At 39.0% G+C, this 106,706-nt stretch overlaps 1 protein-coding gene, 1 long non-coding RNA gene and 1 other non-coding gene across 3 annotated transcripts; 2 read left to right on the top strand and 1 right to left on the bottom strand.

Moving 5' to 3' along the window:
- Positions 1-21,540: 21,540 nt before the first annotated feature.
- On the top strand, positions 21,541-22,613 carry LOC131758538 (uncharacterized). The gene is made up of 3 exons (XR_009336209.2): positions 21,541-21,936; positions 22,187-22,229; positions 22,462-22,613. It is a non-coding gene; the product is annotated as an uncharacterized lncRNA (long non-coding RNA).
- Positions 21,987-22,117, top strand: LOC131759032 (small nucleolar RNA SNORA24). The gene has a single exon (XR_009336366.1). It is a non-coding gene; the product is annotated as a small nucleolar RNA SNORA24 (small nucleolar RNA).
- Positions 22,614-24,116: 1,503 nt separating the features above from the next.
- On the bottom strand, positions 24,117-95,773 carry PRSS12 (serine protease 12). The gene is made up of 13 exons (XM_059066745.2): positions 95,192-95,773; positions 81,475-81,613; positions 78,030-78,208; positions 73,912-74,062; positions 64,043-64,221; positions 61,972-62,113; positions 58,518-58,714; positions 54,138-54,279; positions 43,779-43,984; positions 39,987-40,065; positions 39,143-39,265; positions 27,423-27,703; positions 24,117-25,197 (listed from the first exon to the last, which is right to left on the bottom strand). Exons 1-13 carry the CDS (start codon positions 95,679-95,681, stop codon positions 24,890-24,892), a joined length of 2,616 nt encoding a protein of 871 aa, XP_058922728.1. The 5' UTR covers positions 95,682-95,773; the 3' UTR covers positions 24,117-24,889.
- Positions 95,774-106,706: the final 10,933 nt, after the last annotated feature.

The raw sequence follows: 106,706 nt of genomic DNA on the forward strand, positions 1-106,706 counted from the left end.
ACAAAGAAAAATACTAAAAGAAGGAAGGGAAAAGCAACAAATAACATACAAGGGAATCCCCATAAGGTTAACATCTGATCTTTCAGCAGAAACTCTGCAAGCCAGAAGGGAGTGGCAGGACATATTTAAAGTGATGAAAGGGAAAAACCTACGACCAAGATTACTTTACCCAGCAAGGATCTCATTCAGATTCGATGGAGAAATTAAAACCTTTACAGACAAGCAAAAGCTAAGAGAATCCAGCACTACCAAACCAGCTTTACAACAAATGCTAAAGGAACTTCTCTAGGCAGGAAACACAACAGAAGGAAAAGCCCTATAAAACCAGACCCAAAACAATTAAGAAAATGGTAATAGGCACATACATATCGATAATTACCTTAAATGTAAATGGATTCAGTGCTCCAACCAAAAGACACAGACTGGCTGAATGGATACAAAAACAAGACCCCTATATATGCTGTCTACCAAAGACCCACTTCAGACCTAGGGACACATAGAGACTGAAAGTGAGGGGATGGAAAAAGATATTCCATGCAAATGGAAATCAAAAGAAAGCTGAAGTAGCAATTCTCATTATCAGACAAAATAGACTTTAAAATAAAGATAATTACAAGAAACAAAGAGGACACTACATAATGATTAAGGGATCAATGCAGAAGAAGATATAACAATTGTAAATATTTATGCACCCAATATAGGAGCACCTCACTACATAAGGCAAATACTAACAGCCATAAAAGGGGAAATAGACAGTAACACAATAATAGGGGGACTTTGACACCCCACTTTCCCCAATGGACAGATCATCCAAAATGAAAATAAATAAGGAAACACAAGTCTTAAATGACACATTAGACAAGATGGACTTACTTGATATTTATAGGACATTCCATCCAAAACCAACAGAATACACTTTCTTCTCAAGTGCTCATGGAACATTCTCTAGGGTACATCATATCTTGGGTCACAGATCAAGCCTCAGTAAATTAAAGAAAATTGAAATCATATCAAGTATCTTTTCCAACCACAGCGCTATGAGACTAGATATCAATTACAGGGAAAAAAACTGTAAAAAATACAAACACATAGAAGCTAAACAATACACTACTAAATTACCAACAGATCACTGGAGAAATCAAAGAGGAAATGAAAAAATACCTAGAAACAAATGACAATGAAAACACAATGAACCAAAACCTATAGGATACAGCAAAAGCAGTTCTAACAGGGAACTTTATAGCAATACAATCCTACCTCAAGAAACAAGGAAAGGGCTTCCCTGGTGGCGTGGTGGTTGGGAATCTGTCTGCCGGGGCAGGGGACACGGGTTTGAGCCCTGGTCCGGGAGGATCCCACATGCCGCGGAGCAGCTGGGCCTGTGAGCCGCAGCTACTGAGCCTGTGCTCTGGAGCCCACAAGCCACAACTACTGAACCCGTGCACCACAGCTACTGAGCCTGAGCTCTAGAGCCTGTGAGCCACAACTACTGAGCCCACGTGTCACAACAACTGAAGCGTGCACGCCAAGAGCCTGTGCTCCGCAGCAAGAGAGGCCCATGCACTGCAACGAGGAGTGGCCCCTGCTCGCCGCAGCTGGAGAGGGTCAGCGTGCAGCAACAAAGACCCAAAACAGCCAACAATAAATAAATAAATTTATTTAAAAAGAAAAAAAAGAGACAAGGAAAATCTCAAATCAACAACCTAACCTTACACCTAAAGCATTAGAGAAAGAAGCACAAAAAAAATGCCCAAAGGTAGCAGAAGGAAAGAAATCATAAAGATCAGATCAGAAATAAATGAAAAGAAGTGAAGGAAATAATAGCAAAGATCAATAAAACTAAAAGCTGGTTCTTTGAGAAGATAAACAAAATTGATAAACCATTAGTCAGATTCATCAAGAAAAAAAAGGGAGAAGACTCAAATCAACAGAATTAGAAATGTAAAAGAAGTAAAAACTGACACTGCAGAAATACAAAAGATCATGTGAGATTACTACAAGAAACTATATACCAATAAAATGGACAACCTGAAAGAAATGGACAAATTCTCAGAAGAGCACAATCTTCCAAGAGTGAACCAGGAAGAAATAGAAAATATGAACAGACCAATCACATGCACTAAAATTGAAGCTGTGATTACAAATCTTCCAACAAACAAAAGCCCAGGACCGGATGGTTTCACAGGTGAATTCTATCAAACATTTAGAGAAGAGCTATCAAACACTTAGAGAAGAGCTATCAAACACTTAGAGAAGAGCTAACACCTATTCTTCTCAAACTCTTCCAAAATATAGCAGAAGAGGAACACTCACAAACTCATTCTACGAGGCCACCATCACCCTGATACCAAAACCAGACAAAGATGTCACAATAAGGAAAACTAGAGGCCAACACATGCAAAAATCCTCAACAAAATACTAGCAAACAGAATCCAACAGCACATTAAAAGGATCATACACCATGATCAAGTGGGGTTTATCCCAGGAATGCAAGGATTCTTCAATGCATGCAAATCAATCAATGTGATATACCATATTAACAAACTGAAGGATAAAAACCATATGATCATCTCAATAGATGCAGAAAAAACTTTCAACAAAATTCAACACCCATTTATGATAAAAACTCTCCAGAAAGTGGGCATAGAGGGAACCTACCTCAACATAATAAAGGCCATATATGAGAAACCCACAGGCAACATCATTCTCAATGGTGAAAAACTGAAACCATTTCCTCTAAATCAGGAACAAGACAAGGTTGCCCACTCTCACCACTATTATTCTACACAGTTTTGGAAGTTTTAGCCACAGCAATCAGAGAAGAAAAAGAAATAAAACGAATCCAAATTGGAAAAGAAGAAGTAAAACTGTCACTGTTTGCAGATGACATGATACTACACATAGAGAATCCTAAAGATGCTACCAGAAAACTACTATAGCTAATCAATGAATTGGTAAAGTAGCAGGATACAAAATTAATGCACAGAAACCTCTTGCATTCCTATACACTAACGATGAAAAATCTGAAAGATGAATTAAGGAAACACTTCCATTTACCACTTCAACAAAAAGAATAAAATATCTAGGAATAAACCTACCTAAGGAGACAAAAGACCTGTATGCAAAAAACTGTAACACACTGATGAAAGAAACTAAAGATGATACAAACAGATGGAAAGATACACCGTGTTCTTGGATTGGAAGTATCGACATTGTGAAAATGACTATACTACCCAAAGAAATCTACAGATTCAATGCAATCCCTATCAAACTACCAATGGCATTTTTCACAGAATTGGAACAAAAAATTTTACAATTTGTATGGGAACATAAAAGACCCCAAATAGCCAAAGCAATCTTGAGACAGAAAAACAGAGCTGGAGGAATCAGGCTCCCTGGCTTCAGACTATACTACAAATCTACAGTAATCAAGACAGTATGGTACTGGCACAAAAACAGAAATACAGATCAATGAAACAGAATAGAAATCCCAGAGGTAAACCCACGCACCTATGGTCACCTTCTTTAGACAATGGAGGCAAGAATATACAGTGGAGAAAAGACAGCCTCTTCAATAAGTGGTGCTGGGAAAATGGGATAGCTATATGTAAAAGACTGAAATTAGAACACTCACTAACACCATACACAAAAATAAGCTCAAAATGGATTAAAGACCTAAATGTAAGGCCAGACACTATCAAACTCTTAGAGAAAAACATAGGCCGAACACTTTATGACATAAATCACATTAAGATCCTTTTTGACCCACCTCCTCTAGAAATGGAAATAAAAACAAAAATAAACAAATGGGACCTAATGAAACTTAAAAGTTTTTGCACAGCAAAGGAAACCATAAACAACATAAAAAGACAACCCTCAGAATGGGAGAAAATATTTGCAAGCAAAGCAACTGACAAAGGCTTAATCTCCAAAATATATAAGCAGCTCATGCAGCTCAATATCAAAAAACCAACAACCCAATCCCAAAATGGGTGGAAGACCTAAATAGACATTTCTCCAAAGAAGATATACAGATTGCCTACAAACACATGAAAGGATGCTCAACATCACAAATCATTAAAGAAATGCAAATCGAAACCACTATGAGGTATCACCTCACACGGGTCAGAATGGCCATCATCCAAAAATGTACAAACAACAAATGCTGGAGAGGGTGTGGAGAAAAGGGAGCCCTCTTGCACTGTTGGTGGGAATGTAACAGCCACTATGGAAAACAATATGGAGGTTCCTTAAAAAATTAAAAATAGAACTACCATATGAATTGATACCACCACTATGGAGAACAGTATGGAGGTTCCTTAAAAAACTAAAAATAGAACTACCATACGACCCAGAAATCCCACTACTGGGCATATACCTTGAGAAAACCACAATTCAAAAAGAGTCATGTACCACAATGTTCACTACAGCTCTATTTACAATAGCCAGGACTTGGAAGCAACCTAAGTGTCCTTCAACAGATGAATGGATAAAGAAGATGTGGCACATATATACAATGGAATATTATTTAGTCATAAAAAGAAACGAAATTGAGTTATTTGTAGTGAGGTAGATGGACCTAGAGTCTGTCATACAGAGTGAAGTCAGAAAGAGAAAAACAAATACCGTATGCTAACACATATATATGAAATCTAAAGAAAAAAAAAAAGGTCATGAAGAACCTAGGGGCAAGACGGGAATAAAGACACAGACCTACAAGAGAATGGACTAGAGGACAAAGGTAGGGGGAAGGGTAAGCTGGGACGAAGTGAGAGAGTGGCATGGACATATATACACTACCAAATGTAACAGAGATAGCTAGAGGGAAGCTGCCACATAGCACAGGGAGATTAGCTCAGTACTTTGTGTCCACCTAGAGGGGTGGGATAGGGAGGGTGAGAGGGAGGGAGACTTAAAAGGGAAGAGATATGGGGATATATGTATATGCATAGCTGATTCACTTTTTTATAAAGCAGAAACTAACACACCATTGTAAAGCAATTATACTCCAATAAAGATCTTAAAAAATATTTTAAAAAAAGAAAGAACTACCGTATGACCCAGCAATCCCACTATTAGGCATATACCCTGAGAAAACCATAATTCAAAAAGAGTCATGTACCAAAATGTTTATTGCAGCTCTATTTATGATAGCCAGGACATGGAAGCAACCTAAATGTCCATCAACAGATGAATGGATAAAGAAGATGTGGCACATATATACAATGGAATATTACTCAGCCATAAAAAGAAATGAAACTGAGTTATTTGTAATGAGGTGGATAGACCTGGAGTCTGTCATACATAGTGAAGTAAGTCAGAAGGAGAAAAACAAATACCGTATGCTAACACATATATATGGAATCTAAGAAAAAAAAATGTCATGAAGAGACTAGGGGTAGGACGGGAATAAAACAGACCTACTAGAGCATGGACTTGAGGATATGGGGAGGGGGAAGGGTAAGCTGTGACGATGTGAGAGAGTGGCATGGACATATATACACTACCAAATGTAAATTAGATAGCTAGCGGGAAGCTGCCGCATAGCACAGGGAGTTCACCTCTGTGCTTTGTGACCACCTAGAGGGGTGGGATAGGGAGGGTGGGAGGGAGGGTGATGCAAGAGGGAAGAGATATGGGAACATATGTATATGTATAACTGATTCACTTTGTTGTAAAGGAGAAACTAACACACTATTGTAAAACAGTTATACTCAAATAAAGATGTTAAAAAAAAAAAAAACCCAATGGCACATCATGAGGAATTAATAATCATTTTACACATGGCAAGTAGCTTAATCTTAAATGTTTGTTTTATAATATTAATTTTATAAAAGGCCTAAAGAAATGGACATTTTTACAGTGATCCTCTGCAAGGAAAAGAGAGACGGGATAAAAGTGTAACTTTTGAAACACTTTTAATCCTACAGATTACGTTTCTCTAAATTTTGTCAAGTTTTGGCTTAAATAAGTATGGGAAACGTCAACCCAAATGTATATCACTTTAGAATTTGATAAGTGATTAAAACTAACAATTAAGATTAAAAAAAAAAAAAAAGAGTCATATACCACCATGTTCATTGCAGCTCTATTTACAATAGCCAGGACATGGAGCAACTTAGGTTTCCATCAACAGATGAGTGCATAAAGAAGATGTGGTACATATACACAATGGAATATTACTCAGCCATAAAAAGAAACAAAATTGAGTTATTTGTAAGTGAGGTGGATGGATCTAGAGTCTGTCATACAGAGTGAAGTAAGTCAGAAAGAGAAAAACAAATACCATACACTAATACATATATATGGAATCTAAAAAAAAATGTTTCTAATGAACCTAGGGGCAGGACGGAAATAAAGACACAGACGTAGAGAATGGACTTGAGGACACGGGGAGGGGGAAGGGTAAGCTGGGACGAAGTAAGAGAGTGTCATTGACATTTATACACTACCAAATGTAAAATAGATACTAGTGGGAAGCAGCTGCATAGCACAGGGAGATCAGGTCGGTGCTTTGTGACCACCTAGAGGGGTGGGATAGGGAGGGTGGGAGGGAGACGCAAGAGGGAGGGTATATGGGGATATATGTATATGTATAGCTGATTCACTTTGTTATACAGCAGAAACTAACACACGATTGTAAAGCAAATATACTCCAATAAAGATGTTAAAAAAAAAAAAAAAAGAGCTGTGGGTAGGCATGATGATTTACTAGGCATGAGTCTGCAGACAGAGCACATCTGCAAATTTTCATCCTCCCACAAAATCTGTTCCATCCTATGGTGGACACACCCTAAGAGGTATGCCCTTGTATATTGCCTTGAGTGTGGGCTGAACCTGTAGATATGTTTGGATATTTGTTCTCTTGATTAGCACACCCCACATTCAATCTGTCAAGAATCCCATTGGCTCTATCTTCAATTTTATCTAAAACCAACCACTTCTCGCCAATTCCGTGGCTGCCACCCTGCTCTGAGATAGCATCATCTTTATCTGCCATATCTTCCCTGCTCCCCCCCCATCCTCTATAATCTGCTGTCAGCTCAACACCCAAAATAACGTTTTTACACATTAAGTCAGCGCACTGTTCTGTTAAAAGTCCCGCAGTAGCTCTCCTTTTCAGTCAGAGTTCGCAGTCCTATGTGACCTGATGTTCATTGCCTTTGAGACCTCAGTTCCCCTGTCCCCCAATGCGACAGCTGCACTGACTTCCTTGCTATCTTAGAGCCTCTGTGCTAATGTTCCCTCAGATGTCCACATGGCTGACTCCTGCAATTTATCTGGGTCCCTGCTCAAATATCATCTTTTTTAAAAAGTTAACACCAACAACCTTACAGAAAGTTCACCTCTCCCAGCCCTCCTGATTCCCATCACCCTGATCTAATTTTTGCTTTGCCATAGTACCTATTATCTTAAAACTAACTATATAATTTACTGATTTTACTGCATCTGTTGTCTTCTGCTACTCAAATAAGCTTCATGAAGCCAAGTGTATTTGTTTTCTTTCATCAATGTATCCCCACATTTACGTGTCTAATACCTGACACACAATAGGTGCTCAATAAATACTTGTTGAATTAATTAATTATTAGGAATAAATAACTGGGGAAGAAAAAAAGGCAAAGGATGATAGTTTTAACATGGCATATTTTCTTACATTTAAGTGTTAGAAAAAAGTATAAGTTTTTACAAATCAATAAATTTGATAGGGACTTCCCTGGTGGTGCAGTAGTTAAGTCTCCGTGCTCTCAATGCAAGGGGCCTGGGTTCAATCCCTGGTCAAGGAACTAGATCCCATATGCATGCTGCAACTAAGAGTTCGCATGCCACAACTAAGGAGCCCGCCTGCCACAACTAAGACCAAGTGCAACCAAATAAATAAATAATGAAAATATTTTAAAATAAATAAATAAATTTGATAAACAAAGATATATATTTCCCCCATCATGCAAAGACTTACAATGCTATGTCTCTCTTCTAAATAACAAGAAACAAGTTCAGACTTTAAATAATAATGAATTCCTAATAAAGAACTAAAATTAGCAAAATAAATTTTAAATGTCAGACCAAAAAAACCTCTAGCCTTTAAGTAGTGCTTTTTATTTACCAGACTATTCATATAAATTACCCGAACAACAATACTAATCTTCTAGCTTCCTTTACAGATGAAGAAATGGGTATGTAAAGTTCAGATAACTTTCCCAAAGTCACACAAGAAGCAAAGTCAAAAATGTTGAGATTTGAACCCAGATTTAAATTTACGTTATACCTAACATCATTCTTCATTCTTTACAACACACGCCAGTTAAGAATGGGGACCTGAGCCAGATTCCACTCAAATCCCAGAGCTAACCTTAGGTTAATCATATTATTTCTCTGTGCCTCAATTTATTCATCTGTTAAATGGAGATAATAGTACATTCTCATATAATTGTTGAGACAAAGAAATGACTTAATGAACACATATATACTCAACAAACATTAGCTGTTACCATTATTATTATAATTACCTCAAGGAGGTAATAATAACAAATAATTGTTCTTTTCAGAACCCCTTTAGTGTCTGTTCATTTTATATTTCCTTCCTTACACCTTCTCAGTCATTACTGTTCGGTGCCCTAAAGAACGATGAGTATTCCAAAATTCTTATTGCTTTTATCAAATGTACTGAATTCAAGGGATTTCTTTCAGGACTCTTCTGATTTCTAAGACATAATACCCATTTGTATAAATTATCATACAAGTAAAAAGGGTTTTATATTAAAGAAATACAAAAGTCATTTCTCTGGTTCTAATTCTACTTGATTTTCTATAAATTTACTTGGATAGAATTATTAAATAACTACTAAAACATCTTATATAGTAAATTGGAGTATTCCCACATGCCATCTGAAGTCTCTTCTTTTTGTGTTTAAAGAAAAAAGAGGGTTAAGATTTTTCTAGATTCAGCTCAAACTAAAATTTTTCAGGGAGCATTCATTGTATGAGTCCCGTCAGTTCTTTGAGGATCAAACAGAAATTAATCAATATAGTCCTTACAGTCTCATGAAGAATGTGGACCTCTAATACTGAGAATTAAGACAGTGAAGATCTATTTCAATTATAAACATTGACTAATAGGGATCAGTTCCAAAGTTTGTCATAAAATGTTCTCTGTAAAATGATTTCCATTATAACATTTGAAATGTATTGCCACAGAAGGGAAAGAAAAACCCTCAATTTAAAACTTTTGGCAAAGACAGAGGTAAAATATGTCCCCAATCAAAAAACATTTTTGCTTTAAATATACTAACTGGCAACTTATTTTTCCTTTCGATGATTGCGTATAATTTTCCACAAATTTTTTTTTTCACCTTTACCATCCAAGTTCCCTCATTCAACAAACATTCACATTCATGGACCAAGTACTGCTATAGGTAAGATGAATACGGTTACATCCTTACCCTCTGGTAGACTGGGCAAAAATATTTCTCTTCTCCAACAGAATCACTGTCTACTTCGATACACTCCAAATTAAAAATGTATCAACTTAAATACTTCAGACGGTAGGAAATGAATCAAATCCCTACTTGATTAATTTAGTATTTTAAAAACCTATACATCAAATTTGCATATGAAAAGGTGTGTGGTATTTCAATTATATTCTTATGCATCTGGGGAAAGTTGTTCCTTTTCAGAATATGAAGTTTTCAATATTCAGTATAGATATTTATTATATAAATCCAGATCCAGAGGGTAGGTTGGTAGAGCCATTATATATTCTGACTTTTTCATGTTATTAGTCACACATTCATTTATACACTCACGTACAATAATAAATGAATGTATTTCATTTTAAACCTAGGGTTTCAAATTCTTTTCCCATCTAGGTTACTAAAGAATATTGAGTAGCGTTCCCAATGCTATACAGTGGGTCCTTGTTGGTTATCTATTTTAAATATAGTAGCGTGTATATGTCAATAGATGTATATATATGTATAACTGAATCACTTTGCTGTACACCTGAAAATTACACAACATTGTAAATCAACTATACTCCAATATAAAATAAATAAAAATTCTGAAATGTAAAATAAAATCTAGGGTTAAACACAGGCTTAAATAATAGGGTAATGGCGCCACCTCGTGGACTCATAAAAATTGGATGCTTGTCACTTTCATTACATTAAGTTTTGCATACACATAAGCTTATCTTTTCAGTAATACAGGTATTAATAATATTTAATGCACTAGAGTAAATGTCTGACATCATGGAACATCTATAAAGTATATTATGGGGGAAATAAAGAAAAACAAGTAAAGAGAATTTTAGCAAGTGATCATTTTCAGCTTATGTTAATATGTCCAGTATAAAAGCATTAGATAGTTTACAAATATTAGTTTATAAATACTATAAAACGGTAATAAGATCTTTCATTTTAATGTACTATATTTCTATATTATATATTAAATAATCTCTTGCATAAAGGCATGCAAGCCAAAAAAAATTTTTTTAAGGCCTTATTAGAAAACAGATTAAACCAAAGACCAAGGATCGCAAGTCATCTGAGAAGGGAAAAAAGAAAGTCAAGTTTTGAGATGTTAAATACTTAGTGAAACATGAATGCAACATCTCACCAACAAGCACATTTCTACAACAAAGGCAAGCAATCACTCTTGAGGTAATGGAGGCCGATTTAAGAGCACTGAACACCTGGCGACTCCAGTTTGTCATGCTAAACCATAGAAGTTTCAGCAGTTGGTTGCTAAATCTCCCAATGTGTGTTATAGACATTTCATGAAGTCATTTACTATAGTACCCCGGCTCCAAAATTTGACTCACCGTCACCTCAAAGCTCATTAGTCCTACTTACATTTTCAGTATCCCTCACTCTGCTCATGTGCTATCATCCCTCTTCATCTAGTTTAAATTCCATGTCAAATCAACATAATCTCTCCCGTCCATATGTTCCCTCTCCCTTTTGTCACTTTGTTTACTTTCTTGGCAAACCCCAACCTTAGTTATTTCCAACTCTCTGTCAGCTTTACACCTACACCTATGCAGCTGATCTTGGTGTGGAGAAAATATACAATCGTGACTTTTTTTAAATTTAAATCAATTTAAATTCATTACAAGAACTGAAGTGGACCCCTAAAGCAGCCCGGGAATCCTACTACATTTCTTAGCCTATTCGCACTCTCTCCTAATTATATCTCCTCCTCGCTCTTCAAATACCCCACACTCCCTCCCTCATCCTCACTCTCAGTTGATGACTTTACTTTCTATTACTCTGAAAAATGGGAACAAATTAATAGAAGAGACTATTCAGAAGTTCACACCAGCAGATCATTCACTTACCAGTATCTGTACCCTGCTACTCCTGCTTCAGTGGATGAAAAAGTGCTTGAACTACCATTTAGACTAACTCCTACTGTGTGCACAAGATCCCACCTCATCAACCAATAAATTTTCTAACTCTCTCCTGTATAATCAATGTTTCATTTCTACTGGATATTTCCCATCAATACAAAAACACTTCACATTCTCCCATGCTTAAAAAATAACCCACCCTTGAAAAGTCCTCAGATGAGTCATCCAAATCCATTGTCACCAACTCTGCTCCTTCCACTCTCTCCGAAACTATTCTTTTTTAAAAATTCATTTTATTGAAGTACAGTTGATTTACAATGCTGTGTTAGTTTCCGGTACACAGCAAAGTGGTCAGTTACATTTTTTTTTTCTTTTTCACATTCTTTTCCATTCTGGTTTATCACAGCGTATTGAAGATAGCTCCCTGTGCTCTACAGTAGGACCCTGTTGTTTATCCATCCTATTTATAATAGTTTGCAGTTTGCATCTTCTAATCCAATTCCCAATCCATCCCTCCACTGTGAGTCTGTTTCTGTCTGAAATTATTCTTAACAAGGTCCCAAATGACCTCCACACAGCAAATCCAAGTCATTTCTCAACTCCCATCTTACTTGCACCATGAACAGTTGATCATTCTCTCTTATTTGAAAAGCTTTCTTCTTGTCTTTCAGGATACCACACTTCTCGTTACTTCACTTCGCAGTTCCCTTGGCTGGTTCCCGGTAATTTTCCTGTGCACCTGCCCAAGGGCTCAGTCTTTGATCCTATTTTCTATCTATACTTTGTCCCTTGGTGTTAGCATCCAATCTCATGGCTTTAAGCACCACCATGACAGCTCCCGTATTTGTTTCTCCAGCCCAGACCTTTCCCCAGAACATACGCATATAGTGAATTCCCCACTCAACAATTCTACTTGGAAGTCTAAAAGGCGTCTCAAACTTAACACATACAAAACTATCTTCCTGAGTACTCCTTAGTCATCTCCATCTCAGCAAATAATCAAAAAAGCTTGAAGCCATTTTTCTCATACCGCTTTTCCCTTTCTCTTATATCCTATATCCAATCTGGCCTCCAATACTATCAGTTCTACTGTAAAAATCTGTTCAGAGTTGAATCATTTATTTACTCCACTGGTACCACTAAGCCAACACTGTTCTCTCACTGTATTATTGCACTAGCTTAACTGGTTTACCTGCTCCAACTCTATTCCCCACCACCGTTCTCTCTTCTCAGTAGAGCTTCGAGAAAGAACATGTAAGTCCAAAGTCATATCACGTCATTCCTCTACTCAACTCTCCAGCGGTTACCGAGGTTCCTCAAACAAACAAAATAAAACCTAAAAACCATACGATGACTTATAAGGTCCTAAGTAGTCTATTACCTTTCTAACTTCACTTCCTATTTGCTTACCCCACTCCAGCCAAACTGGTCTCATTTCTGTTCCTCGACTACGTCAAGTATGTGAGTTATTGATTGCTGAATAACAAATTATCCCAAAATTTACTGACTTAAAACAACCTTATTCTCACACACTTTCTGTAGGTCAGGAATCCAGGTGTAGCTTAGCTGGATTCTCTGCTTCAGCGTCTCTGACAGACTGCAATCAACAGCTGGGGCTGTAATCATCTCAAGGCTCGGCTTGTTAAAGACTCACTTCCAGGCTCACTTACCTGGCTGTTGACAGGATTCAGTGGCCTATTGGTCTGATAGCCCCAGTTCCTTAATGGACGTCGGCCAGAGGCCACTCTCTGTTCTTTACCACACAGGCCTCTCCAGCATAGGCGCTTGCTTCATCAAAGCAAGCAATCCAAAAAGGCAAGAGGAAGAATGGGAGCAAGACACAGCTCAGAGTCTTTAATAACCTAACCCCGGAAGTGACACTCCAGGGAAGGGGACTGCATAACGGAGGGAGTGACATGAGGTGGGGATCATTACGAGCCTTGTAAAATGCTGTCTACCACACACGTTTGGTGCTACTCAGGAAGCACTGGTTGCATAGAACATTCCTCCACGTGTCAGCATGTTTCTCTCCCTCACCTTCAAGTCTTTGACCTAATGTCACCTTCTCAGTGATATCTTTTTAAAATTACAATTCCTACCCCCCAAACACTCCTCATCCCCTTCTTCATTTTTCTCCACACCACTCACTGACTTTAACGTACCATATAACTTATTTATTGTGGTTGATTTCTATTTTGTCAACTTAGCTAAGCTAGTACTGCATTTCCACTTCCTTCCCTGAAGAGTTCCAAGATAGCATGGACCACAGAGACATTTTGCCTGAGATCTGGTAGGTGGAAGTGAAGCAGGAGTCCTATACTTTTACATGAGGGAGGCCAGGGCAGGGCACGAGGCAATGTTGTAGATTGTGCACGTTGACACCTCTTCTGCCAACACATCCTGTAGGTGTTGGGTAGCAGTCAGGTCCAAACCTTCAACGCCTGTCAGATCTTCTCTTCCAATTTCAGCAACTCTTGAGTCTGTGACAAAGGACGAGCTCCTGCTTCAGGTCACCTCCCTCATCAAAGTTGAACCCTGGGAACCAGGGAGAAATCAGTGCAGATTCCAATCCATTCTCACGGGTTCCGGTTCATCCTTGCCAGTTTCCCCTGCTTCCTCTACTTGACAATTGTGATTTGACCTTCTGCTACTAGTTCTGCTCCTCTGATAGAACTCTAATATTCATTTATGTGTGTTTTCTGCCATTAAAACATAAGCTCTGTGAGTAAAAAATATTGTGTTTTGTTTACTGCTCTTGCCCCAGCACCTAGAACAGGGCCTGGTACATAGTACAACTTTTTAAAACATAAGGCACTAAGAATAAATATTAAGGGTGGCAAGAAAAGGAAAAGACTAACAGATGTTCTAGAAGAAATGTTCCTGTAAAAATTTAAAACTGGAATGTGTCCTAATGGATGGATAGGAAGGAAATACAGTCTACACAATGAAATAGCATGAAAAAAATCGAGATGAGCATATGCTAAGTGGAACATACACTGTATGTTGTCCAGAGATTAGGAATTTGACCTGGGGAAGCCACTATCATTTCTGTAGCAAGTGACTAACCTGGAGAAGACGCTATTTCAGGAAATTTGTCTTCCAGGAATATACTCAGTTGATTGGAAAGGGAGAATCAGAAAAGTAGGGATACAAATCACACATGTTGTCTTAGATTACTAGTATGACAATAGAGAAAAGGAAAAGGTAAATACAAAAATAATTGTTAAAAGGTTATAACATGGCAACTGTAGAAATCATTAGTGCTATTTATTCATTTCTGATTCTCCTCCTAAACACATAATAGAGTTCCATTTCCCCACCTTTTTGAAGTTATGCATGGCCATGAAACTTGCTTTAGTCCTAGAAATATGAAGCAACATGCCAAGTGCCACTTCAAAATGGAAGACTTTAATAACAAGTGTGATTCTCTATCTTCCCTTCTGCCTTCACGTTGCCTAGAAATATTACAAATGGTGAAGGTTTCATTAGTCTGAGTCTCTAAATGGCCAAGAGCATTATAAGAAACAAACCTTTGTGGTTTTAAGCCACAAAGACTTTGGATTGTTTGTAACTGCAACACAACCTCACCCATTCTGATTGTGGCAGTTTTAACTGGTGTCAACAAATATTTACATTCCCCTCTTTAAGAGATGGAGCTTAATTTCCCTCCCTTTTTGTGTGAGCCGAAGTTAATAACTCATTTCTAACAAGTGATGGCATGTAACTTCTCAGACTAGGTCTGAGAAAAACATTAGGACTGTCTCTGGGATCACTCACTTTGGGGAAAATCAAACTGCCGTAACTTGAGGACACTCGAGCAGACCTATGGAGATCCACATGCTGAGGAGTTGAGGCCTCCTGCCAACTATTAGCATTAGCTTGCCAAGCTCAGGAGTGAGCCACCTTGGAAGAGGATCCTACAGCCCCAGGCAACATCCTGAATGCAACCTCAAGAGATACACTAAGACAGCTTAGCTGCTCTTGGATTCCTGATCTTCAGAAATTGTACAAGATGATAAATGCTTACTGTCTTAATCCACCATGCTTTAGGCTAATTTGATACACAACAATAGATAACAGATACATTGAATGATATAGAAACACACTAAAAATTGAACATTGAGGATAGAATGAAATCAAAGATAGCTCCTAGGCTTTGAGCTTTGAAAAATTTGGAAAAATTGTGATATCACTGACGGTAAGTTACTCAATTTCATTGTATTTTTGAGGCAAGGGCCATGTCTGCTCAACAAACATTTGCTGGAGTCTTGTAAATGTTTAACAACTGAAAAAAGTGTTCAGAACTGAAAAAAAATATTCCACTACAGATAGGGGAGAACTCTCATCTCCTCTTGTCTAGATACTATACTTCTATTACAATTTTGCTCCCAGTAGTACCACATTGCTAGTACACACCAACTGCAAGTTTAAGTTCCTAAAGTATTGAGATGAAAGTAAGCCCACAGGCAATTTCCTGACTATATTTCCTCCCACTTATCTCAAGAGTCATGAGAGATGTGCAGTTATGCTACTTTTGTTTCCCTGATGATTACTATAGTTTCTACACTAAAACCCTAAAAGGAAAAAAGGAGAAATAGTATAGTTGAAGAATGAGTATTCTATAATGAATGGTTTCCATTCATGTATCAAATGCAGAATTGAAATATTTTCTAGCCATCGTTTTATCAGTCTAACAGCTTCACCTCACAGTCTACCTTTAAAATCCTTAAACTAACCTTTATTTACAATCAATTTTTAATCCTTCTATCTATTACCACATTATCTCTCCTGAGAACTCACTCTAAGCCTCAAAGATTTGGCTTGAACAGTGGCTAAATCCATTAGGTATGATCTCAGAATCCCCCCAAATTTAGAAATATTGCCATCTTAGCCAAGAATTTCACACTAACAGTAGACAAAAACCATCAATAAAGCACCACTTGTTAAAATGAAAACAGACTACAAATATGACTTTTATTAAGCTTTATTTTAAAATAGTTTCAGATTCACAAAAAAGTTGCAAAAATGGTACACAGGGAGTTCCCAGACACCTGTCATCCAACTTCCCCTATTGTTAACATTTTATAATACCGTGTACATCTGTCACAAAAAAGAAACCAACAATGGCACATTACTATTAACTAAATTCCACACTTTATTTAAATTTCACCAGTTTTCCATTAATGTCCTTTTTCTGCTTGAGGATCCCAGCCAGGATACAACATTACATTTAGTCATATGTCTCGTCTCCTCTGGAGTGACAGTTTCACAAACTTTGTTTTTCATGATCACAACAGTTTGAATGCAGTTTAGGGAATTAGTAGAACGTCCACCAATTTGATTTTGTCTGATGTTTTTCTCCTGAGTAGACTGGGGTTAGAGCTTTGCATAAGAATAACACAGAAGGAGGTGAAGTGTTCTTCTCATCACATCTTATCAGGGTACACTCTATCAATATGACTTACCACTGATGTTGATATTGATTACCTGGCTTAGGTAGTATTTGCTAGATTTCTCTACTGTAAAGTTATGCTTTCCCCCTCTTGCCTTATCCTACCCTTTGAAAGCAAGTCACTAAGCACAGCCCATACTCAAGATGATGCTGGGGTAGGAAAGGGGGATTAAACTTATCTCCTGGAGAGAAGTGACTTTTTAAAATAAAAATTTACTCAATTCCTGAAATACATACCCTCAAAGCATTTGCTAATGCAATTTAGTGCCCATTTAATGTGAATCACTCTGCTAGGCACTTCAAATAATGGTTAGAAACAGACCTGCATCATGAGGAGTTTATAATATAGTGAAGAAAATATACCACAAGAAAAATGCTAGTTAAGTACTATAATGCTAGTTAAGTCACAAAAAGGGAAAAATCAAATTCAGTTGGAATTATGAAAAGTTTCATAGAAGAAGAGATACTTAAGCAAGGTATTTAAAGCTGAGTATAATTTTGACAGATGGAAATTCAACAACAATTTATGATTTTTAAAATCTCAAAAATGTGGGTATAGAGGGAATGTACCTCAATATACTAAAAACCATATATATCAATCCCATACCTAATATACAGTGCAAAGGTAAAAACTTTTCATCTAATATCAGGAACAAGACAAGGATGCCCACTCTCACCACTTTTGTTCCACATAGTATTTGAAGTCCTAGTCAGAGCAATTAGGCAAGAAAAAGAAATAAAAGGTATCCAAATTGGAGAGAAGTAAAATTGTCACTATTTTAGATGACATGATTTAATATATAGAAAACCCAAAGATTCCTCCAAAAAAACTGTTAGAACTAATAAATGAATTCAGTAAAGTTGCAGAATACAAAATCAACATACAAAAATCTGTTACATTTCTATACGTTAATAACAAACTATTGGGAAAAAAATTAAGAAAACAATCCCATTTACAATTGCATCAAAAAGAATAAAATACCTAGGAATAAATTCAACAAGGAGGAGAAAGACCTGTACACTGAAAACTATAAGACACTGATAAAAGAAACTGAAGACACAAACAAATGGAAAGATTATCCATGCTCATGGATTGGAAGAATATTGTTATAATATCCATACTATGCAAAGCAATCTATAGATTCAATGCAATCCTTACCAAAATTCCAATGGCACTTTTCATAGAAATAGAACAACAAACCTAAAATTTGTATGAAATCACAAAAGACCCCAAATAGCCAGAGCAATCTTGAGAAAGATGAACAAATCTGAAGGCATCATGATCCCTGATTTCAAACTATACTACAAAGCTCTAGTGATCAAAACAGCATGGTGATGGCACAGAGACACATAGATCAATAGAACAGAATAGAGATCCCAGAAATAAACCCACACATATATATAATGAGTTAATTTATAATGAGTTAATTTATGACATAGGAGCCAAGAATATACAATAGGAAAAGGACAGTCTCTTCAATAAATGGTGGGAAAACTAGAAAACCACATGCAAAAGATTAAAAATAGGCCACTATCTTACACCATACACAAAAATGAATTCACAATGGATTAAAGACTTGAATGTAAGACCTGAAAACATAAAACTCCTAGGAGAAAACATAGGTGCTAAGCTCCTTGACATCAGTCTTGGTGATGATTTTTTTTTTTTCAGTGCCATACAGCATGTGGGAACTTAGTTCCCTGACCAGGGGTTGAACACATTCCACTGCATTGGAAGCACATAGTTTTAACCACTAGACCACCAAGGAAGTCCCTTGGAGATGATTTTTTTAACCTGACCACAAAAGTACAGGCAACAAAAGCAAAAATAAACAAGTGGGGCTACAACAAACTAACAAGTTTTGGCACAGCAAAGGAAACCATCAACAAAATGAAAAGGCAGCCTACTGAATGGGAGAAAATATTTGCAAATCATATATCCTGCAAAGGAGCTAATATCCAAAATATATAAAAACTCATACAACTCAATAGCAAAAACAAACCATCCAATTTTTTAAAAATGGGCAGAAGATCTAAATAGACATTTTTCCAAAGACATACAAACAGCCAAGAGGCACTTGAAAGGATGCTCAATGTCACTAATCAACAGGAAATGTACATCAAAAATATGAGATATCACCTCACACACATTAGTATGGCTATTATCAAAAAGACAAGGAATAACAAGTGTTGGTAAGAATGTGGAGAAAAGGGAACCCTCATGCACTGTTGGTGGGAATGTAAATGGTGTGCAGCCACTATGGAGAACAGTATGAGGATTCTTCAAAAAAATTAAAAGTAGAACTAGAGGGTGATCCAACAATTCCACTCCGTGGTATTTACTCAAAGAAAACAAAACACTAATTCAAGAAGATATATGCACCCCCATGTTCACTGCAGGGTTATTTTTAACAGCCAAGATATGGAAACAACCTAAGTGTCCACTGATGGATGAATGAAAAAAGAAGATGTGGTACACACACACACACACACACACACACACAAAGGGACACTATTAAGCCATAAAAAAAGAATGAAATCTTGCCATTTGTGACAACATGGATGGATCTTGAGGGTATTATGCTAAATGCAATACATTGGACAGAGAAAGACAAACACTGTATGATCTCACTTATATGTGGAATCAAAAAAACAACCACCACCACCCATAGACTCATAATATAAACTGCCAGTTATAAAATAAGTAACTCCTGGAGATGTATGAGGATGGAGGTTAACTAGACTTACTGTGGTGATCATTTGACAATACATACAAATATCAGATCATTATGTTGTACACCTGAAACTAATCTAACATTATGTCAACTACAGGAAGAAAAAAAGAAAATAGATCGGAAATAGATGGAAAGACATTCAAGATGGAGAAAAGAGCATAAACAAAATATGAGGGTTCTCTCTCTCTCTCCCTCTTTCTCTCATTCATCCAGTGCTTTAGCACTTTAACCCAACACAAACATTCATTTTAAGATCTTCACTAAGTCTTACTAGGTTAGCATAAGTGAATGGTGTTAGGGGCTATATTGTCCTAACCCCCCAGTACCTCAGAATATGACGATATTTGGAGATAAGGTCTTTAAAAAAATAATTAAGGTTAAAAGAGGTCATTAGGACAGGCCCTAATCCAATATGACCGGTGTCCTTATAAGAAGATATTAAGTTATAGATAGGCAGAGAGAGAAGAGGATGTGAAGAAACAGGCCCATCTACAGGTCAAGAAGAGGTCTCTGAAGAAACACACCTGTGGACACCTTGATCTCAGACTTCTAGTCTCCAAAATTACGAGAAAACAAATTACTGTTGTTTAAGACATCCTGTCTGTGGTATTTTGCTAGACCAGCCCTAGCAAAACAACACATGCTCAGTTAGAGATTCTAAATCAAATCTAATTTGGCAAAATTCCCCACTGTGATTTGTTATTTAAACCGTATTATTGTGTAGTTCTTTCCATTCACTAGTATCATGAAGAGAGTAAAGGTGAAGAAAGGAAAAAGTGAGCCTTAAAAACAACTTTAGTTCTTTCACATTTTATGCCCTATAAACTTGTCCATTCCACCCCTAACCATAACAGAAATTCTTGTCCTAAATTCCTGCCCCTCGAAAAGTATGTAGTGATTTCATGAAGCTTCACAGATCTCTCTTGTAGCACTTTATTCACCAGATCGCTTGATAACATTATACCTGACAGCAACTGCTGCAACATAGTGCCCCAAATGGTCCACTACTCAGTAAAAGCTTCACCTCGATCCACCTTTTTGTCTCATACCGGAGGAAAATTTAAAGGGAAAATAGAAAATAAATTTAAATGGCATTTAACAAGCACATATCTAGGGCTCCAAGTATTCCTAAACGTCTGTAATTCCCCTTTTCAAGAAACAGACCTACCATATTTTTAGCTGCACCCCCAAAGAAACGTATAGCAGGGAAGTTAAGACCCAGGTGTCCACTTGCAAGAGACAACAGAAGCTCTGGAGCGGCTAGATTGTGGACCACAAACCAAGGTCCGAAGGCAACACGGGAAACGTTCACACACGCATGTGAAAAGGTCTCCCGCACGCTCGTCCGGTCTAATACCCTTTCCTTTTCCTAATCTTGTGTTTACAAAATCCTTTGGCAAGGCCTTCAGTAGAGTGCAAATACTCCTAAGAGATTAGACTCCCCCAAAACAAAACAAAAACTGATTGCAGACCACTGACACCTGCGCTTCAGGAACCGCAATGTCGGCGGAACACGGGAAGACACGGAGTTTTTTAGCAGAGACAAAAAAAAAAAAAAAAAAAAAAATCAGCTAGTTCCATGAAAATCAACCAACCAAAAGGTTAAGAAGCAGAGAACTATCGAACCTGGTGCTTTGGTAACAAGGGTGACTTCTAAAGTAACTCTCCTAACAAAACAGCTCTTCTGCCTTCTTCACTCAGCGAACGCGCGAGTCCGACAAGATTTCCTGATTTCGCGAGAACTTTTGGCAGCTCTGAATGCGCACGCGTCGGAATCGGAGGCCACGTGAGCAGTCCAGCTGTAGCTGGGGGCCGAGGCGGGGTGGAGAAGCTGAGGAAGGGGAGGGCCATCAGGAAGATGGTGGCCAACGGATGGGGTGGAACCTCAGCGGAGGTGGGGGGGGCGGGGCGGAGGGAGAAAGCGCGTAGGCCCCGCCCCTCGCGGCGCTTCCCCGGAATAGCGTCACCAGCTCTATAAGAGAGCGTGTGGCGAAGAATTCGGCCTTTCACATCCGGGAAGCGTAGAGTTTAGGTGGAGGTACGGCGCTGTGTTTCGTGCGCTAAAATACTTGAGACAGAACTTTGGGCCAAGTTTAAAATGCAGGAGATGCAACGGTATTGTAAGAGTAGATCGACGTCAGCTTGGAAAACCTCTAGGTTCAAACGCCTGAGTGGATTTAAATGTTCATTGATTCGCGGGGCAGCCACGTTCAGCCGGGGTCGCTGAGTCGGAAAACTAGCGCCCGTGGGCCGTGGGCCTTCCGGCAAAGGGTAAATGCAGCTGACCCCGGTTAAGGTTATTAGTTCCGCTGTTGGTGTCATGTGGCCATCTTGAATCTACTCCGCCACTATTAAATAGTAACACCGCATCCGGATAACCCGCCAGTTTGATCCAGGAGGTGAGTAGTATCTGTAGTTGTCCTTGCTGGTCTTTTCTGGGATTATGAATTTCCATGTATCTTTGGGACCTGTCAGCTGTGGCAGTCTCCCTTCCTAGCCATGGAAGAGCATATTCTTGTTTATTGGCAAAGCTGTCACCATTTAATTGGTATCAGATTCTGACTTGCACAAGTAACATTCTTCACTTTAAAAATCTGGAGGGTATTGGGTTTTGGGGCAGACATCTAACTACTGTTCATATGTTTTTAGGAAGCTGAGCTCATTGTTCCAATGGATGATGGAAAACAACAAGGTACGTTCCTGTTTTATATATATATATATATATATATATATTTGTTTCTGAATCTGAAACCCTTAGTGCTAAGGATTTGGAAGGCCAAAATTGGCATATTTTGCTGGCATTTTGTAATTTAAAAGTAAATAGCCAACTGAATAGAAAGTAACTGAACTAGCTGCTAAGACTCAGCACCATGAGGTAAGTACACAAATTAGAGTTTTATAAAGCTGGTTTTCTTCTCTTGCAGAAGTCAAGAAATCCAAAGCGATATGGGTGAAGTCTTACTTAGCATCCTGAAGTACACTGCCAAATGTGATTTTAAATCTCAAGTATGGTATTTAAATGGAGAATAAATAAGTGCTTCCTTGCTATATCAATAAAATGCTTGACTTGTACAGATGTCAGTGTTCCCTGACTGAATGACTAATAAGTGCAAAGGTAACTATAAGTAGTGAACAGGCTACCTCCTGTTCCACTGTTGGGAGCTCGAGTGGAAGTAACATGAATTAGTATTGTTGTGTAAGGTATTATTTGGGGATTATACATAAAAAACCAGTTTACCCCTGAGGAAGAGACCAGGGTCATTTAATACCACACAGATTAAGGAAACTGCATGGTGAAAAGCTATGCACTTTACACAGATGTGCACTGAACACTTGCATCTTTAAAACTCACACTTAACATTTAACAAGAAAAAAAATTAAGCTATAATAAATGCATATCTTATGAACCAAGCATTCTAACTCAAGGTTGAGCAAACTGCAGGCCATCTGTTAACTATCTGTTAAGTTTGCCAGCCTCTGGTCTAGTTAAAAGGCCGATATAAATGTTTGCATCAGCACTGTAGTTCCATTACAAGGATGGCCCAAGAGAAACTCAGGAAGATAAATTTTCTCACCTGCATTGCAGGTTTTTCCCAAGCCCTTGTGCATGTGTGCACCGTCTATAGCTCTGTCATCTCTAGATGTACATGCAAAGTTTTTTCCTTTATCAAAGTCATGAGTGTTAGAAAACGTTTTAATGCTATTCTACTTGAACTGCATTGCACTTCTGCAAAGTAGTAAACTATAAAGCACTTTCAGGTTAGCACCAGTTTTTTTACATAGCTCAGAATTTACAAAAGGGATGCAATATGATACAGAAGGGAAAGGGATGGGGGTGAAGTCCCTCCATGGTGAGTTAGCCATTTAAGAGGATTACTTAAGCATTCTAAATCCTATAGTTTGCACTCACTGCCTCACCTTATTTTACCACCTGGGATTTTGGGAAGGACTCATGATAGCAGTCATGTCACCCCTGATAAAGATTACTCAAGTATCCTGAGGGCTTAGCTTTTATATTTGGGCAAAGATTTTGTGCTGCTACCAAGAATGCCCTGTAGGATACATAGTAAGCAGCTATCCGTTACTCCTTTGGGAAACAGCCAGAGGGAAAACTTACCTTTAGACTGGAGAAGCATGGGTTAGAGGGATGGAAGGAGATGCTCTTGTCTGCATTGGGACTCTTCCAGTTCTGGAGTTTGGATTCAAAACCTTTCAACAGCTGTCTCATCTTGGCCTCTGCCTGTTAACCCATTTGAAAACTAGAAATATTATAAAATCTTACCTTTTATAAATTGTCAATGAGGTGCATAGCCACCTAGTACATAAGTGGTATATGGATTAAACATAACAGTTATTTTAGACTTTCCCATACTATAGACAGGGAAAGCATTTTTAATCGTCTATTTTTATTAGATGGGACTATCAGGATACTCTGCAGGTTTAAGTTAGTTACCCGAAGGTTGCAGTAGGTGGCACTCTTAAATCATGGTCTGGAAAACAGCATGATGCTAAGGAAAAAACTTTTTTTTTACCAAGCTGTAAACTTGAAGTGATTAAAAGTAATCAAGCAGATTGAATTAGGTTGTGCATTGAACAGTTTGAAGGCATTCTTTATTATGTTATCAGGAATGCTAATTTGTGCTAACAACATACAAGGTAGCTAGAATGTTTTTCTCTTTAGTTGCCATAGTGCTTGGTACAAAGGCTTCATTCAGGAATGTACTGTGACAATGATATTCTTTTCCAGTCTGTTTATAATAGAATTCCTTTATCTTTTTGGCCTTCAGTTTTCTCATGAAAGGCCAGAAAGATGTGGTCTGATTTTTTTTTTTTTTTTTTAATCAGCCTAAGGAAAAAAATCTGAGCTTAAAGAATTACATGAACAGAAAACAATGCCACTCTTATTTTGGGTATAGTAAAGAGTATTTTTTTTATGTCAAATGTAGGCTCTTTATATGAATATGTACCATTGATTCAGTTATAAAGGAGTTCTCAATCCAAATTAATGTAAAAACAGCCTGACTGCACAATCAATATACAATAATCTCTGGAGAATGCTGAGAAATAGGCAGAGACAAGACTCAGGAGAATAATGAATTTAGTGTCCATTAAACTAATTTGGGTAGGCAACAATGCTAAATACGGATAATCGTTACTACACTGAGGTATCTGTAACCAGAATGTTCACATCACAAATTCTCAAGCAGCAAAGGGGGGTACACAGTTCTTATCACAACACAACACAAATATGGATCTCTGCTCCCATTAGCTGGCATCTCTGGCTAAATGCTAATGTTGGAAATTTTCCAACAGATTCTTTAAATATTATTTTCTTGAGGCTGCCATGAAGGATTACAGTTTGGTGACACTTTTTATCCAAGGTACAAAGGCTGAGACTTTGGTATAAACACCAGGGGAATCCTTGACCCCACAGCCATATCCCCAGGAAGTCACCCCGTATACAACCCAGCTCTCTCCTGGCCGTTCACACATGAGTGGTCCTCCGCTGTCTCCCTGGCAGCTGTCCACACGTTTGTGTTCATGGAGGTTTCCAGCACAGAGCATCCTTCCTGTAAATCGACCTTTGTAACGGTCTTCACAAAACCTCTTGGGAAGTAAGGGGATGGCTGCTTGTTGTAGAGTTCTTGAGTAGGCTCGTCCTATGCAGGCCAAATAATTGAATTAGATTCCAGGTAAAGAACGTAGTGAAGAGCTACATTGAACATTTAATGAACATTTAATAACCTTATTAAAATAAAAAGCCCTATTGTAGCATTAGTGTAGTTTAAGTGAGTGATACCTATAAATGGTATTTTTTTAATTGTTTGTACTTAACCATACTCTAACCCTTCACTATTCTGTTTTCTCAGTACTGCATTTTTTGAAGAATACTTTAGTAACGCTTACAGACTTGCCCAGTAGAAAAAGGTAACCTACAGAACACATTTGTGCAGGCTTTAGAATTTGAATTCTGGGGCTTCCCTGGTGGCGCAGTGGTTGAGAATCCGCCTGCCGATGCAGGAGACACGGGTTCGTGCCCTGGTCCGGGAAGATCCCACATGCCGCGGAGCGGCTCGGCCCGTGAGCCATGGCCGCTGAGCCTGCGCGTCCGCAGCCTGTGCTCCGCAATGGGAGAGGCCACAACAGTGAGAGGCCCGCATAGCACAAAAAAAAAAAAAAAAAAGAATTTGAATTCTGTATATTAGAACACTGAGGGTGCATTCATGCTGGTTCTGTATTAGCAAATCCACTGCTCTAGGACTCCTCTACTTAACTTCACTGACTTGAGGATTAATTATAAATAATTCTATATAAGCACATAAGGTGGCAATTACTATCCTCAAGAGAAACATGGTATTTCATAAAGATAATTCCAAAACAACATTCTTACATAGAAACAGGCTGAAGTTTAACCACTTGTTAACGTATTCTATTTCCTAGTAAGCCACTCATTCTGTTTAGTGGCTAAAATGTATAATTGATAGGTTCTCCATGATAGCCTTTTCTTGGATCTAAACTCCACATTATTCTCCAATCCAATTTACTCAACTGGAGTGATTCATCCATAATAAAACATTCTGTAAAATTTACTTTCTTTGTCATCTCTATTCAGATGTAGTGTCTAAAGGGAGGTGATTGATTCACTTTCCTGATGAAGTAATAATTTCAACAGCTATACTCCAGCCTTCAGTTTGCCCCACAGATCAGCATAGCGTCGTGCGAAGGCATTTACTCTGACCTGATTCTATTATATCATCCAGGAAATGTTTCCACTTTTTAAGGTTTATTTCAGGATTGGTCTCAGAGCTTTTTCAGTATTGTATATCTGCTACAGATGTTCTACATTTTGCTGCTATGAAATAATGTTACGTTTAAAGCCCAGATTTAATGTAGCATGGGATAAAATGAAAACAAATACTTATATTTACTAAATATAAGCTTATTGAAATTATCACCTGTAGAAATACTTATTTGATGTTCTTTTCAGCGTTAATTACTTTTCTTTTTTTTTTTTTTTTTTGCGGTACGTGGGCCTCTCACTGTTGTGCCCTCTCCCGTTGCGGAGCACAGGCTCCGGACGCGCAGGCTCAGCGGCCACGGCTCACGGGCCCAGCCGCTCCGCGGCATGTGGGATCCTCCCGGACCGGGGCACGAACCCGTGTCCCCTGCATCGGGAGGTGGACTCTCAACCACTGCGCCACCAGGGACGCGCTAGTGTTAATTACTTTTAATGGAGAGCAGTCAACCCAATCATCGTTCTCCTTACTCAGTAGTCATTTGTGAGTCGAGCCACCTAATCCAGGTGAGACCTAGATGTTTCGAAGACCATCCTGAGCAAGCACTAGCTGATGTTAACTCTAGCAAGACCATACAGGAAGCTGTTTGCCTGAGAAGAGCACAAGCTGAACACTATGCTGCTTGGGGACGGGGAGGTGGGAAGAACGAGAAAGGGGGTTGTGGGAGGAGAAACCCAAGCGAGCTGGATCCTTCCACTTGAACCTCAGTAGCTCTGATTTTTGTCTGTTCTTCATTTAGGAATTCTGCGTAAGATTCACTTTGATAAAGGGCTCCGTTACAAAGAAACCATCAAACGCCAAAGCCCTTTGCTGGGGTAGCTACAGCAAAGTCATCAGGAAAACTTTTTAAAATAGAGACAGCTAGGCCCAAGTCCTGAGTAGGGTCTAAGTTCTAATGGGAACCACAGTACCCTCAGGGTATGAATCCAGATTACATGCATGCATCTCCCACTTGGCAGCATTTCCAAACAACTAAGCCTGAACTCACCCTTTAAGATTTTGCTACCCACTGTGCACCCAGATGTATGGATAATCCCAGACACAAGCAGGTGCCCAGATTTTAATTGTCTCTCTGGGTTATTTGTTACCTGTGTCTCCCCATCCTGTTATGTAACAATTGGAGGCTGTTTTCTGTGGCCTCTCTCTCCGGAGTGGCAAACAGGCTGGCAAAACGTGGCTGCTGAGTCTGGCACATTGTTCTTCTGGTCCTTGTAATCTGACCAGGGCGATGTCGTAGTCACTGCTGTCTGGTCGATACTCCCGGTGAATCACAATCCGCTGGACTCCAATTTCTTCCTCAAACTCCTCCGGCACCAGAGTATGATAATCCCCAACCCGAACAGCATAGTTCCTAGTGCTGTTACCGTACCTGGGAGGCAGAGGGAGCTAATGGGAGGCTTGTTTCAAATGTTGTAAACTGGTAACTGTCAGCCAGGTAGGTTAATAGAGACGCTTGTAAGCCTTTCTTCCAAATCATTAATCCCTTTTATAAGTTTAACCTTTCTTTCCTTTTCTCTGATCCCACCGCTCTCGGTCTCACACGCTAAACCCACTGTCACCACTTTTTTTCTTCATTCATTTCACTACTCAACCCAGGTTACCATCTAACTCTGTTTTCTGAGAAGGAGCAAATGTGGAAAGTAAGGGAATTGTGTCATTTCCCCACCATGAAAATGGACCAAAACAGGAACAAATAGTATAGGGCAAAATTACCATCCTGTGTTTGCTGTCGTCATTTTCTATCATTTCCAAGATTGTTAGTTCATCATGAAATTCCATGACGGCAGAAACTATGTCTGATCTAACTGTGTATCCCCCAAAGCACTTAGCACAATCCACTTTACTCCCCTTTTCTGTGAACTGAATGCAAACCAAAACTACCTTCAGGGCAACATAACATTCACTATATGCTCTCACCTCTTAAATCTTTGTTCAGACATCACCTCAGTAAGACCTTCCTTGACATCTAAAATTGCAACCCCCTTGTTTGTGCTCCCATCCCCGAGCTCTCCCAATATCCCTAATCTGCTTTACTTTTCCTTTTTTATTAAACACTACTTTCTAACAAATTATCTGATTTACTGTTTATTGTGTTTATTGTTCTCTGTCTCCCCCCACCTTGAACAAAATGTACTCAAGGGCAGGGATCTTTGTGTTCACTGGTGAATCACACTTCGAGAATAGTGATGCCAATTAAGTAGGAATGCAGCATATGTTTGTTGATTTAGTGAATGAATGAATTTATTTTTAATGAATGTTGTCTTTTTTCCATAGGAACTATTCAATTAAACTAGAAATACAATATTTACTTGATTGACAGTTCGCAGCCTGTTTTTCGGCCAACATACCTTGATTCTGATACATCTACCTAAAGCAGTTTCTCAACCTCAGCACTACTGACATTTGGGACCCGATTATCATTTGTTGTAAGGGGCTGTGCTGTGCATTGTAGGATGTTGAGAAGCATCCCTGGCCTCTCTTCACTAGATGCCAGTAGCATGCACACTCGCATACGCACACCCCAGTTTGACAACCAAAAATGTCTCCAGACATTTCCATATATTCCCTAGGGTGCAAATTGTACCCATTGGAGAACCACCGACCTAAAATACATCATCCAACCCACTTCCTGATCACTTCCTCTTTCTCACTGAAGAGTATAGCACCTTGCTCGCTTCCCCTCTATAGCTACTTAAAACATTCTCAGTGACTTAATTCCCAACACCTTTCCCTTTTAGTTCCCTAACCTCCTCACCTGCAGAGTGTTTTCTCTACTTGATCTCAGCCCCCCACCTACAGCTCATACTCACCAAATATTACACATTTTTGAAGTCTTGATTTCAAGCATCTCATCTTGACAGTTTTACAGCTCTACTCATACTTAAGTACCTCCTATCTTTACAGTTTTACAGCTCTTCACCCCCACTGGACTTCAATCCGTCGGCCCCACTAGTCTTTTCATGCCATTCTCACTCTGCTTAAGACTTCTTACAAGGCTTGGATGCCATCATCACTCTTTTGCAATAACTCTCAATCCTTCTCTCCCTGATCTGCCAAAACTCCAACTCTGGTTTCATCAACTCACCACCTACTTTCCACTAGCATCTGTTCAAAGGGAAAAACAAACATTTAACAGCTCTCACCTTAATTTTTTTTTAAATCAAAACTTCAATATCTTCCACTAGAAACGGGGCCTGTACTTGAATGTGAATTTAGAGAAGTGGTATTCAAAAACTGGAAGTTTCTAGTGACTGCCTATTTGAAATAACCTTTCATTTATTCCTATAAAATTTCTGGAAGTTATAAGTTGCTCAAAGATTCTTATAGCCCTAAGTAGGGCTCTGACAACATTGCAATATATAAAGTGATTTTCTTAACTGTGTCAGCTCAGAAAACTGAACAGTGCAACAAAGATGATTGAGCTTATGCAGCCTCCTACTAGTGATTTATGAAACTAATAATTTCCTGTGGTTCCTTCAAATTCTCCATTTTCAACCTTCAATTATCACATATCTTTAAAGTTCAGAAGGCTTTTCATATATTGTACCTAGAGACTATCTTCTTACAGGTTCCACTTCAAACTTAAAGTTTAGGATTATTTCATATCCTGAAACTCTAAAAAGTAATAGTCATGAAGAATAACCAGATATTTAAATAACTCTCACCTCTACTTTCTGTGTATTGAGACTAATGTATTATAAAAATTCAATATGATTCATTAATATATTCAGGTTTTAAAGCAAAATCCCAAGTGATTTATGTTTCTAACAAGAATAACTGTCAGTGCATCCTTGAAAGTGCTGCTGAAATGTTTCATATATCTTTGGAATGGAATTTAAGAAATTATCTCAAGCTTCACTGTCCAGTACAGTAGCCACATGTGACTAATGAAGCACTTGAAATGCAGTTGGTCCAAAATGAGATGTGCTAAAAGTACAAAAATATGCACAAGATTTCAAATATTTACTATGAAAAAAGAATATAAAATATATTGTTTCTCTAGATAAGACTATCAAATATCTCAATTTTATATCCTATTTTGCAATGATATTTTGGATATACTGAGTTAAATGAAATATATAATTATATATATATATCAACATATCATTATATAACCAATATATGGGTGAAGTTAATTTCACCCATTTGGTTTTTTAATCTTTTAATGTGTCTACTAGAAAATTTAAACTTATATACATGTTTGTATTTGTGGCTCACGTTATATTTCTAGTAGATAGCACTGGTTTAGAGAAATACTATGGCATAAAGTAGGCATCCTATTTTTTAATTTTTCTTGAATGCAGTTTCTTGTGTGGCTTATAACTTTTAAGCTCGAGTTATGAGACATTCCCTTCATATGTCAACTTTTAATATTTAAGATAATTACATTACTGTTCAACCAAAGAAAAAAAGTTTTATTGCAACAATCTTTTCCATTCTTTGAAAAAGAGCTGTGACACTTAGCTAAAATAATCCTTGCATCTAAACTGGCTATATAAATATATCCTACATTATCTAAAAGTTGAGTCTTCAGCCAGTGAACAAAGAAACAGGACATTACTACAGCAAGGAAATTTATTGTTCAAATATCCCAGTTTTAAAGTCTTGGGAAATCTTGCCTTAATGCGTCACTTCATGCCTGGATTACTACAGCTGTCTGCTAAATGGCCTTGCTGCTTCAAGTTTCAACTTTTTCAAGCCATCCTTCACATGGCAGCCAGAGCCATGTTTCTATCTAATACTATAACTACTCTTCTGGATACCCTTCCAGATAGATACCCTTCACTGTTTACATAGTAAAGTTCAAATTCCTTAAATGATATACAAACCCATCCAAGAATGGCCCTTGTCCACCTCTCTGATACCACCCTCGTCCTCGTGTCTGTGTCCCTATTATTCTGGCCGCTTGAAGAGGTATCTGACAAACCTGTCTTTATTCAGACTATTTGCAATCTCATTCCCTCCACCCCTTATCCTAATATGCCAAAAACTGATTTTTATCTTTCAAGTCTCAACATCTAGGAAGCTCTTCCTGCCCTCCCCGAAAGCTAGCCAATCCTTCTTTTGAACACTCCCAATAGCACTGTCAGAGCATTTATAACAGCTTCTACAACTTGTTAAGATGTCAGGTCTCCCCAGTTAAAGCCTCCTTAAGTGTAAAGACCGTGTCATGCTCACTTTTGTATCCTCAGCACCAAGCAAAGTGGTTTGCACAGAGAAAGCTCTTAATAAATATATGTTAAATGACTTCTTTTGGAAGACACGTTCTGTTCACATACATACACTCTGATCCCGAACTTACTGAAATGAGACCTCTCACCAATTCCTATGTTATAACAACACCATCACAAAAGTTACTTTTTAAAAAAAGTCTCCACAAAGATCTAATAATGTTCTCATTAATACTGGCTGTTCATCAGAATCACCTGTACCACTTTTAAGACTACAAATGTCCAGGCCACACAAACTCCGAGAACATTAAATTAATAGGGCTGATGTAGGACCATGGGTGATCCAAATTCACAGTCAGGCTGGAGAACCACCGAACCAAAGACTTAAAGGCACGGGCAAAACGCCCGCCTCTTCATGCCTGGAATTTCACTGGGTGAAGTGAGCATACTAAGAGGTGACTAACAGATTGCCGTAACACAAACACGTACGCGTTCCATACTTATACTGTGTTCTCAGATCAGGTAGATTTCAGCGGGTATTTTTTAGTGTACTCCCAAATTAATATGCTCACCAAGCAGGAGTTGATATTAACCTGAGAATAAAAATTAAATATTTTTACCTGACAAGAAGGAAAAATGCATCATTCTTGTTAAAATGAAGTTCCTTATTAGAATCTACACTTTTAAAGTCGTCCTGATTTAAGAAATGGACCAGCTAAATCCAAGCAGTGATTCCCACACTCCTTTCACTCCAGTTATTCTTAGAATAGATTTATGCTTGGAATTTGAAGAGCATCTGACACAAGACTGGATTAGTTTTCTAACCAAATATTTGTCTTCCAGTGTCACCTGTCCTAGTGAGTGCGATTATATACTTCAGGGATAACACTTGGGCTGAGATTACCAGTATGATTTTGCACTTTGAAATCATTGTCGATGGCTCTAGGCTTCTCAAAAATGTATCAAGGAATTCTTTTTCAATGCATTTTAAGGTCTTTCTAGCTGAGCTTTTGTTATTTTGAAACACTTTATTCAAAAATGCTTCTAAAACAAACATTTCCGGTTTTGGCTGACAAGCCATTCAGTTGTTTGCTTTGCTGAAATGCTTTCAACTCCCCCTCAAATAAAAATTGGATGAAATTCCTGGACAAGTTTGAGCAAGAGAAGGTATGAGACAGGGCACTTAGTAAAATCCACTATTCCAATTTCTCTGAGATTCTGGAATTAAAATAAACTACAATTAAAAATTTCTAGAATTAGAAGAGTTAATTCAGAAGTACCGCACGCATTTTGTTCTTAAAAAGAAGTCCCATTACTCTGTGGCTCATCTTTCTAATTATAATGTCTAATAATTTAGATATTTCTGATTTTCAGAGCAGCAATCTCTGACAATTTCCAGCTTCTTTGGTGATTCTAGGCAAAAAAGTCAAATAGATAAAATCAGGTAAAGCTATATTCTTGATCCAATCAAATTTGCAGAAGAATTACAGAAATGAAAGAATCATTGTTTTGGGTACATTCTTTCCTCCAAAGTGGTGTTTGTTATCAGAACAAACAATTAAAAGAAATTAGTTTAACATTCAGGATTTTTTCTCTCAATTATATTGCCATACCACCATAGAGAGAGGGTCATTTTACAGTACTTGTAGTAATGGTTTAAAGTAGAAAATAGTGGGAGTTCACTGGCAGTCCAGTAGTTAGGACTCCATGCTTCCACTGTAGGGGTCGGGGGTTCGATCCCTGATCGGGGAACTAAGATCCTGCAAGCCACATAGTGTGGCAAAAAAAAAAAAAAAAAAAAAAAAGTAGAAAATAGCAAAAGCAAGCAATTTATATTGTGTAAAATTCATAGGGCAACTGCAGAAAAACTTAATTTATCCAAGTTTCTGCTTCAAACTGCCACCGGGATACTGCATTCCAAGGTCTGTATTAACACTAGGAAAAATGTGGAAAATGGGATAGAGGCCTTTAAATGGTGATTCACCAACTACCTCAGTTACCCTTGTTAACGTTGGCATAAAAGAATGTTTTGGACACCACAATACGTGAAAGCTATGAATGTAGAGCTGGATTATTAGAGCTCTGCCAGACTTCCAGTAAGGTACCCTCATCATACAGAGACAACTCTATAGGAAATGAGTGTAACAGGACGGTGGATGTGAGTAACTGTGTTCTGATCTCATCATCCCCAGGCAATCATTCCTATATTATTCTGATATAAGGATTACATAAAAGAGTGACTACTCTGGAGGCAAAACAAATAAACATAAAAAACTGTCATCCCTTGGGCTTCCCTGGTGGTGCAGTGGTTGCGAGTCCACCTGCCGATGCAGGGGACACGGGTTCGTGCCCCGGTCCGGGAGGATCCCACATGCCGCGGTGGGCTGGGCCCGTGAGCCATGGCCACTGAGCCTGCGCGTCCTGAGCCTGTGCTCCACAACGGGAGAGGCCACAACAGTGAGAGGCCCGCGTAACGCAAAAAAAAAAAAAAAAAAAAAAAAAAAAAAAAAAAATACTGTCATCCCATAGCAAGTAACACAGATGGTGATAGCAATCTATGCCTATTGTTCAGAATGGCTGTTCAAGAGCACTGGCCTACATCATCGCTGCAAGAATTAGACACCAAAGGAGGCCCCATGAACAAGAAACTATTTTACATATTGAAGTCCAGTAGTTAAAGCAGCAGAGATACAAACAGTAAGGAAACAGGGGTGAGAGATAATTTCAAAATATGAAATCTAGGTCCTCTACCAGTGGGTCTTAAGTTAGACTCCCAAGAAATCTAAAAGAAAGGTAACCTCTCAGAACCTGACCCCATTGCTTCTGTACTACAGTGTCTACAATTCCAGATGAAAACTATTTTTTGCAAACTTCAGAGTTTCTGATGATTAAAGGAGGGTTGTTTTAATCAAAGTCCCTGAACCCAGAAGACAAAATTTGGAGTTTGTTCTAATCACTGGTAACTGTCCTTATGGCTGTCAATAAACTTACTGTAATAAAGATGTGAGTTGTAACCTCCTTGGGCACTTCAGAACAAGTCTATGAAATCCGGTAAAGGTTACAAACCAAGTCAGATGAATTTGTAACACCTTTGCAAAACAATTTTCTCCCTACTCACATTAAAAGAGTCTTGCGGTCTATCCAAAGCACATCAAAAAGTTGCATATCATGATCTGCTCCTCTGGTTTTTAATCAGCTGTCTTTTATACTGCACAGATAATGGGAAGAAACTCAGAATGAAGCATGGAAGGAGTTATCTGTTGATCTAGGTTTAGAATACCACCATCCTGTAAAGAGTGCAACATCCTTAAATATACCCACCACCTGGCAACCGAGCCCCCACTTTCATCCTGCATCCATCATTTAGGAGGGTCTAGTATGTGCCAAGTAATACACGAGACACTTGGTTTATAAACACAAATGAGACCATTACTGACTTGAAGCAATAATCTAGAAGGAGCAGGTCAAGGGAGGAATAATGACATGTAAACAAACAAACCCAAACATGTACCTAAAAAAAAAAAAAAGACCTTTGAGGGAACTCAAAAGTCAGATCAAAGTTTTCAACCTCAAGTGGAATTTTTGGGCAATTTCCCGACTTTAATACTTCAAGCCTTGAACCTCTAAGTCTATAACTTTTAGCAGAGAAAGATTTACTTGAAAGAGAAGGAGTCTTGAACAAGAGGAGAAAAATCTAAACTGAACCTACTGAATTATTTTGCTTAAATTCTAAGCGCAAGACGGGCTTCTCCAGTTTCTCTGCAGTTTCCTACCTCGTTTTTCTCCACTAGTCAGTGGGATAAAATAATCCTGAATTCTCTACTTTTGCTCATAATAATGTTTGATTCCTTTTTGTGAACCCCAACATAATAATAGCCAACATTCTTTTTGAATTTTACAGTTTATAGAATACTTTCACATACTTTGCAGATCATTTGTTCCTCACTGTAGGACGTTATTGCCTTCATTTTACAGATGAGAAAATTGAGGCTCCCAGAGGTTAAAATAATCTCCACAAAGTGAAACAATTAACAGTTGGAGGAGCTGGAACTGTAACCTTGGTCTTGATGGCCAGATCCAAGTCGCTGGTTACACAGTGCCAAGTTCTACTGATTTCTATCAGGGTCTCTACCTTCTCTCCCTCCTTTTCTTTTCTACCTTCTATCTTTATTACAATAGCCTTACAACCAGTCTCCCTCCAGTTCCTACCACAGTGGGTTTAATCACTTGATAACAAGGACTAATTTGAGTCACTCCAGAAAAAGGCACAGAAGCATGTATGCAAATAGTTCTCATATAATTTGAAGCTTGTTCATAAGACCCCTAGATTAATTACTTTGCTTCCCCCACCCCCAGATCTATCCCATACATCTCCTAAGACTCCTCTTTGATCATATTTCAAGGCTCAAAAACCTTTAGTGGTTTCCCACTGCCTAGTGAATGAAACAGATTCAGCACCCTGGCATTCCAGACCTTTCCTGCTTCTTTTTTTTTTTTTTTTTTTGATAACGCGGGCCTCTCACTGCTGCGGCCTCTCCCGTTGCAGAGCACAGGCTGCAGACGCGCAGGCTCAGCGGCCATGGCTCACGGGCCCAGCCGCTCCGCGGCATGTGGCATCTTCCAGGACCGGGGCGCAAACCCGTGTCCCCTGCATCGGCAGGCGGACTCGCAACCACTGCACCACCAGGGAAGCCCTCTCTCTGTTTGATAGCGACAGTGCTTTTGCCCCTTACAACAGCTTGAGCACAGGACAGAAGAGCAAGCATCTTGTGTTGGCGCTGTTCTGTCAGGGCTGCCCAAGGCTGATTAACTTTGTGGGCAACCACATGGCATCACTGACTCTATTAAGGTTGCAGGATGCTAAACCCATAAGGTCTTTTTCACGTGTGCTGCATTCAAGCCAGGTTTCCTGAACTCAAGACAGAATTTTACTTCCTCTTTATTCCACATTACTTTTTATTAGAATCAGCCTACCAATATTCTGTGCCACCATGGATCCAATCATCTAACGTATTACGTGTCCCTCCCAATCTCCTGGCATCAAAAATATGATTAATTTATCATCAGTGTCCTGTTTCAGTTTAGTGATTAATATGTTGAATAGGGCAAGGATAAGTATCCTGTTAACTCCATTATATTCTTCCTCATCATCATTCTTCAAAAGTCCAGACCACATTCTATTCTCTCCAGGAGCAAGAGGGTCTCAACCTTTAATGTTCATGAGAATCATCAAAGATGCTTGATAAAAATGTAAACTCCCGGGTCTTAGCTCCAAAGATTCAGTAGATCTGGGGTAGGGGCCCAGAAATCTGGATTTTTAATAAGCTGAATGTATTGGGTTGGCCAAAAGGTTCATTCGGGGTTTCTGAGAACATCTGAGAGAAAAAACCGAACGAACTTTTTGGCCAACCCAATACCTACTATTGTGGTGAAAATCCACACTTTAAAAATGGTGCTCTAAACTTTTTTTGATCCCATGTCTCCCTCCTCTGGGTTCCTATAGCTGCATTAAAAACTCATGGTACCAAGGGTCCTATCCGTCTTATTCTCCAAGATATTTCTAGCACATGGCACATTCCTGGGAACATTACAGCCTCAATAACTTTTTGTTAAGCTAATAAATGAATCTTTATTGTCTGTGCCATTCATGTAACACAGGACTATATATTAAACCCACTGGTATATAGGTGAACTCTCAAACTCAATTATTACCGCAGAAATGACAAAGGCTATGTAAAATACAGATTTGTGTCTTCTGCAGCACCTTGAACATGGAACATGACTCCATAATTATCAAAATAGATAAGAGGAAGTGAATAGAGATTCTAGAAACAAAGATACATGGGAACTTGGCAAACAACACAGTTGACATAAATCAGCTGGTAAAGAATGGAATGTTTAGTTTTTAAAAGTACTGGGAAAACTATCCATAAAGAAAAATATAAAATTAGGTCCCTTCCTTTATACCGTATACCATACACACACACAAAAAAAAAAAAAAAAAAAAACCTGCAGATTAAAAATCTAAATAGGAAAAGCAAAATTGTAAATTTTTTTTTGTAAAAAACTATCTTCATATGGGGCTAAAGAAGAATTTTTAAAATAAGATATACAAAGCTTTTATAAGACTTTAAAAATTGACACATTTAAATATATTAAAATTAAAACATCTTCATAAGAAAAAGACCTTAAACTAGTGAAAGGACATGCCCCAGGTTGAGAAAAGTTATTTGTAACACATAATAACAAAGATTCTGTACAAAGAATATATCCCCAAAAAATGTTTAAATCAATTACAAAAGACAATCGAATAGAAAAATAAGCAAAGAATGTGAACAAATATTTCATGAAAGAGGAAGACACTAATCAGGAAAATAGAATTAAAAAGAAATCCAAAAACTCTAAGACTGGCAAAAATTGAAAATGTTGATGGCATCAAGTTGGGGTAGGGATGTGAGGAAACAGGAACTTACACATTGCTCTGATATAAACTGATACAGTTACTTTAGAACATAAGTTGGTAGTGTCTTGTAAAATTGAATGGCACCCATATTCCAGGAGCCAGCACAATGCTCCCACATGTCTGTACCAATGAGACACATAATGGATATCTACTGCAACATTGTTTTTTAATAATGAAAGAATGGAAACCACCTAACCTTCCACCAGTAGGAGAATAAGTAAACTGAGGTTGGTTTCATCTTACAATAGGAGTTAACACTCATATGGCAGTTAAAATCTACATGGATGGATGGTAAATACACAATGAGGCCATATATTTTCACATATGAAAAAATACAAAACAAATTTTTGGTTGTAACAATTTTTCAACACTATGGTACATGTTTTACTTAAAAATTTTATGAGTATTTTTAAGTACACAGAATAGTGAAACCCCTTGTACTCATCACCTTGATTCAATAACTATCAATATTTGCTAAGCAATGGTATATATTTTTAAATACTAAAATTCATGCTGAGGAAATGGCCATTAGCCAGGGCCCGCAAAAGAGCACAGGACAAGAAGAAAGGACCACTGGGTTCTGGTACAGGTGCTGTCACCATAAGCAGTGTGACTCTGGCACACTGACTCTCTCTGCATGGCTTCCCCTCTGAACTGGGACAGCTTCAGATTGGGCTGATATAACTCCTGGGACAAACGGAAATAATCAGGATGCAACTTGACAGGTACAAATAGAGAAATCTAAAAGACACAGAACACCAGGAAGACCCAAAGTTTCTAAAATTCAAATCAAAACACTAAACCTGGACTCCCTATTCCTCACCATTCATAATCAAATAATCTGAGGTCTCTTCTAGCGATATGGGGATATGATTTCATCCTCAGATATGTTCCTGGGGGAAGCACTAACACAGCTGCCTCCCCTTCAAAAACCGATCTTGTCTTCTCCTTAACTCTAGAGTTTGCTTTAACACCAGGTAGCAAGTAGCTTCCAAAGAGCTCTGTTTGCTCCTGATGTTACCCCCTCACTTCCACAGTGCCGCTGGTAGAGACAAGGAAGGCCTGTAGCCTGGCTCTGACACCCCAAGTTTCTAGCACGCTGTAGAGCAGGAAGGGGTGGGAAGAACTGGCAAATAAGAGCCGAACCGAGTTGTTTGGAGAGGTGGACACATACCTCTTGAAGCAGTGCGCAGCTGTAAGGACCCAGCAGCTACTCAGGAGCGTGGCCCCGCAAAGGAGTCTCCCATCCCCATGGGATGACTTGAGCCGGAGGGACACTTGCCAAGGCCAACCACCCCTAGGAAGAAAGTAAACCACTCATCAATATCCATACAAGGTGAAAAGCAAGGACAGTCATCCAGCAAAACAAGGACTTAGAAGGCTTGCAGGTGGGAGGAAAGAAGTAAAGAGGGGACTCTAGGATGTAGACTCCCTTCCTACTTTGAGAATGAATATTCCTACAACTTTGAGCAGACCACCCTGAAGACTTGCCTATAGCATGTGTACGCATCCCACCAAATTCTGACGTTCTTGGAGACAATCTGTGTCTTCTTTATATTTCATGATTTGAAGCTTATTTTCTCCCTCACCTAAGCAGCCTGAGGAAGTTGTTTTTTTGTTTTGGCTTGTGGGATCTTAGTTCCCTGACCAGGGATTGAACCCAGGCCACGGCAGAAAAAGCGCCGAGTCCTAACCACTGGACCGCCAGGGAATTGCCCGGAAGAAGTATTTAATAAGCAAAGCACTGGTTTTCCACTAGTAAATTCAACAAATAAAAAAATTATATTAAAATGAGTCAAGTCCAAAACAAATATATTCTAAATTAAACGAATTTGTAGTTAGACATTTTCTTCAGATTTCCTGTTAAATTAGTTTGTTTCTGCCACATAAGTTTTCAGCAACCCATCTATCTCATAAATCAGGGGATAGTGATTTGAAGAACATGGTCTATATAAAGTAAATATAAGTCAAAGGACAGTGAAATTATCAGTGTAATCTGTATTTGAAGAACCTTTTACCTTAAAGAATTTTGCCCACCAATGATCCGCTTCTGCCGACGGTGCAGTAATCTCAAACCACAAACAGATAAGAGAGACTCTGAAGCAGAAAGAGGTTTTTAGTTAAACTATCATATTGCTGATAGTGGGGTAAAAGACACAAGTGACACATTCCCCTGATGCTTCTTCCTCTTTTTTTTTTTTTTTTTTTTTTTGCGGTACATGGGCCTCTCACGGTTGTGGCCTCTCCCGTTGCGGAGCACAGGCTCCGGACGCGCAAGTTCAGCGGCCATGGCTCACGGGCCCAGCCGCTCCGCGGCACGTGGGATCTTCCCGGACCGGGGCACAAACCCGTGTCCCCTGCATCGGCAGGCGGACTCTCAACCACTGCGCCACCAGGGAAGCCCTTCCTCTATTTTAAAGTGCTTTTTCTCTTCAAATTATAGACTATTTTTCTTATAATAAAAATTAAACTTTTTTGAAAATTTATTTTATTTATATATATTATTTATTTTTGGCTGCATTGGGTCTTCATTGCTGCACATGGGCTTTCTGTAGTTGCGGCGAGCAAGGGCTATCATTGCAGTGTGCAGGCTTCTCATTGCGCTGGCTTCTCTTGCTGTGGAGCATGGGCTCTAGGCACGTGGGCTTCAGTAGTTGTGGCTCATGGGCTCAGTAGTTGTGGCACATGGGCTTAGTTGCTCCTCAGCATGTGGGATCTTCCCGGACCAGGGATCGAACCTGTGTCCCCTGCATTGGCAGGCAGATTCTTAACCACTGTGCCACCAGGGAAGTCCTATCTTATAATAAAAATTAAAAGTTGTTTTCTCATTTAACCAAGGCAGCAATAATTCACAAGTAGACAAGGAACTTTATGAGGTTTCCTACAATCAGCTCTGAAGAGGTTTCACAGGCTGCTGAATGATTTGGGCCTGCCAAGTACATCATCCTTGTGGTACCCACATCTCCTTCTCTGCTGATTATAGAGATTGTTCGGGAGTTCAGAAATATTAAACAAGAGAACTACAAAAGGCAACAATGCTCTGAATTATTTGATTTTCACAGAAAACACTTCCAAGCCACATATACAAATGTGACTCATAGGAGCAAAGCACATTCCCAGGATGAAATTCGGACATAAATTTACATTTACTCATATAGCATGTTAATATATGGAAAGGATTTACTAAGCCAATTTAAGTGGTAAATTGTATTTAAGGATATATATAGTCAAACTTCTCAAGATAACAGATTTCTGTCAAGAGCATTAAAAAAGAAGAGTTAAACCAAAAATATATGAAAAGGTGGTGTATAAAAGAAGAGTAAATAAACTATGACTAGCTTTAAAAATAATTTTAGAAAGTAGGAGAATCTATATGGGGATACGCTGTTTCTTTGGTTAAGGACACGTGTATAAAGTATAGATATATACTGTTTTTCTATCTGTGTAAGAGGAGAAGAGTAGGAATTGTGCCAAGACCATGAAAGTCTAGTCACTGATGTTCTCCCATAATAACCAGGTAGAAGGGAGCCCAATATGGAATCAGCACTAGTTATTTCTTCATGGAGAGAGAGGTTCAACAATGTGTACCAAGATCATTAATTTGTCAAAGGATCTCAGAGACATGCTGTCAAACCTTAATCCACATCTCTTAGGATATGAGTCCTCTACATGACACTGCAAATTATAAGATACAAGAAAAACAGAAGTTTCCAGTAATGTTCCAAGTCAGGTCAATGTATATAATGCCATGACAAGGAATGATGTAATACTAAGCAAGCAAAACTGGAAGTTTACATCATTCTGGAGTAAAGAACCAGGTTGCAAGAAAGTAAAATCTATTTAAAGCCATAAAACCCACTATTATAAAAAAATTATAAAGTAAAATGAAATTCATTTTTTAAAGGATCCCATCAGATGACCAATAACCAATGGCTTGGGTTTGAATCACCTTATAGAAGTTATTAGATCTTGAACCTACACACAAAGTCAACAGGTTAATAATAAACCAAATTCAGTAATCCAGCTGGTCTAAGATGAAATTTTTTTTATTTCAGATATGGTAGCATTAAGACCATGGAAATGTATCAAAATAAGCAGTGCTACACCTTTGGAAGGCATTAAAACAAATGTATTAAAAATGAAGAAATAAATATGGTTTTTCATATTTTAAAATAGGTTTACATAGAAATATGGTAGAATATTTTACAATTCTTGAATTTTTATGCTTTTCTGCTACTTAAGAAATTTTCCATAATCCAAAGAATTAATTATGTTCACTTTGTAACTGTAGTTTAAATTATTGGAGGGAATTTAATACATTAAATTATAGTCAATACTTAGGAAAAATTGGCTTACCAAATCATATTTATTTCATGTAATATATATGTGTGTATATATATATAATATATATATAAAACAAAGCACAAAGCGTTATAAATATTCTTCTCCACACTCAAAAGACCCTCAGATAGTGAAGAATCATATTAACAACATCCAAGTTATTTATTGCATTGTTTTTAATGGTTATTAAAAGATGTTAGAAAAAGAGAATGCTCAGATATAGATACACTTGCTTTTAAGAAAATCTTAAGTATCAAAACCGTGTATTCTTAATCCACATAAATAAATGACGGTTCTTTTCATAAAACATAACCATAGTTTTCTCCAAAAGAGCTAGTTTTCCCCCTTATTCATTTAAAGCTGTATTTGTTTCAAAAATTAAACTCAGAGCTTTTAAGAACTCTTCTATTTATATATGTATGACACATCCATTACTGTATTATACTAGAAGATTACTTCTTATTTTCCTTACATTTTTATTTAAATTTTATTTATTTATTTATTTGGTTGCACCAGGTCTTAGCTGCGGCAGGCAGTCTCCTTAGTTGCAGCTCACGGGCTCCCTAATTGCAGCAGGCAGTCTCCTCAGCTGCAGCTTGCGGGCTCCATAGTTGTGGCATGCGAACTCTTAGTTGCAGCATGCATGTGGGATCTACTTCACTGACCAGGGATCGAACCCGGGCCCCCCACATTGGGAGCGCAGAGTCCCATCCACAGCGCCACCAGAGAAGTCCCCCCTTACATTTTTAAATTTCAGAGAGTAGAACGTACAAAAGATAATTTTATTTTTGCAATTAATTTAAAAAATTATCCCTTCTGTTTAAGATATTAATAAGAGTGGAAGAAGTGCCCTTCTCTGATTCATCTTTAAATTTTCATTTCTTCTTTTTATGAAGCAAATGTAAATTCTGAATCTTCAAGAATACCAGCAAGTTTGATAGTTTTATTACACCCAGAGAAGGAATGGTTAGAAATGGCTAAGAATGTCAAAAGGGGACAATCTCAGAGATTACAAAATTCTGTAAATCCACTCCTGCCCCTGAACCCTGCTCTCCCTTGTGAGTCCCACCCCGTAAAGTTTGTCAAGAACCACTGCCTCGGGCTTCCCTGGTGGCGCAGTGGTTGAGAGTCCGCCTGCCAATGCAGGGGACATGGGTTCGAGCCCCGGTCCGGGAAGATCCCACGTGCCGCAGAGCGGCTGGGCCCGTGAGCCATGGCCGCTGAGCCTGCGCGTCCAGAGCCTGAGCTCCGCAACCGGAGAGGCCACAGCAGTGAGAGGCCCGTGTACCACAAAAAAAAAAAAAAAAAAAAAAAAAAAAAAAAAAACCACTGCCTCTAAATACTATCAGAAGGAACAAGGGATTGAGTATATTCTCATGGAGGGGAGTTTCATTATCAAAGTACTGCTTAGAATAATGAAGTGTGGCTTTGTATTCTTTGACTTGTATAGGCCCCAGAAGGTGACTTACCTTTATTACTGTTACCTGATGCTTTCTTGCCAGAATAATCACAAATAACTCCTGCATCTTCACTGTGGCGGCAGTTGTGTCTTCCGATATCTTGTTTGATACAGTCAGCCAGGGACCTCTCATTTCCTGTGCACTTCACATTATCCACGTGGATGGGTCCTTTTCCTTCCCCAAAATAAGCCATGGTTCTTGCTCTGGCAGGACCCCTGGAAACAGAGCATTCTTGAGGATGTGGAGAATCAGTCAAACGTACAATTGAATAAATCACAACATATACCCTCATTCAATTATAGTTCTTAACTCATACATTAAAACACTTATTTCATGACTTTGTCAAAAAAAAAAAAAAGCTTGAGAGGTAATAACTATACATTCTTTGTTTTCATATCTCAGAACTTCTTGATTACATCTTAGCTCCTACTAAGAAAGTCACATTTAATGGCATGTCAAAACTTTATGGTAATCTTAAACTCTAGTTTAATCAGGAAAAAAAAAATCACCTCAAAATTTTCTACTCCCTTCCAGAGCATAATACTCTCTTAAAATTGGTATAGTAAGACTTCCCTGGTGGCGCAGTGCTTAAGAATCCGCCTGTCAATGCAGGGGACACGGGTTTGAGCCCTGGTCTGGGAAGATCCCACATGCCGCAGGGCAACTAAGCCTGTGCGCCACAATTACTGAGCCTGTGCTCTAGAGTCTGCAAGCCACAACTCCTGAGCCTGTGTGCCACAACTACTGAAGCCTGCGCACCTACAGCCTGTGCTCCACAACAAGAGAAGCCACCTCAATGAGAAGCCCATGCACTGAAACAAAGAGTAGCCCCCACTCACCGCAACTAGAGAAAGCCCACAAGCAGCAATGAAGACCCAACACAGCCAAAAATAAATAAAAATTAATAAAAAAGAAATTGGTACAGTATTTCCAAGAAAATTATGAAAATTAAATAATTACCTAGGAAGCTAAGAATTTTTAAAGCCTACTTTAGAAGTACAAAAGCACAATTTTTAACTGAGAAAGAGAACACCAGGAATCATGAATAGAAGGCAGACTTATTTTGGTATATCACTTTTCTTTGGTTTCTGTTTTTTTAAATAATATATTACTTCTTTTTAAATATCCAGATACAAAATCTTTTTTAGTGAAATGTTTCAAACAAATGCCATATTCAAAACTCAGTTCCTACTAAATTAGTGACATAAGAACGGAAAAGTTTTAAAGTTTGATTTATAGGAAAATTATCCTTATAACCTCAAGTTAGGGAAAGACTAATTAAACAAGACACAGATGTATACCTTAAATTAAACGATAGATAAATTCAACAAAAATTAAGAATGCCACTTTACTAAAAACCACCCACAGGAAAGTGAAAAGATAAGTTTTAAAGTTGACGAATATATTTGCAATATGTATATATATATATATATATATATGTTGGTGGATGCATTTTCTGATAGAGGGACATAGCATACAATATACAAATAACTCAAATTTCATTTATAGAATAAAAAACCAACAACCCAATAGAAAAACAGGCAAAAGACAGGTTTTAAATCAAAAGAAACTGTCATATTAAAAATGACAATTTGGGGCTTCCCTGGTGGCGCAGTGGTTGAGAGTCCGCCTGCCGATGCAGGGGACACGGATTCGTGCCCCGGTCCGGGAGGATCCCACATGCCGCGGAGCGGATGGTCCCGTGAGCCATGGTCGCTGAGCCTGCGTGTCCGGAGCCTGTGCTCCGCAACATGAGAGGCCACAACAGTGAGAGGCCCGCGTACCGCAAAAAAAAAAAAAGACAATTTGGACCAGATTTCTAACATTAAAATATTCTACTTAGTTAAGATAAGGTTATTATACTTTCCTTATAGTTATGCAAGGAACTCAGGCAAAGTAGTTTACTGATATGAATTATCTGAGGAATTTGCCTGAATAATCCTCTTTCAGCAATGAGACCTGGCCTCACATGCTTGTAGTTGACAGTACACTCATTTCAAAAATATACCCCGTCATTTCTTCTGTATTGGTAACTGCTACTCTGACATAAATTGCAAATAAAAATAAGATTTAACCCATTAGAAATGCTTACAGTCATGGAAGATCAAACAGGTAACTCTATACTCTTTTTTGAATCTGAATCGACATTTCTTCAAAGAAGATATACTCATGTCCAACAAGCACATGAAAAGATGCTCAGCATCACTGATTATCAGGGAAATGCAAATCAAAACCACAGTGAGACACCACTCACGCCTACTAGGATGGCCATTGTCAAAGAGATGGGCACTAAAGAGTGTTGGTGAAAAAAATTAAAAGTTACTCTTTTTTAACATACAAAACTTTTAATAGTTGTATAAGTAATAAATGCTCATTGTATCAAGTTTGCAAAATAAAAGTATAAAAAATCCCAACAACACACTGCTAGCATTTGGTACACATTTATGGGGAAAATATTGCATACTAACTACAATTTTTAATGGTTAAAAAAATTCATTGTACAGATTAGTGGATCTCAAACTAAGTGGGTGAGTCTTACGCAGGTGGTTCTGCATCAAACTTTAGTGTAGAAAAAAACAATTTATTTCCCTATTGTTGCACATTTATTTTAAGAATTTTAGATTTTTTTTATAATTATATACATCCTTATACATAAATCTTTGTGGGCAGCTTAGATTTCTTCCCTGAAGTGAAATTTTTATTCAACAGGTATAAACATTTTTTAAGATTCTGGATATATGTTGCTGAATACAGAACAAACCTTTGGAAAGCAAGTTATGCATTTAAAATATGTATAATTAAAATGTAACCATTTAAAGAAAAGTTATTTTTCTGTTTTACTTTGTATATCACAGTTCTGATGTGTCTGGAATTTATTTCTGTTTAGTATTAGTAAGGGATCTAGTTTTAGTTCTGTCGCTAAAGTAACTGTCCCAATAACTCTTCCTGCTGATTTAAAGGACTTTTTTATTTACTTATTTATCATGCTTTTAAGTACACAAGCCATTTCTTGGTCTTTCAATAGTTCAATAATTGGCTACACATTAGAATTACCTTTGGGTGCTTTTAAAATATAGCACCACCTGAACCCCACCTGATGTCAGTTAAAGTAGTTAAAGTCAGTTAAAGACATCAAGCAAAATGGGAGTGGGGTGAGGCAGGGGTAATATTTTAAGTCCCAAAGTGATTTCAATGCACAACCAAGGCTGTTAACCACTGCCGTAGTTGGTATCACGGACCTCTTTGCCTGTTCCTGTGCCAATATCCCATGGATTTGATTTCAGATAAATTTGGAAGTCCCCCTCCTCAACCAACACATACACCAAGAAAAACAAAAGATTTTTATGAGGATAGCATTTAATATATAGATTAATTTCTATTTTGTCTTCCCATTCAGGGTTGTAGAGTATCACTTATGAAGTCTTCTAGCTTTTGTAAAGGTTTAGTTTGTTTTCACACATACCTCAATTCTTGTGAAGTTTATTCCTTGACTTTTTTTTAAGTTTTGTACTTTCTATAAATGAGATTTTTAAAAATTTTCAATCTAGCATATAGGAACACTATTGCTTTTTAAAAAATATTTATACTTCATACTGTTACATTAACAAACACTAGTTCTAGTGTCTTTCCAGTTGATTCTCTTGGGTTTTACAGGTGGACATCATATTATTCATATAACAATTCTGACTTTTTTTTCAATACCAATACCTCAATTCTTAATGGTTAGTGGAAACTCCAGACAATATTGAGTCATTGCAGAAATAGCAGGCACTCTTATTTGTTCCTATTTCATGCTTGTTTGTGATATAAAGTTAAGGTAGTTTTATTTTATCCTCAGCTTCCTAAGAGATATGAGGAAGGAGTGTTGATTTTTATCATGTAACTTCTCAACATTATTAAGATGAGCATATTTGTTTTCACTTATAGATAACAAACTAAAATACACTGATTGAATGCCTCAGTTGAACCACTCTCATATTCTTACAATAGACTCTCCTTGTGGGATATTGTTCTTTTAATACACTGCCGAATTAAATTTGCTAATGTTTTGTTTAGAATATTTAGTGTAGATTCATGAGTTTTCTTTTGTGTATGTGTACTTATCTTGTCTAGTCTTGAAATCAAGTTCTATTAGCCTCATAAAACAAATGGAAAGATTTTCATCTTTTTTTTTTTTTTTTGCTCTATAATAATTCATATAACTCAGGAGTCTTCTGTGTCTTAAAGATCGGTCAAAACTCTTGGTCAAAAAGTTAGTCACTTCTTCTGTCATCATTAATTTATTTGGGTTTTCTAGATGCTCAACATCACTAATTATTAGAGAAATACAAATCAAAACTACAATGAGGTATCACCTCACACCAGTCAGAATGGCCATCATTGAAAAGTCTACAAATAACAAATGCTGGAGAGGGTGTGGAGAAAAGGGAACCTTCCTACACTGTTGGTGGGAATGTAAGTTGGTACAGCCGTTATGGAAAACAATATGGAAGTTCCTCAGAAAACTAAAAATAGAATTACCATATGATCCAGAAATCCCACTCCTGGGCATATACCCAGACAAAATTATAATTCAGAGAGATACATGCACCCCTATGTTCATAGCAGCACTGTTCGCAATAGCCAAAACATGGAAACAACCTAAATGTCCATCAACAGATGAACATATAAAGAAGATATACATATATACAGTGGAATACTACTCAGCCATAAAAAGAATGAACTAATGCCATTTGCAGCAACATGGATGCAACTAGAGGTTATCATACTAAGTGAAGTAAGTCAGAAAGAGAAAGACAAATATATCACTTCTATGTGGAATCTAAAACATGGCACAGGGCTTCCCTGGTGGCGCAGTGGTTGAGAATCCGCCTGCCGATGCAGGGGACACGGGTTCGTGCCCCGGTCCGGGAAGATCCCACATGCCGCAGAGCGGCTGGGCCCATGAGCCATGGCCGCTGAGCCTGCGCGTCCGGAGCCTGCGCTCCGCAATGGGAGAGGCCACAACAGTGAGAGGCCCACGTACCACAAAAATAAATAAATAAATAAATAAATAAAATAAAATATGGCACAAATGAACCTATCTACAAAACAGAAACATACTCACAGGCAAAGAGAACAGACTTGTGGTTCCCAAGGTGGGGGGGGGGGACTCAGAGTTTAGGCTTAGCATATGTAAGCTATTATATATATGATGGATAAACAACAAGGTCCGACTGTATAGCACAGGGAACTATATACAGTCTCCTGGGAAAAACCATAATGGAAAAGAATATAAAAGAAAAGAATGTCTCTATGTGTATCACTGAGTCACTGCACAGCGTGATTTACACAACGTTGTAAATCAGCTACACTTCAATTTTTTTAAAAATGTGGGCTTTCTATCTTTTGTATCAATTTTGATAATTATATTTTTGTTGAAAATGTACAGTTTCCTAGATAATTGTTCATTTCATCTAGATTTCCAAATTCATTAGCTAAAAGTAGTTCACAGTATTCTACAATTTTTAACCCTCTGTGTATCTGTGCTTATATTCCTTTTCTTTTCTCTAATGTTTACTTGTATTCTCTCCTTTTTCTTAATCAGAATTGTCAGGAATTATTTTATTAATCTTTTTAAAAAATGGAAATAATTGCTGATATGTGCATGTGTAATGTAGAGCAACTTAAAATTCAAATAGGTATAATTTGAAGAAAATTAAAAACTAATAGCATCCTGAAACTAATATACCAGATGATTCCCATCAGTTTTGGGTATAAGGTTGTGCAGAGGTAGAAGGTAAATAACAGTATGCTAAATCTCTTGATGTTTTTCAGGAAGGGGAAATTACAAATAATTTTTGAAATTGGTAAGAAAATATGCCAGTATGTTTGCTAAAAATTTTTTCAAATTTCTAGTAAAACAACAAGAATGCTGAAATTCCAGACAACTAGAGAAAGGAAAGAAAGAAGATTGGATTGCTTGCAAATCAAAAAACCGAAGATTACACAAAGAACAGACAATAAAGCATGATAAATAGCATAAAAGTAGATGACAGGTGGAAGTAAACATGTAGAAAATAAAATTAGACTCATTAAATAAAACAAAAGGATGATTCCTTAGCAATTTACCAATCAATGCACAAACTAAAGAGAATGCACCATTTTATATATATCAACAAGTAGAATTAGAGAACATTTTAACTAATGAAAGTACATAATTAAAGACCTTTTCAATGATATAGTGAAATCTAATAAATTTTTCTTTGACTTTTTAAGAAATAATTAAGGATTGTGTCACCTATAGAGACTTCTCACTTCTCATCAAAATCCACCTGTATTCTCTCCTAAAACTGGTCTTGCTAAAGTCAAGGTCAACTTCTCTTTCAAAATTTCCCTTTTCCCACTGCGCAAAACAAAGGCATATCTTTCACTCATCCAAAATCCAATCACAGTGCATTGCTCCAAGATTTAAAAGACTCTAAAGTGGCCAAAAGAACAATTCAAAATAAATTTTATCCAAGGACCAAAAACCCAACCCATCAGTCTAGGAAATGGAAGCTTTGGTCAACTTTTCTTTCCTATGTTTAATACTTATTTATCAAATTTTTGTTGTTGTTGTTTTTAATTAGTTGTGTACTAGAAATCATAAAATCCTGAGAGGAACTTGTTAGAAGAATTTAATTTCTCTCTTTCTCGCTTTCTCCATGTGTGTACACACACTCACATACACACACACACATTTTTAAAAACATAGGACATGAGGATTCTGGGGGAAAAGAAAATGTAAACCACAATTTCAAGGAGAAAAAGGAACTATGTAAAATTTGTGAAGGTCAAAAAAGAGCTTGCTCATGTATTTTTTAAATGAATGATAGAGTATCAAAGCACTATATTTATATTTTATTGGATATAATTAAGAGTGAAGTAACTATTTTTAAATGTCATATACAAATATGCCAGAAATTAAATCCTTTGCAGCTATTTAAATGTAAAATAAAAATTAGATATACTTAACTTTAGGTCTCTACTAAGACAATAGGGGTATATTATTTTTAAAATTCTTTTAAGGGATACTACTCTAATAAATACACAGTTCAAAAACAATGTCATATTGAAATACATGCTAATGGATTCACACAAAGTTCAAATAGAATGGAATTTCCATCATGGCTATTTAGTCTTTCTTAATGAGGCTAACTGATAGCAACACATTCTCCTTCAACCCTCTAAAAACAATGTGCTCATATGCTAGACTTTGTCAGACATTATGTAATACATTATTAAAGAGTGCCTTTCGGGCTTCCCTGGTGGCTCAGTGGTTGGAAGTCCGCCTGCCAATGCAGGGGACACGGGTTCGTGCCCCGGTCTGGGAAGATCCCACATGCCGCGGAGCGGCTGGGCCCGTGAGCCATGGCTGCTGAGCCTACGCGTCCGGAGCCTGTGCCTCGCAAAGGAAGAGGCCACAATAGTGAGAGGCCCGAGTACCGCAAAAGCTTTTGCCTTTTACTTTCTGTTCACTCTAAGCATATCTATATTAGTTACCATTCATGTTCCTGGTTTTTATTACTTCATTTCTGTTTCTCCCATTATGAAAAAGCTTTCTAATGCTATTTTGATTCTCAGTGTTTCCAAGGACTAATCCTCAAGTGTGATATAGCTGGCTGGGGGACAGTTCTCTGGAATTCTTATTAATACAACTCAAGCCTTTTGACAGTTTCAAAGTTTTCTGGATGGATTTCTACAAATAAATTGCTTTATTAAAGACTTTTATTAATTTGAAGTAACATGGGGACAAAGAAACCCTGTTCTAATCACATACCTATTTACAATTATATATATGTTCTTATATGAAATTTCATCTCCCCTTGGTGGAAAATTATAAAAACGTTCAAGTATATTTAGATTGATCAAATATCAAAATGATTTTCTTTTAAATACTATTTGATGGCAAATTGTAGCTTGTGCACTAGAAGTCTATCCAATTTGTCATAGTTACATTAAATTACTGAATTATGTGTTAAGAGGCTTTATTTTAAAAACAATTATGAAGTATGATCTTCCTTTAATGCTTTTCTTGATAATTGTTACAGAAATAGTATTGAAAATTGCTACAAACTTTGTTTCCTTAATCTAGATTGTTCTTACCTAAATTCACCATTTGAGTTGAATGTAAAATGGACTAAATGATAAGTAAAAAGCAATGAAAAATTTAGAAAGAAATCAAAGTGAAAACGCATTGATGAATATTCTTTCAAAATTTTTTCTCCTTAAACATGACTTAGACACACAATTCAAGGATCAAATTTGACCTTTTCTTTCATATTTTCCTTCATATTTCCAAAGGTAACACTAGGTTTCTTGGATCACCTCTACCAAAAAAATAAAAGTAAGCCAAAAAACCAGTCGCAAGCAGTATATACTTTTTTTTTTTTTTGGTGGTACGAGGGCCTCTCACTGTTGTGCCCTCTCCCGTTGCGGAGCACAGGCTCCGGACGCGCAGGCTCAGCGGCCATGGCTCACGGGCCCAGCCGCTCCGCGGCATGTGGGATCTTCTCGGACCGGGGCACGAACCCGTGTCCCCTGCATCGGCAGGCGGACTCTCAACCACTGCGCCACCAGGGAAGCCCAAGCAGTATATACTTTAATGGCTGATTTTAGGTAAGGAAATTCACTGGGCATGTAATGTAAGAACAATAATGTGTATATGTATGCGTGTGTGTGTGTGTGTGTGTGTGTGTGTGTATATATATATATATATATACATTTTTTGTTTAATGGAGAACAAAATGTTAGAAATGTAGGGAGCAAAGGAAACTTAAATTGTTGACTGAATTCATCTAGGCATCTAATGTAGATGCTTCCTCCCTTCCTCTACTACCCCATATTTTGAAAGCTGAAAATATGTCACATACCACCAATTTTGAATACTGAAAAAATCTATATTACAAATAATGGACCCACTGACCATAGGACAACTGGAATTGCAACTAGGTCCAAAACTGAACCGTAAATTGAAGTAGTATCTGAGTAACCAAAAACAAACTCTGACTTAAAACTTTAGGGGAAAAAAAAAAAAAAAAAAAACATTTGAACTTTTATCAAAATAGAAATAATTTTAAAAATAAAAATGTATTCTGCATAGGAATAACCAGTTAAATTTATCAAGATTTAAGATACACATAGATGTGTAATTAAGGATATATTTTAACACCCAAACCACTATTAGTAATCCAATATAAGCTAGGCAAATTATCTATATTAGCTTAAATTTCATGACCCTCTAAACTGTAATATGTTCCATATATTTGCAACTCCAAAATCAATCAGCCCTTTCACAGTTATTTGCAGACCTGTGTAAAGTCTCAAAAAATTTGAGTCGCGCTTCCCTGGTGGCGCAGTGGTTGAGAGTCCGCCTGCTAATGCAGGGGACACGGGTTCCTGCCCCGGTCCAGGAAGATCCCACATGCCGTGGAGCACCTGGCTCCGTGAGCCATGGCCGCTGAGCCTGCGCGTCCGGAGCCTGTGCTCCGCAACAGTGAGAGGCCGGCGTACCACAAAAAAAAAAAAAAAAAAAAATTTGAGTCGTCCAGCTGAGGTCTCACAAGGAGATAAACTGCCTTTCTAGTTCAGCTCTCAAACTGGAAATAAGTGTCCTTTCTCACCTCATTTGGTGCCACATTTTTCGTGCTATAACTCATGCCTGAATGAAGCCCATTAAACACACTTATTTTCTCTGTAAGGCACATCGCAGCATTCTTTCATTCAAGAATGTTAGACAGCACTTCAGCAAAATTCTTGGGGACCATTTTAAACAGGGAAATCATCAACAAAAAGGTACAGAAATGGAAAAAAAAAAAAGCACTAGGAGACTGCAAAAAGGGCAATTGTTTGCAAGCACGAGAGCTTGAAACAAGAAGGCAAAACATGGCTTAGTTCAACCTCAGCTCTAGAAGCAATGGCTCAGTATTTTCTAACTCGATGTTCACAGTGACTTTACAGAATGTAACTACTGCAAATTACAAGAACCAACTGTAATTTCAGTAACAGTAGAATCCCTTATAAGGCTACTGTGTTACGACATAAATCACAGAGAAAAGGTTAACACCTTTGGCTGACAGAAGCAGTAGAATGAATAGTCAAGAGTTATTAGACTATTTGTTACTAGATAAAAGCTACATTCCTTAAGTAACATAATGTACATTTCTTGTGAGAAAATAGAAAAATTTAAAGAAACTCTACTTCGTATTTCTTTATAATTCTGAATCAAATAAGCATGCTGCCAGTATTTTCAATTGAATCATAGAAGTCAATTTTAGGCAAGAGCAAGGATAAAAAAATCAGAAATTTTCATCAGATGAACATCCCAAATAGTTAGGTTTTCCTTACTTGTAGCCAAGCTGTCGACAGATCACAGTTGCATCCTTATCAGTCCACCCATCATCACAAATTGTTCCCCACTGGCCATTGATAAAAACCTCCACTCGTCCTTCTTTCTTATTTTCTCCATCCATCAGTCTGATTGGAAAACCTAAGTAATGATTCAAAAGTATTAGAAAAGCCAAAACAAGCAAACTGATACTAAATCATGAGAGACTTTATAAAGTACTATTTGTTTGTAAAAGGAGCTAAAAATCAGCTGGACAATGAGAGAGAGAGAGAGGAGAGAGGAGAGATACCAATTTTTTTTAAAAAACTGTGTCTACTTTTGCAATATTTTCTGTAGCCTTGAAGTCAGAGTGCTGATCCTGCTTAACTCTGTATTCCCAGCACTTGGAGCAGTGCCTGGCATTACAGTGTATAGAGTACACGTAATAGCTGTTTCTTGAATAAATGAATATATATCACTGTAAAATCATGGGTTATTTTATTACCACTAACTTCTAGTTAGTAAAAGACATTAACTTGAGAGTTGTTTTTGTTCTACATCTACTCACTTATCCATGAGCACAATCTAGAAATTTATACTCCAAAGCTAGGATTTTTAGGAAGGATTTTTAGATATACCCTTGCATGCATGAGTAACTTGAATGATGGAAGAGGAAAAAAAAAAAAAAGGCAAGCACAAGGACAATTTCTCTCTCAGCCCTCCTATTTACTATGGATTCCAAAGGAAGGGCTTAAATCATAAAAATTATTAAGATGTAAAAGTTGAGAAACTGACCTCTAGCCAATTGGGATTTATCCAAATTATGCAAATAAAGTGGTTTATAGAGTCTTTCACACATCTCTATCAACACCACTAAATATGGTTTTGTTTAATCAAAAGCCCTCACTATGGCTTGCGTACTTCCAGGGGGTGAATTGTGAAGTCATTAGAGGGGGCTCTAATCCAATTTGTGCACAGAGATATACAGAAGGAAGACAGAGTGAAGAGACAGGAGAAAATGGCCAACTGTAAGCCAAGGAGAGAGGTCTCGAACAGATCTTTCCCTCTCGGCCCTCAGAAGGAACCAACCTCTGTGGACAGCCTCAGTTTTGGACTTGTAGATTCCAGAAGTGTGAGACAATAAATATCTGTTGTTTAAGCCACCCGGTATGTGATACTTGATTACACTAATATACATACTTTAGATTACCTAGTTACTAGAAGTGTCTCCAGCTTCGGGGCCCCTAAGATCGACTGATAAGGATTTAGGGAATACCATCAAACACAGTGAAATTAGCAGAACCAAGGAGGTGAGGTAAGCAGCTAATGAACAGAGTATCATTCTATATGTGTTTAAACCAACATATGTAATCACGAGACAACATTTCTTAACTGAAGGAAAATACTGTTGGCAAGATGGTACACATCCTACTTTGATTCCTCTGATTCTTCTTTGTTGCCCCCAGAGTTGCTGGCTCTCTAATTTCTGTCCCTGATCATACTTCGTGGAACAGGCATCACAGTAGAATCAACATAGCAAAGTCAAAATCAACAAATGTTTGTGGAGTGCCTACTCTATGCACTGCTTACATTAGCTGAAAATCTTTGTGTTTTAGGTGTGTCACAAAACACATTTGAAACTTAACATTTCTTATTATTGTATCTGAAATTTGGGGATTCTCTGCAAGAGGAGCAAGGCAAAAAATGATCCTCAATGAAAAAATTTAAACAGAAGAAATTCTTAAACTTTTACATTTTTTAGATCTTTGGTGCAAAATTAAGAAATCATATGTACATGGAATTAGACCCCCACATTCCACCCTAGTTGTTTTATGGGCAGCTTTTCACATACTATAAAAATAAAAATGATAAAGTGTTTTTAAAGCCTAAGTTGCATACTTTGTAAAAATAATAATACAGGATTCTGAACCTAATTTTAGCCATCCATTTTTTAAAATCATTGGACTTTCAATGCCTGAAGGGAAACTGAATGACAGAAGCCATTCTATCAATAACACCCTACCGCTTAAGTTCTATTTGTTATGGCAATAATAATATACATGTTTTATTTCTAAAATCTTAAATAAATATAAAATGCTTGGGAAAACTAAACAGTCCTGTGGGTATACAGCATCTTTAATTATATACCTCAACTCTGACTACAGTAGAGTTTTCTTTATTTCAGTTTTCCTGTAACACTGATTTAATACATTATCTTAAGAAAATAATATTTTTCCTAGAAAAAAAGATAAAATCTAGCATAAATGTAAATTAAAAGTCAAACTTTATTTGAGTTAGAGACACTCTCACTGTGAAAGAAATCTCTGCTAAGATTTAATACTCTAAACTTTAGAATTAAAGCAGTATTAAAATGAGAAATCTACATATTGACCATCCCACAAATTTCCCCCAATTCACACAGGCATTAACTGCATTCTTACTAAAATTACTTTTACTGACCTAGAATATTGCTTTTGAGCATTCCATCTACCACACACCCAAAATTAGAAAGTGTCTATTGAACTACCACTAATTTTGAGAAAAGTTTCATTCACATTTAAAGTTAAGGTCCACAAGTTACCCTTCAAATAGTTGAAAACTGTAATAGTCTAACAGCTCTTATCACAGTGCCAAGGAAGTAAAAGATCTCACTTGTTTTTAAAATGCTGTTGTTTATACCACTATTCCATGATCTCCTTCTCTTTTCGTTATGCAGTCCTTTTTGATAAGTGGGAAAGTAATGATCTCTTTGGATGAATAAATGGTAATCTGATTTTATTCCAAAAGGATAATTTGGCTCAGATATAATATCCTTTGGACAAATGAATGGTTAAGAGACATATTACCAAAATTAGGACCAAAGAATTCATAATAATGATCCCATATTTTATTAATAATTATCACCCTCGGCTTTTTAAATTTTTAAAAAATATATCTATAATCCTAGAAAATTAAAAGATTTTTAGGGGAACTGAAAGGATTAGATGTCCTAACTGTATGTGTATATTTAACCACACAGGTCTTCAGAGAACTCAGATTATAGTATTTTGTATTTCTAATATTTTATCACCTGGAACACTGATGGAATGTGCCTGAACATATCACTCCATGATCCAAATACCCGCTATCTGGGGCTAAGAGGATCCAGTTCTAGCAAATAGGCTCTATCTCCCCCCAACCACATGCAATCATTCATCACATAATCCTGGGAGGATCATAAATCCTTTATAAGAAGAAAGGAGCAATGGAAGAGAACAAAAAGAAACAAAATTGAAAATATGACCCATAAGGGATGGGGTAAAAGGCTATATTTCTACCTGGTATAATGCTAGATTAGTGCAGTGAGTCACTATGATCTCACAGGATAGAGTACAATGAGGAATCAGCCACGTACTTTGACAAACTTAAGTATACAAAACAGTTAATACTGTGGGATTCAACACGTTCCATTATTTTATAATGTGAAGATTCCAGCTTCACAGTCTCAAAACAGGAGGATACAAAAAGGGCTGATTCAAGCCTGAGTGAAACTTAAGAATCACCTGTGGTTATTTTAACATCTATGCACCAAAAACTACATGTATAGATACAAATAGAGCTATGGTAGAGTCCTGGCATGACTTTTGAATATGTTCCTCTATATTTTTCATTCATATTTATTCTGCCCTCCTTGTTGGATGTTAAGTCTGTCAAGGATATATAGTTATTTGCTCTCTGCTCACAAAAGGACCTTCATCTACAAATATTTAAGACTGTTAGATGAGCTAGGTACCTTTTATCCAACAGTGTAAGTCTGAAGAAATTTGGAACTAGGCAGTAATAAAGGACACTAATGGATTTTTAGTAACAGGGTATCTTAGAAAGATAGGTGGGCTATTTACTCCAATAAATCCACCTAGGAGCCCAGTGAGAAACTTGAAAGATCTAGGTTAGGACAGAGCAAAGGCTGGTTGGTAACCAATGATTGACAAGGCCTCAGGCCTAAAGAAGAAATGAATCACAGAGGGTGGGAAAGAGAGCTATTGTTTTGTTCTGATTTATTCTTAATCCTTTCTCAAATAGTTCATTAGAATTCAAGGTAAATGAGAAGCAGAAGAGGTGAGTAATCAGTTGCATGATGGACATTGTGGCTCCTTTAATCCATCTTTCAGATACATGAGAAATTTAGGCTTACAGTAAAGAAAAATTAGGAGTAGGAATTTATAACATTGGCCGAAAGACTCAAAAGACTATTTTGCTCTGAATGCAAATTACCAAAAATTAGAGCATTTGGGGAAACAGACAAAAAAAAAAAAAAAAAAAAAAGCCAAAGATGAGAAATGCTTCACATTCCAGCCCAGTGGATAGAGGTGCAGGGGCTACTGAAATATGGATACTCAAGAGCTGTGGCAGGACCTCACCTAGAGACAGTCTGTGTCCATCCCTGCCAGGGTAGCAGGAGATAGCAACATCTTCCCGATGGCTGCAGTCATGCCTTCCCCAGGGTCTCCGAGAACACTGAAGGAAACTGGTTTCCTTTCCTGAGCAGTTGACGTCATCCAACCATATGGACCCTGTGCTTTCTTCAAAGTGGTTTGCAGAGGCTTGTTTGCCATATCTGTGGCAATAAAATAAACACTGTGCATAGAACTTTTGTCTCTTGTTTCAAGGAACCACAAAACATAAAACAAACAACCTAATTAAGCAGCATGACTTCAGAGGGTAAGCATTTGTTCTCTCTCCTATCTTGAGAACTCAGTTCTCAGAGCAGTGTTCCGCTCCATCACATATTTTGATCATCTTAACAATGTTGGTTAACTAATCCACTAGTTAACCAACAATGTTTGGTTAACTAGTGGATAATTCATCCTTTTCTCCCAACCATTCTTGTGTTTTGTCTATAACTTAACCCACCAACCACAGAGAATGAAGACAAAGAGAAACCTCAAATTCCTGACCATGGAAATAACACAGTGGACCAGAAAGTACGAACGTGTGTCTTATATCAGCCTCTGAACAGCCGTCAAAGCTCATTTGATTTCATTAGCTTCTCTAGGCCTCTTTGGTATCCTCTCTTCCAGAATAAAAAGTGTGTTATTAGTTCAGTGATTTCTCAAGCACCATTTCCAAAGCATGATGAAACTTGGATTTCAGCCCATCAAAATCAGATTAATGACAATGTTCTTAGCTTTTCATAAGCTTACATAAATCTGATTTTTAAGATTTTTATAAATTATATTTGTGCTTCAATTGACTTTATTTGTAACACTGCACTACAAAAAATCCTAAATTAATAGAAATAGGAAAGATCTGCAAAATTAGAAATTGGTAACTAAGTCAGTCTCTACCTTCATTCATCCTCCCCTCAATTTTGTTTTCTTTTGTTCTGTAGAATACAAACAAACCTCCAGAAATTCCTGGGCTAAAAGATATTTGAAGTGTCTTTCAGTTCTCAGTATATATAATTAAACTCTTATTCATAAATTTTATGTCAGTCACTTCCATCACTGAATGTTTTTATTATTTCTGTACTAAGAATATGAAGAGATCTTTCTGTTTGAAAGATGAATTTTCCTAATTGCTTCCCCATGAATTTTCCTAATTGTTTTACCATGCACTTATTTATTAAATTTATTTAACAAGATAAACATTTCAATAAATTAAAACAATGCAACTTTGAATGAGTCATTCTAAGACTTCTATTGTGCTGGCTAATCAAGTCTTAGATAGAAAAGTAATTATCCCAAATCCCCTATTGCTATCACTTTCAACTTATACCATGTTTCCACAAAATGCATCAATCTGATTACCATCTGTCCATATCAACTATATAACAGACAGCAGGAGGTCATTTTACTTTAGGATTTCATTTGTATGAAGAAACCCAGAGTTCACCCTCTTTCTCATTCCAAAAGAGTATTCTCTTTCAGAAACTCCTCCATAAACTAAAATGTAAATGTAGCACATGCCTATTCTACCTTCTAACACAGTCATTTAGAACTTTTAACAAATATTGAGAACATTTTTAAAACCATTAAGTTCTGATACTCTGTATATGCAAGAAAAACTGAATGTATTTGTGAAACAAAATAAATAAAATATGGAAAAAAATCAGTCACTCAGTTGTTTTAATTAATAAGGAAAAATGAAAATACTAAATAATAGTATTTTTGAATCTTTCTAAGTTTGTGAAAACAGGATACAGTTCTCAGACTAACAGATTTACTCAGATGAAATGATATTTTTAAGTAATTCTTATTAATTAAACAAGAATATTTATTTCACTGGCATGTCATACCCCTTGACCTGACAATTATATAATAATAACTGCACTGCCCATGAAAATTCAAAATATTAGTCAATAACATGTATCTATATCTTCATGATGTCATTATTTATATCAGGAAAAATTAAACTAATCTAAATATTAAGTAAATTATAGTATGAACATTCAATAGTTATTATGTTATTAAAATTATGACTGTGTAATAATATAAAAGTAAAAAACATGAATAGAAAAATTACATATCTACTACTAGAGCTGTTATAAAGTTATACACAGAAGTTATAATAATGATGGTGTAAGAATGGAAAAATTAGGGTTTTTTGGGTTTTTTTTTAAGGGGTAGGTTTTTATTTTCTTTATTTTCCAAACTTTCTCTAAAATTTTATATTACTTTTACAAACTTATAAATATATATTTAAACATGGTCATACCTAGCTTGAATGAAAGCATATTTTTAAGGTTTAATAAATATTTGCAATTAGCTCTATCTCAAGCTGAAATGAAATAATTTTGCTCATTTTTTCAAGCATGAGACGATTACTTCAAGCGTGACATAGAAATATGGAAAACAAGAAAGAATGGGCATTCATGGATTTCATTCAGGCATTTCAAAGGCATCATTTGCAGTTACTTCAACCCAGTTAAGTCTTTACTCTGGAATGCATTATGTGTGTGACATGAAATATATCGCCCAAAGCGTGATGCTCAGTTTTTAAGAGAGTGAGGTCAAGGGTGAGTTCTAAAGGTCATCTCATGACAAGAAAGCTGTTTTTCTCAAATAAAAGTGATAATTAGCATCACATTCGGAGAAAGGAAATAATGTAATACCAAAGCATTTGACACTGGACTTCTCTGCAATTTTAGATACAGTGACGTCAGTACTAACAACATCCAATAGTAGTGAAGCATCAGAATAAAACTGAGCATTCAAAGCATACAGTCTTACTTGAACAGACACAATGAGACCTAAAAGTCATCCATGGCTCCATTATTCAAGAAGAGGGGGGGGACTTCCCTGGTGGCGCAGTGGTTAAGAATCCACCTGCCAGTGCAGTGGACACGGGTTTAAGTCCTGGTCCGGGAAGATCCCACATGCCGTGGAGCAACTAAGCCCGCGAGCCACAACTGCTGAGCCCGCGTGCCATAACTACTGAAGCCCACGCGCCTAGAGCCTGTGCCCTGCAACAAGAGAAGCCACAGCAGTGAGAAGCCCACACCCCGCAACAAAGAGTAGCCCCCGCTCGCTGCAACTAGAGAAAAGCCCACACTCAGCAATGAAGACCCAATGCAGCCAAATAAATAAATAAATTTATAAAAAAAAGAAGAGGGGTGGTGGCAGGAAAGGTAAATGAGATAAACAGCAAGATATATTTATTCATCATCAAAGAAAATGTTATTGGGTTTTTTGTTGTTGAATTTCCATATAGAGAAGGTAGATAAGGTAGGTAGGAAGGTAGGTAGAATAGATAGGTAGATAATGATTGTGAACATATATTTTTAGTATTATAGAAATTACAAGTAAGGATTACAAAATGAGACTCTTAAAAATATAACTTGGCATTTAGCTGCCTCCTGTCAATGGATCTTACTTAAATCCCAGCTGTCGGCAAACCACATATGTATTCAGCTCAGTCCAGCCGTCATCACAGACAGTGCCCCACTGTCCCCTGTAATACACCTCCAGGCGACCCTCGTGGTTACCTTTACCACCTGCAAGTCTGATGACCCCATCTGTGACAAGAAGGAGACATAGAGACTAATCAAGTAATTATCAAAAAAGGTAGAACAACATTTCAATTACACGAGAAATATCACCCTACTCAGATCTCTCTCTAGGCCTTTCGTTAAACTTCCAGTAGAACTGTGCTCAATGACCTGAGGTCACTGGATTGTTTCTGGAGTAAAAGTCATAACACATATCTGTCCTAACAAAATGTTCTTTCCTTTTTATTTGTACTCCTATTTCTAAGTAGAAAAACATATTCTGATATAACTCCAAAGTAGTTATTTAGATTTATCCAGAGTAAATAATATTGGGGAAATTTCCTATGGCTTCAGTCTCCTTAAGTATGAGCAGTATTAGTCATTTAAATTTAAAAAATTAAAAAAAATAGTAACTCGGAAATAGTTCAAAAATTTAACTTTGAATGAAAAAATATTGCAATATGGAGACAGAAAAAGCTATTCTGGTTAAAGAGTGACCTATCATGTCAAGGCATTTATTATTCCTTAGGCATTCATAAGTTACAAAACTGGGGTTCATGTTTTCCCTTTGTTCTTTTATCAGTAATACAAATCTGAATTTGAATCTTGTGAATTCAATGAATAATTAATTCTCACAGAATTCCATAAAAAGCTTCTAAGCAGATACACAAAACAATAAATTTATTCCCCAAAAAAGTATATTAAAAAGCTATTTCCATCCAAAATAATCCAAACACCCCCCTCCACCAAATGAAACATAAATAATCTTGGGTAAAAGTCATACTTCTCATGACTTTCTGGGATCTTTTAAAGTAAATGAAGGCCTCCTAGCAACAGAATCACTTACAAATGTAAAACTTCACCATTTGCAAAGCACTGTTACACCTATACCTCATTTGACCATCTCAGAAACATTATAAGACTATCCTCATTTGAAAGAGGAAAAAATGGAGGGTCAAGAGAATGAAGCGCTCTGGCTTACAATCTGGTGTAAATGTTATATTTCTATTGTATATAAACGTGTTATTCTAATAAAAACAACAGTGTGTATAGAACTATGTAAATAAAAAAGTAGAACTTCAGCATTTCACAGTCCCTAAGAAGTGTTTCATTTTATTTTTTTAAAGAAAGATTTGGGCTTCCCTGGTGGCGCAGTGGTTGCGAGTGTGCCTGCTGATGCAGGGGACACGGGTTTGTGCCCCGGTCCGGGAAGATCCCACGTGCCGCGGAGCGGCTGGGCCCGTGAGCCATGGCTGCTGAGCCTGCGCGTCCGGAGCCTGTGCTCCGCAACGGGAGAGACCACATCAGTGAGAGGCCCGCTTACCGAAAAAAAAAAAAAAAAAGAAAAAAAAAGAAAGATTAAAGCCCCCAGTTGTTTTCTTCAAGCTCTTTTGACTATAGAAACAACAGATTTGTGATGACCCAACTTCTCTTGCCTCTCCATTTCCCTCTTCTTCCCCCCAAATATATAAGTACATACACATAACACTCATTTGCACTCAGAAATGTCCTTCTTGCAACACAAGACATATCTTGACAAGCATGCTGTGATTTGGAATAGTCTGAAAATTGAGCACAGCAAAGGTAACTTGGTTCTTTTTTTTTTTTTTTTTTTTTTGTATGAATGGACTAAATATAGAATTATAATACCTAACACACGAAATTTATCATTGCACATTGATTTTGACTCTTGGGTACTATATATTGCAACAAGATCATATCTTCTGACCTAGCTTTATAGGACTATATAGCTTGCAACTGAAAAATTCAGAAATATCTATGAATAAGGAGATAGCATTTTAATATATCAATTGTATTACTTTTTTTAAAGTTTTATTTGGGGGCTTTATTTGTAAGCTCATTTAGTAATATCAGCTAAATTGAGGAGAAGGGAAGGTAAGCCCAAATGGTGCTGGGGGCAAGAGTTGGTTAAGATTAATGGGGTGAAGCTCTTACCTGTTAGAGGGGTACAGGACACTCCAGCGTCTTCCTTATGGCCACAATTATGCTCTCCCCAGGAACTCCTTGGACACTGCTCAATAGAAAGCTCATTCCCAGTGCAGTGTACTTCATCCAACATTACTGGGCCAGATCCTTCCCCAAAATATGCCTGATTCCATGCTTTGGCAATGCCGCTGAACAAACATAAGAACATAAGTCAGACCAAAGGTTGGTCTGACTTTTTTCTTTTGCCCCTGGCAAAGGTAAAATTATGATTAATTCATAATTTCCCTTAACAATTCACTCCATAGGTCACACATGACTTGCTCTATTTCTTTTTTGTTTGCTTGTTTGTTGATCTTTATATTCTCACCTATCACAAATCTTTCCAAGACTGCTAGTTATTCTCCAATACTTACTCCCATTTTCTTCATTAGTAATGGAACATCAGAATTTTAGGAGGACAATGGCTATCCAGAATAAAGACCACATTTCCCACCCTCCCTTCCTTACAGTGAAGTTTCTTTGTTTGTTTGTTTTAAAATATGCATAACATAAAATTTTACCACTTTAACCATTTTTAAGTGTACAATTCAGTGGCACTAAGTACATTCACCTTGTTGTGCAACTATCACTAGCACATCCATCTCCAGAACTTTTTAATCATCCCAAATTGAAGCTCTGTACTCATTTTATTTTATTTTATTTATTTTATTTTTTTTGGTGGTACGTGGGCCTCTCACTGCCGTGGCCTCTCCTGTCGAGGAGCACAGGCTCCGGACACGCAGGCTCAGCGGCCATGGCTCACGGGCCCAGCCGCTCCGCGGCACGTGGGATCCTCCCGGACCGGGGCACGAACCCGTGTCCCCTGCATCGTCAGGCGGACCCTCAACCACTGCGCCACCAGGGAAGCTCTGTACTCATTTTATATGACTAAGTTTTGACCAATAACATTTAGGTAAAAGCGTCATGTATCACTTCCAGGAAGTATCCTTGTCCCACTTCCTCCTTCCTGCTGACAGTTAGGCAGAGGTGATGGCTGGAGCTTGAGAAGCTATCTTGGTCCATAAGGTGCGACACTAAGAATGAAAGAACTGCAAGCAAGAAAGAGCCTGGGGCCCTGATGATTGTGGAACCACCATATCAGCCTCGAGCTATCTCTGGTCTCTTGAGAGAGAAGTAAACTCTTGTCTTGTTTAAGCCACTGTTATCTTCATTTCTCTGTTACTCATGGCCAAATATCTCTTCACTCAAATTTATTTGACTAAATTTACTTCTCCCACAATTCAACGTGACACCATCTTCTAGAACCCCAGATTTAAATGAAGAAGATCACGATTGCCTGTCAAAATGGTTAATGACTTCAGAAATTGCATCTTCGCCCCTTTTAGCCTTTTAATTTTTAGACTAGAGCATTTATACTTGCAGTTTGTTTTTCAATGATTCTGCAACTATTGCCCATTATTTAAGTTGCCCTTTTCTTATAACATTATAACTATCTTAAGAATTCACAACCAAAACAAGAATATAATTTGTATATATATAATTCAAATTTTACTGTCCAGAAATAAGGTTTTATTGGAACAAAGGCACACTGATTCCCAAATTATTGTCTGTGGCTGCTTTTGCACTACACAAAAGCTCAGTTGAGTAGTTGAAAAGTCTAAAATACTCACTATCTGGCCCTTTACAGAAAAAGTTTGTTGACCCTTGCTCTAGAGGAAAGAGATTAATGAAAGCAAATATGGAAACTGATTTAGAAAACACTGAAAGTTGGAGAACAGAGGATGAGGAGACAGGGTGACTAATGCAGGTCATGGGGAAGCCAGATAGGAAAGCTTTGGAGAAAGGCAGATTAACAGCCTCCTTGGATCTTTGCCCCGGGATAAATGCTAGGAGAGAAAAAGATCTGTTAAAGAAAATTTCAGTGGGTATAATTCACTGAGCCAAGATTAGGTGCTATAAGAAAACCAGGGACCAATGTGAGAGAATATAAAATTTGATCCCAAACTCATAACAGAAACAAAAAATAAACTCCAGATGGTTTAAAGACCTAAAAGGGAGGGGAGGGGAGGGGAGGGGAGGGGAGGAAGATGGCTAAGAAGTTAATATAGGGCTTCCCTGGTGGCGCAGTGGTTGAGAGTCTGCCTGCCGATGCAAGGGACAAGGGTTCGTGCCCCGGTCAGGGAGGGAGGATCCCACATGCCGCGGAGCAGCTGGGCCCGTAAGCCATGGCCGCTGAGCCTGCGCGTCCGGAGCCTGTGCTCCGCAATGGGAGGGGCCACAACAATGAGAGTCCCGTGTAACGCAAAAAAAAAAAAAAAAAAAGAAAAAAGTTGGGCTTCCCTGGTGGCGCAGTGGTTGAGAGTCCGCCTGCCAATGCAGGGGACGCGGGTTCGTGCCCAGGTCCGGGAAGATCCCACATGCCGTGGAGCGGCTGGGCCCGTGAGCCATGGCCGCTGAGCCTGCGCGTCCGGAGCCTGCGCTCTGCAACGGGAGAGGCCACAGCAGTGAGAGGCCCGCGTACCACAAAAAAAAAAAAAAGTTAATATAATGAAATAATAAGAACATAGTTCTTATAACCTTGGTAATAAGAGAATTTCCTGAGCAAGATTAAAAAAAAAGAAGTCAGAAAGAAGTCAGAAAACAAACACTAAAAAAGTTAAATTTAATCATATATAAATTTGAACTACTGTATAGCAAAATACACCATAATCAGTCAAAAGGCAAACAACCTGGAGGATATATTTGTAAAATGTAACCACAATCAAAGAAAAAAAAACCACTCCTATAAATAAATAATAACTTATTATTATCATAAAAGACAAAATGACCAACATAAAAAAAAACAGGGCAAAGGAGAGGAACAGGCTATTTACAGAAGAAGAAATACCCATGGCCACTGACCATATGGTAAGATGCTCAACCTTACAATGGTCAAATTAAAACTGTAAGAATGCATTCTTACATATCCTTAATATCATTTTCATTAAATATTTAGGCTAAAAGTTTACAAACTAAAGCCTTTTTATTCCCACGAAAAAAATAACAAACCAAGCCTAAAATATTCGTTAGTTGGGAGTGACTTGAGATGGGCTGGACAGAGTAACTGAAATATATTGTATTTCAAATATGTTAAAGATTATGTGACAGAGGTCCTAGGAAAGAACAAAAGGCCTGATTAACTGCCTCTGAACTGTGTCCCTTCCTTTAAGGGAGGACACAGGATGGGAGAGCAGAAGCCCCAAACAGTGACTCTGGGGAAAGTCATCTATGTTATAATGCAGTCTTTTTTTAAAAATATTTGCCTGCATTGGGTCTTCCTTGCTGCACGTGGGCTTTTCTCTAGTTGCAGCGAGCGCGGGGTGGGGGGCTACTCCGTTAGGGTGCGCAGGCTTCTTATTGTGGTGGCTTCTCTTGTTGCGGAGCATGGGCTCTAGGCGTGCAGGCTTCAATAGGTGCGGCACACGGGCTCCGTAGTTCTGGCTTGTGGGCTCTAGAGTGCAGGCTCAGTAGTTGTGGCGCACGGGCTTAGTTGCTCCGCGGCATGTGGGATCTTCCCGGACCAGGGCTCGAACCTGTGTCCCCTGCATTGGCAGGAGGATTCTTAACCACTGTGCCACCAGGGAAGTCCTATAATGCAGTCTTAAAACGCCATTTGGGTGTTTTATTTTCTTCCTTATATATTTCCATGTTTTCCATTGTTTACAAACATTCTTTTAATGATCACAAAAATGTTTAATTAAAATAAACTAATCAGAAAACTAATATAATAAATTCAAGAACCAAAAAGAAACTAACTAGGAAACTATGATGTAAAACAAAGTAGGTTTCCTAGCTAAGTTTTGAGTCTATTAAAATTAAGATTATAATGTTTATAAATACACACATTCCTTCAACCAGTCACTAGTATTTCCTGGTGCCCTGGACTGTGCTGGCTCTCAGGGGAATACCAAAGAAATCCATGTCTCTGCCCTTCAAGAGACTGTAACACTAGGGAAAGCAACATAAAACTCATGGGTTGTTAAAGGCAAATAAATGCTATGTGAACTCGACAAAGCTGTGTGTTGTCTGTCCTTCCTTTATGGAAATTATGTCCACACCAGCCCTGGCAGTTCATTTGTAGTAATAGTCCCAGTGTCACCTACTCTCTTACCCTCTGACCACAGAATAAATTTGTGGGGTTCTCTGATATAATACACTGATTTATTAGGGTATTTTCTGTAAAGCTGTTTGACCTACATAGCAGCAATCCCCAATAAACACTGAATTGATTCTATGTCTGATCTTTACCCAAAACATTCCTAAACCTGCTTAGCTAATCTGACTGTATTCATATAAAGTTTGTTTGTTTCCCATAGGAAAAAAAAAAGCAAATAAATAGTACCATCTGACTAACTCAATCCCCGGGCTTAGCTACTACTTTGAATAGACACAGAATAGAGTCAGGCAATTCTATCATGCAAGATAGTTACTTGTTAGGTTATCAAAGATTGGTCCTTTGACTGCAAATATCAGTTTGCAGCACTTGTAACATATGGATGATAAAAGCTCTTTTTTTTTTTTTTTTTTTTGCGGTACGCGGGCCTCTCACTGCTGTGGCCTCTCCCGTTGCGGAGCGCAGAGCGCAGGCTCCGGACGCACAGGCTCAGCGGCCATGGCTCACGGGCCCAGCAGCTCCGCTGCACGTGGGATCTTCCCAGACCGGGGCACGAACCCGCGTCCCCTGCATCGGCAGGCGGACTCTCAACCACTGCGCCACCAGGGAAGCCCAAAAGTTCATTTTTAATGAACAATAGCCTATATTTCTCCCTGGAAAACAACCCCCTCCATCTTCAATTATGATATTTGAAGTACACTGAATGATCACTGCATGCCAGACACTGGTCTCACACCTTTATATGTATTAACTCTTTTAACCTTCCCTACAACCCCATGATGTTATTATCCCTAATTTACAGATGAGGAAACTGAGGTCCAGAAGTTAATAATTAGCCCAGCATTACACCATCATGAGATGGTAAGGCTTGTCTGGCTATAGAGCAGACCCTGAAACACTTGGCTTTCTTGCAGTCTCCTGGGGCATTTTCAGTGAAGGTGTCTATGGCATTGCAAATACAGTCTCTAAAACATGTTCATCATTGTTTCTTCCTACAATTAACTTTTCTCTCTTGACGTATCTATTTCTTTCAGCCCTATATTCATATTTATTCTTATTAACACCTATTTTGCAAACAGTGTAACATGAAAGAAAAAAAAATCCTACACTGGAAGCCATAAATCTCAAGATTCTGGCCCTCACTCACAGTATGATTTAGGGGCTTTGAGTAATCTCAGAGGGCCTAACTTTCTTATCTGTTATATAAGGCCTCTTTCCTGCTCAATAATTCTACATACCATTAATGTTTATAAAGTATTTTAGAAATTAATAAACAGTAAAATAAGAGAACAAAGAAACATTTTTAATTGTACCAGAAGAATTTTTATTCTGACCACTCAGTAGTATGGTTCTATATGATAATTTGATAGCAAAAAAAAACCTAAGAAGAAAAAATGTTCAAAAATTTTAAGTTCTTATGTAAATTATGGCATATCCACACATAAAATATGATGTCACAGTTCTACACTACGCTTTTAAGAGCTCTAAAAGATATAGGAAGTGCTTAATGTTAAGTGCACAAAAGGAACTCCAATTAAAATGTCTCTACCTGAAACTTCACTGTGTACATATGCATTCTCAAGTTCAATTTTCTAACATAGGGCTGCCTCCTTTCCTGCTCCTCATCTTTCTCTGAGTTCTAGGCTAATTAAATTTAAGTATCTTAAGTACAGTAATTCCTTTTGTGTTTCAGGAAGCTTGCCAGCTACCAAAATCTACAGACACCATTAAAAGACACAGGTCAACAAAGAAGGTCAACAAAGACAGCATCTCACAAAGAAATTGTAACTAGCACTCCAGAAAGGCATGGTGTAGTTTCCCTTTGGGAATTCGACAAGGCAAGTATGACTGAGATGAAATTTGCTTAAGAACAAATCATAAATTGAGATAAGCTATGATTATGCTGTCAGCTATCAACCTTGTAACATTAAAAATTATTTCATCTGAAAGTACTGTGCCTTTAAGTGAGCAAAACAAATTCTAGTGGAAGAGCAGCTGCAGAATATTGCTTTGTTGCAAGCTTATGAGCGAAGTATAAAATCAAGGGAAAGAAAAGCAAATGAACAATGTCAGCTCAGAGCCTAGAGTACTTACAATAATAAGAAATCTCCACCAAGCTGGATTGTTGATGATTACATAGGCTTGTGGAGGACCTTTGCTGCCTTGAATATTTGAAGATATTTTTCCTTTTAATCACTTTTCTGAACACAGATCTTCTCATACAAAAGATAGCAGTGAGCCAATACTTGAGAAAGATGTAAACACTTTACTCAACCCACGCATGTGTTCAACATTAATATAGGCTTCCTTGTGATTCTATCTCTATATTCTTTCCATGTAGTAGACTACTGTTTGCAACATGGTCTTTGTTTAACAACAGTTTATATGAGCGAAAAAAGAAAATTTGTCTCTCAAGAAAGAACTCTAGGGCTTCCCTGGTGGCGCAGTGGCTGAGAATCCGCCTGACGATGCAGGGGACATGGGTTCGTGCCCCGGTCCGGGAAGATCCCACATGCCGCAGAGCAGCTGGGCCCGTGAGCCATGGCCGCTGAGCCTGCGCGTCCGGAGCCTGTGCTCCGCAACGGGAGAGGCCACAACAGTGAGAGGCCCACGTACCGCAAAAAAAAAGAACTCTACATTAAAACATGAATTTTTAGAATAACTCTAAATGTAACTAAAATTTAGTGTCATTTAAACTTTCTACACATTTTTCTAAGCAACAAAAGCTTGCCTTTTCCCACAGAAATATATAAATAATAATAAATGCCTTATACCTTAAATTTAGAGTAATCTATACTGCAACTTGTAATGTTAAATATGCTATTACTATACCCTTAAAATTCTTGTATTTTTGGCAAAGACATTGATTCCTTAGTAACTAACATGAAAATCAATTAGCATACCACTGATACCATAATTGGTAATACAGTAAATATACCCACATATACCCACATTAGAGTCTTTTAAAAATATGAAATTCATAGATACAGCTAACTAAATAGAAGTTCCAGATAGAGGAATGGTGTTTGATGATCTACCAAATGTCCAGCTTACTTTGAAATGTTTAATAACATTTTTCTTTGAATGTTTAATAACATCTTTCAGCTATAACAGTCCCCAATCATAGTCAATGTATACTGTATACCTACTATGTGTGCTAACTGCTTCATAACCACTAAACTCTCTACATCAGGAAATGTGTTATAGATGAGGAAACTGCAGCTAAGAGGTATTCTACAATTTTTCTTATCTCCAGAAATACAACTCAAATTCAGGTCATTCTGAGTACAGGGCACATGCTCATAATCTTATGCTATGCTGACTCTGACACCATCTAAAATTTTGAGAAAAATTGGTCTTGAAATTGATACCCATTCAGAAAGTTTTGAAAATCTAATCTCAAAATTTAATGATTAATAACAGTTTTTCTCAAAAAGAGCTAGTTGGCCCTATTCCTGACCCATCCAAAGAAAATGATCATACCAGTCAGATCATACACCACCAGTAATTAGAAGCCCTATGGACACAAGACTTTGCATGCTTATTCCTTTCCCATGCATAAACTGTGAAAGAGCATTTAGGTTGCAGAATCAATTACAGGGGGAAAATGTAACCTACAGTGAAGGATTAGGCTGATGCCACCTTAATTCAGTGCTTAACCTTATCCTTATCAGTGGGGAAAACCAGAGCTGTTCTGTGACTCCTGATGAGGTTCAATATGAGAACATATCACCTGTGATGGTTTCTAGCCAAAATACTTGATTGATTTGATCTAATCAAGCTGTTGGACCTAGCCTCCCATTTCAGGAGTTACAAGAACCAGAGGAGTAGGCTAAATGATAGCAGGAGGAAGAAACGAGACAAATCCAGAAGGTAGGATAGTCTCCAAGACAACTGGCTTGGTTTTTGGTCTCTTCAACAAGGCAGTGTCATGAAAAACAAGAGGCTGTTCTATGGCGAGCTGCGTCCGACCAGCAGAATAACAGTCGCCACACGCTAGATTCTTCTCGTATCACACTTTATTGGAGTACAGCTTGGTTATAGAAAGATGGAAGGAAGACGCCGCAGCCTTAACGGCAGCTGCCTATATAAGATTCGGGGTACCGTGCAAGTCTCTGACTGGTTCATATCGAAGGCATAGCCACACGTCGCCTTCGGACTGGTTACTGCTCCAAAACCTTGTTAGCATATTTCAACGCATGCGCACTGGCTACAGGATGGATGACTCAGCTTTTTCTATCCTGCTTTGCGGCAACGCTTTGCCGCGCCCCACACTGTTCTAGATTAAAAGAGATTTCAGGGACATAACATTCAGATGCACTGCAAGGTCCTGGACTAAATTCTGCTGTGGACAAACCATCTGACAAGGACCTGGTGGGAACAACTATGGGAATTTGAGTACGACAGGGTATTAGACAATTTAAGAATGATTACCATTTACATTAGTTGTGATAATGATAATTTGGCTATGTAGGACAATGTTCTTATTTTTAAGAGATGCATACTGAAGTATTTAGAGGTAAAATGTTGAAACGTCCTCATTTTGCTTTAAAATACTTCACTATTAACATACAGTTTTGAAAAATAGGGGGGTCAGCTGCAAAAACAATTGCAAAAAAATTACTGTAGATGGTTCAAGGTACAAAATTCATGCTCTAGTGTCAAAGATTATGCTTTTTTTTTTTTTTGCGGTATGCGGGCCTCTCACTGTTGTGGCCTCTCCCGTTGCGGAGCACAGGCTCCGGACGCACAGGCTCAGCGGCCATGGCTCACGGGCTTAGTTGCTCCGCGGCATGTGGGATCTTCCCGGACCAGGGCACGAACCCGTGTCTCCTGCATCGGCAGGCGGATTCTCAACCACTGCGCCACCAGGGAAGCCCAAAGATTATGCTTAAATGGACAAAATGATACATGGACAGAGAAGCTTTAGAAGCCTCCACATCCACCCACCCCTACCTGCCACGACATGTTAAATAATTTTTTTTTCTAATTTAAAGTAAAATATCAACTTTCAAACGATTCCCTAATATAATTTTAGAGAAACTTTTAGGCTTGCTATATCAATGTTCAAAATCACTGAAGACAGGGGTTAGAGGATCCAAAATTGTAACATACTATTCCGAAATAATCACAACTAAAGCAACATTTAATGTTGGTTTTCATATTGCTGTTTTTATCGCACGTGCTTCATTGCCATAACCTGCATAGGAGTTATTTCCTTTGTACATTAATAAACATCCTTTGTTCTAAGCACATACCTCACAAATAAGGAGGCAAAGGTCAAAAGTTTAGACAGTATCTGGGGGAAAGGAATTGAACTTCAGTTAAAGCCTAACAACTAGTTTCATCATATGACTCTGGTAAGTCGCTGCAGCTGACAGTGCTAGTCATCACCTGGGAGTAATGTAAAGGCTCCTGATGAAAAGTGGTAAAAGCCTTAGATTCTTAGGGATATCAAATCAGCTGAATTCAGATACACATAGGTTAGACCTAAGAGTACGTAACCGTTCTCTTCAGGGAGCCTACAGCCTAATACAAAGATCAAGAGGTGGCTTTTTCCATTTGTTCCAAGAAATCTGCAATTTAAACACCCCTATCTTTGGGTATGGAAATAATACACTCAAAAATTCAAGCAATTAAAACATAAAAATAAATAAATAAAATTTTTAAAAATAAAGTAAAAAAAAAATGCAAGCAAAAGAAAACAAGAACAAGAGAGACCAACCTCAGGCCCAGCTGCCTGCAGACCACTTCTGCATCTGCATTGTCCCACTGGTGGTCACAGACAGTCCCCCACCGACCCGCATGGTAGAGCTCCACTCGGCCCTCACGCGCACTGCTCCCCCCAGCAAGGCGTAGGACGGGGAACGCAGGGCCTGCACAACGTGAAATTCACAACAAAGTAAACCTACGGATTCACACTGGGCGAGAAGATCAGGTATAGTTTATTTCTTTGCCATTCTCGATAATTAACTTATATTTATTAAGTGATATGGGCATACCCAGGCATGTCTAATATATTTCATGGTGCTCTCTACCAATTAAAATACTCCGACTTGAATTACGCTCATACAAATCGGTCTCAAGAGGAAATAGTCTAAATTCACTTTCCCCCGAGGACCTCAGAAACCAGAAAAGACACACTCAAAATTGCAGTTATTGGAAACCCATCTGATTTTTACTGGGTTGCTGCCACCGTGGTGGTGGTGGCATTGGTTTTTTATCTACAGTAACTTGAGCATTACCAATATGTAATTATTAAGAATGGCACTTATGTCTATAAGATACTTGTTTTCAGCACAGAAAGATTTTTACATTGACGTAGAAATCAAGACAAAGTTAACATCCAACACATTATAACAAGTTGGTGGACATCACAACCGGCACCTTCAAAAAACAATATTGAAAATTCATTTGGGTATGAATTAGTTCATACTCTGTGAAGAACCACCAGAGGGTTCCCACTGCAAATTCCGTATTGTAGTCTACAGTGCCCTTATCTAGCTTCGTCAGTTTCTGAATTTCTCTCTCCCTCTTTTTTTTAAAAAAATATTTATTTATTTATTTGGCTGCACCAGGTCTCTGTTGTGGCATGCGGGATCTTTTAGTTGTGACGTACGGGATCTAGTTCCCTGACTAGGGATCGAACCTGGGGCCCCTGCATTGGGAGCACCGAGCCTTAACCACTGGACCACCAGAGAAGTCCCTGAATTTCTCCCTCTTTATCCTGGTCTAGAATTGAGGACACAGGGAATGCCCTTCCCTTTTGCCCGTGTACCTCAGATACCCAGCTATACTGAGGCGTGTAATAAATATTTGTTGACTGAGTGGATTGGCAAGTGATAACTAAAAGCCTAGAAAGCATGTCCCAAACAAGGAAAAATAGGGGCTTCCCTGGTGGCACAGTGGTTGAGAGCCCGCCTGCCGATGCAGGGGATATGAGTTCATGCCCCGGTCCGGGAGGATCCCACATGCCGCGGAGCGGCTGGGCCCGTGAGCCATGGCCGCTGAGCCTGCGCGTCCGGAGCCTGTGCTCAGCAACGGGAGAGGCCACAGCAGTTAGAGGTCCGTGTACCCCCAAAAAACAAAAACAAACCAAACAAGGAAAAATAATTAGCAATATCTGTCCATTCAATTCAGTTTATTAAACAGGTATTAGGCAGAAAGATACTGCACAGACACTACCCTCAAGAAGTATACTGCCTCGGGACACGGACAACAAGAGTACAGACGAGACAGCATCGAGAAGACCCTGCAGGGATTCAGGTGCAAGGGCTGCTTGCTCACCAGTGGGGGTAATTAGAGAATCTCTTCTGAAGAAGTTGGTAGCTGAAGAGGGCCAAGATGATGCATGGAATTTCAGAAGTCAGACACGGGTGAAGTGCAGTTCAGGCAAAACGAACAGTATGAACAAAAACATAGAAGCACAAAGCTGTATGTATTGGGGAAACAGTATGGCAGTCTAATTTTTCTGAAATAGAGGATGTGAGATGGTAAAAGATTCAGAACAGGCTGGGTCCCTATTAGGAAATTTAGTTGCATCTTTTGCGAAATGCTCACCATTTATCCACATGAAATATGCTCCTAATTCTTCCACAGTGTTCGTGGGGTCAATAAATGGTATTTGGACATTCATATTTATATTCAAATATCACACTCGAGGAGGAATTTAGAATAGTGAACATTTGCGTCTACTCATATACTAATACTTGTAATATAGTTTTCTTACATAAGTCAACTAGCACTTGTAATTTGTAAAAGGATAAAAGACAGGTTTAATAAATATAACTGGTCTCAATGTTGTATACTGGCTTCTTATAATGACTGATCACTGAATTATGCTAATAAACTTAAATTTGCATGTTATTATGTTTATTTTTCCTCTAAGAAGCTTGGAAAATATAGAAAAAGTGATGGAAAAAATGCATAAATTTCTTAAATTATTATATTCTCCTCTACCTCCCCTACCCCCATCTCCATGGTAAGCTTGGAGAAAACAGAAAAACAAAATTTTTTAAGAGAAAATTTAAAATCACCTACAATCTAGAAACATTATCGTATATTACCTTACATTTTTTTAAGGTCGTGTTTTACTTTAAAACATATAGTTTTCCACTGGTTGTATAAGTAATTGTGAAAATATAGAGAAGCTCAAAGACAAAATTTAGTCAACATCTCACATCCTCCCAACAAATACACACACACACACAAAGCATTTGAAAAAGATTTCAGTGAAGTAATTGACTCATATTTAACTTATGGATAAATAAAACTCCCAGACGTTTCATTTAGATTGCTATATCCTATGTCCAGTACTCACACACGATCTTCTATTTTGTAAGCGTTGGAAAAGTACTAGATGCCAAGACGCCAAATGTAAATTCCAAACTAAAAGAATGTATTAAAAATCTACCGCTATGCCTTAAGATGGACTCCATGTTTGCTGAGCTATTTGCTTTCACATTCTCATTTAATTTACCGTAAATCTTCTTTTTCACTCTCACTTCTAATTTACCTCAACCTTCTATGTTTTATATATGCTTACAACAGACCTTAAATTTATCTTTGCAACCAGGGAATAAGCAAGTGGACAGATCACAGAGTAGAACTAGGGTTTTTTTAAAGTAGATAGAGATCCTGGAAAAAAAAGATTGTTTTCAAGATTTTACTTACTTCACTACTTGAAAAATGTTAAACATATTTTATCAATTGGGTTGAACATAGAATGCAAGCAATATCTACAAAACACAGTGCACAATTTAACACAGTTTAGCCCAATTCACAGCATCCCTGATGTAGCAATGTGTAAACACATATTTGCCCAAAGTAGCATTACCCAAAGGTGGAGAGGCAAAGGAAGAAAAGGAAAAACTTACAAGACAACAAGATGTAACATGCAAAAAAAAAAAAAACATGTAACATGCACCTTGCCTACCCACAAAAGGATTGTAGCTCTCCCAGCACACACCTGTACCATATCCTGTACCACTGCCACTGGTTCTTCCAGACAATTCACAGGAATGACCCTTAATTGGGTCTCTGTATGTTTTGCAGTGGAAACTTTTCAATTCCTCCCCTGATACTTGCACTCAAACAGAAACCACTGCCCTGCGCTGGCTGCTGGCATTCTAAGACCTGGGACATCTGGTCAGGCTGCTGTCTCCAAGGAAAATGCAAAAGGGGTACTGTGACAGTGTGGTAGCCTCAGGTTGTGGTCACACATTTAAACAACCATGGACCCCAGAAAACCCGTCCGCCATTGTGAAAGGCAGCTATCCCCTCCTGTGCTTCCTTTCTCATGAACATACGCATACTAGTATACTGGAACCATACTCTAATCACCTCATGCCTAGTATACGGTGCTTAGAAGGAGCCCTTATCCAAGGAAGCAATTTGTTTTATGAAATGTGCCATCTACAGCTCAAAAGAGAACACTGGTACCGTGATTCTATTCCATTCTATAAAGTGAGAATATTTTGTTGTAGTTGCTGTGTTTTATATTTGGTTTCAAGATGATTTTTAACTTGATTCCATCACAATTTTCCATTACTAAAATAAGTGTTTTCATATACAGTATATAATATTTCTATAAGCAAATTAGATAAAACAGAAAATACGTAAAAAGTGAGGTCAAATAGAAATCCAACTGTTAGATGAAATCCTATTGAAGACAATCTAATTAGACTGGAGATAGACTATGATTCACACTTAGGTCTGTATTTAAACTCTTTTAGGAAATGATTTAACTGAGACACTTTTATCATCTGGAATCAGGCTGAAACCACAATAACAGTAAAGCAAAAAACAGTAAAGTAAAAAACAGTAAAGCATATTTTGTTTTACCATGGGAAAAGCTACACGTGACAGCAGCTGCCATCTTCTGAGGACACGCCCCACCCTGCCAGATGTCTTTCTCACAAAGCAGTATATTTTCTTCATCTCCTCGGCAACGGACATTGCTCCAATAAATGGGAATAAGGCCCAGTCCAGAAAACGGGGTTTGCCTTGCTACTCCTTTACCTCTGTAAGTACAATGATAAGGTTATGTTTATCAAATGCAGGCTAATTTTTGTCAGAGCACTAGGACTTTAAAAAATGGAAGAAATCAATAAACACAGATATGGAAGAAAAAGAAAAACAATGCACTGTGTAAATTTCAAGCAAATCAAAACATCAGATTAGAACTTGGATTGATTACCTATGGTAATCTTTTAAGTTAATCTTGAATAACTAATGGTAGGCATATGCCTTTACTATCTATGGCTGATTTTAGAAGAAAATGGGCAAACACTACAGATATAAATGAAAAGGGAGTCTGGGTGGCTTTGAGGAAGAAGTGTGTCATGTGGCCCAGTGGGACTTGGATTCTAGTCTGAACTCAGCTGCAAATCACTCTAAAGTCTCTCTAAGCTCTGCCTTCTGATATGTAAAAGAAGTCTGGATGCTTGAAGAGTCTTTCCTACTCCAATATTTCAGGCTCTCATTTTCAAAACGATGATTATTACCACATCTAAGCAAGATAGTATCAAGAGAGGCAATCCATTCATATTTTTTTAAACTTTATATATAGTATTTGCTAGCAAGACTTTGAAACCAATTAATAAGATAACTCATATAATCTACATATTTTTAACTCTGATATGTACAAAATTAGTATTACACTTTTAAAAGATTAAATGCTTATCCAAATAACATGATAATCTCTAGAACTGTCTTCATGCAACAGCTTCCATTAACCAAACAGTAAATATTTGGGGTTTATCTAAAATATGAATGTGTCTTAACAGCAATAAACTGAGTTGCCCTGCTCTTATTGTGCAATCCTTTTTTATTAATGGACTAAAGGAATCAGATCAGCTTATCTGAAGTTTATGTTTGCAGAAAGATAGTTTACATTCTTTCACCAATCAAGAGACTAGTAACCTACCACTGTAATTCACATCTCCATTGCAATGTTCTTGTTTTCTTTTTTCTTTATTTTTTTAAAATTTTTAATGGAGTATAGCTGATTTACAATGTTGTGTTAGTTTTCTGCCGTACAGCAGAGTGAATCAGTTAAATATATAAATATATCCACTCTTTTGTAGATTCTTTTCCCATATAGGTCATTACAGAGTACTGAGTAGAGTTCCCTGTGCTATACAAGGTCCTTATTAGTTACCTATTTTATATATAGTAGTGTATATATGTCTATCCCAATCTCTCAATTTATCCCTCCCCCCTTTACCCCCTGGTAACCATAAGATTGTTTTCTACATCTGTAACTCTATTTCTGTTTTGTATTGTAAATAAGTTCATTTGTACCTTTTTTTGTTTATGTCAGAATCTCATAGAAAATTTTATGCTTCCCTGATTTTCAGGGGTAATAAAAGCACAGGTAGAAATGTACAAAAAGGAAGATACTGACACCAGCCTACAAATTTGTTACATCTCCAGGCCCTCAAAAGAAAAAGCAGCAAGTCATCATTCTTCATGACTGGCCCACCTGCCAGTGACTGTTTGCCAGACAAAATACTCATTGATAAAATCAGTAATTAACATCCTAAACACCATTAACACTTTGTAGTCTCTCTCCTTCTTCCTTCTTTTATCCTGATTTATTCCAACACTCATTTTTAAAGATTAGTTAACTAATTAAGTACAAGTACGTTAACACTGTTTGTTATGCTAATAGCATCACAAGTCTGAACAAAACTTAAGCCCTCAAGGTTTGCCTTTACTAAATACTCATTCCCCACCTTCCTAGTGGGAAGACAGGAAGCTGGCAAATTAAAATTCTTACTGGGAGTGGTTAAGAATCTGCCTGCCAATGCAGGGGACATGGGTTCGAGCCCTGGTCCGGGAAGATCCCACATGCAGCAAAGCAAATAAGCCCGTGCACCACAACTACTGAGCCTGTGCCCTAGAGTCCGCAAGCCACAACTACTGAGCCCGTGTGCCACAACTACTGAATCCCGCGTGCCTAGAGCCCATGCTCTGCAACAAGAGAAGCCACCACAATGAGAAGCCTGTGCACCACAACTAAGAGTAGCCCCTGTTTGCTGCAACTAGAGAAAAGCCCACATGCAGCAACGAAGACCCAAGGCAGCCAAAAATAAATAATTAATTAATTTAATTTAATTCTTACTGACTTGACTGGAGTTGACTAACATTTTCATTTGTGTCATCACATTACATATTACCACTCACTGATTATTAATCCAAAATATTTGCAAATTGAAAATTTTTCTTTCAGTCCTTTTAACCTTCATAACAAGATCTTTTCCATGCTTTCTAAAGATCTCTGGTGATAAAGACCAAGAAAAATATAGGGCACGTATACTTAGAAAAAACAAATGAGACACAAAAACAGAACAATAAGAATAACAAAAAAACCCAAGAACGTTTGTTCCAACATGTAACCTTCTGCTCCTGGGAAACCCCTTGAAACAAGGCATAAAGGTGCAGGGCCTGGTGGGCGTCAGCATACACCAATCTATTTTAAGAAGTGCGCCTACAGTCGTAGAAGGGCCAGCAGCTTCTCAGGACAGTGGGTGCTGCCGGGGCTGAGCGAAGCTGCCATCTATTACAGGACCTCCTTGGCACAGAAACCTATGTCCCAGGATATCACCCCTTACCCAGCACGGGATGAAAGCACGAGTGAACCTCACCTCCTTCACAGACACACAAATGGAATTTGTGGGTGGCTCAAGTTAAAAGCAAATGACAGCAACCTCAGGCTGCACAGGCTGCTGAGAAAGTAAAACTCTTAGAACCAAATTCCTTGCTTCCTAGCCCTGAACAATTATTTTGTTAAAGTCAAAGACCAAAAGCTGCTTTGAACTTTGGACCACTCAGCATTTGCCCATTTCCTAGTCAGTAGGGCGAGTAACAAGTGAAGTGCATTTGTATGTAAAAGAACTCACTCCTTCCCTTTGGGGCCCTTTCTTTTTTTTTTTTTTTTGTGGTACGCGGGCCTCTCACTGTTGTGGCCTCTCCCATTGCGGAGCGCAGGCTCCGGACCCGCAGGCTCAGCGGTCATGGCTCACCGGCCCAGCCGCTCTGCGGCACGTGGGATCTTCCCGGACCGGGGCTCGAACCCATGTCCCCTGCATCAGCAGGCGGATTCTCAACCACTGCGCCACCAGGGAAGCCCTGGGGCCCTTTCTTTACATCTCTTCTGAGAAAAATGAGAGTGAGAAAAGTGAGAATGCGGAAGGAAGATGCAACCTCTCCACAGTAACGATGGGTGCCCAGCACTCCTCTCAGATATCATCAGACTGATTTGGTCAAGGAAGGGCGAACTCACCCCAGCTGCAGCTGGTGACAAACAACCGATGCATCAGCGTCATCCCAGTGGCTGCTACAGACTGTGCCCCAAACTCCCTTTGCATATACTTCCACTGTGCCTTCAAACTCGTTTTTGCCACCATGGAGCCGGACTGACCCTAAAGTGGAAAAGAATCCCAAAATCCTTTAATAGCAAATAACCATTTGAACATACTGAACATACCGATAACATGATTTTTCCACTGAAGTGGTGAGAGATCCAGTCTCTCACTGTTCACAGCATGTGCTTCTTCCTTTAAATGAGGATTTAGCAGGCTCTTCTTTTGTTTTTGGTAATTAACATCCTGATGTCAATGCTAAGGATACTTTCTTTTATCTAGGCAAAGTCCAATCATGATTTTCAAAGGAAAAAATTGGAAGACTATGATTAATGGCTGATAATTGCATCCCAAGTATTAGATCACATCACATATTAAGTTCTTATCATTTATGGATCACTTTCCATCTTCACATGAGGTCACAGATTAAAAAAAAAAAACAGAGAAACTAAATTCAATGTTCTGTTTATAAATTACCTGTTATTGGCTGTTATATCTTCCTTCTATCTGATTTGTTCTTCCACTAAAGAAGAATAAAATGCTTTTCCCCTTTTAGCCTCCAGCACTAGTCGTGACAAGTCTAAAGCTTATGTCTGTAAGTTCAGAAAGGTGTTAAGTGTTGAAAACATTGCCTAATGTTAGTCTTAGGGAAACTGCCCCTAAGTAGAGTAGTTTGGTGTAACTGGATGGCCCTGGAACTTCACTTCCCCTCACATACCACTCAGCTGCTCCACAGTCACGATTTGAGTCAGTCTTTTCAGTCTTAAAAGAGTCAAAATTTAAATTCAAGCACCCCTGGGGAAAATAACATTTTAAGTCTTATCCCTTAAGTGTGGATCAAAGTGGTTACCAGACTCATCGTGGTGATCATTTCATAACGTATGCAAATATCCAATCACTACGCAGTACATCCGAAACTAACATAATATCATACATCAAATATATTTCAGTTTTTTTAAAGAAGTGTGGATCAAAGGCCTCCATTTCTCTTCTCATTGGCACTGGTTTTCAGAGTGGGTACTGACTGACGGGCAGCAATTGGGACACTAGCAGAGATAGAATCAAACTCAGACAACTTAAAGGTTTCATAAAATTCTGTGAAAAGTCGCTTAGGATGGCCTTTTTTTCATAGGTAAAGAAATTAAATTCTACCAAAATTTTCTGGCATGTTTTGCATATTTCACACTCATTATGTATGGCTTTATAATGATTTTCTGAAAACATTTGATTCACAAATCATCCATACATTTCATTTACACTAGCCTAGTCATCTACCATTATTACTTTCCACATAATCATCCTTAAAAAATGGGCTTCCCTGGTGGCACAGTGGTTGAGAGTCCGCCTGCCGACGCAGGGGACACGGGTTCGTGCCCCGGTCCGGGAAGATCCCACATGCTGCGGAGCGGCTGGGCCCATGAGCCATGGCCGCTGAGCCTGCGCGTCCGGAGCCTGTGCTCCGCAACGGGAGAGGCCACAGCAGTGAGAGGCCCCCGTACCACCAAAAAAAAAAAATGTAACTACTTAAGAGAAACATATCTATTTCTCATGACAAATACAAAGTGTCAATTTTGTATCAAAATTGTCAAACAAAAGGCAATAATAAATTATGGAGGCAAACACAGCACTGCCAAATCCTGATTATTCAGGAGAGAACATGGGTGTGGGTCATTCAAATGGCAGATAATCTAAAAATCATTCATATATTCTAAACTTCTTTAATTCGACCAAGCAAGAGGAAGCCCTGTCTAGCTCAGTGAAAACTGTGAACTGCAGAATATTTTTAAAGAAATATGTCTGAAGAGTTTAACGAACTTTAATGATTTTTTTAATCATAAAATGTCTTCTATAGAGACCCACATAATATTATGCACAGTACAAATGCCAGCACTTTATTTCAAAGAATTCATTTGTTCACCTGAAACAAATGTTTATTTGAAATGATATTTAATCTATTATCTGTTTATTAATTCCCCACCATCACCACCAAATTATTCACGTGAAAGCGGTGGAAGAAATTTCTAGTAATGAAAACAAACTGGAACTCTACTTATGCATGTTAAGTAATCATAATAAAATGTAAAATATTGCCTAAATCACTAAAAAACTATCAAGAAGACATGATGCATGCATATCATCTAAATGATTAAGGCATCTACAAATGAGAAGGCAAAGACCCTGCATAAAGTATAATTGTTACCATAACATCATTATAATGAAAATGATAACACTGGAAATAATTTCCATGTCAACTATCAGTTCCACCATCATTTCTCAGATGCTCCCAACATGCTGTGAAAGCCTGGATTCATTTAGCTGCATCTGCTATATGGCAAGAAAGGTAGAGTGCTCATCCAATTTTCCTTTAACAAATGAAGACAAATATTTGCAATTCTGGAAAGGCAATTTGCATGTCAATGACTAATTAATTCTCTATCAGAATCCATTCCCAACACCAACATCCCCAAGGCACACACCTTCCTATCAGCGCCCCTCCACATAGTTTATCCTTTCCTTAAGGCCATAAAAATTTCCAAAATATTCTGAGTAATCATCTACCTTGAACTCAAAGTGAGTATTTCTTACTGGTATGTAATTCTGTGAAGTTCACAATTCTTCTAATAATTTTTTGAAAGAGATTTTTTTTTAAAAAATCAGCTTAATAATATGCCTAAAATAATAAAAGCATGAACACACAATTCACACTACGCACATTTAAGACAGGCAGTAGTTTTTGTTTGGTTTTGGTTTTACTCTGTTCTTGCTTCATTGACTCTCTTAGAATGGTTGAGATGGTTGAACTGTAATTCATTTCCCTTCATTTATGGATGTGTAAGCTATGGACCCAATCAACTGAGCAGTTGCAGAGCCATGACCTCCTAGATTCCCATCCTTGCTATGGTCCCCTTTGTCTCTCAATCTGAGCAAAGACCCTGTGATGTAATAAACACCTTTCAATACTTCAGCTACCACTATATGCATTCTGACATGTTGGCTTTCACCATTCTATGTGAAATATTACAACTAATCTACCAAACATTACATGGGGATAAACTAGCCAGGCAGAAGCATAAGACAGCCTGAAGAGTTTCTCTACACTGCACAACAGGAGAGAAGTGGCTTTCTGGTGATCTACACTTGAGGCTGATCCTCCAGTGGAGGCTGACTTGTCCCATCGGCCGTACAAATTTGTAGGAGAGCTATATATTTGCACAAATTTATAGGTGCACAATTACAAGAGGAAATACCCTTAGCTCAATGGGAAAAAAAAAAAAAAACAGAGAGAGAGAGAGAGAGGATGAAACAATAAAGCAATCCACAAAGCTCATAGCCTAGTAAACTCATTTCTATTGCTACCTTACTAATAACAAAGTCCTTCAGATAAATTCTAGACCAATTCCTTGGCGATATTGCTCCATTGTCACAGTCTCTTATTATCAAAAATTGATCCGTCCGTCCTCCTTCGCTCACACTCTCCTACTCCAGCCAGTACTTTGCGATGTCCCTCATAGCCTCTGCTAATGCCTCTGGGCCACACCCCAGTGAATCCAGGGCTGCACAGTCTTAAAGTCTCTCATGTGCCAATTTGATGGAAAATATTCTATTCTAAATATTCCTATTTTTAAAATGTGGTAATAACAAGAATTTAAAAGTTGAAGTCTCAAACAGAGGTTTTAGGTCAACTATAAGAAGCACTGCAAATTCATAGGCTAAACCAGTAACAGAAGAAAGTCTGGAATTATGAAGCTATGCATGATGGCACGCCATGGAGAGGAGCCCCAGAGGTCATGAAATGAATTGTTGCAAAAAACAACAACAAAAACCAGTCAGCTGTACCCAGTCTGCTGCTATTACAGCTACCAAAAGGCAAAATGTGCCCGTGCACAACAATGGTAAGAATTCTACTACCTTAATTCCCTGCCAGAAATGTTGAGCTTACTGTCATTTTAATTATTTTTCTTTTATGTAAATGTATCTCCAGTTTTATAAAGGAAAAGGAACATAAAAGACTTTTGTTACAGAAATTTGCTTTGTGGACAACTTTGCTAAAAAACAAGAATTCCTAAAACAGAGAGACATTCCCGAGGGGTTCTCTTTACCCGTGTTATCAGCCTCTCTCGACACAAGGTAATCTACAGAAGGACAGCTAACTAGATTAAAATTATCTTCACAAGTCTCATTGGTTTTATAGTTTTTAAGGCTATTGTGATGGGCTGAATACTATTCCCCCAAAAGATGTGGAAGTACCGACTTCCAGTGCCTATGAATACCCGTGACTTTATTTGGAAATAGGGTCTTTGCAGATGATCAAGATAAGATGAGATCATTAGGGAGGGCTCTAATCCAACATGACTATGTTCTCATAAAAAATAGAGATCTGGACAGAGACACATATAGGGAGAACGCCACTGGAAGGTTGCAGCTAAGTTCCACAAGCCAAGGAACTATCAGAAGCTAGGAGACAGCCCTGGAACAGATCCTTCCCTAGTGCCTTGAGAGGAAGCATGGCTCTGCTGACACTGACCTTGGACTTCTAGTCTCCAGAACTGTGAAATAATACGTTTCTTTGTTTAAGCCACTCAGTTTGTGGTACTCACTACGGCAGCCCTAGCAAACGAATAGAGCCATTATGGTATTACCCCTCCTTGAACAGCTGGCAAAACCTCCCTTCTCATACTCCATACTTGAAGGAGGCCTAAAAGAAATATTAGGAAAGGAACCAAATCGGTCAGCTATCTTTGTTCTCTAAATGCAGCTCATTCCAAAATAAACCAGATGAAAAGACATGCCTATTTAGCTAACTCCTTAAAATATATTTATAGAATAGCACTCACCTGAAGTCAAAGAAAAACAAAGATCCATCCCAGTAGTGTTTTCTGAATAGAATTAATAATAAATATTTTTTAAATGTTTTAAAATCACAGTTTGATAAATGAGTAAAAGAAAATAAATGTTATCACACAGATCCTTTCTCATCTATTACTGAACTTCAGAGAGGCACAAAATAATTAATTTTAGTCATTTCTATTGTTCTGGTGGAATCAGAAAGAATACATGCTGGTGACATCAAGCTATTGCTCAGATCCTTGACAAAAAGTATACTTGAAGCTGAAAATGATGCAGAAAGTTCAGTTTATGAACTATTTAAAAGAATAGAAAAAAGCCCATTACATTTTGGACAATTTAGTCCACATATTTGACAATGAAACATAATCTTTTGTCTTATACCAAAGGCAACACTGGAAAAATATACTAAATGATCATTTCCTATCTTAATTATAAAATACAGACAAAAAAATCACACTCCCTAAAAGCAACTGAATTGGGCAGCAGTTAGCTGAATTTTTCAAGTACAGTAGGGGGGGTGAAGTTAATTTTGATGTTTTTTTTTCCATACACTGTATTTGATGGTACTGAGGTATTCTATTTTGTTTATGATTACATTTACCCATAACTGAAACCAGTTTAGCACTGCGAAATAGATTTTATTCAAACATGCTATGTCAAAATGAAATCAAATCATCGTACGAAGCATTCCCCTGAACTGTTACCCAACTGAACTATATTTGCCTCCATTAGTTCGCATCTATAATTCATATTAATTGTTCATTTATTATTCATGTAGATACCTTTAGTACTGAGAAAAAACAGGAACTGGTCTTGTTCAAAATGAGAGCATATCCTCTGTAAGCAATTCTACCCATTTACAGTGGGCTTATTAGAAATTTATAAATCTTATGGATTATTTGTGGGTTTAAAACGTTATATAACATATATATAAAAGAAGACTCTATGCAAGGTTAAGTTATGGTACACTAACAATACATGCATTTAAATAACTGGAGCAGATAATTCCACAAATTGTTTGTCTCTGAACTATCCACACATAAACACGTGGTATGGGTATTACCATTTTATTGTACAACTCTGAATGATGAAATTAAACTACACTTAATAGTAATCGTAGCTGTCTCCCAAAGTACATATCACAGGAAAGGTAATAAAAATGCTTAGTACTCTCCGGATCTCAACCAGAGAGTGGCCGCCGTCCTCAACTAGAGGACACAGGTGATTTCTTATTCATCTTTGTAAATTCTGCCGCTAGTGTGAACTCAGTAAATGTTTAATGAAATCTACTCTTGCCTTTCTACAAGAATCAGCATTTCTCAGTCTTTGTGTCTCTCTGGTGATCCTAATAAAAAGCATGAAGCTGAATGTGCATACATGGCTTCTTGCAGGCAAATCTCATTACTTTAGTGTTTTGCAAACAATAAAATTTTTATTAATATTTGTTGTGCTAATTTTCAGGAAGAGGAAGAAGAGGTGAGAGGAGGTCACTGCTCTGGAAAAGTTAGATGCAAAGGAGGCAAAAATCAACATTTCCTGATTTTCTAACAACAGCGTGTCAACCATGTAGAAGGCAGTCTACAACAATTGTTCCTATAGCGCACAACTAAACTCTCATCTGCTATGCAGACTAAAGCGACAGGCTTCAGAGGACTTCCTTCTTTACAGGTTAATTCAAGGGGGAAAAGGTTTAAAAATTAGAATTAGGGGCTTCCCTGGTGGCACAGTGGTTGGGGGTCCACCTGCCGATGCAGAGGACAGCGGTTCGTGCCCCGGTCCGGGAAGATCCCACATGCCACGGAGCGGCTGGGCCCGTGAGCCATGGCCGCTGAGCCTGCACGTCCGGAGCCTGTGCTCCGCAACCGCAAAAAAAAAAAAAAAAAAAAAGTAAAAATTAGAATTAAACACTGTTTACCTAACAACTGAACCAACTTCCATATTCTTTTTTTTTTTTTTTTTTTTTTTGCGGTACTCGGGCCTCTCTCTGCTGCGGCCTCTCCCGTTGCGGAGCACAGGCTCCGGACGCGCAGGCTCAGCGGCCATGGCTCACGGGCCCAGCCGCTCCGCGGCATGTGGGATCTTCCCAGACCGGGGCACGAACCTGTGTCCCCTGCATGAGCAGGCAGATTCTCAACTACTGTGCCACCAGGGAAGCCCCTGAACCAACTTCCATATTCTTAACAGTGGAATTATTCATTTCAGACATAAATTGCTAGAGCTGCAAATAGCATCTTAAAATAAGTAAATATGATCTACCAATTAAATCAATGTCCAAATGTTATTCATCTACATACGGCAAAAGAATGCGTGAAGCATTTCACGGTGTAATTTTTTACATTACTTATAACTATTTTTTAATTGCATTAAGTTTCCCCAGTGCAGGTTTTCCCCGCTATCCAAAAGTAGAATTTTCCTATGAAACCTTTTGTTAAGCCAAAATGGCATAAAGCCAAGAAGCAACTAACCTTAGGACATATCTTGCTAAGAGATGCACAAAATAAATTGCGAAAAAGCACAGATGCTCACAGACACAGCTCAAAGCCTGACAGCAGCCTGATGCTGAGATACTGAGTGTAGTTCCTGGAGAAGGAGCTTGGGGGCGCCACTCTCACTGCTCTGGGTGTGCGCTGCCTCTATAACGGCTCACTGCAAAACAAACACTGCACGCTCTTTTCAATTTTCACCTTTCACCTTTTGCTCTTTCATAAGAGCAAAAATTCTCTTTGCATTTCTTTTCTAGCAGAAACAGGTACTAATGTAGGTCTTCTGTAAAAGTGAAGTGGCATAAAGCAAACTTTCACAAAGTGGGGGACACCTGTGTAAGGACTGTATGGTCAGGCCACCTAAGACGGCAGTTCTCCTGCTCTCTGTACATCCCCAGCTCAAGCAGTCCCTGCTTCACCTACACCCTCCTCACGTGACCGACCTTCCCTCTTAACCATAGAGCCTAACAGTAAACGCCTACACACTTGCCCCAGCTCCAGCTAGTGACTGTTTTAATTTTTAGATCAGAACATCTCCACTATGATAGCTTATCAAAGGGGTGGTGAGGGGCGTGCTCCCCTGCTGGTTTCCCTGGTAACCAGTGAGCCAACCTGATGTCAATTCCCTCTGTAACTGGTAACCTCCCTCTCTACCCCCTCACCCCCTACCCTCACCCCTACTCCTCCCACCCCCCAGCCCCCTATACACACACACACACACACACAACACACACACACAACACACATACACACACACACACACACCTGTAGCAAAGACTGCTGCCATGTCCTGCCCACCACCTGCTGCACATGGTAGGATGTTGCTCCAGGATCTTACTTCAGAGCTGTAAGATCCCCCATCCATTAAGCCATTAACCTCTCTGTCGCTGACTCTGGGCTCTTTCTTTGGTCAGGAGGCTGGGCAAGTACAGGGCTTGCAGGCCTGAGGGGTGCAGGCCAACAAGGACAAACCTCAGCCACACTTCTTGGCAGACTCTGTTGGTTCTCCTCAATAACTACCTGCTTCTCCCTGCCAGTATTGTCCCCATGTGTTCAGAGGTCAATCCTGACTAATCCAGGCAAGCATGGTAATTGCATTTTCCTTCCCAGATAGTGCCAGGAAGGTCTGGTCAATGAAATACGGGAGGAAGTCTGGGGGGGCAGTTCTGGGAAGGTCTCCTTGCATTGTCAATGGGACATACATGAAGAGGGGGCTCTGTCTTTCTTCTTCAAGTTGTTCTATCTCGATATGAAATCTGGAATAACCATTAGCCTAAGGATAAAAGCCACACTTTGAAAAAAAGGAATCAAGAGTAGCAGAGAGATAGAGATGTACCATGTTGGAGCCTGACTTCTTGTAATATGAACAACAAATCTTATTTCTTCAGTCATTTTGAATTGGGTTTTCTATTCTTTGCCACCAAAACCACCTTAACTGAGCCAAGCCACACTCATACCCAAGTATGTAATTATCATCTGTTTCCTCTTCCAAACTTTTCACAGACATCCTTGTTTTCAGTTAGTCACAATATATATAAATTTTGTATCCATATTTTCCCCTTAACATTATTGTGAGCATTTTTCCATTTTTTTATAGACAATCTTTGTGATTATCACTTTAGGAGCTGCAGAGTATCCATTGAATAAAGAGATCTCTGAGTAATACCTTATTATTTGATATTTAGGTTTGCCTTCACAGTTATAAACCAAATTACTTTTGCTAAGGTTACCTTCACACACACACACACACACCCCAAGGACTGCATATATATGCAGAGAGAGAGAGTATTTGTGAGTCCAGGATAATCACACATAAAAGGCAGTAGTAAGAGGATATCTACTTTTCTTCTTAAAAAAAAATTCACACTAGTAAAAAGTCAGATAATGCCCCAAATCAAAGTATTTTATATCTGCCTTAGCCTGAAAAGCAGAGTGAGCTCAATATTTAAAATCCAGCCAGGAAATGTATCAAATCTGTTATTGCTAATAAATGTTTTTCAGCACCTGCTATGTAGAATCAAGATGCAGCATTAAAAAAGTTTTAAAAGGGACTGCTTTCTACCAACTTTTTAAATTAACCTTCACTTCAAACACCAGATGGACTTCAAAGAGTACAGCCTGTATCATCCCACAAGTCCGCTATCTCTATCTGAATCAGGAGATTTGGGTGAACTAATCTGCATGATATGACAAAAAGTCAGATCTATGAATCACTCTTTCTGGTAAAATTGAAACCATTCAACCCAGATTGGGACTTGAACCCATGGTCTTTTAATTAATATCACACAGCTCAGGTTCTTGACGTCGAGTCGCAGAAAGAGTTCAGTGAGAGACAAAGGAATAGATAAGAAGTGGATTTATTTAGAGAGAAACACATTCCACAGAGAGAGTGTGGGCCATCTCAGGTGAGAGGCCCTGAAAGATGGTGTGGTTAGTTTTTATGGGCTGGGTAATTTCACAGGCTAATGAGTGGGAGGATGGGATTTCCAGGAATTGGGCGACTGCCCACTTTTTGATCTTTGATCAGCCTCAGAACTGCCAAGGCATGGGTGGGTGTGTCATATATAGCATGCTAATATATTACAGTGAGCATATAATGAGGTTCAAGGTCCACTGGAAGTCAAATCTTCCGCCATCTTGGACCTAGCTGGTCTGCCCAGTTTTTGTCATGTCCTATGGCTATGTCATTCTTTTAAAGGTTGTGCCCTGCCCCCTCCCTCCTGTTTCAAAATCTCAATCATTAGAGCATTATCGTTTATTATACCTATTTTACCCATCAGTCATTGGTCACCTATGGTTGAGTTCCACTTGGCTGCTTGTAACAAAGAGGAGCTCCTACAGAAATGTGAAAATAATCTGGCTCACATTCGGTTAATAATCATATTCTGGTGAACTAAGCTGTTATTATCCCACACTGGTCAAACAAAACCATTTTCTAAAACCACACAAAAAGTTACCATAGGCCTGCCTTATGCTTGATCCTAAATCTAGCGGGATTAAGTCACAGAATGGTAGACTCAGCTGACATTATCACCCACTGCTACACAGTTTAGGTGGGTTCTGATGCCCTCCCATGGTTTTCCCTGACAGTGACAAAGGGTCTTCAGCCTCCAAATCACCTTGACTGCTCCTTAGAAATGCACATTCCTGAGCTGGATTCCTTAGCTTACTTAATCAGGGTCTCTGAAGGCTAGAGCCCAGGTATCTACATTTGAATAAGCCCCCACGTGATTCTAATGCTCATTGTAAGAACTAACTCCCAGGGCTGATTCAGGGTGAATCCCCCAAATGATTCTTTATTACTAATTTGCAAGTTTCACACAAACAGGGCCCAGGCATCATCTTTCTTGTTCTCAGATATTTGAGCCACTGGAGTGTCCACGCCCTGCCCTGGCTCACCTGATATCCCCCTGCCACCCCTTCAACTTGGTTTCAACCAACTCTCCACCTCGGGGGCACCAACTTCCTCATTACTCTCGATGCAAACAGGTACATGACTCTAGCCTCCACTTCTCCACTTTATTTTTTAAAGGAGGGATTTCATTACAATAAATGTTCTTTCCTTCTGTCCTTTTTTTTTTTTTTTTTTTTTGGTTAAAAAAAAGAAAAAGAAAACCCTCGATATTCTCAAGTCAGAAGAGACTGGAAATCATGTACATTGGACCAAACATAATTTCCTTTCTCTTTCTTTTTATACTAGTCTTTAAATGACAAGAACAGGATCATAAGACAGTACAGATATTTCTACATGTTTATATAATTAAAGAATAAAATGAGCTGTGGAGTGAAATGTGCACTATCTTATAATGTTGCTGTAAGAATTCAATGAGGGACTTCCCTGGTGGTCCAGTGGGTAAGACTCTGTGCTCCCAATGCAGGAGGCCCGGGTTCGATCCCTGGTCGGGGAACTAGAAACCACGTGCATGCCACAACTAAGAAGCCCACATGCTGCAACTAAAAAGAAAAAAAAGATCCCGCGTGCCACAACCAAGACCCGGCACAGCCAAATAAATAAATCGTTTTAAAAAAAAAGAATTAAATGAGAAAACTAATATATAAAATGCTTAGCTCAGCATCCAACAAAGAGTGAATGCTCAATAAATCCTACCTGTTATTATCAGGCCGGGGTATTTTGGTACATGCTCAGTGCTGGGAAAGTCTTTTGAATAAATCTGTTTCAAAGCTGCCTTCCTCCGGATAAGGAAACTAAAGCTCTGGGGGTTGAGTCTTCTTACTCAACACCGCATAGCTACTGGCAGAGCCAAAGCGGACACCAGTGTTTTCTAAAGCACAATTCCATATTCTTTTCACCACTCCATGGCAGCTTTGTTCACACTCTTAACTGAAATGTGGAACGAAAAAAGTCATAGGTTCAGAGTATGCCAGTCATTTTGTAGGTATGAGTTACATCCAATCAGAATGTGAGGAGTAAATGACAGAATGGGTTATCAAGACTAAGCCTGTGAGAGTAATTAAATTATTACATAGCCAGCAGATTGATGTCCTGTTTTTTTTTCTTTTTCTTTTTTTTTAGTAGGAGGGGGGCGTGGGGAGAATTTATCTCCCATCTTGGGTGGTTTTCTTTTGTTTCTCTTGTGTTCAACCACTTTACTCCAGGAAGTACACACACTATTACGCAGTGTTCAGAGTTCTGTCTAGTGAGAATTCACTATGAACGTAAAGGAATCACAAAGAATGTGTCGCTGTTAGGTTTAAATTTCTTTTCAACACAAGAGGGTGGGGAGAATCAATGAACAAGCTACTCTCCTCATTTGGAATATAAAGTGAAAAGAATTATGTGTCAGAAAGAGAACAACAGATGTAGTGTTTTAACTCTGAAATCCATTTATTTATATCTATGTATATATAATCGGAAATATGAAATATATTAACAGAAAGATGAAAAAACTGTCAGTGTTTGCTAAACATGAGATTTTACTACAAATAATCTCTTACAGTAAACAGTGAAACAATGTTAGGGCTCTCTGCTTGATATCACCCCAAATTTTTTACAGCCACATTGGCATTCTGTCTGTGCAACACAAGTATAGCGATGACTTCATTCTCTAGGATAAAGGATAATTGATCTTAACCTTCCTATCCCTTTCCTTTAACTCAAAGCACTAATGCAATTGAAGGCACAGAAAAATAAAAATTTCTGAAGGGAAAGAATGGCCCTGTGAAAGTTAACCTCCAAATTACCTCCAAAAGGTACAAAGTACAACATATCTCAGAATCACAATTAGTGAAACCGCTGCCCCGCAGCTTGGATGGAGAGCTGCCAAAATAAGAATTTTTAAAGAAAATCCAAACTTTGAAGGACATGTAAGGTTTTTTTTCCACAACTATTAAAGAAAAAAAAAAAAAGCCCTAATGTTAAACAAAACACCAACTCAAAACAAAGCGCTGTTCAAAGGCCGATTATTCACTTACATTAAATCTTTAATGTGATGCTTTTATTACCACAAAACCAAAACATCTTACCAACTTTATCTCTTTACCACTTGATCCCAATTTTCCACAAACAACATATACAGCTGAATACTGGCACTCTTGAAAACCGCACTCGACTATATCAAGTTGCTTCTTCCCTAAGATAGTTCGTGTTCCGATCTCTTTTCCCTTTCTTTTTTCTTCACTCACTGATGATATTTATCACACTGTGCCCCAGAACATGAACATCATTTTGACAAGTTGTATTTTGGCCGGGAAATTTTGCCAGACTTTTTCAAATATATGTCAATGGTGGGAGTAAGACAGAAATTGTACCACGTTTTCCCAAATCGGGTCGGGGTGGGGGGGAAAGTTATTGATTGTCATATTAGATTTAATATTTTCCTTTCCAAAACAAGTAATTAGACACTATCGCCTCCTTTGCTTTGCCTCTTCTACGTAAATATGGTAACATTCTGAAGACAAGGTGATCCAGAAAACACACATCCTCTCAACACATGCGCGCGGCCACACACACACACACACACACACACACACACACAGACACACACACAGACACACACACAGACACACACACACACACAAGACCTTATCCAGGAACCCAGAGCGCAGCACCTTCCAGAGAAACTATCACCCCAGATAACCTTCACACATGAAGCCCGCCTTGCTAATTCAAAGTCAAGGTACCAAGGTACTTGGATGGTAACTCAGTGGCAACCCACCATCACATTGAGCGAGGCAAACCCGCAATCCCACCCCATCTCTCTCTCTTCAAGGAACACCTAATGCCCTCTCCTAGCTAGGGTGGCTCCCCGCCAGTCCAAGTCGCCGCCGCCGCCCCGAAGCCACTCACCGTGTCTGCAGTCGCAGTAGCCCCAGTCCACCTTGTCGTGGGCGTTCCCATAGAAGCACCAGGGTCTGCCCGCGCCGTCGGGGCTCCGGCAAAAGTTGTGGCTCTGTCCTCGCAGTTGAGCCCAGCCCGCCGGGGGCGACCGCTCGAGGAACGGCGGCACCTCTGCCCAGCGCAGACAAGAGGCGCCGAAGTCCGTCACGTTGACCCAGGGCTCGCCGGCGGGGCAGTCCCCGGCGCGCGGCCCGGGCGTGTGCCCGGCGTGGGGGGCCTGCAGGCGCGGGGCCCGGAGCGCCGCCGGGGGGCGCGGGACGCGCGGCAGAGGCGTCCTCTGTGGACGCTGCTGGGTAGGAAGGTAATAAGGGGACTGGGGACCCGGAGGGGGCGAATGGCGATGGCGGTGGTGGAGGGGATAACTGAGGACCGGATCAAAGCTGACCGCTCCGGGGAGCGCCCCCAAAATCAGAGCCACGGCGAAGCGGGCGAGCGTCATGGTGCCAGAGCAGCGGCGTTTGCTCCATACTCCCCCTGCTCCGCGGGTTCCGAAGGGTAGGAGAGGAGGGGGCGAGGGCGGGGCTGCGCGTCCCTGGAATCCCCTACTCGAGTCCCCTCCCGTCCCCCGCGCGCGGTCCGCCTTCCCCTCCCCACCTCGCCTCCCGCCGCGGATCCCCCGGCCGTGCCTCTGTTCCTGCGCCTCGGGAGCGATCGCGGGCGGGGAAATCCTGTGCTCCGCGGAGCCCCGGCTGGTGGAGAGGACCCGCCAAGAGAAGACGCGGATCCGGCGGACAGTGGCGGGGCCGGAGCCCCAGGTAGCCTGCAGTGACACGGGCCCGGGAACTCTGCCCCCTGGCTGCCGGCACGGGGCGCGCAGTCTCGCCCCGGAGCCGGACCTCCGCGCGGCCGCTGCCTGGCTCCGGCTGTCAGCCCGCCCGGCCGGGCCGGACCAGCTGCTGGCACCGCTGCGGCCTCAGTGTGCCCGAGCCAAGCCCGAGGGTGCCAACAAGGGGGACGGTCTTGGCCGCTCCTTGCCAGCAGGAGACACCACCATAGCCCCGCGTCTGGCGGCCGCCAAGCCTGCCACCAGCCCCTGCAGCCATCTCTCCTCCACCCCCTTGCCGCGCCTCGTTTCCTCTATTCTGAAATCGTCAAAAGTGTAGATGGGTTTAGTTGCAACTCTCCCTTGATAAGTCCCGGGGTGAAAGTTATCAAAGCCTACTTGGAATGCTGAAGCCATTTTCCTGAGCTGTGAGCTCCTCAAGGACAAGACCACGTTCCGTTCCGCTTTATATCCCAGTGCTTAACACCGTGGCCAACACTTATTAGGCTCCAGTAAACATTTGCTGAAATTAAATTCCTGAACCGACGCAGGGAAAGCAACTTGAGCCTTTCTACTTCCTGCCACCCACTTTCCACCCGGTACCCTGAACAACACCAGTTGTTTGGTTATTATTGGGAGTCCAAGAGGCCCTCTTAATACCAAATTTCCTTTCTAACCAGAGAAGACTTCATCCGTCCGGGTCTCCATCCTATCCAAAAAGGCCAACCCTCTAACACCTGCCTCGTTTTTGCCCGGCAAGGGACTTGAGTTAAGCCTACTCTTTCGCCTCTCCAAAGTGGACTCTGCCTGCCGGCAATTTTGTAGCCCTTAGCTCGACCTTAGCAAAGCCCTTTCAAAAGTTCCCCTGCTTCCCGCCGCCAAAAAAAAAAAAAAAAAAAAGTTGTTTTAGAATTTTTTTAAATCACTGGAGCTGGATGTTTTAGGATTTCCCCTTTCAGTTGTTCCTGACTATGCCACTGAAGTTAAACAAGAAAAAGGAAGGCCGTAAAGAAGGCAATATTTTACTTTCTGGCATAATCGTGTTTCAGTGTGGGGTTCGAAATACTGTCCCATAGTATATACTGCACTCCGAAGAAAACTTGAGCATGACTTAAACGATTATTGTTAAAGCCTAGATTTCAGTTAGAAACTGAATTAATTTCCTTCCCCTAGTTCAAATAATAATCTATCTTAGTTTAACCTTTTCGAATCATCTGTTGTTGTTTCTTTTAAATTTTGGTCACTCTTATTAATGAAACATTTGATTTGACTTCAGAGAGAAGTGGGCAAGTGAATGATATTAGGAATCCAGGAATGTATTTATCAAATATTTATTCAAGATGTTTTTACCCACTACTTCACTTTTTTTTTTTTTAAAACTACTAGTTTTCTGACTCCAAAAGCATAGTTAAAACTGTACTTGGGGAAGAGAGTGAAGGTAAAATCCTTCTCTGGGGGAGGTTGATTTACTTATTTTAGTAGGGTCGACAGAGTTCACCAGTCACAGATTCTTTTTTTTTTTTTTTTTTTTTTTTTTGCGGTACGCGGGCCTCTCACCGCTGCGGCCTCTCCCGTTGCGGAGCACAGGCTCCGGACGCGCAGGCTCAGCGGCCATGGCTCACGGGCCCAGACGCCCGGAGGCACGTGGGATCTTCCCGGACCAGGGCACGAACCCGCGCCCCCCGCATCGGCAGGCGGACTCCCAACCACTGCGCCACCAGGGAAGCCGACAGATTCTCGATATAATAGGTGAAAATTCTAAAAGGAGTCACCCTTTTCCTTCAAAACTGGCTCTCCACGCTCTTCCACTCACGTCATGGCCCAGGGAAGGCTCATCTTGGGATTCTGGCTGGCTTGCTTAGGCTCTGATGCCCTCCCTTCCCTGCGCGGCTCCTACACCCGTGGCTCTCACACTTCCTGGGGGTCTGGAGGCAGACCCAATTCTGACACACCTGTGTCCCTTGGAGAGAGGAAAATAATGAGAAAGAAGTAGAAGAGGAGATGGTTGGAACTGAGCTCCAAAGAGGAGGGACCCTGGTCTGGCCTCTCCTCCAGCTCCCTATACACCTAAGAGGAGCTGAAAATTTTCCAAGGTCTGCTTAACATTTAACAGCTTATAAAGCTGACACATACAAAGTGGAGTTACCCGCAGAAAGGTCCACATCTGGATTTAATCGCTTCAATTTTGGAGCATATCTTCCTGAGAATGTAAAATGGCATGTCTGTAATTGGACTGTGAAGTCAGGGGCCTCAATTTGGGTTTTGTCCTCTACTTTACAGGCAGAGTATGACTTACACAGACCTGCTCTTTACATATTACTCCCCTCCTCTGCTAATCTCTTCTTTCATTTCTCCTCGCTGCTACCAACATGCAGATGTCTAGGATTTCCAATTCTCCATCCAATACCTGAAATGCATTTCTCCCTCCCTCCTCCATCACATCATGTGTGTTGGGGGAAGAGGGAGAAGTCCCCTCCTTCCACCTCAATTAGGTGCCACCTAGCCACAACTCCCTCCTCAGACGCTCCTGACTCTCTATCACACACATCAAAGCCAAAGGAGAAGGGGAGGCAACTCAACTCCATTGTGTTACAACTGCAAGGACCCCACTGCCAATTCTTTCTCTGCTTTCCAATCCCTTCAGCAGCAACAAAGGAGCAAGGAGCGGGAACAGAAAGAAACAAGTGACATCTTGCAGGCATTTCCCATCACAACACTTAGAAAGCCCCACGAGGCCCCCCAATCTCTCTTGTCACCTCTGCAACCTCCAATTCCATCACCATTCCTCGGTGATATGGGGCCCAAGAGTTCAACTCTCCCCAGCCTGTCAGCCTAAAACCTAAAAATGGAAGTGAAGAGGAGAGTCTCCCAGCCCATATCACAGCAGGGAGGAGGTGCAGCTCTGGGGGCTGGAGGTGGGGCACGAATACATGTGCATATCTGCACTTTCCTGTGGTGACTATGTTACGTAAGAACATTTAATTTTATGGTGGTTTTGGGGGATCCTTTTACTTTACATACATGATGGGTTGAATAGTGTAGTTCGATTTAGAAATACAACCAATATATTATACATTTTATTTTTACAGAGTTCTAAAACCAATACATCAAATAACTTTTGGAAAAGTTCCATGTACAATTTGGGTACCGCCAGGATTTGGAAAAGCTAAGAGTGTTCAAACATATGGCGTAGAAGCAGTATTTACTTGGACAATTCCAAGTGCAAAAAAAAAAATTGTTAAAAGCACACTGAGCATTGCTGTATCACAAAAAAAGAAAAAATGTATTAAATAATACCAATAATATAAGTCCCTGTCTAGGGACTGTGGGAAATTTAAAATTATAAGATATTATCAGGTCTTGGTGGCGGGGAATACAATAAAAGAACATATAGTATTTACTTAAAAGTACAAGAAAATAAAATAAAGATCCAGAAAATAAGAAATGAATTGCTAAATGAATGGTACAGTGATTTGGGCCGAGGGCCTCTGTTAGCAGGACATCTCTGGCAGCAGAGGTAAAGTTTATACCTCTGCCATGTATCAGCCACGCTCTTCTTTGCCAGCCCTCCACCATGAAGATGTCTGAGGACCCACAACTGCAACAGCTGTTCTATATTTAACCATATATTGCTATATAACCATGTGTAAGGGCTGTTGACTTTACATACAGTGTCCAAGAGCAAAAGAAAAGTTCTGCTTGACTCATCGTACTCATAATGCTTCTAAGAGGCATTTTATCTCTATTTTTCTCATTTTTCAAAATGAAATTTTATAAAACTGTACACTTTTTTGTTTCCATTTTTAAAAAATTTATTTATTTTTGGCTGCATGGGGTCTTCATTGCTGTGTGTGGGCTTTTCTCTAGTTGCGGTGAGCAGGGGCTACTCTTAGTTGCAGTGCGTGGGCTTCTCATTGCAGTGGCTTATCTTGCTGCAGAGCACTGGCTTTAGGTACACAAGCTTCAGTAGTTGTGGCACACAGGCTCAGTAGTTGTGGCTCACAAGCTTAGTTGCTCCATGGCATGTGGGATCTTCCCAGACCAGTGCTTGAACCCGTTTTCCCCTACATTGGCAGGTGGACTCCCTACCACTGTGCCATCAGGGAAGCCCTCCATTTATTTTTAAAAACTCATCTAACCTTGGTGTAATCCCATATGGAAATTAATTCTACAGATTCATTTCCAGGCTTACCCAAATTATACATACTGTATATGATGAATATAGATGTAAATATATAGATAGCTCCCCAAAACAGAAAAGAAAAAAGGTTAATTTGACCTTGAAATCAAACTAGTGCTCACGCTGGCTCTAGCTCTTATTCACTATGGGATCTTAGGCGAGTTCCCTTAGTGCTCTAAGCCAAAGGCTCAACATCTGTGAAAAAGGGACGGCAATCCTGTTCTCTGGGAGGGGTAATTGAAATAATACATGTGAACTGTTGAACAGAGTACTCAGAAAGTGCCAACTGCAACATGGTAGATTAGCCTCAGTAACTGCCTTTGAATTTTTTTTTAATTAATTAATTTATTTTTGGCTATGTTGGATCTTTGTTGCTGCGCACAGGCTTTCTCTAATTGTGGCTAATGGGGGCTACTCTGTTGCGGTGCACGGGCTCTAGGCACTCGGGCTTCAGTAGTTGCAGCACACAGGCTCAGTCGTTGTGGCTCGTGGGCTCTAGAGCACAGGCTCAGTAGTTGTGGCACATGGGCTTAGTTGTTCTGTGGCATGTGGGATCTTTCCAGACCAGGACTTGAACCCATGTCCCCAGCATTGGCAGGCAGATCCTCAACCACTGCGCCACCAGGGAAGCCCTGCCTTTGAATTCTTAACCCCGCAAACTAAGTCACCCTGTGAAAGCCTGCCTCAGTGAAGCAGGAAATCCCCTGCCTATCATGCTTCTTGCCGCACCCCATTTAAGAAGGATGACAAACGTGCAGCTGCCCCAGCTCTGCTCACTTGAGTACTAGTTCTCACTGATGGGTTTTCTCTCACCTCTCAACAGGTTTGGTCCCTGAAAGCCAATGAACTACTAGCTATTTTGAGTTAAAACACTTTTCCTGAGGAGTCAGCCTGAGGATAATGAGTGTTTTTCAAATCCCTCAGTTGCAGGTGGGCTGTGGCCACAGATGAAAAAAGTAAACAGATTGAAAGAAAAGCCTGGCTAGAACTGCTTGCCTGTGATCTGGGAAGCACAGAATATTCGTGTTGAAAAGGACTTAGAGCTCCAACTTTCTGTCAAATGCAGGAATCCTTTTCAGAACATCCTGACAAGTGTACTTCCAAGTATTTCTTGAAAACTATGGGTGGAGGAAATTTCTACTTGGAAGCCAGCACACTCCACCTCTAGAAAATCCAAATTGTTAGGAAAATGTCCCTATCTACTAAGCCAGAAGTTGCCTCCAGGTGAAAACCTACTTTATCCAGCTATGATTCTGGTTCTACTCTCCTATTGATTTGGTGTCAATTTAGAGACTAGCAGATCTGGGTTCAAATCCCTGTTAAATTATTCATTAGCTTCTTGACCTCCAGGGGGAACTAAAGACTCCTTTCTCTGCCCCTTCTTTTCACCTTCAAGAAAGAGATGTCCTGAGACTTCCCTGGTGGCACAGCAATTAAGACTCCACACTCCTTCTTTTCTAATTTGGATTGCTTTTATTTCTATTCCTTCTCTGATTGCTGAGCCTAAAACTTCCAAAACTATGTTGAATAATAGTTGTGAGAGTGGGCAACCTTGTCTTGTTCCTGATCTTGGTGGAAATGGTTTCAGCTTTTCACCATTGAGGACGATGTTGGCTGTGGGTTTGTCATACATGGCCTTTATTATATTGAGGAAAGTTCCCTCTACCTACTTTCTGCAGGGTTTTTATCATAAATGGGTGTTGAATTTTGTCAAAAGCTTTCTCTGCATCTATTGAGATGATCATATGTGTTTTCTCCTTCAGTTTGTTAATATGGTGTATCACATTGATTGATTTGCATATATTGAAGAATCCTTGCATTCCTGGGATAAACGCCACTTGATCATGGTATATGATCATTTTAATGTGCTGTTGGATTCTGTTTGCTAGTATTTTGTTGAGGATTTTTGCATCTAAGTTCATCAGTGATATTGGCCTGTAGTTTTCTTTCTTTGTGACATCTTTGTCTGGTTTTGGCTGGTGTTTGCAGATGACATGATACTATACATAGAGAAACCTAAAGATGCTACCAGAAAACTACTAGAGCTAATCAATGAATTTGGTAAAGTAGCAGGATACAAAATTAATGCACAGAAGTCTCTGGCATTCCTATACACTAATGGTGAAAAATCTGAAAGTGAAATTAAGAAAAGACTCCCATTTACCATTGCAACAAAAAGAATAAAAGACAAAAGACCTGTATGTAGAAAATTATAAGACAATGATGAAAGAAATTAAAGATGATACAAATAGATGGAGAGATATACCATGTTCTTGGATTGGAAGAATCAACATTGTGAAAATGACTCTAGTACCCAAAGCAATCTACAGATTCAATGCAATCCCTACCAAACTAACAATGGCATTTTTTTTTTTTTTTTTTTTTTTTTTTTTTTTTTTGCGGTATGCGGGCCTCTCACTGTTGTGGCCTCTCCCGTTGCGGAGCACAGGCTCCGGACGCGCAGGCCCAGCGGCCATGGCTCACGGGCTTAGTTGCTCCGCGGCATGTGGGATCTTCCCGGACCAGGGCACGAACCCGTGTCTCCTGCATCGGCAGGCGGATTCTCAACCACTGCGCCACCAGGGAAGCCCAACAATGGCATTTTTCACAGAACTAGAACAAAAAAATTCACAATTTGTATGGAAACACAAAAGACCCCGAATAGCCAAAGCAATCTTGAGAATGAAAAACGGAGCTGGAGGAATCTGGCTCCCTGACTTCAGACTATACTACAAAGCTACAGTAATCAAGACAGTATGGTACTGGCACAAAACCAGAAATATAGATCAATGGAACAGGATAGAAAGCCCAGAGATAAACCCACACACATATGGTCACCTTATCTTTGATAAAGGAAGGAAGGATATACAGTGGAGAAAAGACAACCTCTTCAAGAAGTGGTGCTGGGAAAACTGGACAGCTACATGTAAAAGTATGAAATTAGAACACTCCCTAACACCATGCACAAAAGTAAACTCAAAATGGATTAAAGACCTAAATGTAAGGCCAGACATTATCAAACTCTTAGAGGAAAACATAGGCAGAACACTCTGTGACATAAATCACAGCAAGACCCTTTTTAACTCACCTCTTAGAGAAATGGAAATAAAAACAAAAATAAACAAATGGTACCTAGTGAAACTTAAAAGCTTTTGCACAGCAAAGGAAACCATAAACAAGACCAAAAGACAACCCTCAGAATGGGAGAAAATATTTGCAAATGAAACAACTGACAGAGGATTAATATCCAAAATTTACAAGTAGCTCATGCAGCTCAATAACAAAAAAACAAACAACCCAATGCAAAAGTGGGCCGAAGACCTAAATAGACATTTCTCTGAAGAAGATATACAGATTGCCAACAAACACAGGAAAGGATTCTCAACATCACTAATCATTAGAGAAATGCAAATCAAAACTACAATGAGATATCATCTCACACCGATCAGAATGGCCATCATCAAAAAATCTACAAACAATAAATGCTGGAGAGGGTGTGGAGAAAAGGGAACCCTCTTGCACTGTTGGTGGGAATGTAAATTGATACAGCCACTATGGAGAACAGCATGGAAGTTCCTTGAAAAACTAAGAATAGAATTACCATACGACCACTCACAGCGTGGTATTGGCCTCCCTTGGGGCCAGTGATCCAAGACAGCAAGAGAGTGACCAAAACAGAAATCACAAAGACTCTTATAACCTAATCTCAGAACTGACATACCATCACTTCTGCCATATTCTATTGCTCACAAAGTAAACTAACCCTGGTACAGTGCAGGACTGGCGGCTGTGAGTTCCAGGAGGTGGAGATTGCTGGGGGCTGTCTTTGAGGCTGGCTACCATAGTAACATTCTGCAAAATTGATCTGTTGACAGGGAATTTAAACAGATACTTATTTGTAGTGTGACTACATGAATTTTCCAAATGCTAAATATTTGGGGAATGCATTGTCAATTAAACAATCACTTTACATGAAACATAGGGTTAGCTGTAAGCAAAGGTGTCTTAATTTCCCCAGAATTGTATCTCCCATGCTACATCATAAGCAGACTCAGTCTTGTTTTTTATCTGTTTGCAGGAAAAAAAGAAAGATTGTATCAATGAATCAGGTATCTAGACTCCTAGTAAAAGACTCCCAAGTGTACCAGCTGCCTGATAAGACTTAATGTGTCAGCCAGTCTGGAGTTATTAACTTTTTAACAGGGACAAAAGAATGCATGGTCAAAGGGATTATGGGTTTTCAGGCATCCCCTGAACTGAGTCCCAGGAGAGCAGGAATATGGATAAGGAAGATGCCTCCTGCAATTGTATCACGTGAAAGGCTGTCCATATTAGAATATTGCTAAAGAAAAAGAAAGATAAAACAAAACAAAAACAGCCATGGTTTAATTTGATGAGAAGATTACAAACCTTTTCAGCTAAATTATATTCACCATCTGTAAAACAACTCCCGGCATTTTGTAATCCAACAGATTTTCTTGTCTAAGAGATTAAGCTATGTACATTACTGTTGCTTTCCTACACACCCTCATTCAAAAAAAAAAAAAAAAAAACCCTAAAGCATCAAAAGGCTTATTTATGTATAACACTGCTATAACAACAGGAAACAAAATTTGCTAGTGGAGCTGAAATCAGAAAGAATTCCTTTTCCCCCCACCCTTCCATGTAACAGTTACATTGTGAAGGACATTTTGCCCTCATGTGGGGACTGAAAGTTAGATACAGTTTTGAAACAGAGACTCTTTGTCAGTAATTATAGCTGAGTTGTGTAGTAAAACAAACTCAGGGCATTAAAAATATTATGCTAGTCTATGGGCTTCCCTGGTGGCGCAGTGGTTAAGAATCTGCCTGCCAATGCAGGGGACACGGGTTCGAGCCCTGGTCCAGGAAGTTCCCATGCCACGGAACAACTAAGCCTGTGCACCACAGCTACTGAGCCTGCGCTCTAGAGCCCGCAAGCCACAACTACTGAGCCCTCATGCCTAGAGCCTCTGCTCCCCAACAAGAGAAGCCACCACAGTGAGAAGCACGTGCACCGCAACGAAGAGTAGCCCCTGCTCACCGCAACTAGAGAAAGACCGTGTGCAGCAACGAAGACCCAACGCAGCCAAAAATAAATAAATTAAATAATAATAAATAAACATATGATGCTACTCTAGACTAGTCTTTATTTTTAGAAGGTTTAGAAAACCTCTACCCAGTGTACAAAGTCTTTACATATGACTAAATGTTCCTTGCTATCAAATGGTCATCAGAAAAATGAAATATGGTCAGCCAGTCAACAAGAAAAGCAATACTTGGCACACAGTATCAGTTCTGTTGCAGCTCACAGCTGAGTCTAAGCAAAGGCAGCTTGATGGAAGATGCTGGGTTCCATCTGGGAGCCTGAAATAAGACATGTTAATTAGTAAGTTTTCGTTCTGTGACAGAACGGCTGTTAATGTAATGGCATGTGTCTTGTGGAACGCTAGTCTTCAGAAATGTTTTAAGTAAATTATTTCAGAGACTCAACAATAACTTTGAATAATTTTAACCTTCGGAACTTAACTAGCTCAACAGGGCATATAATAATAAAGGCAGACGGAAGAAACGTGTTAAGACATAGATCTCTTGAAGAGGTTAAAATGTTTAAAACCCTGAACATCAACACAAAAACCTGAACAATAACATCAGTTTTAAGAATATAGATAATGCCATGATTTTTATTTATTTATTTATTTATTTATTTTATTTATTTTGCGATACACGGGCCTCTCACTGCTGTGGCCTCTCCCGTTGCGGAGCACAGGCTCCGGACGCACAGGCTCAGCAGCCATGGCTCACGGGCCCAGCCGCTCCGCGGCATGTGGGATCTTCCCGGACCGGGGCATGAACCCGTGTCCCCTGCATCGGCAGGCGGACTCCCAACCACTGCGCCACCAGGGAAGCCCCATGATTTTTATTTTTGATTGTGATACATGATAGTATGTGTAAATATAATTTGAAGCTATGATGTTATACTTTATAATTTTCTATATTCTTTCATTTTCAAAATGTTTGATAAATATTTAGAAAGAAAGAGAACAAAAAGTAATACAAGGGTCTTTAATGTACACCCATTTAGTGGCATCCAAATGATCACGTAAAGATATATTGACTTTTTCATAATGAGGACTCTTACTCAAGTGGTTGGATGGATTTGTGCTCTCCTTAAGAAAGCTCTTGTGTGAGCTATTGGATCTTATTCTTTTCCGGATCCTCATTACTTACTACAAGTTTCTCAATAAATATTTTTCACTGACTCTATATCCAGTCTCTTATATAGTTCTTTTTTAAATTAATTAATTTATTTTTAAATTTTCTTTATTTTTGGCTGCGTTGGGTCTTCGTTGCTGCATGCGGGCTTTTCTCTAGTTGCGGCGAGCAGGGGCTACTCTTCGTTGCGGTGCGCGGGCTTCTCTTTGCGGTGGCTTCTCTTGTTGCGAAGCACAGACTCTAGCTAGGCACATGGGCTTCAGAAGTTGTGGATCGTGGATTCCAGA

The sequence above is a fragment of the Kogia breviceps genome, chromosome 6 (genome assembly GCF_026419965.1).
Source record: "Kogia breviceps isolate mKogBre1 chromosome 6, mKogBre1 haplotype 1, whole genome shotgun sequence".
Taxonomy (NCBI): Eukaryota; Metazoa; Chordata; class Mammalia; order Artiodactyla; family Physeteridae; genus Kogia; species Kogia breviceps.

Excerpts from the sequence above, each read along its gene's own strand:
- PRSS12 (XM_059066745.2), bottom strand. The coding sequence starts at position 95,681 with ATGACGCTCGCCCGCTTCGCCGTGGCTCTGATTTTGGGGGCGCTCCCC. Across the intron at positions 64,222-73,911 it reads TGCAGGCAGCTGGGCCTGAG|CGGCATTGCCAAAGCATGGA; the intron begins GTTGGTCTCTCT and ends ATGTTTGTTCAG. Across the intron at positions 40,066-43,778 it reads ATCAGGTAACAGTAATAAAG|AGTCTCTCTTATCTGTTTGT; the intron begins GTAAGTCACCTT and ends TTTCTGCTTCAG.